The sequence below is a fragment of the Crocodylus siamensis genome, chromosome 9, assembly GCF_052110815.1.
Source record: "Crocodylus siamensis isolate JL-2025a chromosome 9, ASM5211081v1, whole genome shotgun sequence".
In the NCBI taxonomy this organism is placed as follows: domain Eukaryota; kingdom Metazoa; phylum Chordata; order Crocodylia; family Crocodylidae; genus Crocodylus; species Crocodylus siamensis.
The window spans coordinates 74,291,234-74,432,847 of NC_143403.1; the positions used below are offsets into that span (position 1 = coordinate 74,291,234).

The 141,614-nt window shown below is 49.9% G+C and overlaps 2 protein-coding genes across 2 annotated transcripts in view; one reads left to right on the forward strand and one right to left on the reverse strand.

Annotated features, from left to right (window-relative positions):
• The first annotated feature begins 2,086 nt into the window (after window positions 1-2,086).
• On the forward strand, window positions 2,087-110,470 carry ZNRF3 (zinc and ring finger 3). Its single transcript, XM_090061838.1, has 9 exons — window positions 2,087-2,576; window positions 69,927-70,052; window positions 96,550-96,624; window positions 97,453-97,584; window positions 98,629-98,739; window positions 100,273-100,440; window positions 101,361-101,463; window positions 102,230-103,975; window positions 104,584-110,470. The coding sequence occupies exons 1-9, from the start codon at window positions 2,340-2,342 to the stop codon at window positions 104,625-104,627; spliced, it is 2,742 nt and encodes a 913-aa protein (XP_089917964.1). The 5' UTR covers window positions 2,087-2,339; the 3' UTR covers window positions 104,628-110,470.
• A 1,550-nt stretch (window positions 110,471-112,020) lies between these two features.
• The window catches only part of KREMEN1 (kringle containing transmembrane protein 1), a 45,120-nt gene continuing 15,526 nt past the window's right edge, over window positions 112,021-141,614 (reverse strand). The window contains exons 4-9 of the mRNA XM_090061839.1: window positions 129,497-129,621; window positions 128,860-129,013; window positions 125,556-125,888; window positions 124,339-124,497; window positions 123,177-123,261; window positions 112,021-121,258 (exon numbers count right to left, since the gene is read on the reverse strand). Of these exons, the coding sequence (XP_089917965.1) occupies window positions 121,099-121,258; window positions 123,177-123,261; window positions 124,339-124,497; window positions 125,556-125,888; window positions 128,860-129,013; window positions 129,497-129,621 (1,016 nt within the window). The 3' untranslated portion in view covers window positions 112,021-121,098. The remainder of the gene's footprint in view (window positions 121,259-123,176; window positions 123,262-124,338; window positions 124,498-125,555; window positions 125,889-128,859; window positions 129,014-129,496; window positions 129,622-141,614) is intronic.

A 141,614-nucleotide genomic window follows, 5' to 3' on the forward strand; every position in this document is an offset into this window, starting at 1 on the left:
CGTGCTGTTCAGCCTTTCGTCCCAAGTCACGCACGGGCACTGTCGGGGCGAGGCCGGCAGCCAGCGGCGCTTGGTCGCGGTGGCCATCTTGGAGCCCGGCCCCTGGACTGACACAGTGTCGCGGGCCGAGCGGCGCCCGCAGGTAGGCCCCAGGCACCTGCCGGGGTGGGTGGTCTGGTGGGGTCCCTGGGAAATACCAGCCCAGTTACTGGGTCCCTGGTGGCAGGCACCTCGGTAGCCCCCAGCCCCACAGCACTGGGTGGACATGGGGGCCAGGCATGGCCGCCGCACCTAAGCCTGCGGCGGGGCGGGGAGCCCGGAGCCCCAGGGAGGGGGAAGCAGAGAGCTGGGAGCCGTCTCTCTGTGTACAGTGGCCCCAGGAGGGGCCGGTCGGGTAGCTGGCTGGCCGCTGCCCCGGTGAGGGTGGTGGGAGAGGCCCCGCGAGGGCTGCCTAGATAAAGCCTGTGGGCGAAGGGGGCCGCCCCGAGGGAGCCCGGCGGCACAGGCTCTCAATGCGCGAGAGGCCCAGTGAGAGGAGGGCAGTACGAGCGTGTGGATGAAGGAGGCCTGACCACAAGGGCTAAGTTTCGCGTGGCCGCAGGCCAGGAGCATTGCGAGGCGTGAGCTGCGGCGCAGGGGGATGGGAGCGGGCCCCCGGCTCCATCGTGCTTCTCAGGCCCCTCGTTTTCCTACTCTGAGCTGGACTCTTTCCAAACCATCCGCATCCTTCTTTGAGTGCGGGGCCCCAAACCGGGCGCAGGGCTGCAGGTGAGGTCTCGCCGGCGCTGGATCGTGGGGAAGAATCGCTGCCTTCGACTCTCCTGCTGATGGGTTGTTTGCGGCGGGAGCACCCTGCAGCCCCTCGGTCCCGCCCCGCAGTACGGCAGCCGGGCCAGTCTGCACTTGCGCGTGCCGTTCTTCCGCTCCCGAGTGCAGGACTTGGCCCTTGTGTGCGATGCACAGTTAAGAACTGTGGCCGGGCTCTGGTCTAGGCAGCCACATAAACAGTCTTCCCATTTCTGGGCACCGATGCCTAAGGTTTCCCACCCGCTGTCAAGCTGGTGGGCCTGGGCTGCCCGTCTGCTCACAGCACGCTTTGTCTCCCCACTAAGACCCCGTGGGGCGGCTACGCAGAGTTTTGCCAAGTGCTGGAAGCGTGGCTGGGCGACATGGCTTGTGCTGTGCCTGCCCCCACGACACAGGACACGCCGGCACGTTGCAAGTGGGTCAGACCAACGTGTGGAACTGGGTATGAAAGTGCAGTGGTACCAAGCCTGGCCTGGGTCTCGGGACATCACAGAGGGTGGATTTAATGAAGCAAACTGCTCACAAGCACTTTAATTAGAAATAAGGCTGCAGCTCAACAAGGCTGTTACTGCACCGCTTTTCACAGTGCAAACAAGTAAAGAGGCCTGCACCACAGCGATCCCCTGGGGCAGGAGGGAGCTCTCCTTGCAGGCAAGTGATGTCCCCAGCGCTGTGGTGCCTCTGCAAAGCCACCGCTTATTACCTTCTGCAGAAAGGAGGCCGCTATTCCCCCTTATATCTTCCTTCCCTAGGGGAAGCAGAGGCCTGGAGGAGGGAGTCATGGCTGCTGGGGGGAACGGAGATGGCCGGCAGCAGTGAGAAGGGAGCAGAGCTGCAGAGTCTGTTTCGTTCAGACCACCTCTGGGCCTGCCTTTGCGGGCCGCGGCTTGTCGGAGAAGAGGGCAGAGCCTGCCTAGCACTGGTCTGGCCCGGGAGGAGGGCGAGCAGCGGGGTTAAGGGAAGGCTCCTCGTGTCCCACAAGAGGCCCAGGGCGGCGGCGGCCGCGTGCACAGAGCTGCGGACCCGGGCCCGGCAAAGGGGCGGCTCTCCACGCCGCTGCCGCCGGGCCCGGGCGAGTCGTGCCGGCCGCAGGGGCCTCCGAGCAGCGCAGCCCCCGGGCCGGGCCGCGGGCTCCCACGTGGGCGGGCGAGCGGGCGCTCCGCTCCCCGAGTCCCGGCGCGGTGCGTGCGAGCGAGCGAGCGGGGGCGGGGCGGGGCGCGGGGCGGGGATAACCCCGCGGGCCCGTCACGTGGAGCACATGAAAGCGGCGCGGCGCGGCGCGGCTGGGCTCGGCGCGGCGGGCGGAGGAGCCGGAGCCGGAGCCGGAGCGGGGGAGCGCAGCGCGTCGCTGTTGCAGCGCCGGGCCGGGCCGGGCCGAGCCGAGCCGAGCCGCCATGGGGCGCTGACCCCGCCGGGACCCGCCCGCGCCGGAGCTGGCGCCGCCGGGGGGCGATGGCGCTGGGGCTGGCGCTGCGGCGGGGCGGCGCTGGGGCTGGCGCTGGGGCGGGGGCGCGGCGGCCGGGCGCGGCGCGATGAGGGTCCGCGGGGCCGGGGCCGTGCCGGCCGTGCCGCCGCCGCCGCCGCCGCGCCTGGCCGTGCTGCTGGCGCTGGCGCTGGCGGCGGGCGCGGGCGCCAAGGAGACGGCGTTCGTGGAGGTGGTGCTCTTCGAGTCCAGCCCCGGCGGCGACTACACCACGTACAGCACCGGGCTGCAGGGCCGCTTCTCCCGCGCCGGCGCCACGCTCAGCGCCGAGGGCGAGATCGTGCAGGTGAGCGGCGCCGCCGGGCCGGGCCGGGAGCCGGGACCTGCCCAAGATGGCTCCGCTCCGCCGGGGCCGGCCAGCGCGGGGGCGCTGCCCACGTGCGTGCGTGGGCCCGGGCCGGGCGAGGAGCGGCGCTCGGGGCCGTGACAGGGCGGCAGGTGCGGGGCAGCCGGGCCGGGCTGGGCCTCCCGCCGCTCGGAGCATCCCTCCCGCTCCCAGCCTCCCCCGCGCAGCGCCGTGCTCCGCTCCGAGCGGCTTCCTCGTCCCGGAGAGTCCCGGTAGCCCCCACCCCCGCGCTCGGCGCGCTGAAATGCCTCGGCCCCTGCCCGGCTGCCGGCAGCCCGAGACCTCCCCGCCCCTCACCCCGGGCGGCTCTCCCCGGCCTGCCACCGCGCTTGCCCAAGTCCTTTCCACTCCCTAGCAAGTGTTGACTTTATTTTTTTTTTCGCTTGGCTAAGTAAAGAGAGAGGACTGGAATGGTATCTTAATAAGCTTACTTGTTAAGCAATCGCTAATAACTGTCCTTATTTTGCTGGTAATAACTCTCAAGCTCCGTGGTTTTAGCTGGAGCTCTGTGTAATAAAGTTAGGCTTTAAAAGCATGGGCGTCTGAAGTACCAGAGCACTGTAGCCGTGTCCTTGTAGGGGTTTGCCTTGTCTACTTTTAACAGGTAAACGCTGGAGCAAAACCCCCTTGACAGAACGAGAGCTGTAGGGTCAGTTTGCAGAAGGAAAAGCAAAAATGCTCCGTGAGAAAAAAGTGAAGCAATTTGGTACACTTACGTTTTTAGGAAGAATTGCTTGTAGGGGCTGAAACATGCCTTGACGTCCCCTTGAAGCAACCCATTTGCCATCTTAGTTGACAAGTCGAGTTCGATTCTCATAGCTTGTCAAACAGGTTGTAACGCTTCTTGAAAAATCTGGTATTCCAGACCCACAATTTTAAGACGCCCTTAGAGACTGTATTTATTTAAAAAAAAAAAAAAATGTAAAATGAAAAGCATGTTGAAGACTGTTACATAAATAACACAAAGCAAACGTATTAAGTGAAATGTCTAGGTCTGGCTGCTTTTCCTAACACAATCAGAGACCGTTCACAAGGCAAACCTGGCCTTCCCCCTACCCCCACGACTCACACTATTTTGCTAATAGACTCACACGTGCTACATCATGTGCTTGGATGCTGCTCAAGCCATGATGCGTATTGGCTTACAGATGAGCATAAGCTTAAACATCTCTAATTCATCAAGGTATTTCAGCCACCAAAGAAAGAAGTGTGATTAGGTGTTGCATGAAAGCAGGTAAAATGACCATGTCATGTTATCAGAAGCACTTTTAGTGTGTCCCAGATTTTGGATCGTGTCATGTGAACTTCCTCCTGACCTTCCTAGGGGTGAGTCTTACATTACACATGCATAACTTCTTCAACTGCTCATTTTCAAACATTCTCTCACAAATACCGTCCAGGTCTGTACCAATTGTTTGGTGTGTTAGATGGTGCTCGGGACTTGTAAATGCAGATCAGATGGGTAGGGACGTCGAGCCTGGCTCACTGCAGCTAGGGGCTTATCAGTTCCATACACCAGGGTGCCACACATTGTTAGCACTGTTAAATGTGCAAATGTGATTTACAGAAGAAACCCAGAGATCTCGAACAGGAATCAAAATAGTGCTAAAAACATTCTGACCTGTTGTGATCTTTGAGTTCTTTGTAGCAGAAGAATTGCTTTATTTATTTTATTCCCTGTCAAAAACTGAATGAAAATGAAGAGCTGGCATTTTTTGATAAGTGTCTTGAATCTAGCAAAGTTGAGATTTCCACCCCCCCCACCCCCGGTCTTAAACTAAAAAGCCCTTTCCTGCCAAAATTGAGTGAACTCTTAGTTCTCATTCGAAACATTTTAGAAACAGTTGGGTAATTCAGGAACAGAGTGAATCCAAGGAAACATGAAGGCGTTATGCAACTTTAAACAAACAAACATGGTTTGGGTAGTGTCAGAACCTAAACTCCAAAAGCTGAGTAACAGTTTCAGAAGGAGCGTGCTTGAAGCTTGCTAAACGCTAACGTGTGACCTGTCAAATGCACCGATCAGATTCCTGTGCAGCAGCGATATACTAACTTGGTGTTTCTTATGTTGTTGGCCAAGTCCCTTCCAAAACAAACTTCAGCCCCCGTGAAGCAGAAAGAATCCTCTCTCTAGGCAGTTACAGCACAATACCGCACATCTCTGGGGGCTCTCTACTTTGCTGTCCTTAACCTGTGTGGCTGACTGGCTGACCCAACAACAGTTGCCCACTGGCAGCAAGTTGTAGGAGGATATTTTATGTGCCTCAGAGCGTCCTCCTTTTCTTTGGTTAGAATGGGAAATCGAGAACAGGTACTCAAGTGATGGACTCACGTGAATGTAGATATGCTGAGAGCTGAGATGGTCTCTGGCTTAAAAGAAGGCAGCAAATACATTGTGTAGGTAATGAGCTTTGTTCTGTTCTCCCCGTGAATGGAGGGAGATGCAAATTGCACCTCCGTGAGCTATCGGGGACACAGAACAATAATTCTAACGCGCTTGGATGGCAGGCTAGTCTCTTCATGAAAGGAAGTGAGCTCACTTAACTATACTCTGATGATAAGCATCGCTGATCTGACCAGAGGTTTCTGGAGTTTAAAGGAGCTTTATAGACTCCTTTCTACACGTGTCTGACAACGGGGTGTTTGTACTGTCTGGTATCCGGAGCTTTGTGCTGAATGCGGGGTTTGTCGTGATAGTGCCACTTGAATAATGGCTGTGAGTTTCCCCCTTCAGCCTCTAGACTAACTTCCAAGTGGACCTGGGCTCTGGTTGCTGCTCTCTGCGTTCGTGAAGTGTCCCCTCAGTGAGCTGGGCGAGGGAGGACTGAAGGCAGTCTGCCAGGGCTGTGACATGCAGGCTGATGGATTTGTTCATCACTAGGGGAAGCCATTTGTGCCACTACCATGCTTATTTTCAGCATGGTTGCTCAGAGGTTTTCACCCTTATCCTTTCTCTGGTGAATGAAGCTCTGTGCAATCATTTTAGATCTTGAACTAAAATTTCTCGTTTCTGTTGCCTTTTTAGATTGTGGTGCCTGGATTTGTGTGCGAGTTTTCAGAATATGGCTTAAAAACAAACAGCCGCTTAGTACTGTGCCCTGTGTGCATGCACTTTCCCACCAGTGTCACATTTTAAACTCCTAGTTTTAAAGTTTTCCAACTAAAGTCTTCCTGAAAAGGAAAAAAAAATTAAAATAAAACGGCAAGGGCTGAGATGTTAAAATTTGTGGAGCTGGAAGAAGCAGTTAGTGGATGGGGGCTGGACACATTTGTCTTGGGTTATCAGTCCTGGCTGTGGATTCCACTGAAGTGATGTGTTCAGCCAGATCCAGTTCTGCAGGGAGGATGGAGCCGTTCTGCTTTGACTGTAGGGACCTGATGCTGGAGAAGTCTGGGTTCTCTGGGAAGGAAGGGAGTCTTCCTTGTGTGTAGTGCCTCTGCTGCTGCGCAGCCTTCCCAAGCAGATGCTTGAGATTGTGCCCATTCCCAAGTTTCACTGCTGCTCAGTCCTGCCCAGGACTGGGGGACCTGGCCTGGGTTCTGTGCGTTTAATTCTGTGGGGTGGGGGATGGAAGACCAAGCTCTCCGCCTCGGACACCATTGTCGTGACTGGTTTCACTTATTCTGCCGTTGTTAGAAACGAGAGCGCCCAGCCATGGCAGTGGTGCATGTTCCAGGGAAGCTTTAAAGATGAAACATCCCCACGCTTAAATTTTACGATCAAGAAGTACTTTAAGGTAGAAGGTGCCAAGTAGTGATGGGAGGGGAAGGTGGGGTGTGCGCACTCATGCATGTCTTGTGTTTTTTATTTGTGTTGTATGTGGTGGTATGTTATCTTTTAAGTACAGGAATGTTATAACTCTCCCAAAACCAAGCATTACAAACAAGGAAACTTGGGTACACTTGACAGATATTCAAACATGGTAAGGGACTTGCTCAGCCTTCACTCTGCCCTGAAGTGACAGTGTGCCATTACTGTGCAGTTAGGATTAAGGCGTAGTGGTACTTGTGGTTCCATATCGAACCAGATTGACTTTGAAAAGCATGTTTCCTTTGTGGTGTTTCACTGAACTGTTGCTAAGAACCCTGCTGCAGAGCAGGTGCCAGTCCATCTTGGTGATGTGAAAGTGTTTGAACTGTGTGCTGAAATGTTCAGTCTTCTCACAGCACTGGTGTGGTGCCAGAGGACTGGAAGAGGGCCAATGTGGTTCCCATCTTCAAAAAGGGGAGGAAGGAGGACCTGGGGAACTACAGGCCAGTTAGCTTTACCTCGTTCCTGGGCAAGCTTTTTGAAAGAGTTATCCTGGCGCATGTCCATGAGGGGCCAGCCAGGGAGGTCATGCTTGGGGGCAACCAACACGGGTTCATTAGAGGCAGGTCCTGTCAGACCAACCTGGTGGCCTTCTACGACCAGGTTGCCAAATCCCTGGATGCAGGGGTAGCAGCGGACGTAATCTTCCTGGAGTTTCGGAGGCCTTCGACACTGTCTCTCACCCTGTTCTCATTAAGAAACTGGGGGCTGTGGTGTCAATACCCACACAGTCAGATGTGTCGTCAACTGGCGGGAGGGCTGCACCCAGAGAGCGGTGGTGGATGGGTCATTTTCGACCTGGAGGGATGTGGGCAGTGGGGTCCCCCAGGGCTCGGTCCTCAGGCCCGCACTGTTCAACATCTTCATCAGTGACTTGGACGAGGGGGTAAAAAGCACCTGCTCAAATTTGCTGATGACACTAAGATGTGGGGGGACGTGGGCACACTGGAAGGGAGGAATAGGCTGCAATCAGACCTGGACAGGTTACAGGGGTGGGCAGAGGAGAACAGGATGGGATTCAACACTGACAAGTGCAAGGTGCTGCCCCTGGGGAGGAAGAACCAGCAGTAGACCTACAGGCTGGGAACTCCCTTCTTGTCAGAGCAGAGGCAGAAAAGGATCTTGGAGTCATCACCGATGCCAAGATGAACATGGGCCGGCAGTGTGGGGACGCGGTCAGGAAGGCCAACTGCACCTTGTCGTGCATCCACAGATGCATCTCGAGCAGGTCCAGGGAGGTGATCCTCCCCCTCTATGCGGCACTGGTCAGGCCGCAGCTGGAGGACTGCGTCCAGGTCTGGGCGCCGCACTTCAGGAGGGATGTGGACAGCATGGAGAGGGTCCAGAGGAGGCCACTCGCATGATCGGGGACAGCAGGGCAGGCCCTACAAGGAGAGGCAACGGGACCTGAACCTGTTCAGCCTCCACAAGAGAAGGCTGAGGGGGGTCTAGTGGCCTGTTACAGACTAGTCAGGAGGGATCAGCAGGCATTGGGGGAGTTCCTGTTCCCCCGAGCACCGCCAGGAGTGATCAGAAATAATGGTCACAAGCTGGCAGAAGGTAGATTTAGGTTAGATATCAGAAGGCATGACTTCACAGTCAGGGCGGCTAGGATCTGGAACCAACTTTCAAGCGAAGTGGTGCTGGCTCCTACCCCGGGGGTCTTTAAGAGGAGGCTGGATGTACACCTTGCTGGGGTCATTTGACCCCAATACTCTTTCCTGCCATGGCAGGGAGTCGGACACGATCTGCTCAGGTCCCTTCTGACCCGACCAACTATGAAACAATGACTTTTGGTACCATCAACATTACTTGACGACCTGGTGAGGGGGCTACGGGTGATGGGCCACCTGGGAGACAGTGATCATCGCTTGCTGGAATTCACCATCTAGCGTAAGGTGGCAAAGGGCTGCAGCAAGGCAACAGCCCTAGACTTTAGGAGGGCTGACTTCAACAAGCTAAGGAGGATCGTTGGGGAAGCGCTGAGGACCCAGAGGGGAAGGGAGCCAGATGTCCAAGGTGAGTGGTTGCTCCTTAAGGAGACGATCCTCCATGCCCAAAGGGAGGTAATCCCAACAAGGGTCAAAGGGAGCAGGAGGGCACATAAACCCCCATGGCTCACTAGGAGCATCCGGGAATGTCTCCTTGCTAAAAGGGAGGCATACACCCAATGGAGGGATGGGGTCATCACCAAGAAAGACTATGTTACAGTCGCCCGAGGATGTAGGGGGGCAGTCAGGAAGGCCAAGGCAGAGATGGAGATAGGACTAGCTTCCCAGATTAAGGACAATAAGTCCTTCTTCAAATACATAGGGGGTAAAAAGAGGGTCCCGGGTAATGTGGGGCCCCTGCAGGACACGATGGGCAACTTAGTCGTCACGCCAGATGACAAAGCTAACATATTTAACGATTTCTTTGCCTCTGTCTTCCTAAGTAGGGACCAGTTCAGCCACCTCCCTGCTGGGCCCCCCTCGGGCCCCGGGAGAGACACGCCTGGGCCAGGGGTTAGCGAGGAGTTAGTTAGGGTACTTCTGGAGAGGCTGGACGTGTTCAAGTCCGCTGGTCCGGACGATCTTCACCCTAGGGTTCTACAGGAACTGGCCGAGGTCATTGCGGGACCCCTGGCGCGGCTCTATGAGCACTCGTGGTGCTCTGGCGAGGTGCCGGAGGACTGGAAGAGGGCCAATGTGGTCCCTATCTTCAAAAAGGGAAAAAAAGAGGACCCGGGAAATTACAGGCCAGTTAGTCTTACCTCAATCCCGGGTAAGCTCTTTGAAAAAATTATCCTGGCACACATCCAGGAGGGCCTTGCGGGGGAATGCATGCTCAGGGGCAACCAACATGGGTTCATCAGTGGCAGGTCTTGTCAGACCAACCTGGTGGCCTTTTACGATCAGGTCACCAAATCATTAGACGCAGGGGTTGCTGTGGATGTAGTCTTTCTGGACTTCCGGAAGGCTTTCGACACTGTCTCTCACCCTGTCCTCATCAAAAAGCTGGGAGACTGTGGTGTCGATGCCCACACGGTCAAATGGGTCGCCAACTGGCTGGAGGGCCGCACCCAGAGGGTGGTAGCGGATGGGTTCTTCTCGACCTGGAAGGACGTGGGCAGTGGGGTTCCGCAGGGCTCGGTCCTCGGGCCCGCACTGTTCAACATCTTCATCAGTGACTTGGATGACGGGGTAGAAAGCACCCTGTTCAAGTTTGCTGATGACACTAAGATGTGGGGGGATGTGGGTGCACTAGAAGGGTGCAATAGGCTACAAGCTGACCTTGACAGGTTGCAACGGTGGGCGGAGGAGAATAGGATGGGGTTTAACACTGATAAGTGCAAGGTGTTGCACATGGGGAGGAAGAACCGGCACCACACTTACAGGTTGGGGAACTCCCCTCTTGCCAGCACGGAGACGGAAAAGGATCTTGGAGTCGTCATTGACTCCACGATGAACATGGGCCGGCAGTGTGGGGAGGCAGTCAAGAAGGCCAACCGTACCCTGTCATGCATCCACAGATGCATCTGGAGCAGGTCCAGGGAGGTGATCCTCCCCCTCTATGCGGCACTGGTCAGGCCGCAGCTGGAGTACTGCGTCCAGTTCTGGGCGCCACACTTCAAGAGGGACGTGGACGATATGGAAAGAGTCCAGAGGAGGGCCACTCGTATGATCGGGGTCAGCAGGGCAGGCCTTATGAGGAGAGGCTACGGGACCTGAACCTGTTTAGCCTCCACAAGAGAAGGTTAAGGGGGGACCTTGTGGCCTGCTACAAACTGGTCAGGGGGGATCAGCAGGTATTGGGGGAGTCCCTGTTCCCCTGTGTGCTGCCAGGAGTGACCAGGAATAACGGTCACAAGCTGGCGGAGGGTAGGTTTAGATTAGATATTAGGAGGCGCTACTTCACAGTCAGGGTGGCTAGGGCCTGGAACCGGCTTCCAGGGGAAGTGGTGCAGGCTCCTAGCCTGGGGATTTTTAAAAGGAAGTTAGATGAGCACCTTGCCGGGGTCATCTGACCCCGGTGCTCTTTCCTGCCAAGGCAGGGGGTCGGACTAGATGATCTACCTAGGTCCCTTCCAACTCTAGCTACTATGAAAGGAGAAAATGGCTTGGTGCGGGGTTCAAGTAGCTTTCATCATGGCTTGCAGGCTTAGGCTCAGTGTTTCACTCTGCATACTCCAGCCCTTGGTCTGTCAAGATGTTGGAGCCTTGACCATTTCCTATTAGATGTGCTGGGGTTGAGGGCAGGACTGGCTGTGAGAGGTGGGATTAAGGGCAGGGAATCTAAAAAAAAAAATAAGGTGCTCCAGATGTTCACATCTAACTCCTCCCATTTCTGTATTTATGTTGAGACTGAATCTATACGAGTAGGATGGTTTAGATATAATTGCAGCCTGCTCTGTAGTGTCACCAGCCGTTGTGGCCAGCTGTGCCCTGAAGACGGAATTGGCACACTATGCCTGTGCCCGGTACTGGCGGATGTGGTATGGGGCATGGTGACTGCTTTCATTGCTGTCTAGTTTAGAGCTTCTAAAATGGCACCAGGTGAAGCATGAAGATGTCATCATTTGGTGTGGCACAACGTGCTAGAAAAGAAAGGCAACTCCGCTGCAAGAGAATTTTAGAAAAGCCTAGAGTAGCCGTATAAAACCATTGATTAGCCTACATAGTAATTTTCCTTCAGTTTAGACCATTCTGTTGTGTAGCCTATATTTAAAAATGGGCTCTTTTATTACAGTCTTCTTCAAGACTTTTTTGAGATTTCAAAGCAAGTCTCTCTGGATCAAAATAGCTTTTTATAAATGCATGCATGCTATTTAAAGTGAGAATGCAGTTGTTTCTTGCATCTTCTAGGTAAGAAAAGTAGAAGTTGGAGGCTGTGACCCATATATGTTCTTTGATATCTAGATGTATAAAAACTATGCAGTTCTGCTTTTAATGTACCTTAAATCGAGCAAGAGTTTTTAATGCTGTGTAATTAATCACTCAGTTGAGGACATGTGGCAGTTAGAAGTGATATGGATTCTTCCTTGATGTCTCTGCACTATAGTATTTAACTATAGTCAGGCTAGGAAGGAGAACTGCTCAAGAAAAAAGTAATTTCCTATATCCCCTTCCCCATCCTGCTGCTTCCATATGTAGAGGTCCAAAGGGTGTCTCCATATTTTTTTTTTTGTTTTTGTTTTTGTTTTGTTTATGGTGTTGTTACCATAATAATAGAATTGCAAGCTTCTTTTGGCCCTTGGGTTTTTAGCAAAAGATTGCCCCACTCCAGTGCTGCCTCTTGTGTTTGCATGGGGCAAGAGTGCTAGAGGGCACAGGACTTGGTGCTTTTGGTGCCCTGACCCTTGCACCAGCTAGACCTGCTCCTCCTCAGTCTGTCATCCCCTTGTGCACCTTGTCTTTTAAGACTTCTGTTGCCACTAGGTTTAGGATGAAGTCCCAGTTTGACATGTGAGAAGGTGCTTGTTACACTTGTGAGCAAGCTTGCAGCTGTACCTGCACAAGCAGTGTGCCTTTGAGTGTGTGCGTTTTTTATGTGGGCACATTCTCCTCCTTCCCTCCCTCTCTCCTGCCTCACCAGCTGTTCTGTGCATTAAACCAATCTAAGGCTTTAAAAAAAAAAAAAGGCTTAAAGTGACTGGAGGCAGTGGAGGGGAGGCAGTAGGACAGTGTACAGCGTGTAAATCATTGGATAGCCTTGCATCAGTGAGTAGCAAAACCAGTTGCAGGGTCACTAAGGAGGCTGGAGGGCCTGCCAGTGGATGCTGTTTAATTAACTGTCCGAGCATGTGCATTGCAGGTACACACCTCCCACTGTGAATTTATTGTATGGGCTTAGTAAGCAACTTTCAGATGCTTCTGATTTGAATGTTTTGAACATTTGTGCCTAATCCAGCAAAGACACCAGTGCTTACTGGTTGTGCTGTATGCCAGGATTCAGCTTCGAGACACCCCTCCCCCTTCCTGCCTTTGGGGGGCCTGATCAAATTGTGCTTAAAACAAAGTGGGGGGGGGGGGAAGCATTTTCTCATTCTCACAAGGCTCCAGTGCTAGGGAGGTGACTTCTCAAACTTTCCCATAAATTCACCTGTGGAGAAAGGCTCAGGTTGGAGACTTGCAGTGGATGGTCCCTGCACAAAAATCTTTGGCCGTGTCCAGATGCGTGTGGATGTTTGGTTCCCTGGAGACGAGTAGCAGCGGCACACCTTGCACAGCCACTGGTTGTCCCTGGGGAACGCCCGTGCTCCGCACGCATTGGCGTGGCAAGTTACTTTGGCTGGCCCCAGCAGGCTTACCTGGGGTCCTGAGGGCCTCTGGGGGTTGCAGCAGTAGCAATCCTGCCACGTGGAGCCTGGCTGACATCGGGCTGCAGCTCCAGCTGGCCAGGCTGCGGCTTTGCGTGGTGTATGCTGCCACCATTTGCACCACTCTGCTTTTTTGTTTTCTACAGGTTTTCTTGACCCCTGGATATCCGGAGGTGGAGAGAACCCCTATATGCTGCTCCCTCGCAGCATGGAGATGAGTGGCACATGTGGCATGTGGTGCTGCAGGTACCACATGGCCACAGTGTTCGGAGGGAATAGAGGCTCCCTCCTGAATTTGCCCTGAGAAGCCACTGAGGCCTGCCTAGTGTCTTCTGCCTGGGTCTGTTGAAATGCTGTGGCATGAATGGCTAGATCCTGATGTGTGTAAAATGCACATTTTACAACCATTACAAAAATAGCAACCCCTTACAGCTGGGATTTAAAAAGCTCAAACAGCCATTGCCCAAGCTACTGGTGACTGCCGGGCTCGGGGCATGAGGTGAGGGTGGAGGCCAACTTCCCCAGTGGCTTCTTTCTAGGCTCCTGTTTCTATTCCCTGTCGTGCCTTGGTCCCCCCTCCCCCTCGTCACTGCCATCCTTCAGCTGCCCTTGCGCTCCCTCCTTCTCCGGTGGACAGGGCTGCCTTCTGGTTGCTTTGCTTCCCTGGAAGTTTTGCATTATGCACCCTGAGACCACGGTGCTGACGTGTAGTGCGGCTGCTGTCCCTCCCACCCAGTGTCCTCTCCCAGGCATCCCTTGATTTCACAAGTTCTGTGCGGTCAGGGCTGTCCTGCTGTGTATTATGGGCCATGTAGGGTCCCTTGGTATTAATCTAACCTTATTGATGGAGATGGGGCATGTGTACATGTGCATTAAGGTGCTTTGCCTAGTGAGCATCAAATTTAGTATGTCCAATGTGAGGTACTAAACAAATGCGTAGTAGACGGCCTTAATGTGCGGTAATGAATATGCACGGTTTTTGAGTGACGCTTAATGCACAGTAGTAGCCTATCTTACTGCACGGTAGCCTGATCGCATGTTTTGTGTGATGTAAAATGGCCTACTGCGCATAAAAGTGTGCGTGTAGCTGCACCCAAGGGTTGCCTGGGAGGCTGCAGAACTAATTGTGCAGCTCCGTGTTGTGTTGAGGGCATGTGCTTGATGGCTTGCAACATGGTGAAGAACTGCCTGAATCCACAATGCTTAAGGTATGCTGCTTAAAAGCATGGACTTTGTTGTAACCTGGAAACTTGCATTGATGTAGGAGTTGCAACCAGAGTTGGCCAGCATAAAAGAAGCATTTTATAATGCTGAACTGTGGTGGTGACCATTGCTGTGAAACTTGTGCTTCACCTTCCCAGACTAAACTCTGTTAGATCCCTCAACCCTGGCCCCCCGCCCCCCACCTCTACCCTCCAGTCGTGCTTTCAATCCACAGTTTCATAGTTTCTAGGGTCGGAAGGGACCTGAGCAGATCATCTAGTCCGACCCCCTGCCATGGCAGGAAAGAGTACTGGGGTCAAACGACCCCAGCAAGACGTTCGTCTAACCTCCTCTTAAACACCCCCAGGGTAGGGCCAGCACCACTTCTCTTGGAGGTTGGTTCCAGACCCTAGCCGCCCTGACTGAAGTAGCGCCTCCTGATATCTAACCTAAACCTACCCTCTGCCAGCTTGTGACCGTTATTCCTGGTCACTCCTGGCGGTGCTCAGGGGATCAGGGACTCCCCCCAATGCCTGCTGGTCCCCCCTGACTAGTTTGTAACAGGCCACAAGATCCCCCTTCAGCCTTCTCTTGTGGAGGCTGAACAGGTTCAGGTCCCGTCGGCTCTCCTCGTAGGGCCTGTCCTGCTGCCCCCTGACCATGCGAGTGGCCTCCTCTGGACCCTCTCCATGTTGTCCACGTCCCTCCTGAAGTGCGGCACCCAGAACTGGATGCAGGACTCCAGCTGTGGCCTGACCAGTGCCGCATAGAGGGGGAGGATCACCTCTTTGGACCTGCTTGAGATGCATCTGTGGATGCATGCCAAGGTGCGGTTGGCCTTCCTGACCGTGTCCCCACACTGCCGGCCCATGTTCATCGTGGAGTCAGTGATGACCCCCAGATCCTTTTCCACCTCTGTGCTGAGAAGAGGAGTTCCCCAGCCTGTAGGTATGGTGCCGGTTGTTCCTCCCGAGGTGCATGATCTTCCACTTGTCTGTGTTGAAACCCATCCTATTCTTGTCCGCCCACCCCTGTAACCTGTCTAGGTCTGATTGTAGCCTGTTGTATCCTTCCAGTGTGCCCATGTCCCCCCACACCTTAGTGTCATCAGCAAATTTGAACAGGGTGCTTTTTACCTCCTCATCCAAATCACTGATGAAGATGTTGAACAGTGCGGGCCCGAGGACCGAGCCCTGGGGGACCCCGCTGCCCACGACCTTTGAGATTGAGAAGGACCCATCCACTACCACCCTCTGGGTGCGGCTCTCCAGCCGGTTGGCGACCCATTTGACTGTGTGGGTGTCGACACCACAGCCCCCAGTTTCTTGATGAAAACGGGGTGAGAGACGGTGTCGAAAGCCTTCTGGAAGTCCAGGAAGACTATATCCACTGCTACCCCTGCGTCCAATGATCTGGTGATCTGATCGTAAAAGGCCACCAGGTTGGTCTGACAAGACCTGCCACTGATGAACCCGTGTTGGTTGCCCCTAAGCATGCAGTCTCCTGCTGGCCCCTCCTGGATGTGTGCCAGCATAATTTTCTCGAACAGCTTGCCTAGGATCGAGGTAAAACTAAGTGGCCTATAGTTTCCTGGGTCCTCCTTCCTCCCTTTTTTGAAGATGGGGACCACGTTGGGCCTCTTCCAGTCCTCCGGTACCTCACCAGAGCACCACGAGTGCTCGTAAAGCCGTGCCAGGGGACTTGCGATGACCTCGGCCAGTTCCTTTAGAACTCAAGGGTGGAGATCATCCGGGCCGGCTGACTTAAACACGTCCAGCCCCTCCAGACGCTCCCTAACTAAATCCTCGCTAACCCGTGGCCCAGGTGTGCCTCCCCCGGGGCCCGGGGGGGTCCAGCAGGGAGGTGGCTGTTCTGGCCCCTACTTAGGAAGACGGAGGCAAAGAAATCGTTAAACATGTTAGCTTTGTCGTCTGGTGTGACGACCAAGTTTCCCAACGCGTCCTGCAAGGGCCCCACGTTACCCAGGACCTTCTTTTTACCCCCTATGTATTTAAAAAAGGACTTCTTGTTGTCCTTAATCTGGGAAGCCAGTCCCAGTTCCATCTCTGCCTTGGCCTTCCTAACTGCCCCGCTACATCCCCGAGCAACTACAGAATAGCCCTCCCTGGTGATGACCCCTTCTTTCCATTGGGTGTACGCCTCCTTTTTAGCAAGGAGACATTCCCGGATGCTTTCGGTGAGCCACGGAGGCTTGTGTGCTCTCCTGCTCCCTTTGATCCTCGTTGGGATTACCTTCCTTTGGGCTTGGAGGATCGTCTCCTTAAGGAGTGACCACTCTCCTTGGACACCTGGCTCCCCTCCCCTCCGGGACCTCAGCACATCCCCAACTATCCTCCTTAGCTCGTTGAAGTCCGCCCTCCTAAAGTCTAGGGCCGCTGCCTTACTGCCGGCCTTTGCCACCTTGCGCTGGATGGCGAATCCCGGCAGGCGATGATCGCTGTCGCCCAGGTGGTCGAGCACCCGCAGCCCCCGCACCAGGTCATCGCCCGTGGCCAGCTCTAGGTCCAACAAGGCGTCCCCCCCCCCCGGTGGGGCTGTGCACCTCCTGGGTTAGGTGGAGGTCCTGCGGTCAGACCTGGCCGACTGCTCCTCCCAGCAGATGTCTGGGAAGTTCAGGTCCCCCATGACTACCACGTCCTTAGCCTTCACCACCTCTGTGAGCTGACCCAAGAATTCCTGGTCAAGCTCTTCCCCCTGGTTGGGAGGTCTGTAGTAGACCCCCGCCATTAAGTCTCTTTCCCCTCGACTGCCTTGTACTCTAACCCAAAGCACTTCAGAGTGCCCCTCCCCTGCCTCCTTGCTAATTGTCGAGGATGTGCATTCCTCCTTAATATAGAGTGCTACGCCCCCCACTTCTCCTTCCTATCCTGTCCCTCCTGTACAGCCCATAGCCCTCGACATTGACCGCCCAGTCATGCGTTTCATCCCACCATGTTTCCGTGATCCCCACTATGTCCGGGCTGGTGTCAGCCAGCAGGAGGGTGAGTTCCTCTTGCTTGTTGCCCATACTACGAGCGTTTGTGTAGAGGCATTGAGGCCTCCTGTGGGTGTGTGTACTGACCCCCTCGTCCCAGCGTTACCCTGGCCCCTCTCTCTTACCTGTTTATTCACTTCGCTCATTGGTCTGGGCTGGGCTGTAGTTGTGGGTGCTGTTTGGTCTGGCAATCTGATGTTTCCTCCGCCCTCATCTTCCCCTTCCCCCGACGAGCCTAGTTTAAAGCCCACCGGAGGAGGTCCGCCAACCTAGATTCGTTATTGAGGGAGCTGGGAATCTTGGCTGATGCCACTGGTAGAGGAGCACATTGACCTCCCGGGATTCCCCATTAGTTCATGTATTGAATATTGGTGATACAAAGTGCTTCCTTCTATTTTACTGTGTGTTTGTTTTCCTCTTCATTACCTTTAGCCTGCCAGCCAAGGGGAAGTCCAGAAGACCAGTTTGCATCGCAGGCACTATCAGATAGTCTTATTGCTTGGGTCCCGGTCACAGATTGACATTTGTCAGTGGCCTGCTGCTTTTCAAATGCGTCTGCGTAGCACGATACGATTAAAGTAACTTACACCAAGGCTAAACCAACTGGAACGTATCTGTTTTTGAAGACTGCCAACATTTGTTTTGGGGGCTTGGATACCACTGGTACTGGAACCTAGGGAAATTACAACTCTGAAAATAATATGGGGGAAAATCTTTGGGTGTCCTTGTCAGTAAAAGGTCTGAAGGACCTTGACAGTATCTTGAAAGAGTTAAGCTCTAATTAGCTCATTCATAAGGTATTTAATATCCTTATTAAAACTCAACCGCTGTTAACTTTTTTTCCTTATGGTGAATAAAATTTCTGGAGGAGCTGAGCCTTTGCCTCAGATCAGAGGCTCACATGTCGAAGCTGGCAGTGCTAGAGGCTAGTTCCTATCTGTGTGACAGCATTTTTAATTTAACAGGACCGGCTTTGATGTTCTCAAATATTTATAGGCAGCTTCAGATCACTCCAGTGTGTGCACTCTTTAACTGGAGCACAAGTTCCTCCTCAAGCAACAAACTTCCTTTCATCCTGTCGGTTTATTCTAGTTTCCTTTGTGGATTTTTCAGGTATGAGTGTGATAATAGAAAATGCAGAACAGAAAATACTATGAAGAAAATACAGGTCCTACCAGGGATTTGAGCATTTTGGTGCAGCTCCTTGTTAACCACATGTATTGCCATGAACTAGTCTGCAGGTTGGCAATCTCGTGGGATTTGGTTTTGAGCAAATGCTCTGGTTATTGCCTTAGTTCTTAGTGCATGTTATTCTGGCTGGGCCATGGGGAGCTGGCTGTGATCATGGTACCAGAGGACTTGGAAGAAAGCAAAAGGATCTGCCAGCTGGGAGTGTGGGATGACGCATCCCTTGTGTCTGTCTCTTGCAGTTACAACTAAATTAAACCCGAAAGCTCAAGTTTTGGGGGAGGTGGACAGAAACCAGGAAAAACTTTTAGTGGGAACTTGCCTGCTTGTAGAAATTGAGCATTCTGGTGAGATGGTTTGATGAGGTCCAGGCAGGAGCCAGACTTCCAGTTGCATGCCTGCCTGCATCCTCCACAGCCCCCGTGTGTGCTGCCCCTGAGAAGGGTGGGGGGGGTGCGCTATGAGATGGACTGAGCTGTGGCCTCGTTCCCCGAGAAGTAGAAATGCAGAAATTTTGGGGGAGGGCTTCGGGATGAAACGCAAGCTTGAAATATCAAAACTCTCAAAAGCTGAAATGCCTCCCTCTGTACAGCCTCCCATGTACAACTTTCGTCACTTAGGATAACTGACTAGTCTTGGTATTATACAAATGTTCAATTCTGGTTTGAATCATGGGTTCTTATACTTAATTCCTATAGTGGGGAGTTACACAGTGTAAAAGTATTTCCTCCTGCTTTTTGGTAATAAACTCCAGTTTCTCCCTCTCATTCTGTGGTGCTATTTGCTTTTCCTGTTTCCTCTGCTCTGTTTCTTTGATTGTTTTGCTTCCCCATCTTAGTACATCCCTTTCTTGCATAGTATGAACCTGGGTCAGGCAAGACTACAAGCTAGATGCCTACTAAAATGCATTTAAGGCATGTGGTATCTAAAGAGAAGGTTTTTCATGCATTAGCCATTGAAAATGATTAGCCTTTCTAACCTTGCATCTGTTATGGTGATGTGCTTAAAAAAGTGCCTCTGCCTCTTGGATCCAGATCTTGAAGCAGTGGTTTGTCTTGAGTGGAGATCCAAAGTCTGAGCAATGTTGCTCGTTCACCTTTTTTTAAGCAGAGTCTATGCTAAGGAAGATACTGGAGTAGATGCATACTGGTAAACACTCAGATACATGAACTGGCAGACTTTATGAACCTGCCAGTTAGCACAGTACCTTGCATGAGATGGGAGAAGGACCCTGCCTTTGCTAAGTGTTTGAAGTTGGGGGAGAAGGGGGGGGCAAGGTAACTACAGGCCTCCTAGTTTTGTCGGAGATGATACAAGGTCTTAGAATAGACTTTGAAGGAAACAATAATGAGGACCAGGAGGTCAGTGGGGCATGGGATAAAAGGCAAAGGTAGATCATATCAGGTATTCTAGCAGAGGAAGATCTTGGGCTAGTGCAGGGGTAGGCAACCCCCGGCACACATGCCCGAGCGTGGCTCGCAAAGGTATTTTTGCTTGGCACTTGCCCCTTGGGGAAGGGGTCGGGCTGTGCTGCCACAACAAGGATTGGGGCCCTGTGGCTCTGCTGCCACCTGCTCCTTGCACACCAACGTCTTACAAATTGAGGTTTGTGGATGTTTTTGGCACTCTGCCCAAACACATTGGCAACCCCTGGGTTAGTGTGACTTCCAAGATAAAGGCAAGGCAGTTCATCTAACCTGTCAGATTTAGGCATAGTTTTGAATGCCAGTGCCTCATGGGGAGCTGTTGTCTGAGGCAGCGAAGGTGCGTGCTAGTTCTGGAACTGTGACGTGGATGTGGAGCTGGCTGCAGACTAAGGCTGTCTTGAAAGGGAAGCAGTTACTTTGGAGAGCTGGGGATGTTCCTCAAAAATCTGGCTCAACTTATTCATCTTAATATACTCATCGCTTACCTTGATGCACAAACCAGGTGGTTGGCACTGGACTTGCAAATGGCATTGCCAGCACGGAGGAGGGCTAGCTTATTGCAGGTGTGGCTGTGAGGAAGGTTACTGTCCGGTGGGAGTATTGTACCTAACTCGTTCCCTACTTCTGCAGGTGCCCAAGGCCTAGGTGATGCTTTTTTCTCTCTTGCATCTTCTTGTCATGCACTCTTTTTATGCCTTACTGGTCCCAGGCGTCGCTGTGTTGTTGTAGGGGGTGCTCTGTGCCTTGTGCTGTGCAGGAGGGGCCAGAGAGGATCCTCCTGTGGACTCCTTGTGCAGCTGTGCTGCCCAGCCTTGTGACTTACACTGGCAAAGCGCTCTTCTCGGATGGGGCCTGCCTCGGTACAGCCCATGTGCTAAATGACAGGCCCTACTCGACTGTACCAGCAAAAGCTTCTGGATGTCTTGGAGCTGCAGCTTGCATGCTCTCGCTGGCCATGTCCAGGCCTTCACTCCCTGCTGGGTGGCGAGTGGCCAGCTGGCTTAGATGGAAGCTGCTGCTGCCTTGTGTGGACTGAGGTTCTAGACCGTGTCTTCACACCAGGTCTCTCATTTAAAGGCTTTCTCAAATCCAGTTCGCTGACTCCAGGTACAATGAGTGCAAATGGAGCAGCTGTCCACGTGGCCTGCCATCTTGTGTGTAAGTGGCAGGTGGCATTGTTCTCATTAGGGCACTACCTTGAGCTAAGAGCCACATTTTTGTGAACCCGAATCTCCAGTTGCTTTGCCCTTCAACTAGTCTAACCTGCTGTGTGGAGTAGTGGCTGGCTTGTGGCTGGGTCATCTAATGCTTGCTTGTTTGGGGTTTTTTTGATCTCATTTTGATACTTTGTTCAGAATAATGGCCATAATTGCAGTGAACATCTGCAGAAGGAGCTTTGCATGCTTTTTCTAAGCTATGTGACTTGTTTCTGGCCACATGCACAATCCTTCAGATACCACAAGGTTGATGTACATCTTACAACTTTTCCTGTCCCAAAGTACTCTTGATTTGCTGGTGGTGACCGGAACTACCTGCTAGACCTGACTCCTAACGAGTGGATAACTGCCAGGACCGTAGGTTTGGTCTCTGGGCTGTTTTTTCTAGACATAGCCAACAGGAAGTACTTAGCAGAGGGTGACCGTACAAGGATACCATCAATGCTACTACACTAATTATTTCTATGTCATGGTGCTTTGTGAACACCTGATACCACTGAGGTCTTGGCCTCACACAGGGATATACCATGGAGTGCACCTGGTATATTCACTAGCTGGCAAGCAGGGGAAGCCAAGTGGTTGTGACACTTCACACCTGCAGAGGAATTCAGTTATAAAAACGTGGGTTGTAAGCTATACATACAATAGAAATGAAAGTTTAAAAGATGACCGAAGATTTTTCTGAATAAGCTCTAGGGCTAGCAGTCAGGCTGCCTGGCTGTGTTGCCCCTTCTGCTGCAGCTTCTTGTCGCCTTTGGGTGAATCAAGTTTTATTGGCTCTGGTTTTGAGGACTTAGTAAGATGCTTCCAAACTCTTCTGCTGCAACACTCTTAAGACAGTTTGCATCCAAACTGAAGGAGTAGAAAGCATAATTATAATCAAAGATGGTTGCTAGCATCAAACAATATCTGCACCAGCTCTAAAACTCTGTAGGAATTACGAAGGAGCCTGAGTAATTCCAATTTAAACTACAAAACCCCTTAAAGCTAGCTTTTCAAGCATCTCTAAACTTAATAAATACATTTGGCAACCAGTGTGCCAGCTCAGGGTCTCAGCTGGACCTTCTAGTGAGAACTTTAGAGACCTGTGAGCAAGTGATCCAGAGATGCCAACCTCTCCACCAACTATCTGCCTTCCGAAATTTCAGGACAAGCATGTCTGAGCAGAGATATGGGCCAAAAGGGGCAGAGGGAAGAACTGGACCACTGCTTTTCAATGTTGCTGCTCTAATAGCATCCATGGCCAGCGTGGGCTTAAGCTCCACAGGAAGTGATTATGTGTTTTGGCTCCGCAGAGCCAGCTTTCCAACTGCTGCAAGAGCTTTATGTAGTCTGGTGCTGGAGGAGGATGCTGTGCCACAGAATAATACCTTCAGTGGTGGGGAGGGAGCACAGGATCTGTAGCAGGAGGCTGTGTTAAATTCTTCTCTTCCCCAGATTTGCAGTGGATATCTTCTGTGCACTGTACAATCATTACTGAGCTCAATTTGCTTAGGGGCAGGCAGCTGTTCCCTTTATTTCTCAGGTCGGATAACTGGGACATTGCACAACCCCACTTCAGACAGAACTGGGAATAGTCTGCATCTCTAACATAGCACACTTGAGTCTCAGCCATTTCACTCGGTGACTTTGCCAAATCCATTCATTTGGCCATGCTTTTGGTATCTACTGCTCTGCTCATGAGATCACTCTCCTCTCCTAGAACTCAAGAATCCTGCCTGCCAGCATTGCGTGACTGTTTCACAAAATGTATTGGCTCAAGTGGTGGAGAGAGATGATGCGAGTTGAAGGTCACTGGTTCAAACCCTGCTGCTGGCCCATTTGATAACGCTTCAGTTCTGTCAGTTCAGATTTGCAGTTAACTTGTGCCTGAAGCCAAGTTATGAATCCTCTCAGATCTATCAAGTGCCTGATTGCATCTAAAAATCTAAGCATAGGCCTGACAAACTTCACAAAGCAAGCAATATAATCCATTTTTCTCTTAGTAAAGCCAGTTCTTGTGCTTAACTGTGCTGACTGTTTTGGAAGGATTGGCACAGAAATGAGTCTCTGAAGAGAGGTAGAGTGTGAACTTCACAGCATGCCTGTAGCAACTGCCTGTGTGCATGCTCTCACCCTGGGGTAAATCCAGAGTGGTTCTACCTCAGTTTCAACTGTGCGTGAGCTACCTTGCATTTAACATGGCATAGGAGTGTTTTCACAGGCAGTTATAACATGTCAGCTACTCCACAGTATGCTCCCACCTTGCCTTGCCTGTTGGCAATTTGTTCACACATCCTTTAGCTAGTACGTTTGGTGATGCTCTCTACATCGCACGTCTCTTCCTGCAGCTGCACATCCACACATCTCAGTTTTCTGTCAGCTTCCCTAGTAAATCATTGCACATGACTAACCTCTGTAAAGTCAGTAAATAAAGCAGCTCCTGAAAGAGAGGATCGATTTTAAGCGTCAGCCCACGTGTGCAGTCATGTTGCCACATACCGAAGGCTTGCAGCCGATTGGAGTGCATTGTGGTACTAGGCAAGCAGCCCATGGAGCCTGAGCAGTGCTTCCTACCTTAGAGGCTTGCAAGGCATCTGCTGAGCATGAGTGGAGGAAGACTTGTGAGGACCACTCATCATTTGGGAGCCAGGGAGCCTTATGGAGGCCATATTTTCATTCCTCTCCTGCAGGTTGCTTCGTGGCAACTTCTGAGAGTTGCCTCCGAAAAACAAGCGTTAGGCCTCGTGAACTGTTGGACCTATATTTAACAAAGGCTAGTAAGTTTATCCCAGGTCTTGCTGGAGCAGCTGTCTTGTGGGGCTCACTATGCTCTCAGCCTTGAGCCTTTGTAACATAGAAAACCTCTTTCCATGTCCGAGATGAGGCTGGGTGGGTGTTTGAAAATTGAGAGGGGGTCTGAGGGCCGCTCATGGACTTGGGTCTTAAGTTTTAATTGTTGATAGTCATGACAAGGATCTTTCCTTCCAGAGCGGGGCTCTCTCAAGAACCTCCTGCCGGGCTGTTCCTGGATCACTCACTGTTAAGGATGCTTCCCTAGCTTCAAGACCATGAAACCCACATGCACACACCAGTGGCACTGGTTATTTTGTAGAGAGAATTTGTTCTGTCACAAGTCTTTGATAGCCTGGTGTACTTGGGCTTCCCAGTAAACTGCCCCTCTTTCACTTACAAGAAGCCTCAGGTAAGGTGGCTCGTGCTCAACGATGTCATTCTGTCGTGATGCCAATGCTGTGCTGCCTTCCAGGAGGGCTGAGGGAGGGATTCCCTCTCTGACTGGTAGCTGTGGGAGAAACATGGGAACTGTTCCTCTCCCCATCCCAGAGCGGGCAGAGCTCGGCATGTTGCAGAGCAGCCCCTGAGCCGTGCTCCTCGCTGTCCTGGCAGTCTGCGAGGCTGTTCCTGGCAGCAGTGACGTTCTTTTCAGGGGGCTGTGAACGGTATGCTTCTTACCTAAACGTGTGGGAAGTTCAGTATCTTCTGTATCTGGAGACAGGAAGAATCTGGCCAGAAAAATGCAGTGTTTATATGCCAAAAAAGAAAGAAAGGTTTTCTAACTCTCTTTTTGCCATTTGCTGTCACTGTGCACCTAAAACTCCAAGGCAAAGTTACTCCTACTGTTGAAAAGCCACATAGGAATTTTCCAGTCTGCTGATTTTATTTATTTATTTATTTTTTTTTTCTGATCAGTATGTTTGACTGAATTTGTCTCTGGGGTTTGTGATGCTAAGAAAACATTTGCTCCCCTCATAAATGGCTGCAAGTGACTTATGGCTGCTCATGGGCATGTTGCTAGTAAATGAATCCCTCAAACAAAATCCATGCTAGATTGAGTTGCACTGCCTGGGGAGCTGAAGCATCCTTTCTAGTAGAGTTTGATTACTTCTGTTATGTTGCATCTTGAAACCTGATCTCTGTAAACGGGCTCCAGATAGAAACGGACACTGCAGTTGCACAGTCTGAAGACTAATGCCAAACCTAGCCTAAAAGACAATATCCTGTCCCAGACTTAGGGGTGGCAAACTAAATCCAGTTGGACAGGTTGTAGGTCTTGGGAGTCCCGGCATGACCACACAGTCGCTCCTTCCACTGCCAGACATCTCCCCTTGGGGCTTTTCTGAGAGAGAGCGTTGGGCAGAAGCTTGAGGAAAGCGGAGCGGCTGCGGTAGACGGTGGGCTCTAGAAAGTGGAGGCTGTGGGGTAGGAAGCTGAAGCTGGCGATCTGCCGAGCTGGGAAAGCTCCCCTCTGCAGAGGTGCTGGCTACGGTTCCCTCATCCTGGTTGAGTTCCCTTTTGGGGTCCCATCTCTTTCCTGGGTGCAAGACATGTGGCCTGTCCTCCCCAAAGCCAGTACTTTGTCTCCACAAATAAATAGCTTCCTGACAACTTGAAGGTGACAATGTTAGTTGGAGTTTTGAACTGGATTAGTAAGGAAATGGACTGGTAAAGAATCAGCGTCAGCCTTCTGCTTTGTCTCGGGTGATTTATTACAGTTGTTTTAAAGAGTGAAGTGGCAGATGCTTGAAAATCAATTGACATCTCAACCCAGTTTATTCAAATATGCGGTGGCTCTATTTGGTTAAACTGTGTTGTAGTTAACCCAACTTGCTTGCTCAGAGGCAGGAAGGCTTAGGTCCAAAGTGGGCATCTCTTGCATGGACCATTGTGACGCTCCAGTGGACAGTCGCCCTTTATAGTTGATGGAGCTGTAGTATTGTTGGTGGGGAGGAGGCAGGGAGTGGGTGAATAAACTGCACTGAAGCCTGGACATTGAAGCCTGGTGCAGCACATAATTGGGGCATGCAGTAAATTGCACCACTCGGTAACTGGGATGATTCCAAATATTTGTCTGATGTCTGCATAGTGGGTGTGGATCCAAAGGCATAACTCTGAGCTCCGCTCTCAGCTGGGGCTTGGCCACCTCAGCTGACCTAGTTGTAGGTAGGTACTTGGTCCTTGGGCTCTAGATCCCATCAGACTGGTGTCCCATTGCCCTGGAAAGCTGACTTTTGAGTTGTCCCAGGATGGGTTTTAAGATTAGATTTTTAAGAGACTTTTTGTTCATATTTCTCCATGTTCCTGGCCTCGGAACAGGGTTGAGTTAAGATTTGCTTCGGGTATCTTAACTTAATTTCCCTCCCTGAAATGCTTGGGTTTCTTCTGAATGTCATCCTATTATATAAAATATGTAATGAATAAAGAATATGAATGTATGTGTGATTGTTTTCCCTGGTGTTTGCTCTGTGCATTCTGCAGCACTTCAGTATAGTCACTTTTGTGTCTGGCCAGTTTCCCCTTTCTGATGATCCCTTTCAATGTCATCAAGGGAATCCTAATTCAGACTGTGTAAAGGGCAAGCCCAGCCCCTAACACACTTCTGGGCATGCTCTTCAAAAGCCAGGAAGGGTTTGGTTTGGTTTTTACTCATGTTTTAAAAGGATACAACTCCAGAGTTTCACTTGTTGAGTGGTGACAGCCAGGGGAACAGAGGTGGTCCAGAGGGCAGAAGATGAGGTCTCGACCAGAACATGTGCTTTCTTGCTGTTGTGGGTCAGATGGCCTCTGCCCTCAGCGTGAGGGACGATGGCTCTTCAATAACTTGCGCTTAGGCAAGTGCTCGCAGTTGTGTTTGCGTTCCGGTGGGCTCGTGGCTGACTGCTGGGGTGGCCTCCGAGCCCAGGGTCCTGGATTGTAGCTCCGTTAACAGGGTGGAGTTGTGGATGAGTCAGCTTCTCTAAAATCTTGACTGGTGCGGCATCGGCGCTTCCTGCTGCTCTCTGGAGACCTGGACTCCTTTTCCAGACCTAGTTTCTCCCAAAGCTGGAAATGGCTGCAGGACCTCAAGGGATTATCGAGTCCGACCCCCCCCCCCCGCAGGAAAGAGCGCTGGGGTCACGTGACCCTGGCGAGGTGTTTGTCCAGTCTCCTCTTGAAGATCCCCAGGCTAGAGGAGAGCACCACCTCCCTTGAAACCTCTTCCAGTGTTTGGCAACCCTTACTGTGAAGAAGTTCTTCGTGATGTCCAACGTACACCTACCCTCCGTCAGCTTGTGGCTGTTGTTTCTGGTTATTCCACAGGGTACTCTAGTAAACGTATGTCCTGGACAGGCAGCGGATGCCTCCAGCGGGCTCTGGACTGTTAATCGGTGCATTTTCTGTTGGATTTGCATGCAGGCATGAAGCTCCGCTTCCTGTACAGGTTTGTCAGGGGTGCTGCTGTGGCAAAGTAATGGATTCGGTGTGGGTTTTTTTAGGACCGTGGTTCTGCGTGCGTGTAAGAGCTCTCGTAATCTGCCTCTCGTGATCTGGGATTCAGCTGCTCTGAAGTCCAGCACAGGCTTATGGACAAGTGGCAACCAGGCCCTTCCAGGAGAGGTGGTTCCTTCCTTTCTGCCCCTGTGGAAACGGGAGCAGATGGGAGGCAGGGAGAGCACCACCAGCACCTTCTGGAAGTGTGCTGAATGGGACCATGCCAGGGAGGCGGACTGCTGCGACAGGACTTGCAGGCAGGCCTGCTAGCCTCATACAAGTGGGATCTTCCATCCCTAATGCCTGTCAGGCAGGGATAGGCACCAGTTTGTTGGTCCTGTCATGAGCAGAGAGAAAAGAAGAGTCTGATGGGATGGGCAAAAGCGAGCCTGAAATGAGAGCCCCATTCATAGGATTTGTGCTTCTTTGTAAAAGGATGCCTGCTTTGCTCTCCTGAGAAATGCAGCCCTGAACATTGTCTGCCAGGTTTGCATAGGATTTGCTGAAGTGAGATTTGCTTGATCGGGAGAGATCAAAGCATTACATATGCATAGGTTGGCTGAGAGATGCTGGCACATGACTGAAATGTCTGCAGGCATTTGTAGACAGTTGCAGAGAGGAATTTTTGGACACTGTGTTGGAGGGATGTAATGGGAGGAAGTAAAGAGAAACTAAGCTGACTGCCAGTAAGAATTCCTTGATGCGGGGAGGAACTTGTGTAGGGAGTAGTTTCCCAGGGAATGCGGGATCAGACAATGTGATGTTGAACAATTCTGTATTGGGCTGGGGAGGGGGCGGGGGGCAGGCGAGATGGCAGCGGTGGCTTCTCTTGGAAGCAGAGTAAGCAGCTGAGAAATGTGGGAGATGGATTTCTGTCGGGTTCTGAATTTCTCTCTGCATAGTTGAGTTTTGTTTGCTATCGGAAGAAGGAATATCCGCTTCTGTTCTGAAAGAGGACAGTTTGGTCTTGTTCCTGCTGTGGCAGAGTCTCTCATGACTTGGTTCTCCTTGTTTCTGCTCCATTGCACTCCCCCTCCATGGGCCCACTCAAGATGCGGAAGTCCTGTATGTGACCGACCGCCAGTGGTGACATGGCGAAGGACTGGAGGTAATGGACCGTGTGCAGTTCTGACTGTTGTGGAGGGACTGGCCCCAGGGCTGAGCGAGTGCTTGGCACTCCCAGCCCATCCCCTTGTGCTTTGGGGTTGCTACTCGCCAAACCTTTCTTTGTGGCTCATGGCACCTGTCCTTTGTAAAAGTTTGATAGGACACGAGAGCTGGCATGCATGCTTATCTGCATGTTTGGTGTGTGTGAGCCCCAGGAAGTGGTGGGGTGAAAGAAGCAGGCAAGTACAGCTCCTAGTCATAAATGATCTGGCGTTCCACAGTTTGGGCTCATTTGTGTGCCGGGTTCGAGACCCAGAAGATGAGGAGCACAAACTTCACAGCCACTCAGTAAATGTTGGCTTACATTGCTTATCCTGTCTCTTGCAGGAGGCCTGTGGCAGGGCAGGAGAGAAGAACTGCTTAGGGCAGGGATTTACTTTCTCTGCCCTGTGTACTTCTGGTACAGATGCAGCAGCTTCTTCAGTCAGACACCTGCCTAAGCACTGAAACCCAGCTGATTTCCTGTTCCCTCTGTCCCATGGACCCAGTGAGGTGGGGGTCTTGTAGAAAATGCTGTGCGATCGCGTGCCTTGAGGCTTGTAGCATAATGCACGTGCCCAAGGGAGCAGAATAAAGGTTGCAGGGACTGCATTGATTCTGGCAGTGTAACATTTGAATGCTTGATTTGGTAGGTTTTGATAGACACTGTGGATCTCTTGCATATTAAATACATTGTTAAAGTTGCAGTCTTGGATTCTGGCATCCAATAAGTTGCGTATGCTAAATTGCAGCTTGTATCTTTCCCGTCTTAAATCTGGTGTTCAGTGGAAAAGCTCACTTTTTCCTAATGCTGTCTATTGTTCTTGTTCTCTGCGCTGGCTGGAAACTTTCCAAAAATATATCCATTTCTGCATAGTTCTAATTGCAAATTCTTAATCTTGTCTGAAGGATATTTATAATTATTTATTTATTTATTTCCAGTACACTTGCCAGTCATTTTTGCTTGTTGAACTAAATATCTGACTTTGTCTTAAGTCCATATTTCTCTAAACTGACTTTAAAACAAGACTGCATGAAAGTAACTTCTTCCAGGCCCCAGCTTTTGTTTTGTAGACACAAATGGTTCTTAAAGTAGCAGTGAACTGCATTGGCTTAGCTGTCGTCCAAAGTCAATTTATAGGCATTTTTAAACAAAGGGGAATGTCTTTGTCTCTTACTGTATACACCTTTTGAGATTTGTATTTGTCCTTGTCTCTGTATTTGTCAGAAACTGGAGATTACAGGATTAGTTTGCTAAGCTTGTACTAAACTGAAATCTAGCAGCAGAACTGATAGGAATGTCCATGACCTCCAGATCGTACCTGGGAAGAAAAGCAAAAGATTCAGCGAGGTTAACCCCGGGGAAAACCAGAGTGCCAGCTGTGTGTATGTTCAAACACCTGCATCGTGGGGAATAACCTGTAATGGTGCATGTTGCTGCAGAGGTGCATGGTAGTTGAGGTACACCACCAAATAATCTCTGTCCCACAAAGTTGACACCTGGATGTAGGAATGAACACTTGGCACCTGCTGTGGAGGTGTCCCAGGCACAATGAGCCATCAGGGGTTTGTGCAGCTCAGCGGTGGCTGGCCAGGTACACCCAGGGTGAGTGCTCCTTTTGGAGCAAAAGGAGAAGTAACAATGCAGTAGTGGGAACTGGAGCTGTCAGTTCTGGAGCTTTGTACCTGGTGTTCGTTGCCTTTTTCCTGGAAATATTAAGGCCAATCAAATGTCATCTGCATGTGGAAACCATGATGGGGCCTTCACTTTTAAAACTCTTGCTTCTGCCTCAAGTTTGAATGTGATGAGGGAAGCATTATTTGTTACTTGTCACCAGCCCATGGAAGACACGAGCATAGAGGGGGTGTGAGAGACGGTATCTAGGCATAAGAAAGAGGCATAAACTCCTCCAAGACTGTTTTAGGCTGGACATAAGAAGAAATTTCTTTACTGTCTGAGCCCCCAGGACCTGGAATAGATTCCCTCCAGATGTGGCGTGGGCACCTACCCTGGACTCATTCAAGAAACGCTTGGATGCTTATCTTGCTGGGGCCCTTTGAGCCTAGCTGACTTCCTGCCTGTGGGGCAGGGGGCTGGACTGGATGATCTTTGAGGTTCCTTCCAGGCCTAATGTCTGTGGAAACTATGAAGAAGACTCTTAATATCAAGGTCGCGTGTTCTACCACTCATAATCATCATAAGGGACCTTGCAGTTTGTGGCCCACTTTAGCTGGAGGCATGACATTACTTTGCTGGCCCCAGTCAGCTGGTATTTAAGTCCCTAAGGTGCTGTGAGTCCGGTGATGATAGAAGCCATGAGTGTGTGTGCAGAGAATAAGCTGCAGAACGCTTCTGGGAGCGGAAGGTGTTGCGTGCGTGCCTCCTGAGTGTGCTAAAGAGCAAGGGACAGGAGACGCAAGACACTCATCTGACTGACCGGTTAACTGTGAGGGTTCTGGGTACTACGCTCGGGTCGTGGTCTATGCTGCGCAGGGCGTTGTGGGAGATTCCCAGATAACCCTGTCTGTTGGACTTCCCGCAGCAAGCTCCTCTGTTGTTGCTCTGAGGCTGGTATGCATGCGTGCCATTGAGCCTGCAGGATGTTTCATCCTAAATCCTCGTCCCTGCTTGTCATCCTCTCCCTCCTGTATCTCGGGGTCCTGGTGGATGGGGGACCCCTGATCTCTAAATGCATCTTGGCAGAAATTGCGCACAGCCTGTCGGCAGCAGCAAAGGTGATGCAGTACAGCCAGGGCTTAGAGGGCCTAGCTCGGTCCAGTGATATTAAGCTGCTACAGGTGAACAGGCTCTGGGCAACTCGAGTGGGGCTGCCTTCCCACTGGGGCTGAGGGCATGGTGTGGAGGCTGGAGGACAGGCTGCTTGGGCTGACAGTGGCTCCTCTGGCTTCAGCACTGAGATGCGTCTGTCTCCGCCTCTGCCCCTTGGCTTGGGCAGCATCCTCAAGGCCAGCCGCCTCTAATAACAAGCTGTAGACTAGGTTCAGCTGGTCTCCATGTAACCAGCCACCCTGACTGCAGCACAGGCTCTGCCGCCGTTCCCTCCCCAAGCCCGGTGGGATTGTGGGGGTTCATGCCAGTGGCATCTTTCCCCTCAGCAAAGGTTTTTACGGTCCAGACGTGTGCTCACTAGTTGTAAATTGTGAGGCTTGCAAACCCTCCTTGGCTAAAATGCACCTCTTTTTCCACTGTATCAAATGCAATCCAGTTGGCTACGGCTGGGCTTGAACCACACGCATAATTTTAGCTCTGGTTGGCCAATAGACCCTGATGCCAGAAGCTACTAGGCGAGCTCACGTGACCGTGTGATACTTTTTTTCCAAACAGACTGTTGGGCAGAGGACAACTGAAACTGCTTGCATCCTGCTGGGAGGTTAGATTCCCGTCTGTTGTGAGCTATAACTTCCCAGTCAGGATATAGTAGCTCTTGTGTACATGTGTGTGTAAACACTCTAAGAGCAAAAAGCTACCGGGAGCTTAGGCTTTTTGAATGCGTAAACACATCGGGCTGTGTTAACAGCCCTGTGCAGACAGACGGAGTGGTGACAGGCTGGAAGCTGTAATTGTGCTGGAATTGCATGTGGCTGCACTTGCACAGAGTTGTATTTTTGTCGTATTGAACTGATCTAGGAGTTTTTCTGTTAACTGTTTTGCTGCATCTATCCAGATGTGTTCTAGTCTTGCTGTACCTGTGCTCAGGAGGCCAGGCCTTGTGCTCAGATTGGCTGTACTGGCGTGGAGTCGCGTGCTTCTCTCACAGAGACTGGCTTGGACAGACTGGATTGCTGGGGCGGGTGGTCCATTAGGTGGATGCTGGCGGAAATGTCATGAGCCAGGCCCTTGGCTCGGGGCCCCCTACACCTTGATGTGAAAATAGCTTCATCTCTGGAACTGGCAGCTACCGGGGAAGTGCCCGCGGGTGCAACATCCTCTGGGATTTCTGATGTGCTTGCTGCTAGAATAGATCATGCCATGGGACCGCGGTGCTGTCCGTCTGTCTTCTAACGCCATGACACCCTGGCAGGTACAGTGGCCTGCAAGAACTGTCCAGCGCTGCCACTCCAAGGTGCCAGAACAGGAAGAAGGACCGGGATTGCACTACAGCTGTTGGTTCGCAGCACTGTTGTTACCGCTGCCCTTGCAGAACCAGGCAACCCTGGCATGTTCTCCCGAACTGGTTGTGTGCAGCCAGCTCCGTGGCATTCGTCTGCAGTGAAAGCGGGAGCTAGCAATGCCAGCTCTCTGCACCACGTACCTCCACACCTTCCGGTTGGGTGGGTGGGGGCTCCTGGGAAGCGCTCTGTATCTGTGGGGAGAGGGATTCAGCTCCTCTGTGCAGTGTGGTCAGGGCTCGGCTGCATGTCCAGAGTTTCCCCAGCTCTCGGCAGAGCGCTCCCCGGTTGGTTGCAGTTCTGGTCTCCCCCTGAAAATGGACAGCCCCAGCACTCCTGGAGCGTGTGAGAGGCTTGGGAAGGAGCTCGGAGGCTGGGAGGGGAAGGGGGGGGCGAAGCTGGCCTCTGCTCCCTGTGGGGAGGGGATGCAGGCACTTCGGGGCCTGGCACATTTAAGCGGTTTGAGCTGGCGCAGCCTCCACCTCAGCCTTGGGGCCGTGTGCACGGCCGGGTGGCCTGGCTGGGACGTGTGTGCGCTCAGTCTACATGGGGCAAAGGGCTGTAAGGCTGGCAACTGCAGCTTGATGCAGCTTCCCAGTGGCTGGGGCAGGAGGCCGTGGGGCCGGTTCGGTGCCGTTCTCCGGGGCAGGAGGCTGGGTGCGGTGGGAGCTGCTGTCCTGCTCCTGCGTGCAGGAGTGAGGGGGAGGCAGACGGGTCATGTTGTTAGCTGGAGTTTCCATTGAAGTGCTGGATTGCTGGGAGCCTTTGAACCTCCAGCCTGAGAGATATTTATAGCCGGCTGTTTGCATTATTGGAGGAACCAAGGACTTGCCCCTTGATCATTTGAGTGAATTCTCAGACCCTTTCTTCAGTGTTTCACATTTTCTAAAACTCCAGCTGAAGGGAGCCACTGCTGCCGGTGCCTCGTCTGAAACCCACTGTGGCACCGTCGCTCTGCCTCCAGGTTCCTGCGGACTGTCCTCCTTGTCGCTTCCCCGGCTGTGGGTGGAGCGTGCTGGTGGCTCAAGGGTTAAATCCTCGCGCTTTGGGAGCAGCTGGCCAGTTTACACTCCTTGCTGGGCTGTACAAAAATACTTTCCCTTTGAAGTGCTGGGAGGAGCGGCGAGGGGTAAAACCTGGACTGGGCTGCGGGAGGGAACGGGCTGTGCCTGCAGCCGCGGTAGGGGTGGAAGAGCCTGCCTGGGGCCTGGCCAGAGCAGGAGGTGCCCTCTGGTTTGGAGCCTCTAAAAGACCTGCTCGTTCCTGGCCAGCCCCTGGTGTGGGGCTGGCCAGAACTTATAAACCCAGTAGGCGTGTCTTGGGGTGCAGTACAGATGGCCCCGATCTTCAGGAATGGCCCCCTCTCCCTGTGCTCGGTCTGTGATCCCGCTCCCTGGCGGAAGAGACGAGGCTGAATGGAGCGATGCAGGTGGAAGGTGCCTGTCGTTCTGGGCCCAGCCAAGCAGGGCAGTTTCCAGAGCAAGGGCCCTCTCCTCATCCCCAGCTCAAGTCCGTCCGGACCTTGGGGCACCAGATTGAGATCTGATCGCAGAAGAGTGCTGCGCCCACCTGCCTACCCCAGCCGTGGCGTGAACCGAAGCCCTTTGGGGTGGAGACGCCTTGCAGGGAAGCACGCCTCTCGGTCTGCCCTGACTGGGGCTGGACGTGCTAGCAGGATGGACTCGCTGTCGCTTGTTCTCCGCTGTCTTCCTTCCCCCTCAGATGTAACATCAGAGTACACGTTCGTCCTTTCTCTTCCTCCTGCTCTCCTGTACTTCCTAGAAAGACAGCCAGTCCATCGAGCTCCTCCTGGTCTTAATATTGAGAGTCCTAATTGAACAACCAGCTGCAAGTTTTGATCCTCCCTGGGGAGGTTGTCCTTAATCTTCATTGTTCACATTTATAAGCCAGGTGGAAAAGGTGCCTAGGACTTGGGGGCTGGTGCCGGAGCGAAAGCCCCCCAGGAGCTGTCTTGCTGAGTGGCAAGGGTTGGGGCATTTGGATGCTACAATTTTAGAGGTATTTATTGTTCTAGAAAACTCTGTACGGGTAATGCCCATGGTAAAGGGTCTGTGTCCATGTGCCGCAGGAAACCGGGCAGGGTGGACCCAGGGTCTGACGCAGTACGTGGCACTTCTTACATTCTCGGGCCGTCGCCCAGGAGGGTCCGTGCCGCTCGCTGTGTTCTGCACGGGCGCCTGTGCGGGTGTTTGCTCCTCTGCAATGGGAAAAGCTTCAGCACTGACAGGTGCAGAGGAGGCTGGACCCAAAGCAGCATCACGCTCCCAGGGTCCTTGTGCCGGGGGCACAGCTGGAGAGCCTGAGGGCAGGAGCGGAGCACCGGGCCTGGGGACTGGGGTCGACGCCACAGGGAGGTTGTTTCCAGAGCAGAGGCCCCTTAGGTGATGCTCTGCCCCAGCACCTGGCTGCCAGATCTGGGGCTGTTCCTGAGGGCCTCTCTTGCCATGCACAGCATCCAGGGTTAAGTGCGGTTCAGGGGAGGAGGCTTTTTCATCTGGGTTGTGGCACTGGGCACAATGAAGTCTTGTCAGCAGCAGCAGGGGTGTGGTGAGCAAGGCATTGCAGGTCTGTCTGCACCTGCAGCATTGCAAGTTCTGCCCTCGAGCACTCCCAAGTCTCCCCTCGTGCCTGTGGAGACGGCTGGGGCAGCCGGCAGTGGCTGGGCGTCCAGGGTCTCCGTCACCTGGAGTTTTCCAAACAGCGTGCTCCAGCCCGTGAGTGACTGACTGGTGCCTCCTGGATCTGGGGGGGCACCTGCAACAGCTGCCCATGACGGCGGCCCTGTCAGGGGGCACCAGCCCTACTGATGGTATCAGTGTCGGCCGTTGGGGAGCACCAGCCTCGTGGAGGGGGGACATATGCATCCCCTGCCAGTTACCTATGCTCCAGCCTCTTGACTTCTCTGAATTTACGATTGTCCAGCCCTCGGGTGCTGAAGTGACACAAGGCATACGGAGGGGGACATGGCTTCTCTTCCCCCAGCCTCTTGCATGTGTGGAGTGTTGTCCTTGCAATGGCCACCTGGTGATATGTGATCCTCCCTCCTTTTCCAGTTCACATGTTCAGCACAAGCGAGAGCGTGTAGTGCCATAGTTGTGAGCTCCCGTGAGAAATGCCCCCTGTTCACAACCTGCGCAGGGCACACTCATTTTGCATTGGGGTGTCTGGGAAAGGGGAAGAAGACGGGCAGAAGAGGGCATAAAAGGCCTGGACGTGTGATAGGTTTTGGAGACGCCCAGTATGGGGAGCTGCCACCTGTTTTAGGCCTCCGGCTGGAAAGAGGAGTTGCTTGGCTCCTTGTCTCATGGGCAGCTGTGGACTCCAGAGCCGGTCTTGCTGAAAGTCTTGAGAAGCTCTTGGTGTGGTGCGAGGCCTGACCCATGCCCACTTCATGTAAATGATGATCTTTCCCTTGGGCTTCGTAAAAACAAAACAAAACAAAAAAACCAAACCCTCCCCTCAAATCTCAGTAAGCACAGACTCTTTTTAAAGCCCTTCTCAACTGAATGGGATGTGGAGCGCAGAGGGTGCTGTGTGCTGGTGCACACTGCCTGTGCTCTTGTGGCTTGGGTAACCTGTGTGTCGCCTACCCTCTTCCTCCCGACAGGAGGGTAAATGTGACTGGCCAAATGCTGGCATGACAGAGTGCACACAGCACATGTGTGCTTGTGAGCCTCCTGGCATGGGGGATTCGCATGCTGTTCCAGTGTTTAGCAAGGCTTTACTTGGGCAGGAATGAATGCTGCTGCATTGCCCAAACTGTGCAGGCAAAGCAGATATTATCAGCTCTGGCCCTGGGGCATGAAATGGAAAGATCAAAGCACACGGCAGCAGCACACAGAGGCTCTTCAAAGCCAGTGCAAGACAGGATTGATAGAGAAGACAAGAAGGCTCTTGCTGATGTAATCCTAGCCTGTGAGACGGGTTTTTTTTTTTTTTTTTTTTTTTTTTTAATTCAAACAAAGACACAAAGATGTCCCTTGTTTGTTTAGAGAGGTGAAGTGTGTGCCACGGAGGCAGGGGAGGGGGCACCTGGATGTTTGGAGGGCTTCTGCAGATGTGCCAGGGCTGAACCCAAGCATTTGAAAAAGTGCAGACCTGCTGCTGCTTCGACTTGGGCTGCAAAGCTGCTGAGGAGAGAGAGGATCTCCATTCCTGTCGGGGGTGGGACGGACTGGATGGGGAAGCCAGGAGCATGCACCTCCACCCTCTTCTCACTGTGTTCCCCTCACCCCGCCTGTCAAAGAGTAAACACCTGGGAGTGCGGGGCTTGGATGGTGCACAAGCTGTTGAGGGAGAGCAAGCTGGCCCCTTCCTTTGGGGTAGTGCCCACCCCTGCTCCTAGCAGAGCCCATGCTGTGGCACTTGTGGCTTTGCCCCTTCCAAGCAGTGGTGCAGTTGCCATTGGTTTTCCTCGCCTGTCCACAGGAAGGAGAAGTAACTGTCCTGGTGCGGGGTATGGGGCACTTCAGTTGGCTGCATCCAGCCTTTCTACAGCTGCAGTGCCTTTCAGAGTTATGCTCTTTTCTTACTGAAAAGTTGAAAACCATTTCTGGCCCTCTCCCTTCATACAGCCTTCCTGAATGGATAGAGCACAATGCAGTGTTGTCTACCCAAGTGTGAAGACTGCATAAGGCAGTTGCTCTGGAAAAGGTGCGCTCTTCTCATTCATCTATGATATCCAGTGGGTGGCTAGTTCTAAATCCTAGAGATGACAATTTGCACATTGGCATAGTTTCATGCTGATTGTTTTAAAAGGAAGATCTAATGGGATTATCCCACAGTCCCAAACTGTCTCTCAGGGTGCCAAAAACCACAGCTGTTCTTTCCAGCTGGCAGAACCTCTGGCTCTATTTCCCCCCATCTCATTGACATCTCTTTACAGTGCAGTTGTTAGTACAAAAAATTGTGGCACTTTGAAAACTGAAACAGTAGGGACAGCAGAATCTGTCAAACACCGCATGGATGGCTGCACTGATGCCTTTTTTTCACTGTTAAATTCAGTAAAAAACAAAGCACTGTTGAATTCAAATTTCTAGCTTGCTGCAGCAAAGTTGTACCACAATAGGAGGTCTTGGCCCACGTTTGAGGTCCACTTTATCACAGTACACAGAAGCTTTGAAGGGATTTCTAACATTGTATGTGTTTTTGGACATCCTCTCCCAGTGGATGGGGGGGGGGGGTGCACATGTCTGCACGCACCTTTTCCTCCCCCTCTTCCCTTGAATATCTTCTTTCCTTTCCTCTCCAACAAGCTTATCTAAGTTGATCTTTGACATCAGTGGAATGGGCTCCAATCCTGATCCTAGTACAATTGAAATATACTCACGTGGTTTCTGGTTACCAAACCTGCAGGCAGTGAGGGAATTTGCACATCTTACAAAGCTCCAAGATGGGCTGTGACATGCATTTTGTTCCTGCTGCAGGCATTTTCCCCCCTTTCTGTAAATTGCCATGAAGTAAACAGACTGGATTGCTGACAGGTGAAGCCTGGAGAGGGGCTGCAAGGCAGGAGGGGAAGCACTCCAGAGTTTCTTGGAATCTGCATGTTTCCTTCCAAACACTTCCTTCTGCAAAGTGCCTTGGTGCTCTGGAGAGCCGGGTGTCCCAGCCTGCTGGAATCGGCCTCCCATAAGCTTTAGCACTTGCCTGTGGGTGACAGGAGGGAAGGGGAAGTAGCACAGCATTTGGATTTTCATTTGGGCTGCGGAAGGTACCCCAAGGTCACTTTTTTGATGTAGCAAATAGCTTTTTGTCAGTAGTATCTCCAGTGCTGGGCTGTTTCTGGTGGACAATACTCCATGCTTACCTCAAAGCCTATCTCCCCCGGAGCTCTGAACTGCTGCAGCAGAGGGAAAACGGGGTGCTTGCTGTGGGACCGTGGAGCAGAGCAGAGCCAGCAGCATGCTTCCCTCCTGCTGTTGCCTGGCAGGGGCACAGTGCGGCTGTCTATGGAGATCATTGTGGAGGGGAAGCAGGATTTCTGTGTGCGCTACATTCCCTTTTTCTGGCATATGGCAGAAGAAACCAGGTGAATCACAAACTGCATCTGGTCTGGATCTGAAAGGACACCAGAAGGTGCTTGCCTTGTTCTAAGCAGCTGGAAGCCAAACCCTTGGCAAGTGTGGCCCAAATTTAGCCCCATCCCCTCCTTGAGTGCTACGCCGAGTCCCCTTCCCCTGCCCATTCTGCTTCCTGCCCTCTCTGCCATTGTGCTGCCTGGCCCCTTCTGAGTTTGGTGCGGGCTGCACACAAGCTACCCATGCCGGTTGTAGTGCATGTACCGCAGTGGCCACCCCTGTTGTAAAGCCTTGTGCTGGCTGTAAGAGGGCATGGTGAACTTCTGTCTTGGGGCAGGCAAGGCAGTCCATTTGGACAGCATTGGCTGTAGGTCTCTAGTGAGAGGGTGATGAGGCTCCACTGTTTTGGAGTGATTTGGTGTGTTGGCATGATCAGCAGTCAGCTCCTGAGTATTGAGATGGACATTAGCCCGCTAAGATAAATGCAGGAATTCACTCTGTGCAGTGCAAGGCCCCTGAATGAGCCAGGAGGATATCCGGCTTAGTGCTGCGGTATGGGAAGAGGCAGCTGCTGCGGGCACTGCAGTGCAGGAAGCTGTCCGAGCTTCTTGGGGCTGATGGGACTGCAGAATAGGACGCGCTGGCCACCGGATCCTAGCACATCAACAGCAGACAGGTCTCAGTGAGGGCATGAACAGCTCCTGTGACAGTGCTTTCCTCTCTCCCATGGTGGCTCTGGGTGCCTGTGAATGAGGGGCGGGCTGTGCTCTTCACAGGGGTTTAGTCACTGAGATATGAGGCTTTCTGGTGCCTGTAGACTTCCAGTGAGAAAAGCGGATATGCTTGCCAGAGTACAGTGGTTCAGTTAACTGCCTTTATGGAATGACACTCACGTGGGAAGAGATGCTGGTGTCTGTTTTATTTGTGGCGTTACAAGTGGACCCCATACCTGGCTTCCTGTTTCCAAGGACTGCTGTCGGTCTCGTTCAGTATCCTGTTTGGCATGGGCTAGAACCAAATATGTGAAGGGAAAATTCAAGAAGCTGCACTAAGGGCAGCTCAGTGGTGGGCAAATGCTCCCACTATCCGGTTTGTGCCCCATGGCATGAGCTCATACGCTGCTGAACTGGAGGTGCATGGTGGGGGGTGTCCACATGGATGCCTTCCTCCGAGTCGTGTTGAGCACTTGGCCTCTGTCTGTCTCATGGGTTTGAGATGTGCTGATCGATCGGGGCTATGAGAAGTTTCTTGGCCTGTTGAAAATGGCTTATCCTTTTGTATTTCAAATAATCCCTTGTGTTTCTCATATGGAAAGGTAAATAAGAGGTAAACCTGGTGCTGCTCCGTGCCACTCCGGGCTTCAGATTATTGCTATGGCCCTGCTTATTTTTCTGTCTTCTGTTTAATACAGCTCCAGTATCTGCAGTCTCTGTTCATGTGCCAGTCATCCAGTCCTCTGCATTGCTTATGTTGTGCGTGGGACTTCTCTTGGTTTTCTAGATCTTTCTCTTGAGATGGCAAGAGCTGCACGAGCCATTTCCGGCGAGGGCCACAGGCCGCTTCCTTGCACAGCAGCACGTTTTACATGCTGTCTTGTCTTCACTGTCTGGACCAGAGCTTGGTGCTCTAGAGCTCAGATGGTCTCCCTGTGGCATGTATGCCACAAGTGGTGGGGGTGTGTGTCCTGCAGGGGAAGGGGTTGGAGTGGGACTGGGAGTTGTAGTGGGGCTCATCTTGTGGCACACCTGGAAAATGGAGTTGCATACATGATCATTGCTTTTGTTCCTTGTGATCCAACAGACCCCTGGGGCTGTTTTGGCTCATCACACAAGTGGAAGCAGCCCCAGGGCAGCTTGATGCTCGTGGGCAAAGCTTGCAGAAGCTTAGCATGTTCCGGCAGCGCTCCCTTTACGGCAGGGAAAGCCCTCGCCACTGAGCAGGTGCACGGAAGTGCCTGCTCCAACTACATGGTACCTGCAGTTGGACATGAGTCTCCAGCTGGCTGTTACCTTTCCCGTTGCTCCTGCATCTTGTATTTTTGAAAGCAGACCCAGAGTCTGGTTACATGGGTAACACTATTTTTGTTTTGCTGCTGTTCTGTTTAACCTGAGGCCTTACATGGTCCACACTGATCTTTCTGCTAGGAACTTGGTTGTTAGATGCCACAGTATCCGAGTTCAAGTTATGCCTTGCATGCATCAATTTTGAGCAATTCTGCCTTTTTGTGTTGCCCATTCACCTCCATTTTTAGGTGTCTATGAAGTAGTTGAAGCTGATCCTCGATATTAAGTAAACTTTGTATGATGTGGACACTTAATTTGCATACCAAAACTAATGATGAGGGCTCTGGTGAAAGATGGTGTGATTATGTGCTGCACAGGCCCCTTCTGCTTCTACATGCACACCTGAAATCTTTTTCTTGCAAAGATGATCAGCAGGTGTTTGCAAAGCCCATGTTTAAAGGGGAATGGATGCATCTCAGACGCTCACTGCCTGCATCATGCATGTTGTGGGAATGATGGCAGGGATCTTGCCTGGACTGTCAGTCCGGTATAGCCGCAGCGGACGTCACATGAGCATGAAAGAGTCTGTTATGCAAGACAACTGGGCCTGACCTATAACTCCTGACTTGAAAGAGAGGTGGATTGGAGGTCAATGACACTTTATTGCATGATGACAGTAACTGTAAAAACTCTTAAGTTACCTTTAGACTGGGAGTGTTAAATGATGTTGTAGCTGTGTTGGTCCAGAAATTATGCTAGAGGCAAGGATTTTTTCGGGGTGATATCTGCATAGCTGGAATAAAGTTAAGCAAGCTTTTGAATGCAAAGCATTCTTCCGGTCAGAGGAAGAAAGCATGGATGGGGGGGTGCCTGCTTGCGTGGATGCAGTAGGTAGAACTGTGAAACTGGAGGGGGAAAAATTCCTAGGGGTAGCCGACAAACAGTTAGCAAAAGAGAAGAAGCTTGATGACTGGGAAATCAAGACATGCATGTGAAAGGAGGAGGGTCGTTTATCACCTGTCTTGTGTAGGAAGAATGTTAGGATCGGATCACATAACATCAGTATTGCTCCTCCGTCCTTGGTGTTTAGGCCAGGAGACTTTTCTGAGGAAAAGAAAATGCTCCCTTTATAATTTAAGCACTGGTAGGAAGCTGCTGACATGTCTTATGGGATGTTTGAACTGTTGTTTGTTAGGAAAGCTTTATATCCACCCACAGTTCGACTTTAAAAGTAGTGGATGGGGCTATTTAAACTGAGGAGGCCCACATGTGAACCTGAAGCACCCAGAGGCCTGCACCAGATACCAGGCTGTTTCCTCGTGGGCTGTTCTGCGGTGCTCCCAACGTATTGGCAATGTGGCGTGCATTAACCCGTCTTCTCAGCATGCCCTCTAGCCCTAGGGAGGGAGAGCTCCTATCCCCAAGTTGCACTGGACACCCGAGGCACAAATTGGGCACAGCACTGATGAGTGTTAACTAATTTGGGTGTCCTGCCTGAGGCATGAGGTTAGATTCCCCCTCCCCCCAGAATAATTAACACTTTGTTTTAGCCTTTAATCTGTTCAAAGTGCACCTTCCGTCAACCTCATTTGCAGCTTTGGCAAAGCACTCGGTACAAACTTGTTAGCTGTCTCAGGTGGAGCACCCAAGCCTGCTCACTGGGTCGTGCTGCTGGGAAATGCGAGTTTATTTTGGGGACCACACTGTCTACTGTGGATCCTCACTTTGCTATCCTGACCCACGCTCAGTGTTTCTGCAGCAGATAAGGCAGGGCTTCAATGGACAACAGTACGCCTCGGGCTGTTTGCAGGGCACACTGCATCCTGTGCAGCGAAAGGTGATCCCGTGGAAAAGTGCTGTGATTTTTATATCATTAAATACTCTTACCACATGCGTATCTCACAAGGATCCTGATTTAAGGTTGTTTCTGGTACTTCTTAAGTCTAGAGTACTTGACGTTGCAAGCTTTAACACTGTTATAATTTTGTAGACTTAATTGTCTAAACTTTTTGCCGATACATCATCATCAGGATGTGGAGTTTGAAATGGAGTACAATTTGCTCCTATTTCTGATCATCCTTATCCCCAGATGTTACTGTCACTTACAAAACTATATCAAATTCACATTTTTCCAAACTTCTTATTGTTCAAGTTGGATAGAGTCCAGAGGAGAGCAGTTTGTCTGCATCTTTCTTAAAGTATGGTGCCCAGAACTGGTATACACCAGCTGAGGCCCCACTCTTGCCAAGTACCTGGGAATAATTATCTTCAGCGTCTTTGTCCCATTCCTGCTTAATATCCATTAAATTTTCCTTTTTTGCTACAGTATCATGCTGGTTTTCACTGCGATACACTGAAGTCCTCAGGTTCCCTTCTACAGTACTGCCACCTCACCAGTTGTTATTCATTTTGTATTTTTGCATTTGATTTCTCCATATAGTCTAGTATGCTTCTGGGAATCCACGTTAGGCTGCTGGTCCATAACTACCAGGATTTCCCTCTTTAAATTCTTCTCCTTCGTGTATTCTCAAAGATAATCGCTAATGCTTTTGGACTCCCTCAGCTAGTTGTAGTATTCAGGAGTAAACTTCAGTGGAGTCTGTTGACTTGAATACAAACCACTTGTATCCTTTACCTTATTGTTTTGTGTCTGTACTCTTGCCGGTGTTCCAAGCCCTTGAGTTGTATTCAAATTCCTTCATAAATAACTTTTTTTTGCTTTGGTGAAGACCAAGGCAAACACCTTGCTGAGTCTGTCGGCCTTCTTTGCTTTGTCCACTGGTTGCTTCTTTTCCTTCAGTGATGTTCCCGTGTGCTTTCCTCCGTTTTTAAGAGTGCAAAGTGAGCTACATGCAGAGGAAGACAAAACCAACAAGAAAAAAAAAGGAAGAAAGTTTTTTTCTGTTCCATGCTTGTGTGGCACGAGAGTGGTCTTCAAGGTCTTGGAGCTCGAGGTACCCCAAGACTGGCCACGTTGAAAGCTTGCTCTTCCTGGGAGGATACCAAGAGGCTTCTGAGAATCGCAGCCTCAGAATCTCACTATCGGTTGACAGGAGTTGCTAACAAAGTCCCATCTGTGCTGGCTCGGTGATGGCCCCTTGCAGAACCAGGGGAAGTGTCCTGACCTCCTGCATGGTAGGAAGAAGATGCAGAGCTGCTGCTCCTTCCCGGGTCAGTATTTCTAAGAAGTTCTTGAGCACGAATAAGGCTGCACGCTCCAGTGTGGCAGAAGAGGCCTGAGCCGGACGATGCTGTCGGAGGCATGCAGTGGCGAGTGGTCATGTTGTGAGCTGCACTTGCGGAGCTGACCTCTTGGGTAACTTTGAATATTGTCCTGTTGGCTGGGAGATGGCAGCACTTGGTGAAACCAGTCATCAGACGGTTTGAAACCAGGAGCAGATGTGATCTTTTCTCTGGTTTTATGGAGACTGGCTCCTGGCTACACACGACGCAAGCGGCGTTCCAGGGATCGGGATGATAACGACAGTTCTGCTGGATCTGTCCAAAGCGTACCAGTAAAATCACATAGACCTGTCTGTTGTACAGCTAATCTTCTCACCCTCTGGTTATGGAGGGGATGCAATTTTGCCTGGGAGTTTTGCTGCTATAAACACCTAATAATCCATCGTTCCTCCCCTCTGCCTGTTGCCACCAGGCCTGAGGTTTAACTTTGGTTCTTCATTTGAGCAGCGGACCTTCAAAGCCTAAGGATGGGCTGCGGCTGGAGTGGCTCAGTGTGGCACTGGGTGTATCTCGGCATTGTGCCAAGAGCCCACTAGGCGAAAGTGAAGTTAGGTGGGGGGTGGGGAGAGATGATAGTTTAGTGTGGTGTTTTTGTTTTTTGTGCGCCCCCCCCCCCCCCCCGCTGGGAAGCATAAAACCGCAATCTATGTTCCAGTAGCCAGCTGCTCCCCAGCATCGTCTTTCGTCTCTGCATTTCCCTCCGCGCCCCAGGGGAAGCTGTACCTTTGTGGTTCTTCGGCAGCTGCTGGACTTTGATGGGGACATGCCTGTTGCCTCTGCACTTGCTTCCCCTGGCAACCAGCCCTTTGAAGATGACCTCTTGCTGTTTGCCTGCTGTCTCTCTTGTGTTGGATTATAGATGAGCGGTTGGCGTGCTGAGGGGGATGGGACGGGTGTTGATTTTTAGCTCACTTCCTCTGGGATGCCCCCTCATCTGTGGCTCTGGCTCCCTTGTACGTGGCTAAATTGTTGTTGCACAGAACTGAGCACGTGGAAAGTGTAAGCCTGGATGGCGTGTATAAAGCTGCTCAACTGCAGATGCTTCCTCAGCCTGACAAAAGCCTTTTAAACCTGAAAGCTTGCTAAGAAAAAAAAAAAATGCCCAACTGTTTCATTTGGTCTAATAAAAGATTTCAGATTAACCCGAAGAACCTCGGCTCCCCCTCCCTGGCGCTTGTTCCGTTGTGCTGAGAACGAGCTCGTTTTGGTTTGCAGTGAGGATGTTGCCCTACAGTCTGTAACGATCCACTGTCTCTGGTCCCCTGCTTTTCGCTCTCAAAGTGTAGAGGTCTTGGCTACCTGGAGGTGACCACTGTGCCCCTCCTGTGTACCTGTACCTCCCCTAGCGTGGGCGCTGGCCCCTTCCTGGGACAGGGTAGCTAGGTTGGACTGCTGGCCAAGGAGCTGATGTGAAGAGGGAAGAAGAGTGGGGTCCCCAGAGTGCCTGGCTGTTTAAAATGCCACCTTCCTATTGAAGCTTGCCCATTCGGACTTCCAGAAAGCCTTTGACAAAATCCCTCACTAGAGGCTGTTAAGGAAACTGAGGTGCTGTTAAGGAAACTGAGGTAAAGTTACCACAAAGTACAAGAAAACGGGATAAATAGCGAGTTCCTGCCATTTGACCTTTTGCTAAGTTGGCATGCTAGCATCAGTGGTGTGGTGACTGTTGTCAATTGGTGGCCTCCAAAGTGTGGGGAGAGGGCCGTTCCCAAATCGCCGCTTAGCTGGGATGAGATGAGTAGGAGATGTTGGAGGCTGTGCTGGGTGTGAGCGGTGGTGCAGTGGCAGCGACTGATGGTTAGAGGAAGCGGGCTGGGCCTCACTGAATGGTGGGATTTCACTGAACCATACAGCAGTGGCCAAAGCCAGGCCATTAGGATACACAAGAGGCTGTTCCAGGACCGAAATTTCTGTCACTTCTCAGAGCTGGAGTGTCCTTGTCCAAAGCAACTCTGGTCCTTAGTCTGCACCAAAAAAGAAAAGGTGCAACAAAATGAGAGGGGTTTGACAGAGGCAGGAATTTATTCCTTCTGCCAAGGCTGCCTTGGGCACAGGAATTCAGAGCAAGTCATCCTGTCCCGGGTCTTCTCTGTCCTCTGTCAGAAGTGATCAGTAAATCTGTTACTTGACTCCCATTGGCTTTGACAAATGACAACAACAAATGTACAAAAGCCTGTGTGATGTGGAGCTAGGGAGTCCATGCAGTTGGCCTGATTCGGGTCTTGCATGCAGTTCTTGCACAGCTCTAAATCCCTTTGCCTTGTCCTCATTGCCAGACTTGCTACCTTGGTGCCAGTGTCTTCCAGTAGCGTACTAAACAAAGCAAAGGGCCTAGCACCTGTCACCTGTTGTCGTCTCCTCCAAAGGGAGAAGTGCGTCTTGGTGAAGAGTTGGGTTTTGGGTTCTTATACAGATGTGTACGTGCACATGCAGACATCCTCTGTGGCAGAGGTTCCCAAATTCTTTCTGATTGCATGCCCCCTCCCTGACTTACCAGCTGCCCCCGTACTGGTACCAGCACACATTTTATATTTTAACCCCTTAAATGCCAATTATTATTATAGCGGATTTAATTTTTGTTATCGCACAGTTTCTCCTACATATCCCCCAGAGATGTTTTGTGTGTACCACAGAGGTACACATACCACAATTTTGGGAGCCCCTGCCATGTTGGCTTATTGAAAAAGCCCATCTAACCTAGCCCATCTAACATAGCTATGATGGCCAACGTCTGTCATGAGGGTGTGTTCTCTTGCCCTGTCCCTGCAGAGAAATGTGTGCAGTAGTCCAGTTGTGCAAGCTGTATTTCCATGCATGTCTTGATGTGAGAGATGGTGAGGCTGACGGTTCACCTTGCACCTGGAGCGAAACACAAGGAGTTCCATGCTGGCCCTTTAGTTCAATTAGTGAGAGTTGTCACTCCCCCCCACCCCCATTATCTTGAGCCAAGCTCTGGGAGCTGTTTCTTACATGGGGAATTTTTACCCTTACTTTCAGGTAGGTCCACTGTCTTATCAGCCATGTCCCCATTGTGGGGTGACCTTTGTTACTCTGTGCCCAGGTCATAGTTTGTCCAGAGGGTAAGGACCCTGTATCTTTGGCACTTGGTCGTGGGGATTGGAGGTCAGACCTCTTTGGCAGCCAGTAGTGTTCTTTGCACAGTGTTGTTTATGCCCAGGTGTGCATTGTTGCTGTGGGCTAGTGACTTGAGTCACAAGCAACAGATGTCTGGAGGAGCAGCTTTTGTGAGAGCTTGGTGGGGCTTAGTGCTCTTCATTCAGGAATTGGAGGGATGATGGTTGTCCCACCAAAGCATAGACTGGCCTAGTCACTTGCTGCCTGCAGCACTGTGAACTGGAGCATCTTCCTTCAAATTGCAGGCTGCAAACGGCCACTTCGGGCCCTGGGGAAACCGGGCATCGTTCTAAAGACACTGTTTCCTGCTGCCAGTCGGATCTGTGCTGAAGCAAAGGTTCGTCCTACTCCCACACAGGAGGTGCCTGGCCTGGCACAGTGTGTGCACACATCCTCCCCTGGAATCAGGTACCATACTCTCTGCAGCCCTGCTCCTGCCCTCCTCCACCATGTACTTGTGCAAGAAGCTCCTCTGGAGAGGCGGGGGGGGCGGGGTTAGCGCCTTGCCTTGGCCAGTTGGTCTTTCCGTTGAGCGAGTGGTGTGGGGAACATCTGGCCTTTTCCTGGCCCCAGATATTCCCTGGAGTGGGCCCTGCACTCTTGTGGGAAGCTCCCCCAGACCCTGCTCAAACTCTTGCTTCCAGCTTCCAGTGGAAAGGTTCTCTCGCAAAGCGTGTGCAAAGCTCCCTCGTGCCTCTACCTTGAGCCCAGGCTGTTGTGCAGTACTGATGTGAAATGTGCACTGCAAGTCTCTGCTGCATGGCATGGGACAAACTTGGTAGTTCATGAAGTACAAGGTAATCCTAGCCAGGCCATTAGTGTATTTTGGGCCATTCTCCTTTCATGGAGTGCCAGAATTCTTGGATTTTACTGTATAGCTACTGGCAGCAGTCTCCTGCCAAAATAGTCTATGAATGTATCATTTTACACCTAATTTTCCCTCCCCTTCCCCCTTGGTTGGTGGCATTATGCCTACATCTCTTGCCAGCATCTTTCCACCCATTAAAAAAAAATACTGGGGGAAGAAAAATCCCTGTGACTTTGTTCCTGCTTTTTTCTCTTAATGTTGTGAACAGTGTGTTCGGACTCTGCCAGTGTAATTAAAGGCCTAGCACTTGAATTCTGGAGGGGAAAAACCTGCCCAAGAAAAAGTAATTTTGGATACGTACATCTTAGTCAGGTCTATGTTTTATGAGACCCTTTGCAGGAATGAAAAGGGCAGAGGCTTTGGTGTGCTGACTTGCTCTCTCTCCTGTTGAATGCGGAGTTCCTAATAGGGGTATTTTGGGTGTAGGCTAACTCCTGCTTCCTTCTGTGGGATTGCTCAGTGTCTGTGTGGTACAGGTAGTGATGTTGGAGGTGCCCGCTGGGCTTGCTCGGTTGAGAGAGGTATGAATTTTTAACAGAATTGGCAGGTCTCCATCGTGTTTGAGGGAGGGTAGATCCTGTCCGTGTCACTCCTTGCGGGGTGTCTCCGCATTACAGGCACGCGCGGCTCTTCTGCTCTCACTTGATGCACAGCTTCGAAATCTAGGCTGTCCTCAGGCCATGCCCCTTCTTGGGGAACGAGAGCCAGGGGAGCACTTGGGGAGAGCTCGATGCGTTTGCTCTTAAGGGAAAGTCGTGCAGGACCCTCTTGTGGGTTCCCTGCTGGCCACTGGGTCGAACCACACAGCAAGTACTGATAGCCAAGAAAAGCGAGCTGCTGGAATATCCCGGTCCCATAATGTTACATTTCACGGTGGTTTGGTTCCTGGCAGGATATCCTAGTCTAAAAATGCAGCGTCCTTAAACTGCTGTTGTACTTGCAGTGGATGGTAAATGTTGCTCTTAACCTTGCTAAGCTCTCGTCCCTGAGGAGTGCAGGAAGTTGAGGAAACGCTTCTGGCTTTCGCCCCTAGAAGAGCTGCTGTGTTCTGGCTGCTGCCAGGATGGAAAGTTCATCTGTTTCACTGGGCTGGAGGGACACTGGCAACCTCTTAAAAAGGCTTTTGCTAACCTACCTCACAGATCTGAAACGACTCTTTTTTTCCATGCGTACAACGCTGGTTTTTCCTATCTTTAATGGGACTTACTATTATTGCCCCTGTTTTATTTACTACCTTGTGCTCCAGTGTCCTTTGTGCTCTTTCTTCCTGGGGGCAGGGCTGGGGTTGTTGCCAGCAGTGCTGTCGCACAGATGTGTGTACCCTGGGCTCTGGCAACTCTTTGCTGGCGAGAGGGGGTTCATTGTAAGTGGACGGGGGAGGTGTTCCTGCTGTTGCAGCAGGGCCAGATGAGTCCACAGACTGACTTAATGGTAGCTGCAGTCCTAGCCGCAGATTTGGGACTGGAACTTGATAGTAATTGGGAAGTCTGTTTTTCTGCTTGTCCTGAAGAATTAATGTGAACCAAAAACGATGTGGTGGTGGTGTTGTAGACCCTGTAAAAAGTGGCTGTCTTGGTGACTAAGAACGTAGAAGTGAAATAGCAGTTAAAAATTGCAAGAAATAAGGTGCTGACAGCAGTAATTTAAGCATCAGACAAGCCATGCAGTGGATGCCAAATATTTTAAGACCCAGAGCACGATGAAATGCATTATAATATTTACTGGGAAATCAAGACTGGATAGCACTCTGGATATCCCTTGTAGTGCAGCAGAGATGTCAACAAAACCTTTACCGCTCCCATTTCATGGCTCTTCGGGCAACTTGTAAAGTTATGGGCTAGGTCGGCTTTTGTTTCATTTGCTAGCAGGGAGGAATTGTATGCTGAGGGCAGCTTGTAACTGGGGCACTAGACAGTCACCTTGCTGAAATCCCGGCCTGGGGAAAAGCACTTTCACTGCTGCTGTTTAGCTCTTCCTGCCCCCACTGCCCTCCCCTCCCCTCCCCTCGCAGGGACGATCCCTGCTGTAAGAAGGGGCCACGCTTGGTAAACTCCCCTGGCGGCACTTGGCGAACCACCAAAGGATTTCCACCTATTCAAGAGACCGTCGTTGGCGCTGGTGAGAGGTGGAGTGTAGATGGGATTCGGGTGCTTAGAAGGATTGTTTATATTAGTCTTTCAGTTCAGTGTGCTCCTCAGTGGTGAACTGTATCAGCTACAGCTCGCTAATAAGGCCAGCTGACCAGGAGGGGGTTTTTTGGTAGCATAGGCAGGGCCAGCGGTCATGGTTACAACTGTAGCAGCCAGACTTGCAGGAGGTGGAAGCTGTAGGATAGGCACGTTCAAATGGTGAATTGTAGCTCTGGTTAAGCTATTGCCATCTAAAATGATGGCAAATGTGGAGAGAGCAACCTCTTCTGTCTGCTGCTCCAAAGTAATACAAGTCTTAGCTGGAAGAGGAGCAGTGCCTGAAGTCGGTCACGACAGGGGAAAAAGAGACACTTAACTCTGTCTGTCAACCCCCTTTTTTAACGATTTTTAAAGTAACAGTACTCTAGAATAGGGCAGAAATGTTGGAGATTGTACAGTTGTCAGATCTGTCACTTTTTGCCCACTGTTAACTCATGCCCAAGTTGCTTTTCTTTGCCAAATGGTAAGACTAGCTGGTTCTTCACTGACAGCTTTGCGGTGTTGCAGTGCAGTGTTTACAAGCTCTCACAGCAAACTTGCAGTAGCAGCTGCCGGGCCCAGCAGTGCAAGCCAGGAGAAGGCAGAGTGGTGCCGTGATGGGGGCGATGCCTCGCGGGGATCAGCTGTGAAACATCTTGTGCAAGTGGAGCAGTCTGGGACGTCTGCTTTTTCTTTTAGTTTCCTCCCATTTTAGTTCTCCAGATCTCCTCCCAAAGCTTGTCTCCCCAAAAAGGCTCAGCTGTGTCCCCACCACACCTCAAACCGCAGCCATTGACTTCAATTCTTTATTTTTCTCAAGGTGGCATGGATTTTTGCAACAACTCGATGTAGTTTTGCTATCTTGTGAGACATCTCTTATTTGTGCTGCTTGTATTCCAGTAAGCTGTCAGGACTTTTTGAACCCAATTCCTGGCTTGGCACGTGTTAAGGAGTAAGAAATAAGACCTTTCTGTTCTTGCTCATCGCTAAGGGATGAATGCCCAGCTTTGGGACTCTGGCTGAGGTCACTCGATCTTCCAACTCTGAGGTTGAGCTACTTGGATGCTAATCGTTTCCCAATAATGTGTTTTCAGTTTTTTTGCCATTTAACTGTCAATGTTTTAGGTTTTATGGTGGACTGGAGGAATAATATTCATTTACCCAGGTCTGCCTCTGCAGTAGCACCTCGCCATGTCAGAGTAAGGGCAGATGTTTAAAAGAGCTGCCCTTCCAACACGCAGCTACATCCAAGAGGTGTTCCCCAGGCCACCGCATCCGCTCCCAGCACTGACAGGCTCTACAGAGAGTGAATTACGCCTTGTTGATTCCCAGCCAAGTGACCCTCACTACCAGGACTGGGAGCTCAGTTTCAAGAAGAGATTGGATAAGCGTTGGACAGGGAAGGTTTAGCAGCAGCACTTTGCATTCATGTAGGGGCTTGGGCCAGGTGGCCTTTGAGGTGCCTGCCAGGTCTAGGGTCCTGTGACTTTAACTGTGCTGCAGCGGGAATAGTGAGGAGAGTGATTTGTATCCAACAAAGTTTAAAAAAAAAAAAAAAAATCTCCACCAGACTCTGCATGGACTCTTCTCCGAGCAGGAAGGCGATGGCTTGCAAGGAACTCGTTCGTACTGGTAAGACGTTGTTAGGCCTTTTGCAAGCATTGTTAGGCCCATGGTTGTGACAAACTCCTAGGGTGCTTACAGACATGGGAATAAAAACCAAGAAAGAGCTTTACTTCCTTCTTGGTGTGCCCCTATGCCAAGCGCAGCATACCCAGAAGAGGAAGCATGTCAGTTAGACCCAGCTCCCCAGCATCCATATAGCTCATGCTCGTCAGCAGGGCTGTTTGGCACTTGTATCTAATAGCTGATTGGATCAGCCAGAGCCAGGTGACCTACCTGGGCCCAATACCTGATTGAATCAGCTATTAGATACAAGTGCCAAAAAGCCCCGCTGAAGCGCACAAGCTATACAGACTGGCATGCTTCCTCTTCCAGTAAAGCTCTATTTTTTGACAAATAAAGTGATTGATTGATTTATTTCCCCACATCTGTTATCAGCACTAATGACAACATGAGATCCAAATGACAACGTCTCAGTGAAATGCATGTTCAATCAAAACAGAGACATTTCTTTGAGCTTTGGAAGCCTAGGGAGGTGTGGTAGCAGCATTGCCTTCAGGACTGGGCAGAAGGAGTCCTTTTTTAAAAAAAAAAAAAAAAAAGAGGAGACCATAAGTGAAGGACATGTTGCACACAGCAATTTTTTTTCTCTTATTAAAATTCCTATTTCTTCCCCCCCCCCCATGTCCTCCCTGCAAAACCTCAGCCAATCAAGACCAAAGGTTTTGTTTTTTTTTCATAAGTGGTGTAAGGAAAGCAAATAACTCATAGCCAAAGGGGTGCCAATCTTGCTCAAATTGATACGTCTCTTGTTCTGTCCTAATCAGACCCTCAATTGATCTATGACTAGAAGCTGCTTGGTGGCTATAGAAAAGCTTTTTTTAATCCATGAAGTGCAGTACGTCATCCCAAACAGATTTTGTGTACCCATATTTATAGGCAAGAAGCTGTTTGGTGAAACTTTTAAAGAAATTAGCTGAAAGGCTGGCCTAAGATGTATTATCTTGGCAGATGCAATGATCTGGAACGGAAACTTTCAAGGAATCCCTGACAAAACTTCCTCCAAACCAGGGTTGGGCAATTTTATTTTGGGCGGAGGGCTGCTTACTGAGTTTTGGCAAGCCATTGAGGGCTGCGTGATAGGCAGCCAGGGGCAGATAATTTTCTAAATTTTTTTAGGGACCCCACAGGCCGGATAGAATGGCCTGGCAGGCCACATCTGGCCCCTGGGTTGCATTTTGCCCACCCCTGATCCAAACCAACTAGATCCTCAACATAATGAAGTCAAAAAGAGTACTTGCCTGCAAGCTCACAATGCCTGTGCACAACTTTCTCTCTGCAGCCAGCCTTAAGATGTGGCTGGCAGCGGTCACAGCAAGGATGCATGTTAACCATCTAAATGACATGCCAGTCAGTGCCTTGGCCAGGGAAAACAGATGTTCAGTACTACCTGCCTCCTTGGAACAACTTGTATTCATCAGGTCAAAATCCAGAAGAGCTTTATAATGCTGCTAATACCTTTTACCATGATGGTAAAATTGTGGCCACTTCCCAATATTATCATGTTGACCCTGTGCAAAGATCCAAAGTGTAGTTGTGTCAGTTCTTTGGTCGTGATAATCCATAGTTAGTTCTGTCTAGCGGCTAGGAGTGCTGGTGCCATATAGCTGGTTTATTCCCTGAATTAGATTTTCCAAGTGTGCCTGCTGAAATCTTTTCAGAAGCCATGAAACCATGCACCTGATCAATCTGTCATCCTCATCATGTCCAAATGCTCTACAGAATGCTTGTCTGGAATCCTCCAAGGAAATGCCATGACCACGTGGCATGCGTAGGTCCACTGGACTCGCTGGATACTTGGATGGCAAGATTTAATTGGGGGTCTGCTGCTGTGGCTGTGATGGTCCATGAGATGGACCAGAATACTTTAAGCTGTTACTGCTTCTGAAGGAGGTTTTGGAATGATTTGTCCTACCTGTGCATGAGATGGCTGTTCTCAGGAGGAAAAGGGTATTTGTAGCTCCAGAAGTCTGTCTGTGGAAAGGGAATTCCTATTTTTACAATTGCCAGAAAGTTGTTCTCTGAACACTCTTGTTCTAATCCTTGTCACTTGTTTGGAAGCTGGTAGTGCTCTGAAGATCCTCCAGGCATGAAAATTACAAATAACAATTGTATCCCGTTCAGCTCATTCTAGCCAGAATGCCAAGGTCTTAAGGCCTTAATTGCTTGTAGCAAGGTGCTGAAGTCCTGCACCAGTTGGCATGCTAAGCACCTGGGAAACTATTCATAGCCAACTCTAAGGACATGGGGGGGAGCGGGGATAGTATCTGAGCCTCATCTAAGGAAGCTTTCAAAGTAAATTGCTATTTTCTCTTCAGAAGCATCCTTTGGTAGAAGGTGGGCACCAAGCCAGTAGAACCTAATGCCTTTTTTTACATGGAGGGAGTATCAGCTCTGCCTGTTCTACTCAAACAAAGTTCTTCTTATTTCCCCAAACACACACACACACATACACGCACATAAACATGCACACTTCTGTGCATCGTTTGCTTGTTTCTTCTCACTTAATGAGGAGGAGAGACGCTGTGGCACAGGCTCTGAGGTTTCTTAGCTTTCTGTTTTGCGGGCTCTCTTCTCCTTTCAACCGTGGCAGTTTGGTGATTGACCCAAATCCACATGGAAATTATTCTGATCTAGACCTGGAGACCAGCAGACAGACAGGATGTAGTCCTAAGGCTAACAAGCATTTGTCTTGCATTGCATTGTTTCGTGTTGATACCAAGTGGCTGGGGTTTGGAAGAACTCTTCTGAGCCCTAAGCTGGTAACTGCAGTTTACTCCTAGCGCCTCCAGCAGCTGCCTCTGCCAGCTCTGAACTATACCCAAGTGATCCTGAATCCACCAGTAACTGAGGAAGGAAAGGGGCTGTTGGTGGAGGACCGTGAAGCAGCTCGCTTTTTCTGTTGAGCTGTATCACTCTACACAAGAAGCTTCCCCTAGTCAGGTGGGTATATGGGCATTATCCTGTTGCACTCTCTTGTGAAGAGTTTTCTCTTCTGTTACCACAGCTCAAAGCACAGGGGCATGTCCTAGGCTTTTTCCTCTGGAAAGGCCAAGGGTCCACGAGAGCTCTGCCAGGGGAGCGCAGCAGCCCTCGCTGCATGTTGGGCCAGGGCCAGCTTATGGAGGAGGCCTGTGAGCCTCTTGATATGCTGGGTGTCTGCCTTCATGGAGCCCAGCCTGTTGGTCTCTCTCTCCCCGATGGGCAGCATCACGGGACGTGCAGCACAGCTCTGGGGACAGCTGCCTGCCCTCTGGAGCAAAGGCACTGCAGGATGGCACTGGTGGGCACATCCTGCTGCCCTGGATGGATGCTGTGCAGGGGGTGCTGTGCATCTGTGCTGGTCCTCAGGTCCTTAATGAGCAGATTTGCTGATGTCTTTCAAGTGTCCTCTTGTAGGTGACTCCAAGCAGAGCGTCTGCCCTTGCCTCTGGCTGGGAGGAGCGTTGGGCTATGCTGCTGGGGCAGGGGCTGTTGGAGGGAAGGGGTCCTCTGATCCTTTGTTTGTGTGGGGGAAGGGAGGAGTTTCAATTAATCTCTTGTCACAGAGCTGGCATGTGGAGCTGGCACCAGCCTTGGCATTGGCAGGACTCCACCATCCAACTGCCTACAGCAAGTGGGGGGGGGGGGCAGGGGAAGGGTGGTTTGCAGGCATGTTGCTGCAGTGCTGGGATCCTCTTAATCTTTTTGCAGCTTTCTCTTGGGCTGGGAGCGGCCTTTTGGGACAACTCCCCTCGCTGCACGTACCTCCGTCCTGGTCTAGTCTCCCAGCAGCTTGTTGCTCTCTGTAGAACGGTCCTGGCTTTACGACAGAACGAACAAACAAGTGGCTGTGTGTGCAGGTTGGCAAGGCCTGCAGTGAGCTTTGATACTGAAATGATGGGGAGGGCTGCAGAGATGGGAGGGAGAGCGTGCCCCTGGCATGGGTGCCAAGCAGTGTGAAATGCCTCGTCCCCTATTGCTGCATGCAGATGCTGGCGGGGGAGGTGGTGGGTGCAAGGGAAACGTCCATTGCCTTCCAGCTCCAGAGCCCAAGCTCAAGACTTGTCCCTGCAGAATACAAGACGCTTGGAGGGCACCCTGGACTGCCCCTTTCCTACCCCCCAATGCAGTGACAGGCAGGGCAAGAGCTGTTGTCAGCTGGTCCCCAAAAATTGAGCTTTGGGGTACCTGAAACAATGTGCAAATTTGCCAAACTCAACCCTTGAGCTGAGAAAAAGGGGGATCCTTGGAAAAAGTCAAAACACTTGGCTTTTTGACTTCTAAAATAAAGCAGATTTGTAATTTGAAATAGCTTTTGCCCTGTACCAACAAACCGAATTTTAAAAGGGTTGAAAATACCACCCCCCGCCTTGGATTAAATAAGTGCCCCATTTGAGTGATATGGAGTTCTTTTGGATTGATCCAAAATTAAAGTTTTGGGCTCCAGTTTATTGAGCCTGCCACGCTGCAAGTCGCTGTGTAGTCTGAAGGGCGTTCAGGTGGCCTCTGGCTTGGGTCTGTACTTGGGACCCAGATGCATGGTCTAGCACCCCCTTCTGTGACCTGGAGCCCATGCCCCAGCATGGGCTCTCTGCACATCCCTCAACTTCTCCCAGGTGTAAATGTGCCTTCCTGGCACCTGCTGTTGAACGTGAGGACTCTGCTAACAGGTCACCTCCTTGGGAGACTCCGTAGGCTTTCTACAGCTTCTGAGCGCACCATGGCTCTTCACTCAATAGAACATAAGAGGCAAAACGGCCACCGCTGTGTGCGCTTCCCTTTGCCTTCCCAACACGCTAAAGCGTGGCTTGTCAGAGGTGGGGCTGAGGACGGGATCCAGGGCTCCCCTGTGGCCAGTGCCCCCACTGCAGGAGTCTGTTTAGCTCTCCCCTTCTGGCCAGTACTTGTACCCCTGCCCAATCCCCTTTCCACCTCTCCTTCATCCCCTCTGCCCTTCTCTCCTGCTTGGAGACTTCTCGCTTCCCTGCTCAGCCAGCTCTGCTTAGGAGCCGCCTCTTTGTACCAAGCTATTTCCATCCCAGTCAGTCAAGTGGAAGGAAGCTGACTCCGGCCTGAGAAATGGCTGAAACCACATTGGAAGTGACACGTGTGCAGAGGTGTATTGTGATGCCCTCATTTTCATGGCAATGGCAGCACAAAATTTAACCACAGTCCATAAGTTACATGCAGGTCCTCTAGGTCCACGCACTGCCTTCAGGGTGGACAGCTGAGAGGTGACCATATACTGGCAGGCGGGGAGTCTGACTGGACCAGAAGAGGACAGAGATGCTTGGGAGGGCCATGAAGGCTGCCATTAAACTAATATTAAACCATAGCCAAGGCTGAATTCCAGCTCTTCCTGTGTATGTAAGTCTGCACCCCCCTCCCTCATCCCGCCAAATTGGTCCTCTTGTAACCTAGAGCTTAATATCAAATCCCTTAAAAGAATGTGTCCTACCCCAGAGCAGTCCAAGCACAGTTGTTCCTGCCATGGCTTGGGGAAGGTAAAGTTTGGCAGAGGCAGAATGGAACAGCAGCTGGTGCCTGGCATAACAGGGGCTTGTGCTCCCCGTGGGGGAGATGACCCCTGGTTGGGGGTGTGGAGTCGGGGCAGTGCACCTTCATCTGATGCTAACCCCATGTAGTGCGTGCTGAAGCAAACCAGTGTGGGAGCTGGTCACTGAGGAGGCTGGAGAGCTAGGATCCTGGTGCTGCAGATGCACTGCCAGTCCTGTTTTCTTTTCGAATCTCCAGGAACCCGCCTATTGCAGAGGAATGCTATTCTTCAGAATGGAGATGAAATCGTGACTTAGGCTGGCCTTTCCAAATATGTAGCAGAGGCCTGCGAGAATATACGTAGACTCGTACAGTAAATGCTTCCTGTGGCTGTGAAAAAGCTGTGTTATGCTGAGCACGTGCTTTTCACAGGAGGATTTGACTTTAAGTGGAGAAAGGGAAGATGTGTCCATTCCCTAGGTTCTGCACTGAAGAGATGAAGGATGGGATAATGCTTCCTACACATTAATTTGGTCCGCAGGCAAGGAAGAAAGTCCTTGATGTCATGTTTTGTGCAAGTGCTCAGATCCCTGCAGTGCATCACTTAAGCCTCTGCTGTTTGTGCATTTCCTTAGCTGGTTTCACAGGGTTATTTTTTTTGCTGAGTTACTTGGGGTCGGCTACAGCCACTGCCCTTGCCCAGGCTCTACCAGCAGTTACGACTTTGTGTGATGCTCCGAGGGCAGTAACCGGGTGTTTAAGGGCTGGATTGAATCTAAGAGAGACTTTACTGTTCAAAAACAAATGAGTAGGATCACAGGGGTAGGCCTTCCTGTCCAGGCCAGATCTATGATAGATCAGTGTACTTCAGAGCTGGATTGCCTCTGAAACAAGAGTGTGAAAGCTCAGGAGATTAAACTCTGCAGCAGGGGAAAGCAGCAGGTCTAGGGTGGCATGGGGTCTGTCAGGAGGGTCAGAGTGGCTGAGCTGGCGTTCGCTTACCCTTGGAAATGGGAGTGCGGGCAGCTGCTAGAGCTCCAGCTGGGTCCTGCTCTGCCCCATGTGGAACCTGCAGATTCAGTCCCCTCGACCAGTGAAGCGTGTCCAGCAGGCTGTGTGCAGTGTGCTCAGTAGCCTCGGGCTACGTTTTCCATGTCCCTAAGCCTGCTGCTGGGATGTGTATATATACCCTGCCCCAGGCTTCACTTTGCATGGACTTGCCGGGTCCCCTCCCACTGTGCTGCTTTTCCCCAGCTCCTGTGCCCCCCCACCTGTGCAGCAGCAGGAGCAATGGGAGGGGAGGGGTAGCAGCTGGCATCCTGTGTTTAACCCCTTGTGCACTGGGTGGAGGCTGCAGTTGGACAGCTCTGGCATTAGTTTTTGGCCATCTAGGTAGTGAACGTAATGCAAATAATACATTTCAGTACTTGGGACTCTTCTCTGTAATGTCAGAATCGTGAAATGTTTCTGAGGAGCTTCAATGAGTATGTAGAGGGCCTTTGGGCCTTCAGTTTTTTTTTGACTGGCTTTACTGACAGAGTTGGGGATGAGTGAGAGAACACTTTTCATCCTCTGTTAAGGAGGGAGTGTGATGCATTGGGCAGCTGAAACCCTTGAAATACTTTCTGATGTGTATTGAGCAGAAAAACGCCCATTTTGTTAGAGGGAGTCCTTGGTAAACGTTTCTGTACATCCATCTACAGCAGCATTCGGTTGCCCTACACAACTCTCCTTGGACTGCTGTTGGGAGCTTTATACATTGCACACGTGGGTGTTTCTGGACACCTCTTTGGATGTGTTGCTTGTTGTACTAGACTGTCCATAACTTACCCTGTTTGTCTTGGTAGGCAGTGAACGTGTTGTGGGGTTGCTTGCATGTCCTGGTGAAGGAGAAGCAGCAGAACACTGTGGTCCTTGCTCAAATCTTCTGTCTACGAACCCATTGTGCTTCTGGAGCGAGTGTCTAGCGCAGTGATTCTCAACCACAGTGCTTTGTCAACATTGCTAGAGGTGCAAATGTCAGTCACAAGATAAACCCAGAGATTTCAAATGGGAGTCCGTAGTGTTAAACCATTCTAACCTGTTGGGACCTTTGAGTTCTTTGCAACAGAAGAATTGCTATAGTTTTTTTCTGTTGTCCAAAAAAAAAAAAGAGAGATAACCAAGAGCCAGCATTTTTGGAGGGGTGCCTTGAGCCTAAAAAAGGCAGAAAACTACTTGTCCAGTCTGTTGGGTATTGATCTGGGTTAGTCTGTTTACAATTTTTCAGGTTAAGTTTTAACTAGACTCTTTTTGGGTTATATTCATTGCTGTTATGGAATGGGGTGAAGCAGAGCACACTACCCAAATTATGGCAGCACTCTCTTCTCCTGCAGTAATCGAGCCTTTACCTTATTCATCCTGTAAAGTTGCAGAGAACTAGCATCAGCCATTTTTTCTCTCTCATAGATTTCATAGACATTAGGGCTGGAAGGGACCTCGGAAGATCATTGAGTCCAGCCCCCTGCCTGAAGGGCAGGAAGTCAGCTGGGGTCATAGGATCCCAGCAATATAAGCAACCAATTTGCTCTTGAAGGTGTTTAATGTAGGTGTTTGAACTACCTCTGATGGCAGGCTGTTCCAGATCTTGAGGGTTCGGACAGTAAAGAAATTCTTCCTTATGTCCGGCCTGAAACAGTCTCGCAGTAGCGTATGATCATTCGACCTCATCATCCCTTGGGGCACTTTGGTGAACAAACGTTTCCCCAGATCCTGGCGGTCACCTCTGATAAACTTATAGGTCGCCATCAGATCACCCCTGAGCCTGCGCTTTTCCAGGCTGAAGAGCTCCAGTGGGGTGACCAGTAGGTAGACGGAGCCAGGAGATGGTTGTGCATGCACAGGCTGGAGGTGTTGTGCTCTCTTGTCAGGGGTGACCGTGTAGGTTTGCTGATAGGTTAGGCAGTAGATTTGCGTGGGATGGTTTGAATACGGAAGATCCTGCCTCAGGCAGGGGGTTGGACTAGATGTGACCTCTTGAAGTCCTTTCTGGCCTGTCTTCTCTATGATTCTGAGTTTGAATTCTCTAGTCTATACTTTAAAATTAATCTGCATCTTTCAAAATGAGTGTGGGGGGGAAAAAATGTAAACTAATATCTGTGAACACACTGAACCCACTTTAAAGTAGCCAAGTCTTGCCTCAGACACTCAAACTTCCTCTCATGTTGCATATGAAAGAGCAAAGACATACAGGGGGTGGAGCCATTTATAGAAAGTCATGTTTGCTGGTGGGAACTCTGAAATATGTCTGTCACTTAAAATACTTATATGGTGGGGGCAGAGAGAGAGAAAAGAAAGTGAAAAGGATTGTGCTTTAAACAGAAAAGTATCTGCCCCCCCTGCCCCACTCCACACATTCGGTATCCAAGTCGTAACATAGACTTGGTGATGCTAGCCCCATTTAAGTGGATATGATGTCACCAGTTTAGTATCATGACTTAATACACCTATTTTCAGACAAATGTTAAAGATTTGGTTTCTTCCTATTTAGACATGTGCGTGCAACAGTTGTATAAATATCTGGCATAGGATAACCAGGCCTAGAGGCAGAGCTCAGAACGAAGTACGGACTGAGGAAGCTGGAAGAAGGGGTCATGAGTTTGTGAATGTGCATACAGAAATTCCCAGCTGCATGAAGCTGGATGAGGGCACGCTGGATGATTAGAGGGAAGTCAGGATTGCATTGGGCAACCAAGGACAAGGGAGTGGAGAGATGAAGGACAAGGTGGTTTGAACAGGCATTGGTGATGACCACTGCTGCATTTGGCCAAGGGAAGGGGATGCTGTAAAGCAGATGGGCTCTGTGTGCTTGTGTTTGGAATAGAGAGGATGCTTGTGGGGACCTAGACTTGGCAGGGGCATGGATTCATAGAAGTAGGGTTGGAAGGGACCTTGCAGATCTTCTAGTCCGACCCCCCCTGCCCTGGGCAGGACAGAAAACGGATCAAATGACCCCAGCTAGGATGTTTGTAGCTTTGTCTACTTCAAGGGCACTGGTACTGAGTAGAGTCAGTTTAGCAGGTGATGCGTGCCTGGAGTGGTAGCTGCCCAGTAGAGTTGACGCTCAGAATGAGATGTGTGACTAGTATATTAAAATGCTGCGAAGATGGGTGTGGCAGTGAGAAGCACGTTACATGACAAACTGAGACTTTCATGCTTGTGAACTTGGGACCCTTCATTGGAGATTCCAAAATCTACATAATTAGCCAAGTCTTCTTGAATAAGGGCAATGATGCGATGTACCAGTTGTGGAAATATATTCAGAGGTTGGCACCAAAACAACTCTGTCCTGAAAGGCAGCAGCCATACTTTATAATTATCCTAATTGAGAAGGGAGATGAAATGCTATAGATTTTAAAAACGGGCTGGGGAAGCTGTAAAGGAACCTAACTGTAACATTACTGGCCCAAGCTTTTCCATTGATCAAGACCATAACAGAGATTCTTTTGATTGAGACTGTCACTTTTTTTTTTATCATCCACTGGACCTACATAGGATTTTGTTCAATCACAATGCAAAAATATTCAAGAAATATTTTGGTTCTCTTTGGAAAGAAGCACAGTGACATGGTTGCATCTCAAAGCGACAAAAATATTTTTCACTAGGAAAGATGTTAAACCTGTTTAAATCTGTAGGGCTGAAAGAAAGTTAAAATGCATTACTACTTAAAAGGACAGGCTGGATGATGTGGCTGACTTGTAGGTTTGACATGGTCTCCTGCAAACAGACTGTGGAAAGGCTGACATGGAAGCTGTTATGGAAAGAATTAAAGGATGGCAACATGATTGATGTCAGTCTGCATTGCTTGATGAGCAATAGGTCTTGTCAAACTCAACTTTTTTTAAGAGTAGGACTTTGGTGAGAAAAGGGGAATGTACTGGCATCGCATATTGGACTTCTCTCAGGTGCGTGTAGTACTGCATGGCAGTGGGAGGGGCAGGAGTCGCTTTGTTGTTTTTGAGGTCTGGAAAATGTGCCTTCTAGTGGGAGACTTGAAGATTGGATAACTCGATCGAAAATGTATGCGAGTGAAAGATGCCTGATAGGTGGTGGCTCTGTAATCCAATGTAAAACATCATATTTGGAAGATGAAGCTTGAACAACTCGCACTAGAAATAGGGTTTAGTTTTCAGCAGTGAGTGAGATCACTGAACATCTTGCCTACAGCCTGCTGGATGGCTGTTCACTTGAAGTCTTGAAAGCAAGGCTGGCTCCTTTGCTAAAAGACGTTTTATATTGTAGCTCTCCTACGCCGTGGCGTGGCATGGATGAGGGAGCTAATTCAGGTTGGACCCATGAGTCACGCCACATAAACAGCAGCTGAAACTCTGAGCAGATGAAGTCATGCAGAGAGAAGGTGTTCAACAAATCATGAAAACCCAAGAAGAGGTAGTCACACTTTGGCCAGGGAGAGGTTGTCAGGAAGTTGGTAGAGCAAGCAGATGTAGTATAAGTGCTGTCACCATTTATGACTGTAATGGCTGTTAAAACTGCTGCCTGCTAGGGGCAAACTTGGGTTATTTTCCCCCTAGATCCTGTTACTGGGACCTGTGCAGTGCAGTGGGTGAGCAGTGTGATGGGCATGGATGAGCGGTCTTCTCGGTGAGCTTCGTAGCTTCTCCTGTCTTTGTCATCCATGCTCGTGGCTGGGTTTTTTCATTCCAGTAGTTTGCTTTCACAGTGAACATAGTGTGGGTGTTTTGATCGGTTGTCCTTCTCTGAAACACGTGGACGTTGGTGAACATCCCAGAATTTTATATTGATGGTTTGGTTAATTGCCCTGGTGAGATTCCAGTATGATGCAACAACATCCTTGTGAATTTTTAGCCTGCAAACCTAACCTCCACATCCACCAGCACAGAGCCTGTGGCACTTCTTTTAATTGTGTGCTTGCTCCTCACACTGGGTCTTGTTTGCATTAAGGTTTCCGATCTACGGCATTATTTTGCCAGTGTGTGGTTGAGTAAGAATGTTTCAATGAATCTGGTTCCTTCTCCTGGCTGTCCTGCTTCTGCTTGCTTGGCTTGCAAGGCAAAATTTTCACTTGTGCCCACAGGTTTGCTGGTCAGCAGGGAGAGATGCTACATTTAGGGAGAATCTTCCTTTCTTTCAGCTTTCTAGTTTTTCAGTTGCCCAACTGTAGCTTGCCTCCAGGTCAGTGTGCTGTGGATGGTATGATCTGGGTGTTGTCTTGAAATGGAGTGCATGGGCCTGATCCGTGCCCCAGTGAAGGTGGCCTGAGTTTGGCACTGAGGTGAAGCTGGCCAGCAAGGCTGGGGGTTTGCAGTAAGCTCTGCTTGTCCCGTTTCTTTGCAAAGCTGCTCTGCTTCTACTGCGGCATCTTCAGGGATTCCTTTGAAACCTCGTAGGGAGCCTCGTGTGCCACAGTGCGTATGCACATCGGCAGCTGCTAATGCCCTTGGCTGTGGTTCCCAGCAGTAATGGGTGCTTTCTCTAGACAAACAGCTTTAAACATGACGTAATGCTTCCTAAGTGCTAAGCTGGCTGGAATAGGCCTGGCATTTCCCAGATCCCATACTCTCTTTAGGCATCCTTTTCCCGTCCTGCCTCAAGATGAGTTGTCTTTACTCTGTAGTCCTAGTTTTACTGGTGGAGCCACTTCTTTGCCTTGGGGTTTCTTCTGTAGTTGCTTGGCCCGTACTTCAGGGCATCCAACTTTCAGCCAGTATAAGTAAGGGTTTTGGCGCACGAATGTTTTCAGGCATCTGAGTGCACAGAATTTTCCCAGTCCTGCTCCACGAGGTGCCTGTTCTTGGAGTCATCACTTACCTGGCCTCACGGGAGCTGCTTTGGATGAGGCTTTCTTTTTAAAGAAAGAGCACCCTGTCTTCAGTGTCACCCCGGGCTGCTTCCTGCTGACCAGGGCAAAGGGCTTTCTCTCGTCACTTCCTTGCTTTTCCAAGACTCCTGGTTTTGGTCAGGAGGGATAAGGGAGGGGCCTGCGTGCTCGCTCTCTCTCCCCAGGCCTTCTGGCTGTCAGTAGCAGTCCTCTTTGAATAATAGCTGCTCCCATGCTCATCTGTGCTGGCTTGGAACTGGCTTGATTCGGCTGCCTGGGGCTCCGAGCCGGAGCCTTTCCACTGACCAGCCTGGTTAACTGCATGATGCTGTTAGGACAGCTTGGGAGAACTGAGCCCAGCTCCTCACTTTATGCTTGCATCCCTTTTGATGGGGTTTGCATAACATTTGTATTTATTTAAGCCTTAAATCGTAAAGGAGTTGGGGGTAAGGTCTTTCCGCTACCAGGGGGGAATATCACTGCCACTGCCAAAGGACTTTTTCAAGCCTTTCCACTTACAGGAATGGGGAGAGGCTTCCTGGAAGTGTGGGATTTGTGTCACTGCCGCCCAGCAGGGTTGTGTGCAGTAATCTGTGTGCAGCAGCTGTCCCTAAATGGCATGGCTTGCGAGCTGGGGTGTACTCGGGAGGGTCAGGTGGGAAGGCCTGTCTTGGACTCCACCATGGAGTGAAGATCTAGCTCAGCACTGCATAGCACGCTCCTGTCAGGTGAGCTGCACGTCCCCGTGCGCCCCACGGCTCTCGGGGAAAGCTGGGCAGAGTTTTGTAGGTGGCCCTTTGTGAGTTCCACGCGTTTTCTTCCTCCTTGGCCGTGGACTCGTGTGGCACTTCCAAAAGTTTGGAAGGCTGCCGTGAGGAGGAGGAGGAGGAGCTCTGTTTGAAACTCTGGGCGGGGCGGGGAATCTCAACTGTCAGAGCCATGGGACAGTGGTAGCAGCCGCCCAGGGAAGTGGCATTGCGGGTCTTGAAGAAGAGGAAGGGTGGACATGTGCCTGGACTGTCTGGGAACGGTGCATCTTGCTGCGTGCCAGGGGATTGGGCCAAACAACCCGGGAGGCCCCTTCCAGCCTGACGGTTGGTTCTTCGCAGTGTCATTTCCAGTGTTGCTGTCCTCGGAGTTGGCCATCGGGGAGAGCTGCCAGTGCCCGGCTCGGTGGCGGTCTGGATGCTCCCCAACCCCGAGCCCTGGGGGAGCAGGAGCGAGTCAGTGGGGCAGAGGAGGTCCTCTCTGCCGCTGTGCTGCGGAGTCTGCGTTGGCCGTCTCCTGGATGTGAACCTAGGGCCTGACGAGGCCTGTGTCCCCCTGAAGTGCCTGTTCTGGAACAGGGAGAGTCGAGAACAAAGCGACTGGAGGCACAAATGGAAAGAACGCCCTGTTCTCCTCGGCCCCACTCCAAGAGGCTTTTTCTGGCCTAAGAAAAATGGGTGGAGACAGTTTGGGTGGAGACAATGTTTTGTATGGATGGAAAGAAAATACAAGCCTTTAATCTAGTAACAGCGCCTAAGAAGGTCCAGGGCTGCTCCGTGTGGAGGTCTGTAACACTATGACATCCTATTCTGGCAGACAGAGGTAAAGGACAAAAGGGTGGAAGTTTTCCCTTTTAATCACCAGGACTTTTTTGAGGAGATAAAGTTACAGAGCAAAATGTCCCTCCCTCCCTCCCTTTTGGTTCACTGTTTGTCTGCTCTGTAACAGTAACCCACTTAAAATTGCGCGGCTCTTTTGAGGTTATTTTAAACCTTCGGCAGTATACACAGATATTGTAACCTTGGATAAAAGCACCTCCCAGCCACGGTTTCAGTTTTGCCCTTTCAGACATGTGGAAAGTGCCCCAGTACATTTCAGGGGTTTTGTACTGGAAACTTCTTAGAGATGGGCTGTGGTTTCAAAGCTCAATTGATATAATGTACGCCAGGGGAATGGTTCTCTGTTTCTCTAGGTATTTAACATTGTCTACAACTTTCTATTGGCTTAGCAGTTCCCATAGATTCTTTTCCACTCATCAGACAAAGCAGCTATTATAGCCAAACTTGGTGTATTTAGAGCAGTTTGCAAACTCCATTTTTATTCATACTGCAAAGATAAAGCTCATTGTAAATTGACCCCTTTTGGAGTTGGTGAAGTTTGAATATGTACAATGGCTGTATGTTGGGGTACTTCCTCTGTTTTCTCCCCAAACTCCCTTGTTTTTCTGTCTATATTGAGAAAATTGCTGGTCAGATGCCGAGCTCAGAGCTTGGTTTCCCGTGCAGAAATTTATTTCTAAGCCACCTGATGGAGTAACTTGAACCTCTCATCCACATGACGGTCCTCATTGTGGGAAGCTCAGCAAACACGTCTGACAGTGTGCAGTGGTAAGCCAGAAACTAAACCAGGATGGCCAACCTGCAGCATGGATGCCACAAGTGGCACGAGCAGCCTCTGTGTGTGGCACGCGGGCGGCAGGTCGGGGAGGGGACGGGCAGCACCACGGTGAATAGGACAGGACAGAGTTTCAGGTCAAGCAGGGAGTGCAGGGCAGGAAGCAGAGCAGCAGATTGAGGGCACTGAGCAAGGGACAAGGATCAAGGAGGGCATGGGGCTAATTTGTGGTATGCCTGCCAAAATGGCTGTGTGCTCCCCCCCCTCCCCCCCAGCCTAAAAAATGGGATGGTATTTTGCTGTTTACCCAGTACCTAAAAAGATTTTGCAAAAAAAAAGCGGTAGTTTGAAGCCAAGTAAAATTTAGCGGTGGAAGAACTGTGGTGTTGATTACTGCTGTTCTCTTCCATCTAGACTGCAGTAGTGCAGGGCTTGCACCCCCTCTTCTTCGCAGAGCGCTTGTGGAATAAATGATGAGGTGAATCAAAAGATGTGGATGAAACAAATGGGCGAGCAGGAGGGCTGTAGGGGAAGCCTCCCAGTTGCCCCCTCCTTGGGTTTCTTCCAGGTCTCCTGCTTCCCCACTTACCTCAGGGCTTTGGTCTCCATCCCCCAGTGAACTTAGTTTAAAGCACAGTTTTAAACCTAGTTTTAAAGCACAGATGTCCACAACTCTGTGCCCTGTTCAGAGTGAATGTAATGTGGTGGTGTTCCAAAAAATGCACAATGCCAACACATGCAGTGATGTAATGGTTTGCGCTGGGAGTGAGACTCATCCCCACTGTCTAGGACTGGTGGTGTGTGGTGTTGTAACAATCTAGCTGATCCTTGGGATCCTAAATGGGATTTGCTTCTCTTCCTTTGCCTTCTCTTGCAAATGTTAGCTTATTGTAGAGATGCTCCTTGAATGCGTCTATCTCCAGAAGCAAAATTCTTCCTATTCCCACAAAGTTCAGTTTATGATCAGACACAGCAACTTGAGGGTGGCGTTCAGTTCAGAGCAGCCTTTTGGTCTCAAAGCTGTGACACGAGAGGCTGCCAGACTGGTCTAACTTGTCCAGTTGTGCTCTAGGAAGGTGCGGACTATCCTTGGTGTCTCATGGGCCTCTTTACACGTCTTGCTCACCAGGAGCTTTCTGGCATCACCAGGCAAGAGGCATTTGACCAGAACCTGCCCAGGTGTACCTGGCTCTACAGCAAGCCGTGCCCCTTCCACCACTTAATCCTGTCTGTGCTGGCAGATTTAGCATGTGAACTTCTTGTGGGTCCATGCTGAGCTTATTGGACCGCACGAGCAGTTCCAGAAGAACACGCGTGTTGCAAGCACTTGGACCAAGCTAACGGATAAGCTCTCCCTGATGTAACCAAAATCAGAGAACCATCAAGACTGCATTTCTGCAGGGGACCCCTGAGGATGAGCTCTTGGCCTGTGCTGCTTGATGTGCTCGCTGTTGACCTGGAGGGACAGTTGTGTTGTATTACTTTGCTACTTCACAAGAAAAGGATTTGAAATGTAGAACTGTATTAACCCCTTTGTGTCTTGGAAGACTTGCAGGGGCAAGATCAGAGCAGATTGACATAACATTGCCAAAGTGGGAATAACATTTAATTAGAGTTTAGGGGAAGGGGACAGGAGTAAAGACTCGAAGGAAAAGCAAGTTCAGTAATAATGTGAAAGATCTGATTGTGTGACAAAAGAGGCAGAACTATCGCATGTAGATTTCAGAAATACTGGCACAATCAAGCACATGTGTACAATTCTTTTTAAATGACTCCTGATAACGTAGGAAAGGAAACCATTGGAAAATGCAGAAGTTTATAGGTCAGTGAGTCTGGCTTGGATCCTACCATGTAACGGGCACTGGTTTACTGTAGCATGGACTGTACAACATCGTTGCAGTGATCTGTGTAGAAAGGTATTCAAATAGTGGAGAAATGATTGTCAAAGTGGTTTTGGCAGTAACTGTCCCATGAGACCTAAATAAAGATGGAAGGAAAAATGGAAGACAGATAAAATATTAACTCATTTTTTGACAGAGATAAAAACCCAGCAACTTTGGAGATGGCTGGGAACATGTCTGTGTAGGCTGAGAACTTGCTAACGGAGATAACTAGATAATGGTGAACAGTGGCGCATCAGATTGAGGTTCTGAGCATCCTATTTGACATTTCTTAATATTCTGAGGGAAACAGAAGCTGGCAAAGCAGTGAATTCTGAAGTGATGTTGAAAACGGGGCAACTCTCTTGGTCTTGTATTCATGTGAGGAAGGAACTGGAGTGGGATGTGGGAGACCTGGCTGCTGTTCCTGGATCTGCTCTGAAAGCCGTACAAGATACTGGCATGTGATGGAAGTCCATTGCTTGCATTGTCCGAGTTGTAAAATGGAGCAACTTTTACTTCACTCTTAGTAGTCGCCCATCTTGGGGTTTAGTGCTGCTGCCTATCTCTGTAGCATCTGAAAGCTTCTCTCCTGGAGCACACTGCTGTGTGAGGCAGGGCAGGCTGGTTGTAGGGGGGTTCATTGAGGGCTGTGGGAGGAAGGGGTTTTGTTCCCACGGTGAAAAGCTTTGTTCAGAGAGGAGAGTTCTGCGGTGTTCCCTTGGCTCGGGTGCCGGGCTTGTCTGGTCTCCAGGAACTTGGTACCTACACACTGCGTCGCGCAGGGACCTGTCTATGCGTACCCCCTTGTACAAGGGGCTCTGATCCTGCCCGAGGCCTGGCTGCGATTGCCATGTTTAAGTCTCGTCTGGGATGCCCCTGATGTGGCCATTGTGCTGCCCTCTGGGAATGGCGTGCATCACTGCCCGTTCCTGCTCACCTCCCTTGCAGACAGGAGCCCAGGCTGGGTGGTTCCCTGCATGCCGATGGCTCCGAGCTGGTACTCCAGCTCTGATGAAAGTAGTCTGTTGCTTTGCCTGACGTTGTCCTTCTCCTGAAGCGGTTGCTGCTCCTGGGTCTAAGGGTTTGGTACTGCTGCCTTTCTCTCTGTCAGCTACTGGCAGACCTGAGCATTGGCAAATCACAGTTGGGGGCAAAAGTGTGAAGACTGGTCCATGATTAGCACTCGTTTTGTAGGTGGAAGTGCCACGTGTCACAGACTGAATCCTTACCCGACTGCTGCCCCATGCCAGGGACTAGGGGGGAGTAGGATCCCTCGCCAGTTGTTCAGAGGTCAGCTGTGAGGAAGAGAGCCTGGGGTCATCAAACCAGAGCTTAGATTTGCACTAGCACCATATCACTTAAGTACCCACTTCTGGGCCAAGTCTCTGGGGGCCAGAGATTAAATTCCACTGTTCAGGTCTGCAGCCTGTGGCGTCACGGGTTGTCCGGCTGTTGTCGGGCAGGGCGCCACATCTGAACAGAGACCGTTGCGTGGGTGCGTCGTGACGCTCGGCGGGAGTGCCTGCTTCATCTCCGTCATTTCTGTGGAATCTGCTCCTTTCTCGGGCTCGGGACCTTTAACGCAAGATGGCTTTGAAGCTGCTTAGTCTCTTTACCTTGTGCTTTTTCAAGGAAGAGCCTGCTCCCTGTATGGGTGTATGATGTTCTCGAGGGACGGGACATCCATGTACTGCAGCGCCTCTCGTACTGTGACTTGCCACTGGCACAAGAGCAAGTGCTTTTTTGTGAAAGTGTGGTGTGGTGTGGCGTGTTTCACAAGGAACGTGGGTTTAATATCACTTTATTTCTTACACACAGGTAAAGAGAACTTAACAGTTATTCATGCACCTGCTTTGCCAACAGTTTTATTAATTTCTTCCTTTCTCTTCTGGTTGTGTTTCAGATGCACCCGCTGGGACTGTGCAACAGCAATGATGAGGAGGACTTGTACGAATACGGCTGGGTAGGAGTGGTGAAGCTGGAACAGCCAGCACTGGAGCCTAAGCCTTGCCTCACGGTTCTAGGGAAGGTAAGAACACAAACACCACCTCTCGGGTTTTGGTAAACAGCTTGTCAAGCTGCCTCCAAAAAGCATTATTCCCCTTTTGTGAGATGAGCAAAAGATGGGCAGAGACCCTTTCTAAGGCCTGCTGTGAGAAATTCCACTTGCTCCAGGTTTGACACAACACGTTGGGCCTAGGATATCTATAGAAAGCCATGGAGAACTTGGATGAAGGAGGCTGTTCCCCCTGTGTGTGCTCTCCTGGCCTACCTCCCCCCCGCCATGCCTGCTCTCAAAGGTGTTGCCAATAACTGGGTAAAATGGAGCTCATCCTTCTCTGCAGACCCTCAGTCACCACTGTCCAGGTGGTGGTTATCCCGGTAATTTTTCTCTGCATCTTGTTCCAGTTAATCAGTAACTGGAACAGCATGATTCTCAGATGAAGCCTTACCTGTGCCTGTGTACAGTGGTATTAATACATCCTATTTCTGCCTATGACATCTCTTCTTGATGCATCTTGCAATGCTGTTGGTGGCTCGTAGTCATCCTGTGGCTGACAAACACACACAGGTTCTCAGCACCTCAGTTCTTTCCAGCTGATGAGTTCACAGCACATAGCAGCAGTTCTTGCTGTTAATCCTTGCAGTTTGAAGTGTGAACCTCATTCCACAACCTGAGTGGTGAGGAGGAAAAGAAATGATGCATTTGGTGAGCACCATCCTCCTGCATGGTGTACAAGGCAGGGGAAAAGTCTTGCATAATCATGTGATTGAAGACTGTTTCAGGGCATTGACATGAGGAGCTGTAGTCCCATGAATATCATAAACCTTCTATCAGGTGTTTTCTGACTTTTGGATACTGATTTTTTTTTTTGCACCTTTTAACTGCCTTTCATCTGCATTGTATGGAACTAACCTGGAGAATGATAGTGGCTGGCCAAGTTGGTTTGTTTTTGTTTTTTTATTCTAAACCTCTTGCACTTGCAGACTTGCTTTTCAGTTTTCAAGATGAAAAGTTGATCGAGCAGTCTGGAATTGGGTGGGCACAGTGATAAGCCAGTTTAGCTTGCACCTCTGTTCCAGCTGTGCACAGTGCTGTGTACTGGAGAAAGCAAGCTGCTCTTCTTCAGAGTCGGCTTCCATGATGGGGCCATCCTATGTTTCCATTAGCAAGTCGGGAAGTAGCCTTCTAGGAGAATTGCCTGTTTTTTTGGAGGAACCCTCTGATTCAGAGGGAGTTTCCTACTGACAAACTGGTGGACCTTTAGAGCAGGCAGAGAAGCACTTTACTTCACTGACATTTGCTGCAGGTTCAGTGGGGGTCATATGGCAGCTAACTCCTGTCTGAAAAGAAACTAGATCTCTTTCTGTTGGCTGCCAGTGAGCAAGGGGCAGTTCTCCAAACTAGCTTCTCCTTTATGGGAGACGTGGAGTTGGACGCTGGCTTCTGCTGCTGCCAAGGATACTGATTGCTTTGTCTTTGATCTTAGTGAAACAAGGTCTGAGAGGGGCTGGAGGGGGAAGATTGGGACCCTCCCAGAAGCCTTGTTAGCCAAAGAGAATGGCAGAAATGAGCACCGAGACTTGTTGAAGATCATTTGCTGCACTTCAACAAATTCTTCCCTCTGTGTCCTGGGAAATGGGTTGAGGAGCAGGGATTAGAGTGGGGAGGAAAAAAGCTGATGGCACCTGCACCTGTGGTCAATGTTGTTGGGTGTCCTGTCAGTGCTTCACTGGGAGCAAATAGAAATGAAAATTAAAAAAAATCTTCTCAGAGGCCTTTACCAGGGAGGGGAGAAAGAAAAGTACTTCCTACTGTTACTTGCGTTGTATTTTAAGGATTTGAGTGCTGCAGCAAAAAGCATGAGATTGAATGAGATGGGTCCTGAGGACAAACCAGGAAGAACCTGTCTCTACATCTCTGCAAGCAGACTCGTGACAATTAACTCATCATGGGGGGGAAGCAGTAGCTTAAGAAGAGAAGAGTATGGAGCGCTCCAGACCAAGGTCAAACGGTCTGTGTGAGTTTACATGAAGAAAAGCTGTCTGAGCAACTGTAGGACTCAAGGCCCGGGTGCTAGACTTGGTGTTAAATGTAGCTGGCAAACTGTCTGTACACAGCTGGTGGCCAAGATTGGGAGAGGGCATTTGTCCTGAAGGTAACCAGTGTGTTTCCTGACCTGGGTTGTAGTAATGGATGATTATCACCTGGTAGCTCTTTAGTCTGTGTGGATTGGTGTTGGACTCAGTCCAGTTTCTAGCTGAATAATGTTGCCATCACAAATGCACCACCATAATTGCCATTAATTGGCCCCTCTTGTTGGCAAGCTCAAAAGAGAGATGAAGATATAGAAAGCATTTTTTTTTCTGCTCTTAGACCTGATTTCTCTGTTGAGGAGAAATTGCTGTGTGTGGAGGAAGCTTATGTCACCTTCATGTAAATGTAGACCTATAAATATTGTATCTGTGGAGTTCACGCTGATAATTTTCACAAGCTCTGCACACAAGGGAATGGATGTGGATTAATGAAGGCATGCAGTTGGGAGAGATGTGTGGGGGGAAAGGTATCTTAAGCATCTCTTGGTAAAATTGGAAATAATTATGCAAATAACAATGTAGAAGTGGCAGAAGGGCAGGATAGTGATGCAAAAGAAGCAGTTTAGCTGGAAGAAAGAAAATTAAATGTTTTCAAAACCAGGCCCAGATAATGTGTTTAGGGGTTGTACAGACAAGGGGCACTCTGAACTCCAAGTGTGGGTGTTTTGAAGTTTTTCATGGATTTCATAGACATTAGGGCTGGAAGGGACCTGGCAAGATCATCAGGTCTGGCCCCCTGCCCCAGGGGCAGGAAGTCAGCGGGGGTCAGATCACACCAGCAAGGTGAGCGTCTAGGCATTTCTTAAAGGTGTCCAGAGTAGAAGGAGCCTGGAAGATGGATTGACCTTTTGGAGGAGAAGGGAATGTCTGGCCCCGACCTGGCGTGTGCTGTGTCTGTCCTTGCTTTCTGTGGGGCTGTCAGCTGTTTGCTTTGAACTTATCTGCACTTGGTCTCCTTTCGTGGCTCCTCCAGCCCCCTCTGCTTTTTTAGGCTCTTTGAGGTTTTACTTCTCCTTTAGTTCCAGGAAGAGTACCCTGTCCTAACTGGGATGGAGCTAGCTAGACAGCTTTCTCTACCAATGGGTGGCCCTGCCTCTGCTAGCTTAACTCCCTAGAAGCTGTCTGCCTGAGGCTGTCTTATCTGTGATCTAGTTCTATCTCCTTTGCTTGGGTTTTAGCAGCCCTTTTGCAGCCTTTTTGGATTTAAGTCTTTGCCTTCAGAGGGGCTGCCATACAGAACTTAACCGGGCAATGCTGTCATTGTATTTGTCTCAATCTGGGGAAAAAACAATGCATAATTTATGAAAATCTCAACTAGTTTTGCTTTTATGGGTGAGAGTACATATTTCCTTTTTGTGATGTATTTTTTTTTTCCTCATCTGGGTCATGTTTCGATAGATTGGAAGAGCATTGCAAATTTAATTCTGAAACCCAGATGTCATGTTTTCTTTCATGCAACAGATACTGCCCCCCAAAATTGGGGTGCATGTATTAAGTGGGGAAACTGACTTTCTGCAGAAGCACCCTGCTTTGATCCATAGTGGAGCAGCTGTAGTATTACTATTCAGGCAGCTAAGGGAGTCGGTTAATTTAATGGCTCGTTGTTCTTCACTCCAGTGTCTGCTGGCTGTTCCTGGTCTCTCTCCTTCTATTTTGCAGCACTGGAAACTCCCTAGCTCTTTTCAAGTTCCATCTGTGGAGACCAGTCTATAGCATCAGCTAGGATTTCATCTTTAATTTAGGAGGAGAGGGAAGGTGAGTCAGCTGAAAAGTAGACTGTCCCTATCTACGCAGCCATAGCTCCAGAAAACATTTGCCTTTTACCAGTAAGGTGTGAATTTATATTCTGGAGTGTGTTGTATGCCAGTAAAAATGGTAATTGAAATAGTTTGAGTAATGAAGTCATGTGAATGTTTTTGGCAGTTCAACAAACCATGAAAGAGAAGATCTGTATTAGAGGCAAGGGTTTTTTGGGCAATACCTTTTTATTTAAAATATATTGCCCCCACCAAAAAATCCTTACTTGCATAATTCTTGGACAGTCGTGGCTGCAATATTACTGTAATGCTACCAAGAGCTATGCAATATATTTCACATTACTTGCCTATGTAGATGCATCTTCTTTCAAGAGGCATTGTGGGAAGAATGGCTAACCTGTATAAAACCCAAGATGCAAAGAGTTTGTCTTGAATGAGCCATGAATCGCAGATTCTGCTGTCTAATGCTGTCCGGCTTAAGAGGAGAGCCTGTCTGCAGATGAAGTCTGTAATCTTTTTCTCAGATCCCTTGCATTTCCTAACACTTGCTGGGGTTTGGTATCTGTCGCAGTCTCAAGTCCATGCGATGCCATATTATGAATTGTAAGAGTCCGGCCTGCTGGACTGAAGGAAGGAAAGAAGCTGGTGCTCTGGGCAGAAGGAAGAGATGGAAGTCGGTTTCCAAACCACTTTGGTTAGGTGGGTGAGGCCAGGGCACTGGTGCACTAGCTAAGTACTGCCAGCCAAAGAGAAAAGGGCTTTCTGGCACAACAGTGGCTCCCTGGTGACTGCCCGTGTGTATGCTCTTACCTCCTCCTTGGGGAAAGCTGACCTCTGCAGTAGTTAGTCCTCAGGGAAAGAGAGAGAAGCTGCCGGCGGGGGAGCTTTCATCCCTGCGGGGGCAGAGCATGCACGCAGGCTGCTACATGGCGCAGTTGGCACATGATAGATCCCAGTCATGTTTACCTCATGGCGAATAGATCGTGTGTACATGCCATTAGCATTTGGGCATCTTCATCAGTGTGCCAGGTTGACAGCTACTCTAGTGTGTCAGTAAATTGTAGACTGCAAAATTGGACTGAGATAAACCTAATGTTTTTAATTGGTATAAAATGCCCATCTGTGACAGTTCATGCAGTTTAAAGTAACGTCTCAAGTTAAACTGGTGCGACTCAGGTTTGCTGGGCCTCAGAAGGACTCCGGATCAAGGCAAATGGGAGCTGTCAGTAGGAACAGCAGTGGGGAAGGTGGTCAGGCGTGTCTTGGGAGTGGGGGAGAAGGAGGGAGAAAACTGGCAGTCAACTTAAGCACAGGGAGAAAGTTTGACATTCGAGAGAGCAGGGAGGGAAGGAGAGAGAAGGCTTAAGAGCAAGGCTGCCCATGCATAATGCAGCCATCTGCTTGGTTGGTCTAAGGAGTCTGCGTAGATCAGCACTGCAGTCTCTTTCCCATAGACACGTCACCTTTAACAAGAGCATTTAATTCTTGTGGCTTCTGCATCTCGAAGAGGTTGTCCGGCGAGGCTGAGCATTGTGTGGTGCCGTGGATGTGAAGGCACAGGAGAGCTTAAATAGCTCCCATCGGAGCCCCAGTGAAAACTGGGATCCTGGTTGAAGGGGGGGAGGTGGGGTGGCAGCCTTGATTTAGCATCTCCTTTGATCACAGTGCAGCCCTGTTTGAGGCACTGCTGCAGGCAGGCGAAGCAAAGGCCTGGGCTTTACTGATCTCATGAGGTCCTGAATAGGGCTGGAGGGGGAATGACAGAGGAAGAAGAAAGCGTTGAAAATGAAAAGGAAAACCCCATGAACCCGACCAGTATTATTGGCTGGATTTGCCTACCAGGGAGCCGCTCAGTTTCTGCCAGGCTAATTCTGCTCCAGCTTCCCTCCCCCCTGCCTGGCGCCCCCTCTCCTCTTCTTTCAGACTTTTTTTGTTTTGCACGGTGGCTGTTGCTCCTCGGTTCTCAGGCTGGGAACCCACTGAGCCTGTTGCCATGGTCACTGGGAAGCTCTCCGTGCCATGTGCTTCAAAGGGAACCTTTCCCCTCCTAGGATTCCCGCCGTCTCAATGCAGGCGGCACAATGAGGCTCGTTCTCCTTCGCAGGCCGGCCTCTCACCGACCGACATGGCGCCATGGCCCAGCAGTGCCTTGTCTTTTTTTTTTTTTTTTTCCTCCAAAGTTTTCTGAAGTTGCAGTTGGGCGCCTGCGCACACGGGCTGCTGCCTCTGCTGCAGGCCTGTGCAGGGCTCTTCCTTTCGCTAGGGAGTTGACAACGTTGACTTGCTGTCAACTTTTCAAGAAGTTAGACTGGTAAAACCTAGCCTGCCAGTGCCCTCCTTCCCAGGGCAGGGCCCATCAGGATGCATAGTGAAGGCTGGCTTAAAACCACCAGCCCTGCCCTCCTGTTCAGGCCCCAGAGCCTGCAGGAAGCGATTTTTCTTTCCTTGTCTTCCCAGAGGCGTCCCGGGAAGGGCTCCCTTTCCTCGGAGGAGAGCTGTGGGAAGCTTGACAGGGGAGGAGCGCCCCTGTTACCATCTGCTTTCCTCGGGCCCCTGGTAGGGTCCTTAAAAAGTGGGGAAAAAAACCTCAGCCATTTTTCCCCATACCTTTCCATCACTGTATTCCCATAGACATGATTGGAATGCATCCACATTTGACACCGATTAGAAAAACCGCTTTCATTTCCACATCGTTATGATCATAAATGTAGGGACGGAGTTATGGTTGTGGTTACTGTCTGCCCTAAGATCCAGTATCTCATCTGACAGTAGGTGCAACTCCTACCATGCTGGCTTTTTGAGAAGGTTTTTGTTTAGTTTTAAGCTTGGTCATTCTTGTGTTGGACGTTTGTAAGCTACAATGCCGTGACTCTGACTTAAGCCCCTTCACTACTTAATTTTGTGAGCTGGCTGCTTTTCTTATCCAGCTGCAGGTCTTAGTGTCGCTTGTTCCTTGTGGTGTCTACTCGAGCTGTACCCTAATGCTTTGGTGAGCAGGGGTGACCTGAGAACATTTTGGGACCTTAATGGAGCTCTGGTGGCTGTTTGGGAAGGACCAAGATTGTTAGGCCCGTGCAAGTGGCTGTGACTGTACAGCAAATAGACTGTGAAATAAATTTATGCCTTGAAGAAGCTGATTTAAAATCCAGTGTGTGAATTAACTTGTAGAGAGGATGATCGGGAAATCAGCTGCACTTTCCAAGCTACTACCTGTAGACTAACTTCCCAGAAAACAGGTGAGAGATTGCTGCAGTACCCGCTCCTGTTCGCAAAAGTTTGAGGCACCTGAAATCAGATGTGTGCCACAGAGAAACTCATGTGTGAGCATAATCTCCAGTGTTAATGCCAGTAATCTCGGGTAAGGGCCACACTTTTTGTCAGACTTGTATCATGGGGGAGATCTCTCTTTAGGCAGAGAGTGATGGTCCTAGGACATCGTACAGTTACAGTGCTCTTGGCATGCCAAGGTTAGTTTGCAGGTAGGGTTTTAAGTGTACCCCTTTGATTTCCTACAGATCTGTCCTCACTGAACTCAATGGAGGAACATCCAGAATTTCAAAGACGCGTTTCTTTCCAGGAGGGAAAGAGGGACGACGGCTCCAGTTGTCCCTAAACTATACCCCAGATTCCCGAGGAAGAATAAGGGCCCTGTAACACCTTATAGGGAATGTCAAGGAAACAACCAATTTTATTCCAATAAACCATTCAAAAAATATACAGTGGAGGATATCACTTTTGAAAAAGAGTGGTCACAAAAGCATGTGCCTGCAAAAGAAAAATGGTGCAGCACTAAGGTGAAAACATGAGTGAAACCTAGCTTTTCTTCCTTGCACGTACCTGTGCTTGAGGTAGGCTAAACTGGGGAAGAGCATCTGGCTATAGATCGGTCCACTGTGGAGCGTGTGACAGAAGCAGCTATCCTTAAGACTCGGCTCCAAAGCAGTACTGGTAATTGTACAAGTATTTCTGTGGCTGTCTCTGGGCCCTGCTACACATTCAGATTAAAGCGAGGTAAAAACCAGCTGTTACATGTTTTCAAGCACTAACTTTATAGCTGATTCACTCTTTTTATAGCTGGAGAGTCTCTTTAATTGTGTGATTAATTATTTTGCACCTGTGGCTGGTCTAAATTTATTGTGTGATTTGTCAGTTAATTGTGTGATACTTAGTTTGTACTTGTGACCAGCCTTTCTTTAACGCATGTGGCTGGTCTAAATTGATTCTGCAATTCACCGGTTAACTGCGTAATATATCTCATGTGTAGCAGAGGCCTCCGGTGCCCAAATCGTTGTTTCCTCAGTGCCTACAAGGTGCCTGGTACAAAGCACAGAAGTTAGTCGCTACTCTGAGATCCTACCGCAGAGGCACAGAAGACCAGTCTCTCAGATGTAGAGGTTGAATGGTATTTTCATGTGGCTTTAGGTAGTGCTGGCATGTAGGAAGAAGTGATTCCCATAACAGCATTTAGTAGTGCTCTAGGTATTAACTCGTCACAGTCTCCCTGTGGGCGGGGGGTGTTCTGCCCCCAAACCCCATGTAGTCCTCTACCTGAGCTGCTTGCCAAATGCAGGCCCGTGTAACAGGTATGTGAAGGGGGAAAAGGACTGGCCTGGCAAACCTTGTCCAAAAGCGAGAACATGGTGGGGGTGCAGGAGGAGAGGTGAGAGCTAACAGCTAAGGATCATTGCTGAGTGTACGTGCAGGTGGGCAGGCTTGCGATGTAAGGTCTGAAGCGTAGACACCAAGCGCATCGGTCCGACGAGAACTGTGAGGATGGCTCTGGTGAAGACGAGGCGTTTACATTTTATATGCTCGGTGCCTCTGGTCTATCGTAAATCCGTACCTGTGGCTTTATGATCCCATCCCACACGTGATTGCAGCAGCCTCTTTAAACAGGAGTGAGCAGAAGATTTTGAGGTGAGGTGGAAGTCTTCAGTTGACAGGTTACCCCAGTAGAGGATGGCAGTGTGGGGACAGGCCCAGAGGAGGAGGGAGGTTTAGGAGAAAAGGTACTTTGATCTCTGCCCTGTTTCTTGTCAAACAGGAAGAAACACCAGGGAATACCAAGCTGATGTAGAGGAGACCTATAAGTTGTTAGTGTGGACATGGTAGCTGTGTGTGGAGGAGAGTGGTGCTTAAAGAACAAAAGGTAGTATTAGGAATCGGTCACTGGGCTTTTGCTGTTGCCTTGGCATCCTCCTGGTCACAGGCAAGGGACAGATGTGGACAGGGGCTGTACGTCGGACTTCTCCACCGGGCTCTCCTCGGCTCGTGTCACCTTTTGTACCGATGTTGGCTTTAGGGCGAGGAATCTTCAGCAGTTCCCACAAACAAATGTGGAGCCCAGCTGCTTCCCCATTAATCTAACCGCAAGCAACTGCTGTTGCACAGCACTTGTCGCTGGGCCGCTCCTCCGTCGGAGCCCTCGCTGAAGTCACCGGATGCCCTGGCCGAGCCCCGACTCGGAAGGGATTTCGGAGCTCGTCCTGTACTATCCCTTTTTAGCTTCTGTCGCAGTTTAGGCCCCAGTAGCTGTGCATGATCTGTGAATCGGTCACAATTCATGACAGGAATTTCTGTCCCAAGGAGCTTGCAGATGTAATTAGTGTGTGGGATAACAACTGAAATGAATGATGGTGAAGAGGAGAAGTTGGTAGATGACATGGAGGAAGGGATCTGAAGGAGAGAAATACCTGGGTCAGAAGTGAGGCTGCCTGAAGCCCAGGAAGATGGACAAAAGACATCAGGCCAGTACAGTGAGGTGGATGTAATGGCAAGGTAGAGAGAGCAAGGAGCAGACGTGCAAGCATGGAACAGGATATTTGCAGCTTTGCAGGCAGGAGGGCAGGAGAGGAAGCAGCCTGAATTCAAGGCAGTAAAAGGAGGGAGAGGTGGGGGGCGTGTAATCATAGGGTCTGTGTTGGAGGGGCTGAGCTAATGGTGAGACATGGATCTGTCTAAGCAGCAACGATGGGAAGGAGATGAAGGACTTCAGAGAAGTTGCAGCGGGGTGGGGAGTGCATTGTGGATGATCTTCCATGGGACTGAACAGCAAGTGGAAGGGGAGCTGAAACCTGCTCAGCGCCTTCTGGGGTTGGACTCGTGCTGGTCCCAAAGAGACAAATTGCCTGAAACCACCGACCCACTTTGCGCTCTGTCTCCAAACATCTTCACAATGGTGGCATTGCTATTTAAGAGTGTCTGCATCTGCAACATGTGAAAGTTAGATGTTTGTGCTGAGGAAACAACTTCATCAAGGGAGCGATTCCAGGTGAGTCAGGTGTCCGTAAACACAAACTTCCAGCGCTAAACGGGGCCTGTGTCCACAGGCGGCATGGACTGAGCTGCCCACCGCTCTGTAGGATGGCCCCTGTAGCTCAGGGCTGAGGCACCATTGTGAGGGATGAGCTTGCACTGTTGCGACTGAGTTGTGCGTGTGACCAGCGTGGAGCTTGCGCTGGAGCAATGAAAAGGAGCGGAAGACTGCCCCGGCGTGCTCTGGGTGATCCGCACGTGGGTGTCCTGGTGAGCTGGCTTGCAGTAGGAAGTATGGTTCGCGGCAAGTAGACGGACTCCAGAGACTTCTACTTGTCCAGCCCTGGATGGTTTCAGGAGGATGTGCTGATGGGACCTTCTGACTGCTCCTGGGAGAGCATCTGTTTTCCTTAAAGTCCAAAACACGTAGACTCTTGAGCCCACAAATGGTGTTGAAACTCCCCAAGGGTCCTTTGGGCTGACAGTAAGGGACTAATGAGCCAGCCTGGCTGTTTATGGGCTGCGGTTAACCTCTTGCAAGTTAGGATTTCCTGTCGCCAGCAACAGGCTGCGACCGCCAGCACCACAGTGTTAATGATGAGGTAGGGGCGGATGAATGGCTGGACTCCAGACAGCAGCCTTCGCTGGCAGAGAATCAAGTGGCTGGGGGAAACACTGATGTCTACAAGAGAAATAACACAAGCTCCAGAACCTATAATTCCCATGTTTAAAAAAAGAAAGGGAAAAAAAAACCGAGGAGAAATTCAGACCAAACCAAGCTTTTATCTCTGCATTCTGAATAGAAGATTGTTCCTTAGCAAAGCTGGCTGCAAAAGCCAGGCCAGTTAAAACAATATGCAGGCAGCTTGCCTCCAAGTAACCAGAAATTGTTGGCTCGGAGGAGCCTGCTCTGAGGAGCCAACCTGCTGGGAGACGTTATCCAAGCAACGGCCTGAATGTAATTCCTCCCGCTGTGGAATGGCTCTTTGGCAAATGAAGACCCTAATTAGAGATGGAAGGGTTTCTATTTTGTTTTTCTTTAATCCTTACCCTGAGGCCTTTGCAATACAGCCATGTCTCTGCTTGTGTGGAAAGAAGTTTCCAGTTTCTCTTTGTAACAAGAACCCTTTTTGGAAAGAAGCAACAAACTAACAACATGGCCCACCACAGTTTGAGACCCTGAAACTAATCTAATCCAAAACCAAGGACCACTGTGTTTGAAAGGGTGACCATGTCATCTTTCATGACCAGTCCGTGCAAAGTTGCTAGCCAAATCAAAGAGCTCCTGGAGCCGGGATGGGCTGGGCACCCCCCCCAGCACATCCGTGGAACTTCTCACCCAAAAGATGCTTCCTGCTGGAGAGGCTGCCACACTCCCGCCCACCCCCAAAAGGGGGGCACAGCTTGGTTGGGAACACTTTGTGAGTCTGAACAGAGGCTCCAGTGGTATGCCATTGCACTCCCTGGGGATTTTAAGAGCCTTTGTCTGTTGTGAAGTTAAGGACTGAGACCTGGAACTTGCTGCCATGTTGTGTGGAGGGAGATCGTGGAGCAGAAGACTGGCTTGATGCATCTGCCGCTGCCTGTGTTGCTGAAGAGGCACTCTGCACCCAGGTGCGTCCTGGTGCTGTAGTCCAGCTGAGATGTGACATCTGTGCGTGTGCAAGTAACTGGAGCAGAGTCATCCTCTACAAGGACTGGATGGGATCTTCCACATGGACATGGACGTGGACATGGGGTTAGGTGGGAGCTTGGTGTCCAAGCATCCGGGAGCACTGCTCCGATATGGACTGAGCTCGCCGGCTGAGTGGGGACGCATCGGGACTCCCAGCTCCCCAGGATGCCCTTGCTGCATTCAGTATAGCCTCTGTCTTGCTTGGGTTCAGCTTTAGCTACTTGTTCATCTACAGAAAGATAGTGTCCCTGCTCCAGGTCACCTTGCTGGTAGTGGTGTGGGCCTTTGTGGCAAATGAGCTGTGTCACCTTCATGTTTCTTGGAAGAAGTCCATGTTATCAGGCCCATTTAATTACTCTTTATCAGCTACATGCAACAAGCTGTTAGAGAGGGAACAGATCTTGGTGGGATTCCCCGTGGGAGGGGTAAAGTGGTGACAGTGCTGTTTTTTTTTTGTTTTTTTTTTTTTTATTGCTAGCTGTGGGGTAAGCCCCTCTGGGAAGGGCTCAGATGACTTTCATGTATTTTCCTGGACCCTTGTTACCTCCTTTAGATAAAAAAAAAAAAAAAAAAAAAAAAAAAAAAAATAGTGTCTCTGTGTCAATGGTCTTATACTGTGGAGAGGTCCAGAAGGATAAGAGTGCACGTATCCTTTGGTCTTTCATTTATGCCACTAAAATGGTGCGGTGCCATGACTGCCTGCAACCTGGTTGTGCTGAGTCTAGAGTATTAGCATCAGCTGGATGAGCTTGTTGCTGGCTTCCAGCTGGTTTCTCTACGAGGCAGGAATGAGGCTTTGCATTGGCCTAGGCTAGAATAAGTGTACCTGTATAGGTGTTTGTGAATAGTTAGGACTGTTGCATGTCTGAGGAAAGAAGGAAGGATTGACTATATTGGTCCAAAATAATATTATTTGTTCAAGGATTTGTCCAGAAGAACCTAACATAATCCTCTAGTTGGAGTTCTCTCACCTTTCATCCTGTGATCCAGGCCATTGGACTCCCCTGGATTAGTTGAACTAGAGCATTTTTTAAGGGTAAGAAAAGAAAAGATCTAATCTTGATTTTAAAAATGGCCAATGATGGAGAATCTGCCATGTCCCTTAGTGCTTTGTACCAATAGTTAATTATCATCATAGTTTAAAGATGTGTTCTTTATTTATTCTGAGTCTGTTTGCCCCACCTCAGCTTCCAAGTCTTGTATCATGCTATGCCCTGGTCTGCTAGGCCAACAAGCTGATGATCAGAGTTTACTTCTGTGTAGGTGTTTGCACACTGTAACCACATGCCTCTTAGCTCTGTCTTTGCTAAGTTAGGTAGATTGTGTTCTCCGAGCCTCCTGCTGTAAGGCAGGTTTCCCGATCCTTTAATATTCTTCTCGTTTCTTCTTCAAATTCCCTGCAATTTGTCAGCATCTGCCTTGAATTGGGGACATCCTCCCTGGACATAGTGTTCCAGTAGTAAATGGATCTGAGCCAGATACTGAGGTCATGGGACCTACCACAGCGGAGGTTGGGATGGGGTTGCGCCATGGAGGTTTAGACCAGCAGACCCTTCCTGTAGTAGCTCCTCTACAAAGGCCTTGAGTAATTTGTCTCTCTGTATCGGCCTTTGCTGACACCTCAGACAGACGAAGGCAAGAGGTGAATCCCCAATAACAAACCAAGGAGCTTTTTGTGGGTTATAGGGAACAAGGGGTGGTTTGGGGGCAGTGTGCTATAAGCGAGGCCTCACGTACAGCAGCCCTGCTGCCTTTTGCATGTGTAGAGATTTGTTGGGGTGCATGAGTCTTCATAGTCAAATCCAGGTTTCTGTTCCATCTTGTTGACTGGGAGCCAGAAAGTTTCTTAATCGTACATTGAAGCAATGGTCTGTCTGAGAGCATGGCTGGGTTGTGACTGTTCTCCATCTTGCCTTCTGCACTGAAGATCAAATCCAGGGCAGCGAGCCCAGCTTTTAGTCAGAAGATTATAGAGAAACGGACTGCCTTCAAAACCCAGGTAACGTAGTTCATTGCTGGAAACCTAGTTCGTTGGTGACTTAAGCAACGAACAGATCTAGAAAACTTTGAAGTCCTTCAGGAGAAGAGATGTCGGCTTTACTCGGAGTCCTTAGTCACGGAGATGGAGGGAGCCGTTGGTCCTTCCTAACTGTACGTGTGGATTAGCTGCCATGGAAGCAGCAGCAATGGAAGGAAGACTGTCAACAGATTTAGGTTATCTTCCTGTTGCCTGGGCCTCCGCTGCCTTTTTTTCACTTCCTTTCCTGCTCCTGGCTCTAGTTCGTCATTTCTACGTCTTCTGCTTCCAAGGTGCCCTGTACTCCAGCAGGGGAAACAAGGATCGTTTTGGCTGGCTGCTCTGGTACTCCAGGGCAGGGGACTCTAGAGCACGTGTTGGAAACTATACCGACGACCTTGTGAGCATTTGAGTACAGGCAGTCCTCGACTTACAACGTTTATAAATTGACGCCCTGTTTCAACTTTACAACGCCAGTTTTGACTTACAACACCTGATCTGATGCAATGCCATGCTAGCAAACAAGTTCGCTGCGTCGTTCGTTGCCCTGGAGAACGTCTGTCCAGACTTCCGTGGACACTTTCTTTAAGAAAGCAGCCAAGACTCCAGAAAAACCTGCAGCCAAGACTGCTGAGAAGACTCCAACCAAGAGCCCTTCAAAAAGTCCAGCAAAGTCACCTCAAAGAAGTCCTCCTAAATCAATATGATTGCTGTTTACAATAGAAATACATTAACGTAGCTACATTACTCATCTATAATTGATTGAGTACAAAATTCCGGAGTATTTTTGGTGAAAATAGGGTATCGGGCCTTGGTTCAGGAACAATCCTCCATTTATAACATTGTTTCTTATGAGAAAATTGGTTCCTAGTTATGTTTTGACTTAAGATGTGGTTTTCAGGAACCAGTTGTGTCGTAAGTCTGAGGACTGCCTGTATTGCAGTTGGTTGTATCTCTGCGTGACAGCACACACTTAAAACAGCTCTGAATGGGGCACGGTGCTGCCGCCTGTCTGCACAACAGCACACGTTACCTTGGCACGCAGCCTCAGACCCCTGCTTTTGACTCTAGCTTTTCACTACCCCAGAGGCTAGCTCAAGGCCTCTGCCCCTTCTGTGGCCTTCCTGAGATGGTCAGCCCTTGTAACCATGGTCTCTCACAACAGCAATGTCCAACTGGAGCAACAAGGTTGTCTGGTGCCGGAGCCTGGACAGCACCATTCACGGGACCTGGGTCCACAAGGGAGAAGTGACCATAGGCCTCGCCAGGTGCAGAATTTAAAACCAGAACAATTTATTTATCTTCAGCCTTGCTGCATGTCAGTACATTTGCCTTTTTGTCTTGCCTGTGACAGTACTTAGGCCGATTCTCTTATACACTGGGAAGGTAAAGAGAAGACAATCTTTCTGATTTTATGCGTTTGGGAGCTACTCAGATGCTCAGCAGTGTGGGATCACGTTAGCTCATACTGTAATAAATGGTTAATGTGATTATGTATCTAGACAGAGCTAGAAACAAAGATGATCCTTTCTTGGACTATACTTAGGTGGTCTCTTTTTCAGAGCTGGAAACTGAGTCTGAGAGATGGTTTTGTACCTGCAGACTGTTATAGAAAACGACTTGGGACTCTGCTTTTCCGCCGTACTGTGCTAACTGAATGGCCATTGCTGCTGCGTGTTCAGTAAATACAATGCATGCACAAGACAGCAACTCCTGTGCCCAAGGGGCAAAGCGGAGGGCTCAGGCCAAGGAAGAATCGCAGGCTGGTCTGCGACTGCAGAATGTGGATATCCTCGTGTGACGCCAGCAAGTGAAATGGTTGCTGCTGAGCATGGCTTGCCTTGCAGTTCTGCCTATGTTTTGCTTAAATCAGTGTTACTGAAATCACTTGGAAATTGTACATTAACAGATCAGAGGCATCGCTAGTTAATTTTTAACCTCTGCCATTAGCCATTTAGATACTGTCCCTTCCCTTCCCAGGCTCTTCTGTAGAATTGGCTGTTGGCCTAGCTTTCCAGTCCTGCTGGACTGAGGGACAGAGAAATATCGGTGACCGAGGCAGATTTCAACATAGGACAGATACCTATAATGACTGCTGCTCAGCTATCTCTAGTACTCTGTACCCTTTGGTTCTGAGGGACAAAGAAAAGCCGTGGGGTTTGTGCACAGCGATGAAGCAGCATCTCTGACACAACACTGTGGGTTTCATGCCGGATTCTCGGTGGTAAACAGAGCACAGCAGGCCATTATGCTGGAATGTCTCTGCCTGTGGCTGACACACCAGGCTTCTGTAGGCATAGCTGTGAATCTGGAACTGGAAAGGGGATTTCTTCTGTTAATTAGACAAGCCTTTGTAGTCTTTTCCTCAACAGTAGCTGCTGCTAACTTAATATATTGTGAGTAGTGAGAGAGATCAAGAGAGAGACAAAACATTCTTACCTACTTTAAACTCTTAGTTTGCAGAATGTGTTGCAGACAAATGTGGTAGTGAAATAAGGCTGGTTTGCTCCAAACAAAACACAGTATTTATTGGCCCAGCAATATCACCTTAATGTATCTGGGCTATTTCTACCCATTGCATGTCCAGTCATCTAGGATTGGAAAGATGGTGCTGGTTGTCCCAGGGGGAGTCTGGTCCCTGATGTAAGGCCAGTGTGCTAGAACCAGCTTGTCGTGACCGAATCAGAGTGGGGAGCAAAGGGGACACTGAACGTGTGGAAAGACCTTCCTGAAGCTGTGCGCATCAGGGCTGGGAAGGGACTGTAGGGGCATGAAAGACTCCTGTGCCAAGACTCCTTATTTCTTTGAGTGTCTCTGCGTGTTTCTGCTCATGGATATTGTTTAGTTTGATATTCTATAGTACGATACCTGCTATTGCAGTGTGCCACCTTCCTTCTCTCATCGTGAACAATGCTGGCCTGCAACACTTTGGGCTCCTTGGATTTCTCCACCTTTGTCTTGTCGTCCCTGTCCATGCAAGAGGCAATCCTGGCCTGCTGGAACCCACAGCCTCAACTTGCGTTGCCTTGTTCAGGGGAAAGCTTTCACCCTGTGGCTGATCCTGCTTGGCTGTCATAAGCATCTCTACCATGCTGAGGCTCTAGACCCTTGAGCAAAGAGGGTGATATGGGCCAGAGTAACTCTGCTATGCCACCGGCTATTTCTTCATTTCCAGAAGAAGCTGTTCTTTCCCTTCTGTGTCTTCTGTTGAGGAGTTGAAGTACTTCACTACCTTTTGAGATTATCTGAAGGAGAAGAATGACATCTTGGGAGCCCCTTGGACCTACTGAAAGAAAGGTTGCACGAGTTGCTCTGCTGCACTGACCCTTGCTTTTTGAGGGCATTGAGCAGTGCCTAGAAATGAAGATGCCCTTGAGCTGGCCAAGGAATTTTAGAAGATCCTCATCACCATCTGGGGGATCTCCAAGAGAACAGGTGGCTGGTACCAAGTACCAGTGAAGACCTTGGAGTTTTGTGATGCGCAGCCAGTGCAGGGCTCTGTTATAGCGTGTGTCCACAAACATCCCAAGTAGTGTGACGTGTCTAAATCTGCACCTGAATACAGGGGCCTGAAGAAGCTGCCCTGTTCAGGAGGAAGGTCTATTCCTTACCTACCAGGTTTTGCGCACGGAATGTTACTCTTCTCCAGTAGGATAAAATCTTTCAATTCATGTTAAAACTTCCACAGTATTCTTGGGATGAGTTGGAGTCTCCCTGTCAATGGTTCTCCACATCGTGCTGGATACCTCTGACGTGGCTTTTGCAGGTGCTGGGTGTAGTGTTATGGCTCCGTCTGTCAGGCACCCCAAAGCAAGTCCACTTCTTCCAACCCAGAGTCTCAAAACTGATGTCAGACTAAGAAAATTTCATGCAACTGGAAAACAGCAACTCCTCCATCTTAAAATAAGGCACCTTCTGTTGGAGCCTGAAACATCTCTTTCTGTGAGAGGCATCCTGATATGTGAAACCTGCTCCTGGCTGTTGGGTACTTATCTTTACCAGGCATTTGTCTCTAGCTGCAGACTCTAGAGGTAACATCCAGTTTAGAAGGACTGTCTATGTAGACAGGTGTCCATCCAGTACTCGCATCACTGGAATCTACCGCTTGCTATTCTCTTAGGGTGGGTTTCATATGAAGAAAAAAGATCTCTGCCTCTGTGGTGGTGATAAAGTAGATACCTGTGCATTTATTTCCTGTAAGCTGCTGTTCTTTGAAAGACACTTGTCTTCATTCCCACTTTCTTTACTATGTATTGAATTCCTTCCCACCTCTCCATGCCCCCATAACACACATACACCTGCACCCACCCTGCGTGGCTCCATGATTCAGAAGATGGAACTGGGCTAAGTACAGGCTGCACTCCCCTCACCGCTGCTCAGATAACTGAACTGTTGGGTGAGACCCTCCCACAACCGTCCAGGCTTGTGCAACCACCTGCTGCTGCTAGCACGCTGCAGTCTGCCTGGTGGGATGGACCGTGTTGTAGATGAAATGCATTCAAGAGCATCACATTCAACTTGTCTGGTGAGCTGGAATGGAAGCTGAAGCGAAAAACAGATACCTCAAACGCAGTCTTGTTGGGCTTCGTGGTAGCAGGGTTTTTTGGCTCGCTTGGAGTTTTTGCAAATAGTAAATGGGGAGCATCCACACCATGTACAACAGAACTGTCCATGGAGTTAGACTGAAGGGTCAGGATGAGTCTCTTTGTAAAGTAGATGGTAATGATGATGAATCTTTGTCAGATTCAAGGGTGCACAGAGTCCTTTTTTTTTTTTTTTTTTTAATGAAGTCCTATTGGATCCCATGCACAGTGCTGTGCTGCAGTTTGCTCCCTGCTGCTTGCTCTCCTTCATGCCCAGATTGTTTTGTATTAGAACTAGTCCTAGATTTCACATGATCAGGAAGGCAGTCGGTGGAAGCCTCTGATTGAAGCTAACAGAGCTGTGGATGATCTGCTTTGCGTGTCTGACTTGGGAGTTTCTGGGCTTTAGTCCTTTTCCCATCTGTAGTGTGGCAGATCAGGGTGCGTTTCAAATGTAGCTATATATTGCAAAGGGGTTCTCAGTCTGTCCGGCTGAGGGAAGTAAATCTAATGAATGATTAATGAACTGAGTAGGAGTTTTGATGGAGACTTCACTGAGCACCTTTTCTTTGCTTGATCTTACCTGTGTTGTGTGATTTAATAGATGTATTTGGAGAAGTGGGACCTTCTAGAAAGTGGAGCAGAAAAGGTGACTGTCTCTGAGCATTAACTGTCTTTATATCTGGCAAGCTTTTAGGATCCTTGTAGGATGTGCAGTGCAAACATCCATCATTGCACACATTGTCACTTTTTTTTTTTTTCTTTGTTGTGCATCCTGTCTGATGGACACTAGAGACCTCTGATTAGCCCTGGAAAAGAAATTGGTCCGTGCACCCCAGAGCAGTGTGAGGGTCGGGCCTCTTGGTGGTTAGCCTGAGAGCTTATCCTCTCACTAGAAAGCTTCACATCTTGCTGTATAAAACTTCCAGTGTGGTCCATCTGCAGGGTGTGCAGCACGGTTTCTGCCCCCTTTTGTATCCTCAAAACAATGCTGGAAGCTGCCTGAGCCTCAGAGAGAGCAAGTAGACCTCACGCTAGTGAAGGTGCCCCATACGCCTGGCACTTGCCCTAGATGAGAGGAACATTGCTGGGCAGAAGCCTGCCAGCTTCCCCATTCTCTTGGTTGAACTGTCTGGTAAATGCCTCCTTCCACGGACAGGATAATTCCCTTGCATCTCTCCATTTTGATCACTAACAGAGGGTCCAGATCACGTAGGTCCATCACCCATGGCTCTTGGACATCTTTGCTTCAGTCCCCTGCTGGGGCTCTGACTAAAGATCCTCAGTAGTAATGAAAACATTGCCAAGATTCAGCTGGGGTGAGCACAGTTCATTCTTAGCTGAGACTGAAGATCCCTCTCTCTGTTTTGTGCAGCTCCCTCTGCCTGCATGCTTCCATGGCTTTGGTAAAATATGGGCTGTTTTAGTTAGATACCTTGTAATTCCTCTCTGTTTCCATTGACTTTTGGCACCTTTTCCTCTATCTCTTTGGACAGTCTTCATGGGTTCAGAACTAGAGAAGCTCTTGCCTCTGAAAGACCGGTTACCTCTAGGCAATATATAAGCCAGGCGGTCACTATGCCGGGCGGTGGCTCCCTCGCACGTGATGCCAGGACACGCGGTGGTGTGTGTCTGGACCAGGTATAGTGTAGCCATGTTCCTGCAGCGATGCTGGCTTCTGTCTGGACTATAGCACACTTGGAGCTGTGCAGCATGTTTGAGGACACTGTTGCCAGGCTCAGTAAGTTTGTGGTCTAGACATGGCCTTCATGTCCAACTGCCTTGGACTGCTGCCCTCCTAGTTGCCCACATCTTTCAAGGTAAGCATGAAACTCTTCTTGGTCTTGGTTCATGGCTGTCGTGCCGAACCAAGTTACTAGATCTCCTCCAGTGCCTGGGAACTGGACTGAGATCCATTAACCCCTTGTAAATGGCATGCGATTGGCTGCCAAACAGGCCTGGATTTGAAGTAGCTATGGTCAAGTGACAAGTCCCTTACCAGCTCCTCGGGGGAGCGTCTCTCACTTTTTTTTTTCATCCTTAGCCCACAGGCGGATGGGGAAGAACTGTTCAGGACGTCACAGGCCTGGGAAAGGAGGGACCAGCCTGTGTTTTCAAGCGCAGGGTAGGAGTGGCAGGAAGTTTTGCAGTATTTCAGAAAATGAAGGAGGGCATGGTTAGAGCTAGCTGTTTGTGGTTGATGGGATCCTGTTCATTGTTTCACAGGCTACACATGCAGCTGTCAGCCAGAAAAGGTGCGTGTGTGTATATCTGCCCTGTGACTGAGTAAACTGCATAGGGTGGGTAAAGCCTCGCGTGAGTGCAAATTGGGAGAGACCTTGGGCTCCAGTCAGAAAGGTCCAAGTAGGGGTGTCAGCCTCAGTGTCGGCTGCCCTGCTGCCTGTTGTGTATGCGCTACGGTGCAGTAGCTGCTTAGACTATTTAAACACGGTGAAGGGGAAGCATGGCGTGGATGTAACAGCAGTCTTGCTCCTCCGCTTTAATTGCCTCCGTTTACCTCCTCCTGTCACTGACCGGCTGTCTCCTTTGCGAGCAAACAGCTTTGAGATTTGGGTTTAGCACTTTGGTTAAATCTCAGATTGGTCATTATCCATACTTCGTGCTAAACTTTAAGTGACCCTGTTCAAGGCATCTTTAACTACCTGTGTCATTAGTCTGTTTTGCCTTTCAACATAGGCAAAAAAAATCTGTAATTTAATAGCAGACTTGCAAAGGACATTTCTAAATGATCCTCATATTTAAAATGCTGAAGTATTTTACTTTTATTTAACTTTTATTAATTAAAAGTAAAACAAATATCCTTAAAAAGAAAGAGAAGTGTTTGGGAGGCAAGGCAGAAGGGTTTACATCCTGCTCCAGTGCAAAGCAGCTGCCTGGATTTTGCTCACACTTTTTAAAAGAAATTCCAAGTGGAATTTGAATGTGTTTAATAAGCAACTGAAAAGAGCTGGAACAAATGAAGCCTGTAGCATTTGCCACTGGCAGGAGCTCCAATGTGATGCATTGCTGCAAAATCATCTTCAACCTCTGGCAAGTCTGGGTGTCATTTGTCATTGTTGCCAATTGTCTGGATAGAATCTACATGACGATTTCCCTTCCCCATCAGGCAGTTTGAGGTGCCTGCATCACTCCATGATGCGACAGTGCTGCCAACACTCATGGCTTGCCTTCTGTATTTTTAAAAGCTCCCAACGCCCATACTTTACAAGCACCGTGGTGTCTTCTGTGGTTAGCAGAAGGGCGATCGGTTGCCTTGGCCTCTTCTGCTCATGTGCATTCATGGGCAATAAGCAGACTGGGACAATGGGACGTTTTGGAAACCGATTCTGCAGGAAGGCCGTAGTACCTGTGATGATGATGTCATGCTTGTGGACCAGCAAAAGCTTGTGATACTGAGTAGAGATGATGACAGGAATCTATCGGGGTGGCATGTGATCAGATTGGCATTAAGCAGTTTGTGACTGTGTCCGGGGGCAGGAGGGTTGCATTGTGACATGTGGAAGTCAGCAAGTGATGGTGCAAGCTGCAATAGTAGGCAGAGTGTAATATATGTGAGGAGTGGTCTTATCTGAGTTCGGTGGCACCAAACAGCTCTTGAAAGGAGCAGACCCAATCTTTACTTCTTCATCACAGGGAATGTACTTGTATAATTATGAGATGTCAATGAGGCAGAAAATTAAGGACCAGCAATTACAGTCAGCTGAGTCTCGCAGGTATACTGCACGCGCAGGGCCAGCTGTACAAGTGTTCCTTGGATTCTGGCACTCCTCCTGACATCTGCCTGTGCCCTACTGGATCAAGGTAGTGGTGGAAAATGCACTGTGTGAGAACGTAACAAGGAAATCTGTCATGCGCTGTGCCAGTCCTCTCTCCATCTAGCTATGTAAGGGAAGCACAGCTGCTTTCACAACAGAGTTCCAGCCTGGTCCTTGTAGAGGCTCCCAAATGTGGACTGGAGTCTGTGATGAGGAGAGGTACGGGTAGGATGCACACGGCTGCTCTTCCAGCTTTGTGGTGGTTCCCATGAAAGTAATGCCAGGCCCAGGCTGCATTTTCTTCTGTGCAGCGGAGCAGAGGACCCAAGAGTGGCTGGTGTTGGAGTGCTCAGGGTGATGAAGGAGGTCAAGTCAGTGCAGGGGTTTGAGGCCAGGCCCCTCTGCTAATTCCAGTGTCTGCCATTTTGTTTGGAAGGCCTAGAGGATACCTAAGATGGTTTCATTTTTGCAGATCCTAAGGTTTACCAGTACTGCACTGATTCTGGTTGTGGGGAATAGTGAGTGAGGCTTTTCTTCCCTCTGCCTCTTCTGGGGTCTGCAAAGACTGGCTCCTGTCCAGCAGCCTTGGGTGATTTCTTAGTGATGAGACGGTTCCTGGCAAGAGCCTTGTTGTGGAGGGTTGGGCTGCACGCATGACCTGGGCGTGTGAATGTGGATTATCTTGCAAGGATGTTAACTTAAAAAATTAAAAGCCCAAATAAAACACCCAGTCTCCCTGTGTTTTACAATCTCAGGAAATAGGAAATGAAGGTTCCACTTAGGCAAGAGGCCAAATGACCTGCCTCCCTGTGTCTTGTTCATATGGTATTATTTACAGAGAGAAGCAGAAGAATTTAGAAGAATTTCTAAATTCCTGATTAGACACGCACCCCAGCAACAACGGCAGGCGTTCCTGTCCCTCGTTCAGGGCCAGTCCAGCCAGGCGTGGAGAGCATTCAGGTCTTCAGGTGCTTGGCTCTTTGCAACTTGGATCCCAGCATTTCCATTTCAAAACCTATTATTCCGGTGTCACTGCACACAGAGGTAGCTTAGCTCAGTGCACAACCTCCCCTGTGCTCAAGGCATGAGCTTAGAGCCCTGTATGTAAAGAGTAAGTGGTGGCACGGTGGTGGATCGCCTCGCTTCCTATAGGGGACATCAGAACAGACGGATCCTTGTCCGGCGTGCTGCGCCACAGGTGTTTATCTTACAGGGGACGATGTATGGGTGCCTTTTGTCGGGCACGACGAGGGTATCCCAGCGCCTTGTACGAGAAGTGCAGCCATAATTGTTGTTTCCCATCTTCTCAGAGAAGAAATGGGGGGTGTGTTTCATGTTCCTAATGCTAACATCCTTGGAAGAAAACCATTCTCGTGCAGCACTGTGTCTGTTTGCAGCCCCTGCAAAGATGCCTTTGCCACTGAGTATTGCAAAGGTGAAGCCATACCTGCAGTCTGGTCTCCCGCCCTCCTGCCTTCCCTGCATGGACCTTCCCTCCCAGTTCATGGGTTGACTCCTGTGCCTTTCTTTTTTTTAAGCAGCGAATGCTCTTTAAACATTAACTGATCTTTTCTTCTTTATATTGTGTGTGTGTCTCTTTTATGGTCTAAGATAATCTTAAGTGGGACTTAAATTGCATCTTTAGTAAGCAGGAGGGCTCAGAGCAAGCGGCAGAGAGGATACTTTCAAAGGCTTAATGACTTTAATTGCCTAGGAGCTATTTTGTGAGGAGGGAGTGAGGGCTGTGTGGAAGCAGGGAGGCTTTGCACTCTGTCTTTAGAGAATCCTCCCTGTTATTGTGGTGTGCAAGGCAGGTAGCTAGCTGCCTGCTCCACCCTGTCCTGCAGTGCAGGTGTGGACCAGCTGGGGAGGGCTCTCCTGCGAGCTCCCTCAGTGCAGGGATGGGGGCAGAGAGCTGAGGGAGATGAAGAGGATGCCTGTGCTCAGGCCCCAGCCTGCTTGCGCTCGCTCGCTCGCTTCTCAACAAAGTGCTGTGGTTTTAAAAACGAGTTTGAGGAGGGGAGGAGGAGGAAAAGGAACAGAAGGGGGGCAGAGGAGAGGGAGAGGGAGAGACTGCATTCTGTGGTGTGTTTGTGGCTTCCACTCTTTGATCTCTTGCCAGGGAAACCTGGAAGGTCAGGCCAAGCTGCAGCGAAGCTGCGGAGCGCGGAGCCGGGAGGAATGCTGGACAGGGCCGGCGAGCATGCCTGCGCAGTGTGGGCGAGGCACTGCGCCCCCGTACGCCCTGCTTCACCACGGCTTGCGTCTCCCTTGTCGGGGGCTTCCATGCCTCTGCCTCGCTTTGGAAAGCCTGCTCCGTACCTGTACCTGCTCGCAGGAGAGCCCCTCTCATAATCCCTTGCTTGTACCAGTGCCGAGCCGCTCTGAACTAGGTCAGAGCCTTTTGGTGTTCATGTCTGCAGGGCTGCAAGGGGCCAGGCTCCAGCACGGCTCCATTCGCACGCTCGGGCTGGTTTTGCACTCGGGATCCGAATCCAAGTCCAGCAGAGGAGCAGCCTCTGCCCCTCGGTTGTCACCACCGCCCCTCCAGCCTTGGCACGCTCGTGTGTGGGTGGGTGCATACCTACATGTGTGTGGGAGAGGGAGATGTCATTTCCTCTGCAATGAAAGGCTGCTGTTTGAAAACAGGGCATTTTTTGAGTCGGGATTTCCCCTTGCCAGGTTTCTGACTGATGGGGGCTGGCTTGTGTCGTGCCTGGGACTGAGGCTGCGGGGAGCAGCTGCCCTGTAGGCTTCTTAGCGCTGTGCCTGGGTGGCCGCAGTACGGGAGCGGGCACGGCCAGGGTGGAGGGAGGGGAGAAAGCGACAAGTGAAAGTCGGGTCACATGGACTCTTCTTCTGCTTTTGCTGGGGCCTAGCCGACCCCCGCAGCAACGCCGCACGTTCGCCGGGGGCAGGGGAAGTGGTGCTTCTCCAGTCCTAGTTTCCACTCTTGGCTTGTCTGGGACCGAATCTCAAGTGCAAGTTCCAGTGTTTCGCTGGACTCCTAGGAGCCAGACAGTCCTGTTCTGTCTGGTACTGCCCAAGTGCCCAAAACCGTTCGGCAAGCGCAGGGCACTTTTGAGAGACCTTCCAGGCAGCCCTGGGCAAGCTCTTCTCGGGGTCCCCCTCTGCTGCAGAGGAGCACCGTGTGAGCTGCCGGATTAGCTCAGCCTTTCATCCCCAGCAGCTATTAGCGATTAGCCAGGTGTGTTGACTTCAAAGGGGACATATTTGCTAGGCTGAGCCACAGACCCTATTTGGGAGATGGTTTCCCTCAGGTGCTGTCTGATGTGCAGTAAAGTCTGTCATGAAAATACAGGAAGGATGGAGGAAAGAGCATGACCGGTTTTGTCATACTTGCAGCCATAGTTTGACTAACCTTTCCCTGGTAAAACGAGTGTCATTCCCTAAAGAGCATCTTTGTACCACCCTTTCCAAGCTGTCCCCCTTGAAACATGGGACCCAGGGGTCTCTGTGCAGAGGGCCGGGACCCTGTGAGAGCTGTTGCTTTCTGGGGAAAGGGGTGGAAGGCGGTTCCTTGATGGGTGTCTGCACGCAGGGGTAGTAGCAGTGCCTGTGGCCATTTGGCGAGGGGGGCTTTGCTGTGTAAAGTTACAGGACACAAACTGTGACTGAAGCTGCAGCGAAAACAGCAGCAGCAGCCTCCGGGCCGAGGCAAATCCACTTCCCTGGTGCTGACCAAGGGCATTCTGGTAGATACCCATGTCCTCTGGCTCTTGAAGTTTTGGGTTGTGATCCCACAAGGCAAGCCGCATGTAAATGCAGCAGACGGAAACCTCTCCGAGCAGACGCGGCGTGCTGCAAGGCTGACCTCCTGTGGTCGGACGTGGCACGGTCCTCTCCGAGGGCCCGAGCAGCACGGGCGTCCTGGTGCCACGCAACCTGCCCATCCGCACGGCTGCTGTCAGGAGATCTTGGCCTCTCCTTCCGCTTCACCCAGTTGCCTAGGACAGAAAAGGTGCCCTGTGAAGCTCTGCAGCTGTCTGGTCTCTGCAGCAGCCTCTGACTACTTCTCTCCGTATCATTTAGTTCAATAGCTCCGAGCACTATTTAAAATCTTGCCTGAGTGAGACTTGGTGCAAAGGTACCTGCTGGGGCTGGAGGGAGCACCGTGGAGGGTGCAGGGAAGTTAGCTGCTGCCTGCAGGAGAGGTGCAGCTATGCCGCTAGCCCTCTGAACTCCTCGAGTGAACGCAGAAGGCAGTTGAACCACATCTGCTACCTGTTGGACCCCTGGAGGTGGGGGTGGGTGGGTTGGGGCTAGGAGGTGGGTGGGGTGGATTGGGCTGGGACAGCACGGCCCCCTGAAAGGTGGTTCATGGGCATGATCTGTTTGTTGCAGGCAAAGCGAGCAGTGCAGCGGGGAGCCACCGCTGTCATCTTCGATGTGTCGGAAAACCCAGATGCCATTGACCAGGTATGAAGGCAGGAGCCCAGGCTTATGCCATGCCATGCAGCCTTGGCCCATGTACTTCGGGCTGCTGAGCACCAGACTGAAGGCAGACCCACCTGGCTGGGGGGCATACACGTGGTGGTGCTATCTGAAGGGGGTAGTCCCCTTTGACTGGCACAGGCCCCAAGACAATTGCCTGAAGTGAGTTGTCCTAGTCCGCTGTTCTGTCCGGGGCGCCCTGCTGCCCCAAAGCCACCTGCATTTGGAGCACAGGACAGATGGCGTCACTGGGGCTCCCAGCAGCAGTCACTACAGTTCAGGCTGCAGAACGGTTTCCATTCTGAACCTCGCGGGCTAGAAGCATGTTCTGAAATGTGCGTGTCCTATACACTCGCTAAACCAGAAAGCTCTGAACGATTTGTTTAGAAGGCCTCAGAAATTGAATGTAAATACTGTGGAAGTAAAATGATAGGTGACTTGATGTGGTCAAGTTAATGTTGCTTTTGGAATAAATAGTGTTTTTTATTCAGAAGTAAGTTTAATACATGACTGCTAAAATGTTGCACAAACACATAGTGCAGCTGAGTTCAAGTTGATTTAACTTTTGCATTTTCCTCAGTCTGTAATTTTAACCATGTAATGAGCAAATTGAATTAACTTAATATTTTAAGCATAACTTGTAACGATTATTTTCTCCCGTTGTGATGAGATGATGCTGTAGAAAAGGACAAGTGAGTGCTTTTGGAACCATTGCTATCTTCATCCTTTTTGTAATTGTCTCTCCCTTGCCTGGAAAGAGCCACCTAATCTGCAGCAAATCTATTGAGTGCCTGTGCTCTGTTTTTCTTCCAGCTTAACCAGGGCTCTGAAGACCCTCTGAAAAGGCCAGTGGTGTATGTCAAAGGTGCTGATGCTGTTAAATTGATGAACATCGTTAACAAGCAGAAAGTGGCACGAGCAAGGATTCAGCACCGGCCCCCAAGGGTGAGCTTCAAGCAGGGGTTGAGAGGGCATCCTGTTGCTCTTGCTTTGTGCAGCCCCTGTTAGCTGCATTGGCTTGGAGTGCAGTGTGGCGATGCCCCCATGAGCCCTGGTGTGTGAAGGGTTAGTCAAGAATTCCTATCTACCTCTGGGATTTTGCAAATGAGTAGCTACGCTTTGGTGTGAGTAGGGGATTTGCAGTCTGAACTTGTGTTGACAGCACAAGGATTCTTCTTGGGTTTTGGATTGTGATCATCCTTTAATACGTAAAGAAAGTTTTACTTAAAGTTTGTTTGGGCACTCCCACGTGCTTTTAATCCCTGTTGGCACTGTCCACCCTTTTGTTGCACTTTCCCAGCGTGGATTAACAGATATCTTGAGACTTCAAATTCCTCGCAATCCAGACTAGATTCCCCTTAGATCACTCGGACACTTGACGAAGACAAATACAGAAATCAGCCACAAGATTTCCAGTCTCCTATATTTCTAAAATGCTGTATGCTATGCAAATGCTATACGTTAGGAAGTATGACTCGCATGAGCAGTAGACAGCTTGCAGAGGAGTCAAGTGCTGTGACTTTACTCTCTTAAAAATAAAAGCAACCCAAAACCCCACAGGAACTGTTGGTAACTGTGATTGGCTGTGGTGAAAGTTGCTGTTTGTGGAGCCAGCCCAGAGTGCAGCGTTGCTGTAAACCTTGCTTCTGGTGGCATGGTGATCATGCTGTCCTTTGCGCTCTATGGACTTTTAATAAACGTAGCTTTTCCCCTTGCTGTGCTGATGTCGCGTTGGTTACCATGTCCCTGCAGGTAAACTGCCCCTCTGACTGCTGTGTTGAACAGCAACACAGAATGATAGGTACCTTGTCGTGTTAATCCAGTGCCTGGGAGAGCAACTTGGGGTTTTGGCTGATGCACTTGGAGCCTGTGCTTACCCACAATGCTTGTATGGGAACGATGATTCCCAAGAAGTGAGAAAAGCGGGCAGTGGGTCTGGGACGTGATCTCTCTGGAGAGGGAACTAAACTCTTTGTCTTCACTTCCCAGCAACCTACAGAGTATTTTGATATGGGGATTTTCCTGGCCTTTTTTGTGGTGGTCTCGCTTGTTTGCCTTGTTCTTCTTGTCAAGATCAAACTGAAGCAGCGACGTAGTCAGGTAAGAGGTGCCTGGGTCCGGGAGCTGTGATGGTGTGCTCCTCGAGCTCTGGCTGGTGCTGGCTCTAACTGCATTTAGAAAACTGACCTGACGCTGTCAGGAAGAAGGAAATATTCTGGAACAAAAACCTTTGTTGAAGGGGTTCCCTCTGGTAAGACGGGACACTTTGAAAAGGTTGCAGATTTCTCTAAGGGATCTGCGTTGCCCTCAGCTGGTCCTTTGGCCAGGAGGGGTAACCATGCCAGTGTGGCTAATCTTTGTGGAGAAGGAGGCATCGGTGGCATTCAGCAGCAGCAGATCAGAGAATGGTGTGGAGGGGTTTTCAAAGTGATTTCCAGGCTTATTGGGTATTTAGCACAGACAGCATCAGGATTTCCATTTGCATTGGAGGAGAGGAGTTTCAGCTTTCTTTTTAAGAACTAACTTCCCTCGATTCCTAGGGGGAGACATTTGCACAGAAAACAATCGGGTAGGAGTCATCCCTGGGACAGACTCCATGAATCGAAGCAATCTGGCATGACAGCTGCACAGTAGAAAGGGGCCACAACAAGATTTTTATTTTTGTCCTTGACCATCCCACCTCTAATTTTCCTGCAGATATGTAGGGATGGCACTTTATTTGTCCTGGTTCTAAGTATTGGTTTATTAATTCCCATCTAGTCTTCATGAATTTCCCCAGTCTTCCAAGATTTCTTGAAAACTGGTATCAGTTCACAGAGCGCATCAGTCATTTTCTCTCTCATTCTTTGTGCAAGTTATTTGTCTTGCAAACTTAAAATCATTTTGTTTTCATAGATGCTAGATAACTTCTTCCTAGCTGCTGCTAGAATAGGAAGTATTTTGTTGTTTGTTTTTCCAGATGCAGAACAAAAATATTTCTTGATTTGTTTTTGCTTCTCTGAATCATGCTAACAATTTTACCACTCCTAAGATTTTCTTTTTTTCCCTGATGCACTTAAAAGTTTTTTTTTAATGCTGCTGACCAGAGATTTTGCTTTTCAGTTGCTCCTTCATCAGTTTCTCATTCATAGTCACCACTCCCAGCTACCTTTTTTTTTTTTAAACCATTTGCTATATGCTGCTTTTTCTTCTGTATTTCTGCCTTCATTAGGCACCCTAGCCAGGATGTTCTGTAATCAGTTGCCTCTTTCGTGATTGCGGAGTCTAAAGGAACTCCAGTAATTGCTCCATTTTTTTTTTCCTTCTCAGTCAGTTTTGCCTTTTTTTTTTTTTTTCCCCTCAAGTTTTGGAAATTAACCTCAAAGTAACCAAGAGGTTTTTTGTTTTGTTTTTTTTTACTGTACTGAGTGTATTAGGTACTTAGTTCATCACCCATGCTGCTTCGTGCATCACACATCCATTTGGAAGTGCCTCCCATCTAAATACAAACTAGTCTCTCTGCTTAGTGCGTAGGTGTTGACAACCAAAGGTGATGTGGTCAGAGATGTTGGTGATTAGGAATAGTCAGTGCTGTGTTTCTGCTACTCCAGCTGCTTCAGTCCCTCACTAGCAAAACTGTATTTTATGTTGTAGAATTCAATGAACAGACTTGCAGTGCAGGCACTGGAAAAAATGGAAACCAGGAAGTTCAAATCCAAAAGCAAGGGTCACCGTGAAGGAAGCTGTGGGGCTCTGGACACACTGAGTAGCAGCTCAACTTCTGACTGTGCCATCTGCTTGGAGAAATACATTGATGGGGAGGTAAGAGAAAATAGCTTCTCTGACCTGGCTGAATGGTAGAACTGGGCCCATATGTGTAGTCATTACCAGGTAGTGATGGGGTACCTGGGTAGCGATTGCCCCTGGGTAGGGATTGCCTTGCTGATTCCATTGAGACCAAAAGCTGGATCTTCTCCAGAACTGGATCAAGCAGCATATAACACCTGCCCACCTTGGTGGGGCTGCACATCTGGTCCCCTGCTCCCTCCTTTGATAGGTGGGTGGCTTTGAAGAGTACAGCACAGACCAAGGGCAGGACATCTCTTGGAAGAAACCAGAAATTTCAGAGACTGACTGATGCCTCGGCCTCTGTCGCTGTTCCCACTCTTGGAGGCCCTTGCAGTTGCTCCTCAATTCATCCCTTTCCTTACCTCTTCTAAGCGCTACAGGAAAGGCAGGAGCCCTCCAGGACAGCACTGGCATTATTAGCACAATCTGAAATCTCAGCTGGAAGCTGAAGACACTAGATGAAAAGTGATGAGGTGACATGTTTTTTGGGGAGAATAGAGAAAAATATTAGCTGACCGTCTTCAAGCAACAAAAAACAAAATACCAGCTGCAGTAACCCAGCACTGCAAGTGCACGTGGCCAGGCAGAGCATGAACCCAGCTGGAAAAACTGGGGTCATCCAGAGGGGACAATTTTTAGGCTTCGCCAGGAAGTATCTTGAGAGGAGATGGGCAGAGCATGCTGACGGTAGGTGCCAGGGCTGCACGGTGCAGAGATGCTGTGCTCTTCTGCAGCTCCTGATTGGCTGGTGTTTAACTCCCGTCTCACCGGGGGCTCAGCCAGAGGCTTAGAGCTGACCTGTTGTGTTGCCGTATTGAAAGGACAGGGTGTGGACTGTGGATGTTTGCTCTCTAGGGAAGGGTCACTCAACATCGTTCTCTCTGCCCCAACAGGAGCTGCGAGTCATTCCATGCACTCACCGTTTCCACAAGAAGTGTGTGGACCCCTGGCTGCTGCAGCATCACACCTGCCCTCACTGTCGCCATAACATCATAGGTGAGTGCTGCCCTGCACGTGCATGTGTCCCAGTGCGGCTCTTCCCAGACCTATCCGCTCTCAGCCATGGGGAAGCTGTGCTTCTGCATGCTGCCCTGCACGTCTGTCTCCTGCCTGTAGCCTGCATCCTGCAAGCCTGGGGCTGCTGTCATGGATGCCAGCAGGCATTAGTGCCCAGAGAGGTTCTTTGAGAGTGACCCATGTTCCAAAAGAGCTGGGTCACGTTCCTACAAGCTGCCTTGCCTGGGACAAATGCCCGGCAGAGGGCAGCACCTCTCAGCCTGCGCAGGAAAGCACCACTGGTAAAATGCACCCGACTCCCTGTTTGTATCTGGATAAACTCTGGGGAAAGCAGGTGAACGGGATGGAAGGACAAGCAGGGAGTGTATGGGAAAGGATTCTCCTCTGTGCTGCAGTATGGCACAAATGTACTCCCTGCCCCCCAGCTTGAAAACTGTGTTCTGTGTAACAGAAACTAGGGAGGTTGTTTGCGATGTTACAAAAGCTGGGCAGGCATCATTGTTTGCTCCTAACTTGGAGTGAGCACCACTGCCTGTGCAGGGAAGAAGTCATTTCTTTTCCTCCTGTGTCTGTAAAACCCAGGTATTTCAAAGGCTGCTGGGCAAGTGTGATTGTACTGGCGGGGTTGCTTCTCCAGAGCAGGCTGGCACCTTTTCACATACCGTCTTTCCCTGTCAGAGCACTAAACCTTCAGCGGAGTAACTGCATTTTCCACATGCTCTGTTCCTTATCTTCTCCCATCCAGAGCAAAAGAAGGGAAACCCAGGCCCAGTGTGTCTGGAGTCTGCTAACCCTGTGCGCAGCCGGCAGCAGAGAGTGATTCTGCCAGTCCATTATCCTGGCCGAGTGCACAGGACCAACCAGATAACGGCCTACCCGACCCGGACGAGCATGGACCCTCACGGGAACCCTATCACGGTACTGACGGTTGACCGGCATGGCGAGCAGAGCCTGTATCCAGCACAGTCCCCAGCCTACATCCGAAGTTACCAGCCTATTCACTTGGACCACGCTCTGAACGCCCATCACTGTGGCCTGGAGCACAGGGCTTACTCTCCAGCTCACGCTTTCCGAAGGCCCAAGTTCAACGGACGCAGCTTCTCCAAAGCAGCATGTTTTTCCCAGTATGAGACCATGTATCAGCACTACTACTTCCAAGGCCTTAGCTACCCTGAGCAAGATGGACAGCCTGCAGCTGGCCTTGCCTCAAAGGGCCCCTCCCGTGCCTTCCAGGCCGGCAACAGCATGCTTTTCCCTCCTGTGGTACATGTTGTGCCGTCCTCCCGCTTGGAGAGTGGCAGCACCTCCAGCTTCAGCTGCTATCATGGTCACCGCTCTGTGTGCAGTGGCTACCTGGCTGACTGCCCAGGCAGTGACAGCAGCAGCAGCAGCTCCGGCCAGTGCCACTGCTCCTCCAGTGATTCCATGATTGACTGCACGGAGGTCAGCAACCAGGGGGTTTATGGGAGCTGCTCCACCTTCCGTAGCTCCCTGAGCAGTGACTACGACCCCTACATTTACCGTAGCAAGAGCCCCTGCCGTGCAGGTGAGGTGGGCGGTGCGAGCCGAGGAACAATTGTTCTCCTGGAGGGTCCCCATCAGGATGAGCTCCTAGCACCTGGCCACAGTTTGGGGGGTGTGGACTGTCGGCCTGTGCCAGCTTCTTCCTCAGGGGACCAGCTCTCTAACTGCAGCATGGAGATGAACTACAGCAGTGATTCCTCGCTAGAGCACAGGGCTCCAAATGGCACTACCTCAGAGGGAGGCCTCGAGGCCGCTCCCGGTGCTGCCTTGGATGTTAAAAGGACCTGGAAAACCCAAGAGGTAGCCGGGCCACTGATGGAGCAGGCCTGCGCGTGCTGCTTTGAGCTCCAGCACTCTGCCTTGGAGCCTGCTAGTGGGGCAGCAGACTGCAGCGCGCTCTTCCTTGGCTCCCCGCTATGGGGGGGTTGTGGTCCAGGGCTGGAGCAGCAGGTGGGTAGCACCCAGGGCCTGTACAGTATTAACTCGGACCACTTGCACAGGACAGACGGGGTGAAATACGAGGGCTTGCCCTGCTGCTTCTATGAAGAGAAGCAGGTCACCTGTGGTGGTGGTGGTGGCAGTGGGGGTGGTGGCTGCTACACAGACGACTATGCAGTGAGCGTGCAGTACACGCTCCCGGACGACCCCTTGCCCAGCTGCTACAAGGGTGCGTGCGACCTAGGCCAGCGCATCCCAATCATTCCTGAGGACAGAGACTGTGAGCTGGCCGTGCCCCCGGACTGCCAAGGCCCCCGAGCAGGGGGCTGCAGCTCCTGGGATGCGGCACCTGAAATGGATGCTCGTCTGCACCACCAGGGTCTGGGAGAGGTCCCGGAGGAGAGGGAGAGGTGCTATCGGGCAGCACCCTTCCTGCGGAGCAGCTGCGTGCGGGAGGAGGAAGCCAGGAGGCTCTTCTCTGTCCCTGCCCTGAGCCCCCAGGAGCTGGCACCAGCCACAAAGGCTGCAGGTAAGAGTCAAGCCTGGCCATTCCCCAGCAGTTTTCAGCTCCTCTGTCCCATGGGAGCACGTGTGTTGGCTGCCACGGCACACATGGCCATGGAGGTTACCACCCAGGCTGGGGATGTGGGAGTTTGGCCTAGTGCCATCCAATAGCCACAGTTCTTACAAAAATGCTGTGCATTTGCCTTTTTCCTTCAAATATCCCACCCCTGGTCCCCAGTGCTGTTTCATGGGTGCTGCCTAGCCCTACTCGGGACACCTCTGGACGCCAGTAGTGAGAGCACAGCAGGTCCTTGTTAGGGGCTCTCAGTGCTGCTGCAGCCCATGTTGATGGCCACGGACAGTGCGAAGGAAAAACAGCTGCCAGGCCAGGCCAGTGCTGCAAGGGGTAGAAGAGGAATGTGGAAAGCCCTGGGATGGACAGACTCGGAGCATGGGGGAGGGAAGGGGTTGTCTGCGGGGGGGGTCTTGCAGGAAGTGGTGAGCGCTAGAAAGGAAAGAACCATTGAAGCATCTGGCTTGCTTGCAGTGAGCTGGGCAGCCCCTGCCCTGCCCCCTCCTAGGCCTCTGCCCCCAAAATGTTCTTTTTGTCTAAGAAATTCCTCTGTCCCTCAGGCTCCGGATCGCACCCTCTGGAGAGGAGCCAAATGGGTGACTAGGCCCAGCCTGGCTGCCACAGACGGACCACGGGAGCTGCCATGGAGACACCAGATTCTGTTGGACTTTCAGACTTTTTTTTTTTTTTAGCTTTGACAAACACACAAAAGTGGTAATGTGGAGAAGCCCCTGTGCACCCGCCCTGCCTGCCTGAGCCCCTCCTTACATCTCCCTGCTGCCCTCTCTCCAGCCTGAGGCCTTGTGCAGCTCTGGCCTGGGTCAGGGTACAGAGCCCACCCGGGGTATGGGCTGGAGCTGCTCTGTCAGAGCGCTATTGCCATTCCTATACTAGGGACAAAAAGTGTTATTTATACTTTCCTCTAGAAATGGCCGTGCCAGCTCTTGCTGAGCAGGTGCCACGGCTGTGCTAAACAAGCCACGCCATGCGTAGATGCTGCTGCCTCCTGCTGAAGGAGTCTAGCCTTTGGTAAGCTCAGGGCTACACCTGCCTTACAAACAAACCAGCACCTTGAAGCAAACTGGTCCAGATATGGATACCAGTGCTGACTGAACACTCAAGACGCTGCCCCTGCCTTCTAGTGCGACTTCCAGTAGCAAACAGGTTTCCAGGGGTATGGTATAGAGTTGTCAGTTCCCCTGCTTCGTGCTTCTCTAAGGACTTGGTGAGGAGAAATCCCTGGCCTATGTGCTCAGTGCTCCTGACAGGAGATGAAAGCTCAGAGGCACCTTGACTGCTGCCGGCCTGGATCTGGCCAGGACCCCCTTGTCCCTTGCTCCCCGCTGCTGCAGGTGCATGTCAAACCGCTGCTTTGGCAGTGCCTGCCATCCTGCTATTCTGAGGACAGTTCTTCGGGAGTCTGCAGCTCTGGGTGGCAGCTCCGTAGCCAGAAATACTGCTGCAGGCCGCAAAAGGGGGCTCGCAAGGTCTCTGGGGCTTGCCTGGGTCAGTTTAGGAAAGCTTGGATGGGGTCACTGTGTTTTTTTTCGAAGGGTACTAGTGCATTTTGCCAGCTAGTACAGGCTACATGTGTGTACATGCCGTGGGGAGTGAGGACTGGGTAAACCGGCTTCATTTGTTTTCTTTCTTTGCTGGAGAAGAGGCGGTTGAGGTTGCTTCCTTAGCTCAGTCCATCTTGGTGCTTTCTTTGACCCAGCCAGCTTCACCTGTGTTTGACTGCATATGGAAAGCGTTGCATACCCCGGTAGTCTAAGCACATACGTCTGTCTGTGTTTCTCTTGTTTCCTGTGGAAACAATGGCTTCTAGGTAAGAGGCCGTCATAGCACGTTTTTTAAACTGCCTGTCATGCTGTGTGTGCTTGGAACAGTTAGCACCCTTCTGTCTGGTGTGTACACAGGGCAGGGATGCGTTTAAGGGGGGTGTACTAGTTCATGCCCACAATGTAGGTCTGGCAAGAAGGATTTAATAGAAGGAAACATGAGGAGGACACATTTCTACAACCTGAACCATGACAGTTCGGTGTGATGTGTTCTTTCACTGAAGAGCTGCCCTGTGCGAGACTGCCTTGGGCTTGTCAGGGAAACCAGCTGTCTTCATTTAACATCCCAGGGAAGGCAAATGTACCAAGGAGCAGCTTAAAGGTGAAAAGGAGATCTGTTTTTCAGTTCTGACCAATAACACCAGGAAGGATTGTTAGCATTTGCAAGAACCCTAAGCAAGGCTCTCGGTGAGTAACTGCCTGAGTCCAGCTGTTCAGAGAAATGGTGCATCATACAGCACAGAAGGAGCCAACTATAAAAAAGGGTGGGGGGAAATGCTGAATGCATTTTCTAGGTGTAAACATGCAGAGGCTGAGCAATACCCTCAGATGGAAGGTGGTAGATGATGTGTTTTGTGGAAACGGAGCTATGGAGTTTTGTCACTTTTCCCCTCTTTGAATATGCTCACACCCAGCTCCCTCCCCCAGCCCACCCCCGCGACAACGAAAGAAATAGACTGCAGGTGTGGCAAAGCTGCACAGCTTGCGCGTGCTGTAAAGCAGGGAGCCTTTAGCTGCAGGAGATGTAACCACACCGAGCTGTGGTGAAATATGGTTAAGGTATGAACTGGCTAGTTGCACGTTATGACTCATAGTCCCAGGCACCTGGGACCTATCTCACTCACCCGGATGACAAGGAAGCCGCAGCCAGTCAGACCACTCCTTCCCTGCAAGCCACGTGGTAAGGTCTTCAGTCCCCATCCTGGTCTTGCCTCCGCCGTTGGCATTTACTGCTTTTCCCTGCTCCTGATGCCTCTTGAAAGGACACACAGGCCAATTAGCCACAATAGATACTACTTTTAAACAAAGATGCCTTTCTATTACCTAAATGAACTGTTGCCAGTGTTGGGCTCATAAGGCACTATTTAAAATGTTTTTTAATTAAAATGATCTTGTAGCACTTAAAAAGGTTTTTGTATAAAAATTGCTGTAAAGATTTGTAATACGGTCAAAAGGGCTCTCTCTCCTTCATTACCATTTTTTAATGTTTCAAAGGCTAGAAAACAACTTGTATATATTCTGTAAATGTATAGCAGCACATTTCATTTATGGAAATATGTTCTCAGAATATTTATTTACTAATATATTTATCTTAAGCCATGTCTTATGTTGAGAGTGTGTGACATTATTGGAATAATCATTGAAAATCACTAACATGAGGCCCTGTAAATACATGATAATTGCACACAAAGATTTTACAAGATTTGCCGACCAAAAAATGATTAAAAACAAGTTGTAGTTCTTTACAGTTTTGTAACAAAGTGTACAAATGTCTGTAAAAACAAGCAAACAAACAAACAAAAAACCCACAAAAATACAGTTTTATCAAATATACATTTGAAAGTTGTCCTTCTTTCTGGGGAGAGAGGAGCTGACTCCATCCTGCCCCTCTGAAGGAAATCCTGTGTGCCTGCAGGTGAAATGTTTTCAAACAGACTTGTAAGGAAGACCTGTGGAAGCTGATTTGGTTTGGTCTCGGTGAAAGTTGGATGGGTGATGGACCCAGGCGTGGGTGTGCCTCTTTCTCAGCCACTCCCTCTGCTTACAGTGACTGTCCTGCCACTAAACTCTTCTTTTTGCAATCCCCAACAACCAATCGCAGTGAGCGAACTGCTGTTTACAGAAACCACCAGCAATCGGAAAACCCTATTAACAGAACCACACGGATATGCACGTAACTCAAAACGTGTGATTTTTTTTTTTTTTAAACCCTCTGCTTTCCGCTCTTCTGTAACCCCTCTCAACGTGCTATGTCTCATTACAGCGTTTCTCAACCTGTGGGTCATGACCCAAAAGTGACTCGCAAGAATATGTGAAAGGGTTGCAAACAGACTTTAAAAATGCATTCTCCTTCAAGGGAGAAAGATGTGGGCAACCAGGGCTTTTCCCTTGCAGGCTGTCGGCTCCAGCCTGCAAGGGGTTGCTTGGGGCCCCCCCGCCCCACACACTGCTGCTGGGGCCTGGGAGCAGTGGGTCAGGAGTAAGGAGCTATGGGTCAGGACTGGCCATCAATGCTTTATGAATGGGTCCTGGTACAAAAAAGTTGAGAATCGCTGTCTCATTACGCTGTCAGCTTTTTGGGGCAAGGAGCATCTTTCCACCTTTTACAGTTAGCACACCTAACACATTTGGGGCAGCATAAAATAGTGGATGCTTGGTTCTGACGCACATATACTCCCTTGTAAATCCAGCATCTGCTTTGACAAATGTTAGCTTTCTCACTTAGGGGGAGGCTGCCCAGGACTGGAACAGCCAGCGATGCCACTGCGGAACAGGTACGAAATGTTACCGGTCCTGGGGAAGGGAATGGCACTAAAATAATGAAGTTAGGAGTTGGGTTAAATGCACAGGATGCACCCAGGCAAAATGCTTTGTCAGGGGTTTTGGGCAAGGTTGGGCTTGATGGTAGTTTTGCAAAGGTGGGTAGGACAGAGAAGTACAAAGCTTTGTCTCTGGTGTTGGGAGATTGAAGGTACTGTGCTTAATTATGCTTTATCCTCCTTAGCTGCAGTTTGTATCAGGGGGATCACCTGATTTATTCCATGGTACTGGCCTCACAACAGCATCATACGAGGCTCTGCAAACTAATACGCTGGGGAAAAAAAGCTATCCCCCCCAATGGAGTCCAGAAATGAATAGCTAAGATGCATCTTTCATGTACCTGTCCTGGAGTCTTCCCTTCACTTTGGCAGCTCTTTAGCTGAATGATCTTCCTTACGGGTATTTTGTCTGGTCTTGTAGCGGTGTAGACATAGAAAAGCAGGAGATTAAAGCAGTCTTAGAAAAATTAAAGATGCTGAAGCATAACCAAAAGATGGTAAGGGATGGGAGTGTGTGTGTGTGTGTGTGTGTGTGTGTGTGTGTGTTTGGGGGAGGAGGGGTTCATGTTTTCTTACTATTTGTTCTCGGTGGGAGGAGTGATGGATAAGGGAAAAACTCAGATTAGGCCTAATGCTGCCTATTTAAAAATGTCCTGCAATCTGTTAAGACCTGTCTAGTTGCTTATTATAACGTTGCTAAATGTTAAGTGTGCAGCTGAAGTTTTCGGTGCTAAATGCCTGCCTTCGGTGTGTTTGGAAAACTTCAGCCAAAACCATTTGATCATTCCTTAGGATTAGATCAGATGCATAATTTTGCTCATGTTGAAACGTAAAGGAGGATGGTTTTCCCCAGCCCCTCTCTCTCGCCTGGCTTCGAGGCTTGCGGGTTGGTGCATGCTGCAGCGCGGGACTCCCCGCCTGACTCCTGCAGGAGGCTGCACACGTGACCCCTCCTGCTGCCCGTGTCTGTGCCCGAGGCAGGGGCTGGGACGCCTGTGCCGGGAGGGGGGAGCCCCCCCCAGTCCAGCAGAGTGAGGAGGAGCAGCCCCTGAGAGGCTCATGGGGCTGCGGCTGGAGGGAGGCTCCCAAGGGGAAGGCGAGTGGCAGCCTCGGGCCCTGGTCTCCCTGGCCCCAGGCCCATGCAGGAGCACGATGGCTTCACGGCACAGCGCAGCCGCTGTCCTAGCAGCAGGTCAAGGTGCAAGTGTCCCTCTGGGTAACTGGGGAGCTCAGCTAATGTCCCTCAACTACCTCATGTTCAGTCCCTCAGTATCTAGAGGCCACATGTTACTGAAGACTCTTACTTTTAATAGCTTCCTCAAGTGCCTGTGCATCTATCTGGACAGACGCGTGGTACGCGCGCCTCACTTGGCTCGGGCGTGTCTTGTTTTGAAAGGTCTCCAAGCGGACGGGACCCTGTGCCAACCACGTGTCGTTCGCCAGCTCCAAACCCACTGCGGTCCCTCCACTACAAAGCCCCGTTCGGCCCTGGTCCCCCCAGCATCTGCCACGTCCCTCCTCCTCTGGAAACCCCTCGGCTGATGGACGTGACTGTGGCCAGCCAGGGCTGCTCGGGCAGTCTCTGCCAGCGCTCTCCCCGCACTGCATGGGGGAGGCTTCCCTGGCCTTGTCTGTGCTGGGACTGCCATCGCTGCCCCTAGCCGGCCGAGCATGCAGACAAGAGCAGCCCTGCACCCCTCAGAAACCCCGGGGCTGCCGTGTTATGTGGCCATTACGCTGCACACTAGAGGGAGGAAAGCAGTTTACTTCATCCCCCAGGCACTGGAAAGCAGGAAGAATCTGGACCTGAGAACTGGTGAGGTGGCGGTGTTGGTTTTCATAGTTTCACAGGAGTTAGGGTCGGAAGGGACTTAAACAGATCATCAGGTCTGACCCCCCACCCCAGGCAGGAATAGGTGCCACGGTCATATCGCCCCAGCCAAATATCTGTCGAGCCGCCTCTTGAAGACCCTCATGATGGGAGAGTGTCATCTCCCTTGGGAGCCCAGTCCAGATCCCGGCAGCCCAAACTGTGCAGTAATGTCTCCTCGTGTCCAGCCTGAACCATCTCTCTGACGATTTGTGGCTGTTACTCCTCGTAACCCTGGTGATGCCCTGCGAGAACAGAGCCTCCCCCACTTCTTGCTGGCCCCCCCGGTGACTTTGTTAATGGCCACCAGGCCCCCCATAGCCTTCTCTTGTGGAGGCTGAATAGATCCAGGCCATTTAGCCTCTCCTTGTAGGCCCTGCCCCACTACTCTTTGATCATGCGGGTAGCCCTCCTCTGGACCCTCTCCATGTTGTCCACATCCCTCCTGAAGTGCGGTGCCCAGAACTGCACACAGTACTCCAGCTGCAGCCTGATCAATGCCGCATAGAGGGGGAGGAGCACCCCCGTGGACCTGCTCGAGATGCATCTGTGGATGCGTGACAAGGTGCGGTTGGCCTTCTTGACCGTGTCCCCACATTGGCAGTTCATGTCCATCCTCGAGTCAACAATGACTCCGAGATCCCTTTCTGGCACCGTGTTGACAAGAAGGGTGTTTCCCAAGCTATAGGTGTGTTGCTGGTTCCTCCTCCTTAGATGCAGCACCTTGCACTCATCTGCGTTGAACTCCATCCTATTCTCATCCACCCACGTTTGCAACCTGTCTAGATTAGCTGGATTCTGTCCCTCCCATCTGGTGTGCCCACCTCGCCCCACAACTTGGTGTCATGGGTGAATTTGGACAGTGTGCTTTCCACCACCACATCCAGATCGCTGATGAAGATGTTGAACAGTGCGGGCCTGAGGACTGAGCCCTGGGGGACCCCACTGTCCACATCCCTCCAGGTCAAAAACGACCTGTCCACCACCACCCTCTTGAGTGCGACCCTCCAGCCAATTTGCCACCCATCTGACTCTGAAGGCATCAATGCTGCAGTCACCAAGTGTTTGTTTTTTTTTATGAGAATGTGGTGGGAAACCATGTCAAGGAAGACGATATCCACCCCGACGCCCTCGTCCAGGGACTTTGTGACCTGATCATAAAAAGAAACCAGGTTACTCGGGCAGGACCTGCCCGCAGTGAACCCGTGTTGGTTGCCCCTGAGCATTGCCTCCCCTGCTGGGGCCTTGCAGATGTGCTCCTGGATGACTTTCTCAAAGGCTTTCCCAAGGACCAAGGTAAGCCTGACTGGTCTATAATTGCCAGTAATTGTGGCGGGAGTAGTTGTCTTTGAACCTAAGCAAGACCAGCATGTCCTAATGGTCCTGGGAGTAAATACACATGTCAGGGGCTTGCAGAGTCTGAGGGACAACATCATAGGCAGGGCGGGGGGGAACTTGTAGAGCTGCGCTGGTAGGAGCGCCACGAGAGGAATGCAGTGACTGGAACAGCTGTTTCATCAGCATGTGTGCAGCCGTGTCAGCCTGACCCTCCTAATAGTGGTCATTTGCAGTAAATGCCAAGTAAATTAACATTGCTGCTTATTTTGTTACAGTGTATAGAACATTTATTCCTTCCAGAATGTAAACTAATATATTTTCCTGCTTCGAAATGTGACCAAGATACAAGCACATTATATCATTTTTAAATAACACATTTCCTAAATATATATTACTATAGATAACACATCACACTTTCTTATATTTTAATATCTCTTTAAATAATACAATCTCTGTTTTTCCCCAACACTGGGCTAGTAAGACAAAGGTACATGGAAAACCAGCCTTGGAAGCAGAAGACTACCCGCATTGCTATCCCCAGAACACAAGATGCATTGACTTAAGTGATCTAGAGTACTTAAATCAATGTGCTACTTTCCAGCATCAATCCCAGTTAAAGCCCTGAAGGGCTGCTGGCTCCTTTGAAGCAGATGTTAGGGAGGGTGGGCCAAAGGCCATGGGGGTGAGATTCCACACACATTCCTGCTCGACAATTAGTTTTGATTTGTCTACACAAGTACTGGAGAGACAGGAGTGTCGCACCTGGAGGGATGCCCTCAGGTTGAACTGCTCTCAGATGCTGAATTGCCAGCATGGCAGAGGGAGTTCCTAGGAGGCCGCATGTGGAGGGATTTGGTGTCAGACATGGACTTACTCCTGAAGCCACAGAACAGAGGACCCCAGCACTCCAGGGTGCCCTGCATGGTGGAGGGATGGCCAGCTATACTACAGGCATGTCCACGTTTTTGAGGCAGTTGACCAGGCTGAAAGTCCTGGCATAATTCTGGGAAAAGAAGTAGTCTCAGGTTGTAAGGAGGGTGGCTAACAGGAAAAAAGATCAACTTCACTTCTGTATCATATCAGTCTTATAGTTTCATAGTTTCTAGGATTGGAAGGGACCTGAGCAGATCATCAAGTCTGACCCCCTGCCATGGCAAGAAAGAGTACTGGGGTCAAACAACCCCGGCAAGGTGATTGTCAGGCTTCGTCTTAAAGTCCCCCAGGGTAGGAGTCAGCACCACTTCTCTTGGAAGTTGGTTCCAGATCCTAGCCGCCCTGACCGTGAAGTCGCGCCTCCTGATGTCTAGTCTGAATCCTCCCCTCTGCCTGCTTGTGACCGGTATTCCTGGTCACTCCTGCCAGTGCTTGGGGGAACAGTGACCCCCCCAGTGCCTGCTGATCCCCCCCCTGACTAGTTTGTAACAGGCCACAAGATCCCCCCCTCAGCCTTCTCTTTTGGAGGCTGAACAGGTTCAGATCCCGTAGCCTCTTCTCGTAGGGCCTACCCTGCTGCCCCCTGATCATACGAGTGGCCTCCTCTGGACCCTCTCCATGCTGTCCACATCCCTCCTGAAGTGCGGCCCCCAGAACTGGACACAGTACTCCAGCTGCAGCCTGACCAGTGTCACATAGAGGGGTAGGATCACCTCCCTGGACCTGCTCAAGATGCATCTGTGGATGCACGACAAGGTGCGGTTGGCCTTCCTGACCGCATCCCCACACTGCCGGCCCATGTTCATCTTGGCATCAACGATGACTCCAAGGTCCTTTTCTGCCTCTGCCCTGATGAGAAGGGAGTTCCCCAACCTGTACGTATGGTGCTGGTTGTTCCTCCCCAGGTGCAGCACCTGGCACTTGTTGGTGTTGAAGCCCATCCTATTCTCATCCACCCACCCCTGTAACCTGTCTAGGTCTGATTGCAGCCTATTGCTTCCTTCTAGCATGCCCACATCCCCCCACATCTTAGTGTCATCAGCAAATCTGAACAGGGTGTTAGCTCACTGAAGTCCACCCTCCTGAAATCCAGGGCTGCTGCCTTGCTGTAGGCGTTTGCCACCTTGCGCTGGATGGTGAATCTCAGCGGGCGATGATTGCTGTTGCCCAGGTGATCGAGCACCCGCAGCCCCCTCCCAGATCATCCCTGTGGCCAGCACCAGGTCCAACAAGGTGTCTCCCCTGGTGGGACTGTGCACCTCCTGGGTTAGATGGAGGGCCTGCATTTGGGCTGGGGACCTACGTGAGCGGTCAGACCTGGCTGACTGCCCTTCCCAGCAGATGTCTGGAAAGTTCAGATCGCCCATGATGACCACATCCTTTGATCTAACTACCTCCTTGAGCTGACTGAAGAATTCCTGGTCTAGCTCTTCCCTGTGGTTGGGAGGTCTGTAGTAGACCCCGCCGTTAGGTCTCTTTCCCCTCGACTGCCTTGTTTGCTAACCCAGAGACTTCAGAGTGCCTCTCCTCTGACTCTGTGCTACCTGGTGAGGATGTGTGTTCCTCCTTGATGTAGAGCACCACCCCTCCCTTTCCTCCCCATCCTGTCCCTCCTGTACAGCCTATAGCCCTCAAGCAGTCTTAACTACGGCTTTTGGAGGCCAGCTCTAGGATCGCTGTGTCTGAAAGACTAAGAGAAATGAGTGTTTTCATCCCTTCCCTTCAGCACGTTTACCGTGCACAGTTCCCCAGTCACAGTCACGTTCTCCTCTTGCCCCAGATCACCTGTTCAGTTGATCTGCTGTTCATATGGTTGCTTCATGCAGCAGAAGGACACGCAAACAAATTGAAAACCTCTGAAGACATTGTAAAAGATAACATAAGCAGAGGCTCTCAAGAAGAGGTGCAACATGGCAAAGGTCTACGTTAACCCCATTTTGGAAACTGGCTTGATTTCATGTTGATGGTGCTCAGCATTTTAGAAAAATGAAGTTCCTACAAATTAGGAGAGAAAAGATGAGCAGGAAAGTGTCCTGCTCCCTCCCCTGCCAGGGAAGTGGCCCAGGACACTCCTAATAGGCACCCATGCAGAACGGAGAGCTGCTTGTTTCATGAACTCCAAGGAGCCAAACTGTGCTCTTGTGAGGTTACGAAGAAACCAGAGGCACTGCCCGGATTACAGAACAGCTCTGCAGAGAGTGGTGAAGGGGAGGAACAAAGCCCAGAGCACTGCTGGGCCTGGCTTTGCACCAGAACAAGGCATACGGGAGCAGGCCCATGCTGGGGGTGAACGCTTAGTGATTGCTACCGAGTGAATTCCAGCTCGCCGTTACTGAACTGCATTTCCTCTCACTATCTGTGACACTACAGTAGTGTCCAGCTGCACGCTTGAGAAGAAAGGCAGGCAATGCATTTTGTCATTCCTCTGCTTTATATGACTTCTGGCTAAATGCAAAGTCCCCTGGAAAGCTAACCTTCCTACACAATGACAGAGGCGGGGCTACAAGATTTCCATCAGTGTGGCTAGCAGGAACCAAGATGCCATCTACCAAGGATGCAGGGGCATGGCTGTGTCTCCAAGCACGAGCAGAGACTGGTAATGCAGGCAGAGTCTATGGTAGATGCGGGATTGCTTTTGGCTTTCCCCCTAGCCTGCCCCTTCAATCTTTTGGCTTCCAGGCTTGGGCTTGCACGTAGGATCCTGCCATGGCTCTGACAGATGAATGTGGGAGGTAGGAGACCTGCTGGTGGTAGTGCCACACGGCCTTGAATGCTTAAGCTCTGCTCAGTTGAAATTTGGCAAGTAATTTGGAACTGATGTGGCCCTGGAAACAGAATTCTATTAAATAATAAACAGGTACAAAAATCCTGCCAGGGCTGCACCTGGAGACCATTAATAATGAATAAATACATGAGTGTTTTTCCAATATTTATCACCAAGAACAGGCTTTACTGAAGGTACGTACACACTGCTGTCACAGATGCCGCACAGTTCAGGTGGAGGGCTGTAAAGCTCACCTGCACATAGGCAGATTGCCCAGGCTGAACTGCATGCTGCCACAGCAGCACTGGGCCCTAAGAGACCGAAGGGTTAATGTGCTTTTCACCAAAATATTCCCTCCCCTGAATTTTATCGGCGCTTTAATTACCTTTCCAAGCAACTCTTCTAACAGGTTCAAGCAAGAAGGCACTAGATGTTCCCGTGCATTCGCCTCTCGCTAGAAACTATGTGGTAATTACTGGCTGAGTGAAGTCTTTCTGCTCCGCGCAGCTCTTACAGAGCGGTTCCACTGCCTCTGGCGCCTGTCTGCCAAGCAAACAAGGCTGTGCACGGACTCAGTTCTGCATCCCAGACTGGATCACAAAGGGCTTGGACTCAGCGCTGAGATGCTCAAGTCTGAAGCCCTGGGCTGCCGAGTGGAAATCACTGCCCCACATTAGCCGGCAGGCGCCAGACGCCCCACACGCTGCACAGGGGGCAGCTAGCCAGTGCCACTGCTGCTGCGGAGGGATGTGGTTGGTGCTCTGCTCCTCCTGGTAGGTAGGCGTCTTCCTCTGGGCAGGAGGGCAGCCCTGCTCTCCATCCTTGGTCCGTGGAGGGTTCAGCGCTGTGGAACTGGCACTGAGCCCCACCAATCCTTCCTCGCACAGAGGAGGCAGTGCTGCTGCTGGGCCTGCCATTGTGCGCCATAGCCCAGTGCTGGGAATTCTCCTGATCTGATTTGGCACAGGGATTTAATGCAGCACTGCATCCCAGGGAGCATCCAAGCCTCAGGACAGGGGTCGGCTGGGTGTGGCCCCACTCTCACCTCTTGAAACTTTTCAGCTTGGTATAAAATCCTGAATATTCACTGGAGCAGGAGCTTGTTCCCAGGGGAGTGCCCCAACCCTCAGGCTGCAACGTCATTCTCTCTGGCCCCGTGCAGGGACCTGGGAGACGCGGTGGTGGAACCTGAAACGCCTGCCGGTGGCAGCGGCAGATTCTGAGGACCTGAACTGTGCACCTGCTTCCTTTTAGCCATCTTGCCCAAAGGATTTGGGCCACTCGGTACAACACCAGTGATCTGGAAATACGAACGAATGTCTGCCAGAGATTCTCGAACAAACTGAGAAAGGGACAAGCGGCATCTCATTTCACTGCCAACAGACTCGGCAGGTCTGAATCAAAACTCTTGTTCCCGAGCTACTGTGCTCTGTAAAGCTGCAGTCCTAGTGTGCTTTCCCATCTGAGATCATTTCACTGTTTTCCAGGATACAAAATGAGCAGTCCCAACAGCCTCCAATTAGATGCAGAAGCAGTTTTTTGCTTTTCTAGCTAGGATGAGATATGTCAGACGAGCAAAAATCACATATTTCTACAGTCCCTTTCCTTTGTTTAAGCCTTTTTTTGGGCTTCCGATAACAGGGGTCCCCGGCTTCTTGGCTCCGTTCCCCAGCTGGTGACATCCAAGGCATGAAGCACGCTGAGAAAGGTGCTGGCCTATCCTCTCAGCGTTGCTAACAGCCAGAGAGCGTTGGAGCTCGGACTTCAGATAGAAAGGCACCCCACTTTCTTCCAGACGTCTGTCATTGTGTTTCCAGTCCCTTCACTCTCAGGCTCTCGGGGAGCAAAATGTAGCTTCCTCGTGGTCTGATTTTAAAAAAAGACAAGCTTGTTGAGGAGCATGGAGTAGCACAGCTGATCTTTTTTCTTTCCCCCTAACGTATCAGCCTGAGAGCACCAGCATTTTGGGAACTCTTCTGTCTCCCTGTTCTTCTTGCTTCATCCCTGCGTTCACCACAGCAGCTTCCTGCAGCCTCTTCCCCCTCCTTGCAGGAGGCTTGTGAGGGAAAAGAAATTATTTCTTTTTAAGGAACCATCTGGGACCCTGTCCATTTTATTACAGGATTTTTATGGCACAGGATCCCTGACACGAGCATTTATTCTTATCCTTTAAAATTGGGATTCATTTAGAAGGGCCTTGCTGAATTTCAGTGTTTTGTTTGAGCATCTTCTTGTTCGCTATCCTGTGCAGGGGTGAGGTCATTGTCTTGTCGCTCATTCTGGTTTTTGGAGGGTCTCTTTCATGTAAGAACTGTGGCCTGAAATGCCAGCGTGTAGGGCCCTTCCTGCGCGTGCCTGCGGTGAGCAGGGAGAAGAGCTGCCTGGGCAGAGGCGCCATCGGGAGAGCTCTCCACCTGGTAAGGAAATGCTGCGTGGGCCAGGCCCCATTTTCATCTCGGCCCTGTGAGAGTAATAGGGCACTTTGGCAAACACAAGGTTAAGTGTGGAGGTTTGGAGTAATAAAGCACTACGATTCCTGGCAGGTTGCGACTGGACAAGATGCCTGCATCAAACGTGCCCAGAGCCTGGGGTCACCCTGACTGGAGCCTGTTACGCTGTGGTTGGGTAATGGTCCCTGGGCAAGCCCAGGGCCCACAGGGTGGGCACGCTTCTCTGGGATTGGCCTTATGCCACGGTGTTTAATTGGATGTGGGCAGCAGCCAGAGCAAAGGTGTTGAGGCAGCTTTGAGGTGGGTGGCTGTTGGAAAGAATTAAAGGGCTGCATGTGGCCCTTATCTGGGCTGCTGAGAGTACCTGGCAGACAGGTGAAGCTTTGCAGTTTGACTGGGACCTGAATTTGCTAGAAAACATGTCCTAAATTATTTGTTTTGTAAGGAGATGGTCGCAGAGCAGGGCACTGGTTTACTCTGACTTTGCATTGTTGTTTGACCCTGGTAATGGATTAGGAGTCAGCAGCGTGAGCACGACTTCAGAAACACACACATGGAGAAAGTCCTGTTTCTGCTGGACGCTGGAGCCCTGTGGGGAGCACAGCTCCGTGAGCAAGCAGGAGACTGAGCGGGCCAGCATGGAAGTCATGGAGAACGGACAAGTCCTCCACTCGTGTGAATTGCTGCAGCTTCATTGACTTGAGTGGAGCCACGGCCACGTACCTCAGCTGAGGGTGTTAGCCTTGATGCTCACTTCTCCGGCAAGCCTGGAGGACGGATTCCATAAAAAAGCCTGTTTGCAATGGGACACAGAGCGACCCTGTAGACACCAACTAGCTCGTGCAAAAAGCCTCCTGGGTTTTCCAGCTGCAAATGCAGCAACCCTTTTGTAAGTCTCCTGAAGGACACTCCAGCCCCACTCTCTCTCTCACCACACACCCCTGATTTCCATGTTGCGGAATACAGTTTGTGATAGCTTAGAGCAGTCAGATGTTGGGAGTGAGACTATGTTGATAATGTTTCTAAAGCCTCCTGGAACAAAGCTGTCTCTCCAGTACTGCAGAGTATGAAGACAGCTGTGCTGGTATAATCCCATCCCCTGCATCAAAGGGACTGAAGAGAAAGCACTCTTGGCCTTGATATTGTTAGGAATAATATCCCAAGTCACTTTCAGCCCCAAATCCTACAGCAGCAGCTGTCACTTTTTTTTCTTGGCCTTGATTGTGCTTTGTTTGGTTAGATTTCCTGAGTTGGTTGTTGCTGGTCGTCTACATTTCTCCTCCCCATTATTGTATAAGTGGGTCTTTGCTTTGCTTTGATTACTCACATTACACACTTCCACCTCGCACTGAAGACACAGCCCAGCTGTTCTGCCACTTCCCTTTCTTCTGCAGACTGGAATGTGCAGACAGGGCAGCCTGACAGCGCTGGGCTGTGGATCGTCTGCCACAATCCTGTGCCTGGCCCCACGGTTTTGCGGAAGTATGTAATGCACTTAAAATATGGTGTTGATAAGGTCATAATAGAAACAGGTGCGAGGGCTAGATGCATCAAGGAGTCTCCTGTACAGAGACATTGAGCCTGCTGTCTAGACACAAGCACAGGAATGCTGGGGAGGCTGAAGTCCCGAGGTATGGAAACTATTGCTGCTTTTTTCAGCTGCTCTCACTGCAGAGCCTCCATTTTTAAACAACAAACAGTTTCTAAAGCATACATAATCGTTTACAGATTTTGCTGGTGTGCTTAAACCAATCTGATACACTCCAGGTTGATCTTGCCCTTTCTCATCTTTCTCACATCCCAGTTTAGGTTCTATGGGGATTACATATGCATGTCACATCTTTCCAGGTGCCTTGAGGACAACGTTTGTGTTTTTGTTTTTTGCCTTTTTTCTTTTCTGCTGATGCGCATGTCCCTTTTTGGTCCCCTAAAGCACCGCAGGTCTCGTCTCTCTTTCAAACCCATATGTATGTATCCTTGTTTACTCTCACACTCCAGCTTGATGAAACATATCCATTTGTTACCGATCTCTCGCCCCAATATGTATGTGTTTGCTTAAGACACGTGGGTTCAGGGGCTGTGCAGATGTGCAAACGATCCAGTGGTTACAGGACACTTACACACACACACACACACGCACACTTGTGGATTACACATCAGAAAACATAATCCTACTCTACTTCTAGACTGCATGAGGTTTTTGGCAATTGTCTCCCCTTTAAAAAAGGATTAAATGGTTCTTGCTGAGTGTTTCCGAGACACTGGCACGTTGGACTGCCTCTAACTGGCAGACTTGGGCACAGAGATATTGCTTTGCTTCTATCCTTGTTCCTTCTCTTCACCAGTAAAGACAATAATATACCCAGCAGTAATTTGCCAGCTACCATGGATCCCTTGTAGTGCCCTGACCCTTTGCTAATGGGGTAGATTAGATCTCCAACTTTTGCTGCAAGGATTCTTGATTGCCATCTTCACCATCTGAAGTTTACTGGATTGACAGCTTGGTGTTCAGTCCTTGGTAGGCAGCACAGTGGTCACATCTGGAAGGGACAGGAGGCATCAGAGTGACAGAAGGCTGTTGTGGCAGTGTCCTTGCTGCTCTCAGTGGCCCTTTCAAAGGCAGTCACTGGGCGCAGTCACTCAGGAACACACATTTTAAGCTCTTTCTGTCTCTTGTAGAGTCTGGTCCAATGGCACTATCCCATGAAATTACTCCTTGCAGCTGAGCCTTTGAGTGTTTTCTTCTCAACTTCACCTCAGATGTGATAGGTTTGCTATATTTGTGCTTCTGAAAACAGGCCAGCCATAAATAGCACAGCCCTGGCTATCGGGCAGATACCTTTCCAAAGTCTTTGACTCGCTCACCTCTATCCACTGCCAGCTAGAAATATTTACAGCGAGAGCCAGTTCACCACCTGTTGCTGCAGGAGCTGAACCGACAGCGGCATCTCTACTTGAGCTCAGCTTGGAGTCTCAGGGGGCCTAAGGAGCAGTCCCAGCACACCCAGAGCGCTGATCTCCACAGGTTCCACATTTCCCTTGTTTTGCAGGCGTGCAGGGCATTGCCATTTTAGAGAGCTCATTTCTGTTTCAAGTGCACTGGTTTAATGGCAATACTGAGCAGGATGAGCAATCTGGCAAGCACCAGATCCTTCCAAATGGTTACAGCAGCTGGCTCTGCTGTGTCTGGTGTGCACTGGAGAACTACAGGAAAGGAAGGTCAGTCGAAGCCCCACGGAGGAGCAGATCTTGGGAGACAAGAATCAGACCGGGAGGAAAAGCATTAGCACCAGGTCACCTTGAGCTGCAGAACGCTGTGCCCTGTGGAGTGACTGGAACTTAGTCTTCCACAAGCGGGTTGCAATCGTCTTGCTGATACTTCAGTTTTTTCTTGAAGATGGAGATTGATGTGGACGGGTCATAAAAAATACTCCAGATCTCACTTGCACGGGTCGCCCGGTAGGAATCTCTCTCGGCTGTAGAGGGCACTTGGTGAGACCTAGGAAACAGCAGTTTTATTGTACAAACTGTGCTCAGAGGTATTGATTGTGATGCTACTGCTATTCCAGTAGCACCTGCTGACTCCAACTGAGATTGGGATACTATTGTGGTAGGCACTGTACGGCTATGTGGGGTGAGGGGGGCCTGTCCCCTGTATGGGTTACCGTCTAAATAAACATACCAGAAAAGGGGACAGAGAGGCCCAGAGAGAAGTGACCTGCCTGAGGTCATGCAGCAGGGCTTCAGCGTCCCAATCCACCGGACCATACTGCAGTGCTACAGACTGCAATGCTGTTGGTCAACAGTATTGCATTGCTGTTCCATGTTGCACTCTCTGCACCAACAGTACATTTCAGTGGGGGGGAAAATGTCACCATTTAGTGACTACAACTTGCCTGACGTCCTGGCAAATGAGAGATTAAAGACCACTTTTGTTTTGTCTGGAGACACGGAAGAATGAGGGGAAGCTATTTTTCGAATGCAGGTAATGGAACGGAGGAGTGGGGAAAGAATAGTGCTGGAGAATTGGTCCCAGGTTTGATTTAGAAAACCAGAGTTAGCCTGAATTTTTTTTTCACCCCTGGTTGATCTAGAAATCAGCACATTGTATAATGCCCTATCTAGAGTGAGGATGCTGTATCTGTGATATCATAAACAGAGCAGTCATTTGAGACTTCATGAACAACAAAATAATAATTATTATTATAATATCAAGTTTGCAGGGAAGTAGAGGGCAGAGCAGAGAGATGTTGAAGGAACAAAGACCTTTTTTGTTTGCAAATGTTCCTGCCAATAAAGACCCACGTGAGGATCTCAAATTGACAACAGAGGATGCTTCAGTCTAGTAGACAAAATTATAATGAGATCCAGTAGTTGAAAGTTGAAGCTAGACAAAATCCAACAAGAAAAAGGTGCACATTTTTAACGGTGAAACAAGGCAGCAAAGTTTGCCATGGATCCTCCATCGCTGGACATGTGAAGCTGTGGCTTAGATTCTTCTGCCTCCCCCGCAGGAGAGAGACCCCGGGTCAAACAGGAATTAATTCAGAGGAGTCTTACGGCGTACTGTATGAGAGCTCAGACAAGATGGTTACAGTGGTCCCTTCTGGCTTCAGAAGCCACAAGTATTTTTTAGAAATAACTCGGATCTCCACTTATGCCATGTTACGCTATATTAATGTTCAACTGCTCTCACTGTTAACAACTGCACCTTACTGCTAGTCTGAATTTATCTATCTTCACCTTCCAACCACTGGGTTTCATGTTACTTTTTTCTGTTAAAGAGCTGTCTGCTATCAGAGATCTCTTCCCTTTTAGGTGCTTGCACACGGTGATCAAGTCCCCTGTTAACCTTTTCTTTCCCAGGCTTAGTTTCTTAACCCTTTTGCCACATAAGTTTTCCCAACCTTCAATTATTTTAGTGGCTCTTCTCAGAGCCCTTTCCAGTTTTTCAACAAAAGAGAGTATGAATATAAGCCAGCTGATTCATTGCTGATAGAATTTTATTTCACACATGCCCAGTGTGGGCTACTCTTTGATATGCTTTAATATTTTGTGCATTAAAAATTAAAATAATTAGTTCTCCTCCCAAAAGTGGTGTAAATCCTTGTTTTCTCCTTTGTATAATTTTGGTCTAGATGACCGTCTTTCCCACCCCCCCCCAGCACCAGGAAGCTCTATAAAATAAAGCAAAACAAAAGGGATTCTGTGATTTCAGACAGGAAAGTTAGTGCTGTGCTTATCTGGCAGCTGCTTTGAGGGTGCACTGAAAGCAACACGTAACTCATATTGTGGACGCTAACCTATCGGGGCATGGCCAGAAGAAGAAAGGGGTTTCCTCAAGGATGTGAGCAATCGCAGGACTGGGCCTTCGCCGTTATGCCTGTGCACTTAGAGGCAATTCTGTCCATACTTACTTCATTGTGACGTGCAGAAGTATCTTGGCCAGTATGGCAGTGACACTCAAGATGAGCAGTGCTGTAAGGCCATAGACCGTCCACTCTGGAAAAGAAAGATGCACAGCTCCTAGCATGTTCGTTCACTTTGCTTTTTTTTACTAAGGGTGTGTTTCCTGTTGCGCTCTGCCTCTGACACTTGACGTCCAGGCTTTAGGACAGTAGCAAATCCCAGCGCTCTGATTCCAGGCAGCCCACACCCACTGGACCCTCTGCATTGTTCGCTCTGAAACTTCAGACTTCGGCTGGCTAAAAAAAATCTCAGGAAATACTTCCCTGCAGAGAGATTGTGAAGCTGCCTAATTCTCTGCCTAGGAAATGGATGAAAGACTTTCTAAGGTACTTTAAAAATAAAGTGCTTGCTGCACTAGGAAATGTACTCCAAGCAACAATTTTGCATTTACAGGGAGCTGGGCAGATCTCAGCACAGTAGTTAACCTGCTGTTACTGTGCTCCCTTTCCAGACCCTAAGCAATGAATGGTCTGTGGTGTATTATTCCTCCCTCGGGCAGTGCAGCACAGCACTGACTCTTCTTTAATTGCCTTTGGGACTCCAGCAGCTCACAGGGGACTTAATGATGCCACAAAGCAGCAGCTGAAGATTTCTCCTTGTACAAAGGAGTCCTGACCTAGCATAGCCCCAGCTCCTTCTGACCTTTCCTCTGCAGTGGTCTCGGGATGTTACAGGGTTCGGGGGGGGATGTGTTGTGGGGCAGGCGGTAGCCTGTCACAGATGGGCAGGGCATTGGACTGGCATGATCTTCTGATAGTCTCGGCTGGTAGAGCAGCCATGTCAGGTCCTTTATTTGCTGCTGCAAGCTAATGAAGCCCTGAGGCTACCGACACGCATGGATAACAAGGGTGCAGAGACAACTGGACAAAAGCTACTCCTGCCCCATGCTCCCTGCACCCAGGTAGAGACCAGCTTCACAGCATGTGGTTGTTTGTGTGTGACTCAGTTTGCAGCTTGTGCAGCAAATGTGTCCCCCAAATGCAAACAGTTGTGTTGGTTGTGGTGCACAAGAGCGGTCTGATCCACCGCGGGTCTTGTGCTCTACAAGCCCAGCCAGGCAATGTAAGCCCTGCCTGCTGCTTATGCTCGCTGTTCCTCTTTGGACATTACCAGGCATGGTGCCAGGGGCGTGACTTGGGCTGTTCGTGATGACATAAAGTATTTTTGAAGACCGCACTGCACTGATACTTAGATTTGCTTGTTCAGTTATCACCTCGGTAAGGGTCAGGTTGATGGGGGCTTTGTCCTGCTGTACCATCTCCTTGGTCGCTGAAAATGCAATAAGAGAGAGGTTATCTAGATAAGGTCTGAACTGATTTATCTGGAGGTAGACTTTTTGGATATGTATTTTGTTAAACAGGAATTGTATATTTTTTCCTGGCTTGCACTAAGAATTCCTATAGTCAGTTCATGGCTGAAACAGGCACAATCTTGTCACTTACTCAGCTGCTTCCTTAAAGTTAATGAATTGTTCATAAGAACTCCCAACGGGCTTATTCAAGAACTAAAGAGTTTCCTCCCGGAGATGGAGCGTAGAGAAAGAGCCATCTAACTCTAGCATGTGGTCCCGTGTCAACTCTGTAAGATGCTGAAGCAGAGACTCTACTGCTGGCATATGAACTGTGTCCAAGAAACAGGATGTTCCTCTTTTATTACCTACTTACTAAGACAATGAATCGGCTTAGTGGAACCAGAAGTGGTGACTAGCTAATTGCCACTGGAAGATGGGAGCTTTCTAAGAGCTAGCCCCGTGCCAGGCAAGGCTGGCTGGTAACACTCGTGGTGTAGCCCGTCGGTGACTACCAGTCCGTGATGGTGGGCAGGCCTCTACCTGCAAGACACGCTGGTAGAAATGCTGATGCTGGAGGGAAGCGACAGAGCAGCAGAAGCTGGGCTGATGTGCACAGTCTTGCTGGCACAGGTACATCAGCTAGGCTGTGAATGTAACCGGCATGGTTGCAGAACTGGAGGGCGCTGCCTGGCTGAGGGGAATGGACAGCTCAGGCGGGCGAAGGAGAAACAGAAGGTGCCAATGGACTACGTGGGGTCACTATGCTTCAAATTTTGCTTTCCTTCCAACCTGTCTAGCAGGACAGGGGATGGGGGCTTCATGCTGTTAAGCCCCAGCCATCAGCTGCCGGAAGGAGCTGAAAGCATTTCTCTGCACCCGGATAGAAGCCCGGGCGGAAGGCCTCGGCCTCTGGAATTGGACAGACGGGGTGAAGGATTTGCAGGAGGAGCTCAGATGCCTGCTCTTGCTGTGCCTGTACAAGTATGCTGTGTAGACTAAGCATCTCAAGGGAAGGGATCAAGTAGCTGGTTCTTACCTGTGTACCTGACAGCAAATCCCTGGGCCTGATTTATCTGGTCTGAAAAGAAATACAGAATGACAAAGTCCAAAGAGACGTTGAAAGAAAGCGGAGCCTGGTTCCTGCTGTCAAAACGAGCCAGCACATGGTACGTGTAGCCATCCAGCACCTCCACCATGTCTGCTGAGTCCTTGATGTCAAAGAGAGTGAAGTTGAAATGGATCTGAGATGCCCCTGGAACTTGTATGGTCCAGTAGCAGACCCTGCCTGTGCCGTACATGTCGGGGAAATCTGGGGAATAGATCACTGATGTCGGAGCAGTGTAGTTTCCTCCACAGGCACCAGTAAGTGCTGTAAAAAGGAGAGAAATGAAAAATGGAGAAATGAAAAATCAGTGTATGCAGATTGTGCTTCTGTAGCATGTTCCATGTTGGGTGATGCCCAAGCTCTGCTGTGCTGAAGTTAGTGGCTCAATTATGCAGACCTGCACTGAGCACAGGAGCTGCATCATTTCAGTGGGAACCTCTGGAGATGCTGTGCCACCACAGGGGACACGTCTGTGCTCTCACTTCCCCATCGTGGCACGGCCTGCGGTGCTCTGATCACAACGAGCCACCCCGCTGATGTTTAGTAATTCCTCCCTCTCCCTGTTAGAGATGTGTATTGCAGTGAGAAGTAATGCCTCTTGCTGATGGCTATGGTATTTCACAACTTCCCTGTCAATAAAGCCTTCTAAATAGATCTTTGTATTTTTTTAAACTTTGCTTGCATTCTTTTTCCTGTCTAGCGTTTCAGTTGTCTGACCCTGTTCTCGGCGGGGTAAACCAGTGGCTGTAACAGACTCTAAAGAAAACTGTTCCACAGCCAGAGCGAAGGCCAGATCAGACGCCACAGAAAACCTTCCATATGTGAGCCCAGCACGCCTCTCTCGGGACTGCGTTCCTGACAGTGGACCCACCCCAGGAGTAAAGACAGAGGCAGGTCTTTATCCCTGATGGGCTCTAATGCAGGTTGAATGACTCAGTAACATTTCACTTGTAATTCAGGATAATTTGCTAAGAAAAATGAAAGTAGAGCAGTGTATTTGAGATCTTGAATCCTGTGGGGGAGCTGTGCTATGGCTTAGATCGCTCTGAACAGACCGAGACAAAAGCAAGGCACAAAGCCAAGTGTCTTCTCACTTTCCCAGGATTTTACACCTGCTGCGAGAGCCTTCTCCAAGTCTGTCCAGTCTGGATTCTGCATCTTCCTCATAGCATAGCACATTCACCAGTCCAGTACTGGATCCTATTAGCCATGTAATAATTATTTCTAGACAAGGTCTTTGCTTTCCAGATGTGAATAATACATCTTCTGCTAGATTACAGGCAACATTTCTTTTCAGGAGGAACCTGATTTGCTCAGAAAGTTTGCTTCCCTCTATAATGGGCTGAAAGACAGACGACTAGGTAGAATTCTGCTCTTTGGGGAAATTTCCAGAGCTTTATGAAAAAATCTTAAGTAATTCAAAACAATCACGATTTTAAGTGCTTCAGTTTCATGCAAGAAGAGGGGTAGGGCCTAAAAAGACCTCTCTTTCATTTTGCCTTCAGAAGCAAAGATGACCAGCAACACTTAGCCACCAGTGTTTCTAAGTGGGAATGAGCCAGAGCAGGTAAGTACTTTGATTCGAGTCTGTTGCTCCAGTGCAATGAGCGCAGATGGGAGGTCTCGCACCTACCTCCTACTATCAATTGTATTTGTTCTGCTGCTCTTGAAATTTAGCATTTTTCTTCTTGGTCATGTGACAACACAAGCCTGTAACACCCGCCCCACCCCCCAACCCTGTGTGTAAAAACAAGGGAGACACAGCTGGGAAGGAGATGTTTTTAAAAAATGGGCAAAATGCTGTTCCTTCTTCTGGAGCAGATTCTGGGCCTTATCAAGCCCCTTCCAACATTCGATACTGCTCTTTCCTAAGGTATCATTAAAGACTGCAGTGAAACGCAGACATAATTGGAGAAGCTTATTTGGGAGACATCTGCCTGGAATTCTTTGTGGCACATGGCGAATTGGAGTCGCATGGTTAAGAATAACTCCTTACTGCAGAGTCATTTGCAGACACCTCAAACATGAAGCGGAGATGTGCCAAACATGCTGACAAATGTGTTGAGTGCGCTAATGCTTGAAATGTTTCAGCTCCTCTATTCTTTGTAAAGGCTGCTCTAGTGATCTCTGCTGTAGCTTTTGTTAAGTGAGGTAGCCGCAAAGAAGGGAGTCCAGGGCAAGCGTACTGGCCGATCCACAAAGACATCCGTTCATCACCTCTCATATGATGCTGAAGTCAGTGACTACCTGTTATCTCTCCGCCTCTGACTTAGATTATTTCAAAAGTACTTTACTTGTGCATAAATGGGCCGGAAGCTGTTGTGTGGAAATGACCAGTTCATGCTCAGTTTGGCATTTTTATCTAGATTTTTGTCTCAGTTGGATTGTTATCTGGGTTTAACCCTTGACAGCATGAAGCCTAGCACAGATATTAAAATGCAGTAATAGAGGTAGTTGATGGGGAGTGCTCCCAAAGACTGTTGCAGGCTCTCCCAAACACCAGAAATTTCAGGCTAAAACTGAAAGCTCAAAGCACTTCAGAGAGAGTGAGAAAGGAGGTTTACAAATTAGTGCAGTATTACTGCATCCTCACTACTCGCATTGCAGCTGGACTCCCCACTTTTTAGCAGTGACTCAAATGTATACAGTGCTCCAGAACCCCTAATGCACATTAGTTATTCCACACCATCCCTTTTATGAGGCAGGTGTGCTATTTCTGTTTTACAGGTGGAGACACACCGTGGATCCTTTTTCATGATGGTTGCCTTTAGGAAATTTCATTTTATGAAGAGCAGAGGGGGAGCAGACGCATATCTGAGGGGGTCACATCTCTAGGTGAGGCTCATCACTTCAGTTTAAGTATACATTCACTGATTTAATTAGGGACAGAACTGAAAGTGCCCTTCAATACCATGCAGAACGAGCCCTGCTTTCAGTCACAGTGTGGGAAAACGTCTGATAGTGTCTGGACCGTGCCTGGGCAAGCATTAACTAGCAGGGCTACTCCACCCACTTCTCGACTCGACGGGGGTGTGAAACTAGGGTGAAGTTTCATGCATTTCACCCTGCACGTGTGTTCTCATTGTCCTGAGCAGCTCTGGACCCAGCTGTCTTGAGCTGATCCCTGCTGCTAGGATTCATGGTTTTGTGTGCGGTATTGTTCAGAGTCCTTGGGATGCTGTTCCCCTGACTTGCTAAGCATGTGACTCCCTACTCAGCCCATTTCAGTACTCACTGTCAAAGAGGATGACTCTGCCGTCGCCGCCACAGGGCTGCGTGTGGTCCCCAAAGCAGACACTGTTGCACTCTGTGCTGACAGCCTCCCCGTAGCGCCAGTAGTCAGGATTATTCCCACAGAAGCAGGCATAGCCGGACTCCATGCCTGCGAACTGGGACAGCAGAGAGACATCAGACAGGGAGGATGGTATCTGGAGGCTAACGGGTGCTCCCCAGAGGTTGCAGGGCCTGCAGGAGTGTACCGCTTGGAGGGGTGCGATAATGTGGGGCCCAGGACAAGTGGGACAAGATGCCATGCAGAGAGGAGTGAGCTGTGGGGCCTGGGAGGAGGGGCTGGGGACACGGGCGGTGTGGCCTCACCCCTGCTTCCTGCGGCCACCCCTATGGGCAATGCAGATGCAGGCACATTTGCACCTCGGACGTGCTTCTTTGGGCTGCCCGTGCACTCGTCTGGGGGCTTCTGGCCTGGTTCTCTTGGATGAGTTGGGGAGTGAGGCTCGGGGCGCGGGGGAGGGGGACCTGGACCCCCAGGAGAAGAACTTGAGAAAACAACACGAGCACGGCAGAGGTCCCCCTGCATGCCAGCCTGTCCTGTTTGAAAGACCTGTCTGATATGTGGAGGCCAGAGAAATCACCTTGAACTGCTGACTCCGGCAGAAGCTGATGCAGGTTTGGATAGTGAGCTTATTGGAGGTCTCGCTGGTGCCAGTCAGAGGAGGTGGGTTGCCGTGGTCCTTGTAACAGCCAAGATTTCCAGGCACTGGAGAGAACCAGAGAGCGATTCATAGAGACATGCGCTTGTGGGCACATTTTACCACTTCATTTGTTTCCTTATTAACTAGATGACTGCACAGCTTCTAGCTTGGGTCTCCTATTATGTGCAACACTGCCACTGCAAAATGTAGCCCAGCAGAGGCAGGATGGCAGGAAATCAGGTGATAGCATTTATTAACCCAGGGGATGGGCAGAATGACTTACCAAAGGTAGAAGGGGATATAGGGGCTTAGCAGGCAGAAGTTGCTTCACAGTGATTATCTGTGCATATTCTTCCTTTGTGGTAGATGAAAGCTAATCTGTGGTCTCTGCTCAATTATTGCCGTTTAACTTTTGCCTTCTGTGACATAAGCTTATGCACATTGGAAGCTGAAGTCAAGTAAGGCCCTGCTCTCTCTCCTCTCCGGGTAACTAGTTCATTTGCCTGGACTCTCACACAGAGGATTATATAATGGTCTTGGATGCAAACACCTAAGAAAGACAATGCAATGATTTAGGATTGCTGATGCTGACACTAATCAAAAGGGGCTGAGTGACATGAGAGTAAATTTGGATGAGGAATCCGTGCATTTTGTAATTAGGGAGGCTTAAGAAATACGGCGTCTGTTAGACTGACTTGTCTATGGATAGAAATTATCAGCCTTCCAGGGTGGAGCCCACATGTGCTGTGGGTTTAGTGTTACCTGCCAGGTTCTTTCTCTGCCATTTAAACAGATGCAAGGAATTAAAACTAATACCATTAGGACCTGTCTATCTGTCCCCTTGAAGGAGTAGAACTCCCAGTCCTGAATTTGCTGTTAAAAATGGTACAGTCCTTATCGGCAGAGCGATTAGGTTAGCGGATGGGTTTCCAGTTTTGGGGGGAAAAGTTATATTCCCCACAGAGCATGCAAGAGTCTGTTGGCAAATAAGACATCTGCATCTCTTTAGGGTTTCGGCTTGTTACAAGGTGGCTGTCGGAAGCGGAAGCTCTGAAGTGGAGAACTGATACAGCACCACGCTAGACCTGCGGTTTGGTACGGTGATTGTGGAGAGACGCCAGCCAGCTCCGGGGTGCGAGCACGCGACACCCTTTAACCAGGCTGCCCAGGGCGGGAACGCCGGCAGGGTCTGCCCGGGGTCTCGGGTCAGAACCCGGCTGTTGGGCAAACGACAAACTTAGCCTCTGCCAGCACCAGGCCTGAGCCATGCGTAACCAGAGCATACTCACACTCACCAAATTCACCCTCAGTCCTTTAACAGGAAGGTCTGCTTCAACTGCACGTGCACGTGCATGTGCCGGGCTGGACTCAGGTCCAACAGTTTTCCGTCTTGCCTTCTCTTTCTTTCTACCTATTTCAGGTGAACAGCATTTGCCTAGAGTTTAGCCTGATGCCCACAGAGGAGAGGACTTCCTCCCTCCTGGGGTTTCTGATAGTATATAGGATACTTTGTGGGATGTTTCAAGGCTGCGTAGAGAACACGGACGGCTGGCGTTTTCCAAAGCAACACAATCGATGCCGTGCTTCAGGTACTGCAAGAGCACCTAAGGCAAATTGACATATTAGGAAAAATTGTTTCCCCTCCAGTATTTGCAGAGCTTGTAAACCACAGTGCTAGGCCACATTGTTAAGGCTGTTTGTGTCTTCTGGTGCCAGAGGAGTCCATATCTTCATTGTTTCCTTCCTAGAAGTGTCTTGCCCCAGTTCTCAGATGTACCCACTCATTTTTAGTGTCCAACTTAAAATACTGAGGGCCTGATTATCAGTGCGTGCTCCTACTGCAGTTGGTGGGGTTGAGGAAAACCAAGCCCAGCAAGGCCTCGGTCCCGAAGATAAAACGACAGCTCTACAGGCATTTCTAGCCTACAGTCACGGCAGCTCCATGTGCGTGGTGGCATGAATTAGCAGAGCGGGAGCATGATTTGCAATGGGCTAGGAATGCCACAAGAAGGATTACTTAAGCTACAGAACTAGCAACTTGTTGTTGTAAGTCCTTTGGCAGGAAGCCCTTTGCTAACCCTAATTGCTATCCCTGCATTCCCCTCGTGAACACAGAGCGCTCTCCCTCCTTCTCGGTTGTCTTCCAGACCTCTCCTTCCCCGAATCACTTCTAAGCCAGACTGCTCAGGAGGAATGAATGTGGTGCACCACATAAATGCAAAAATCCTCTTTCGAAGACTTGCTTGATAGCTCTAATGGCAGATGCAAACAGCAAATGTAAATAGACGGCTTGGTGTGGGATGCAACTCCCTTGGACTGGCAGGAACCACGGTCTGGCAGAGGGGCACTTCCAGGGCTGCCATAACCCAGTGATGTGGTGCAGATGCCCATTCTTGCCTAAAACTAAATCTCTGGGTGTTGCAGTTAAATGTGCTCATCATCACACTGCCTTGGCCACACCCTGCCTGCCCCAGCCCTGGAGGTATGGGTGTTTATGGGGAGCTCAAGTCATGACTGTACTGGTGGGGCATCTTACACCTTGAATGAGTTTCTCCTCGGAACACTCTTGAGACGAGGAAACAGCGTTCCCTTCCACCGAGCAGGAACTGAGGGGACAGAGACACTGAAGCTCAGATGCAGTTTGGTGCCTAACTAAAAGCCAACGCCCAAACCAAACTCAAACCAACTATCGGAATCAAGGACAAGAAAAAGTCCTTCTTCAGCTATGTGGGAAGTTGGAGAAAAACCGAGGGCAACGTTGTACCCCTGCTGAACCAAATGGGGCAACTGACAACCGACACCCAGGAAAAACCTAATCTCCTCAACAATTATTTCGCGTCAGTTTTCCACCAGCCCAAGCAGATTGCGATGCCTGACAGGATGCACAACTACCAGGGTAAGGGCGATCATATGCCTATAATTGGCAAAGATCTCATGAGGGAACAGCTCGAGAGACTGGGCATCCACAAGCCAGCTGGCCCGGACGGAATGCGCTCAAGAGTGCTGAAAGAGTTGGTTGGCACCCGAGTGCGCTCAGTGGCATCACCTGCGCAAGGGAGAAGAGGTTGATGTCATGTAGCTGGATTTCAAAAAAGCCTTTGATTTGGTCTCCCATGATGTCCTCGTGGTACAATTGAGGAACTATAACCTTGACAACCTTACAGTCTGATGGCTGGGGACCTGACTCTGTGGTTGGACCCAGAGAGTGACAGTCGATGGAACCGAGTCAACATGGCACATGGCGACCAGCGGCGTCCCCCAGGGCTCAGTACTCTTTAATACATTCATAAATGATCTGGATTTGGGTGTCAGAAGCAGACTAGCTAAGTTTGTGGATGATACCAAATTATGCGTCAGTGTGGTCACCCTAGAGGATGGGCTGGCAGTTCAGGCCAACCTGGCCAGACTTGCAAGGTGGGCAGATCAAAACCTGATGACACTCAGCACAGAAATGCAAGGTGCTCAACCTCAGGAGAAAAAACCCACATCATACTTACAGGCATGGCAGTGCTACACTCATTAGCACCGTGACCGAAAGAGACTTGGGGGTCTTGATGGACAACAAGATGAACATGAGCTGCCAACGTGATGCTGTGGCCAGCAAAGCAAATAAAATTCTGGCTTGTATCTATCAGTGCATCTCAAGCAAGACTCACAAAGTCATCCTCCCACTTTACTCGGCCTTGGTGAGGCCGCAGCCGGAGTACTGCATCCAGTTCTGGGCTCCAGATTTTAGAAAGGACGTGAAGAAGCTTGAGAGAGTCCAGAGGAGAGCCGTGCACACGATCAAAGGTCACGAGAACAGGACCTACAAAGAGAGGCTGAGCTGTGGGATTCCTCAGCCTGAAGAAGCGTAGGCTCAGGGGGGACTTGGTGGCAGCCTGTAAGTACATCGGGGTGTGCACCAGCAACTGGGAGGAGGTCTGTTCCTCAGGGCACCCCAAGGGAAGACACAGTCTAATGGTCACGAACTGCTGGAAGACCGTTTTAGACTGAACGTAGGGATAAACTTCTTTACCATCCAAGTCTCCGAAGTCTGGAATGGTGTAAGCACCTACTAGGGATACCTTTAAGAAACGCTTGGATGCTTATCTTGCTGGGGTGAACGCAGCTGACTTCCTGCCCCTTGGGCAGGGGGCTGAACCCGATGATCGTGCATGGCCCCTTCCAGCCCTAACATCTATGAACTCCCATTTGAATCATTAGGAGTTAGGTGCCTAAACAACACTGAGACTCACCCTTAAGTAGTTTTCTCAGTCGTAAAGGATGGGAACTGAATCAGTCTTTTGTGTTTCCAGCTTGCACCATCATCTCTGGATTATTCTTCTAGGCTGTAATGGGAGAACTTTTACTCTGCAGTTATCTCCACCTGCTGGAAAAGCTCCTTGGGCTTCAGACATCATTTTAGAGCAGCCCTGAGGCAACCTTAAGATCAGAGAGATGTAACAGCAGCTTTCCTGCCTCCTTTGGTCCTCAGCAGAGGAGTTTAGCTGGGTCAGAGGATCCAAACCTCAGTTTTAAAGGCTTTGGTGGGAGAAAAGGGTGCACTCCATGCTTTTTAGCTCCAAGGTGAGCAGGAGTTACCATTTTGGAGGCATTATCTACTTGCTGTTGCTGTTGTAAAATGGTATCCTCCTAACAGGTCTCACAGCTGAAGCGGCTTGTTTTGCTTTTTATTTCTCCCTGTGCCCCTTGGCTCACTTGTAAAGAATATGGGGGCATAAGTGGGGGCAAAATAGTAGTAGAATCCCGAGAGTTGTCTGAGCGGCCAACGTCCAGGATACCCGTTCAAATGCGGAGTCCAGAGGAGAGCCACGCGCATGATCAGAGGTCAGGAAAACAGATCTTACGATGACAGGCTGAGAGCCATGGGACTCTTTAGCCTGGAAAAGCGCAGGCTCAGGGGTGATCTGATGGCCACCTATAAGTTTATCAGGGGTGACCACCAGGATCTGGGGGAACGTTTGTTCACCAGAGCGCCCCAAGGGACGACTAGGTCGAACGGTCACAAACTCCTGTGAGACTGTTTCAGGCTGGACATAAGGAAGAATTTCTTTACTGTCCCAGCCCCCAAGGTCTGGAGCAGTCTGCCAGCGGAGGTGGTTCAAGCACCTACATTGAACACCTTCAAGAGTAAATTGGATGCTTCTCTTGCTGGGATCCTATGACCCCAGCTGACTTGCTGCCCCTCGGGCAGGGGGCTGGACTCGATGATCTCCCGAGGTCCCTTCCAGCCCTAATGTCTGTGAAATTCTCCATGAACTTAACAAAACCTGAATCATTTATTTAAAAAAACAATAATTAAATGTGTATCAGCTGTTCCACGCTTGGCTATTAAACAGTTGGGCAGAGGGATTGGTGGCCAGCTGCAGTCACTCAGCTTCCTGTCAAGCCATACTCTCATTCACCGAGCAGATCATGTTGCTGTGTTGGTTCTGCTTTTGTTTCATCTGAACAACAAGCTTTGTCTTGCGTCTACTATCATTGTTAATGTTGCACTAGCAACCACAATAAGCAGTGTGCTTTCTCCACACCAACTGCACGCTCGAGAGAGCAGGAAATGAGAGGGTTAGTCTGGTCTGTGGGTAAAAGAAATTGTGAATAATCACCTTGGAGTGGAGGAAAAAGCAGTGCTTAGGTCAACTGACAGTGGCAGACAGCACTTGCATTCACCGATGCATGGGTCTTGGAGCAGCAAGAAGTGCAAGACTCTGGCGCTCAGTATTGTCTTGATGGTTGGAGGTCATATGTCTTCAGTCAAGAGAGAAGTCAGTGCACTCACAATTGCCTTGTTCTTTGTTCCCCTTTGCTCTCAGCATCGGAGATCTTTCCCGTAGTTGGTTTCAGCCACGGCCCTTCATCCCTTTGTTCACACTTGCTGGGTGAGGGGTCACTCGCACAATGGCTACGGGGAAACAGGAGGAAGTTCTGCCTTAGCAACTTATCCCGTAACTTCCTCTTCCAGTCATGCGCTGGCAGCGATGCTGTTGAATACCCAGAGGCTGGCACTCGTCCATTCAATCCTGTGGACACGTGCACTCAGCACAGGGCCTGGCACCCCTGCAGCCACCTGCTGCCATGGGATCGTGGAGGAGATGGCAACAGCCAAACTCCCACCTCCTCCTGCAGCACTTGGCTTTCACCTGTACCCTGACCTCCTGGTCAGGCCTGAGGCCAGGCCATGACATCAGGATGGTCCCTTGTTCTGGCAGGTGACATGCCATGTTGCGGGAAGTCTGTAGCCCTGTGGACCCCCGAGTGCTAGCGCAGGCACAGAGCAACTTACAGGAGCAGTGCAGTTTATTTCAGACAGCTCACGCTGGGCTGGGACGGAGCATCTGTAATGTGACCAATTCCTCTGGACAGTGCACTGTAACGGAAGAGCAGTGCAATAGTGGAGCATCCTTCGGGCACACCAGGCCTTGGGGTCATGTTAACTTGAGGGTCTCCCTTACAGCTTGAGCCATTGATGTGAAAGTAAATACAGCAAAGTTGAAAAAGAGCAAGCTGGAGTGGGAGAGGGATAAGCCACTTCAGTGTCTTTTTCTTTAGAGCTATTAACTCCATGGTTCTTCTTGATCCCTTAATGCCAGGAGTCTCACATTCCTGGCACAAGGCCTTGATCGACTGGCACTATCAGATTTAATGGTAAAAAATGTCAGTATGGGGTTGTAAAATGGCTACTGCAATGTCTATATGTCATAAATGCTGAAAGACAGCCATGCAAATCAAGCAGACGAGACAGAAAGTAGCTCCGGCAGAGAAGAATGCCCCTTGCTGAAAAGTGGGGTCTTTGCCTGATACTGGACCAGTGAGCCAATAATCTGACAGGCTGACCCTGGTTTTCTGCTGTGGTCTCGCTGGGTCCAGCTGACATTTAACTTCGTGACTAACTTGTAACAAATCGGACGAGGATCAATATTGTTTTAGTGTGTGTTTATTAAGCTGATTGATGTCTGATTGCTACATAGGCCCTTCACTACTCATTCATAAAAGCAAAGAACAGATGAAAGCATTCTGGGTGCTGCAGACACTGAAAACACCACGAGAATCCTTGAAGTACTTAGGTAACAAACAAACAAAAAAAGGAAAAGAAACGTATGGTCTTTAGCCCCACTGAAACACCAAGGCACAAGATGACCTATTGTACGTTTAGCTATCGATGGGCGGGGAGCGAGTCTGAACAAAAGCAGGACAGAAGTGGGTGTGTACCAGTGAAAAAGGACGGCTGGGGACAGAAGTCTCCTAGCAGGCAGGTTTAGAGTTTCTCCTGGCAAACAGCAAATATACCGAACTGTATATTCTATTCTGCACAAGGACAATTGTGTCTAATAAGTATTGCTGCAAAGGAGAGATCAAGGAACCAGGAGCTAGGAGGAAGAAAAATCTAGCGTTTGTAGTTTTTGGTTTGAGCCATTCATGCTGCTTTGGTTGCCATTCAGAAAGCAGTTACGCTTTCAAATACACATGAAGTTTCCCACGTGCAAATCAGTGTACAAAGCACTGTGCTAACTCGGGCCATGAACTGTCTTGCAGCAATGAGCAACTAGCGACTGAGATGTCAGAGTAGAGCCTGAACCAATATCTGGGAGGTAATTTTCAGCTGGAGCTCTTCCCCAGCTGAGTCCAGCTGAACAGAACAAAATACCCGCAGAGACGGATCATTTTTCCAAACAATGCATTATTACATTGCCCAACAAATGCTTCCTATATACCATTCGAGCTCACTTTGCCCAGGAGACATGAGATTTCCTCAGACAACATATTAACTTACTGTACAGTGAGATTTAATGGTGGGAACCTCAGTGTCTGTCTCCAGAGAATAAATCCATTTATCTGTTCTATGCAAAGGAGCCAGCCTGAGCCATTAGGCAAATTCCTAAATCCCCACGCAGTGCTCCCCGAGGCTGCCCCACCACTCCCATCTTTGGCAAATGTAAGTGGTATGTTGAATTTGGAATCAGCAGCAGTTCTCCAAGAGGTGAAATCTAGCCTAGGACTAGGAGGCGAGTCCCAAGTAGAGTCCAGCCCTTCAAGCTGCTGACCACACCAGCCCTGATCCAGTGAGCCACTTCGTCATGTGCTTAACTGGAAGCGCATGGCTGGTCCTGTGAAGTCACTTGGATGCCTTGCTTGCTTCGTGTTCAGGGCATTAGATGCTGTCCTGGACTTGCACTAGGGGACTCAGCATCATGGACTGAGCACAATGTGTGCAGATCTGATTTAGATAGGACCATCCCACCTCTGGCTACCACGGAATTGCTGTGACAGGGTAATAATCACAGAGCGTTTGGAGCGTGAGGTCACATGAGAGATTGGGGACTTTGATGTGGTAAACTTAGGATTTCTTCTAAAGCTATGGTGGCAAAGTGAGAGAGTGCAGAATTTGGCTCTTTTGTACGGTGTCTCTAGTTAAACACGTTATAACCATGTGCTCTTAATCCATGCCTTGTTCACCCTGTATAAAACTGACCGCTGATAGAAATGCCCAGAATAGCAGATGGCTTTTCTCAGGATCTAACAGACACAAGCATGCTGTAAGAAACCACTTCTCTTGAGAAATGCTATGTAGTTCTCACCCTAATGAGCATAACCCCCCTACTCTGAGACCATTCTTTTGGGAAGGTAAGTGTAGGCAGAGACTGAATGGCTGAAAATTCAATATCCATCTAACAGATGTGAAACAGGGTCATCCTTAGTTCTTTAGCATAGACTGCTGTTTCTGCCAGCTAGTGAAGATAGTAAATAATAAATATGCTCTTCTCCCCCCGCCCCGCAAGAGTATTAATTGGGACATTGCAACAGACAAATGCAAATAATGCAGCAGCAGATTGATGACAGCGTGAGTGTTCAATCCTGACATCTTTGGATTTGCCTTCAAGCTCACTGACAGCAGATTTTTGCTGACTGGATATAATTCAGATAAAGATGCATCATTCATTTGTAGATTTTAAAGTCAGACTAGAGCACTGTGGTCACTGGGTGGAACTTCCTGCATAGTGCAAGATACAGAGATGCACCCAGTAACGCACAAATCGCGCTCATACTGTCTGTTTGAGCAAGAGCACATCTTATTACAAATCTGAATTTCAAGAGGATACATGATGGAGTGAGTTCCTAGGTGGGTTGTCCCTGTGGTTAATTACCGTTACCATTGAAATGTTGCATCTTTATGTTTAAACTAAAACTGCCCAGCGTCAGCATCCAGGAAACCCTGACACCAGTCGGATCTTCTGAGTGCTATGACTACGGCCCATCGTGCTGATTGGTATCGTCTCGGCGCATCCATCCTGTTGGTTTGTATATCTCTGCTCTCTCTTACCTTGTACTCGGGCTGTCTGCAGTTTGGAGCAGGGGCAGTCCTTTTGTTCTGCATTTGTACCTGGTACACTGCGTTCTGGGCCAGGACTGAGGATTGTAGGTGCTACAATAATACTGCTACTACGACTTGCGGTCACTCTCCCTGGCCAATGCCACGACCATGCTCAAGCAGCTGTTGACAGCAGCTACAAAGTCCTTTTTAATCTCAAAGAATCATAACACTGTAGGATTGGAAGGGGCTTTGGGGGACATCTAGTCTATCCCCCAGCACAGATGCAGGCTACACAATTATGTTCCAAAATACAATCTCCCATATTTTCAGAGTAACCTACAGTTTTTTTGTTCCTAGCTGTACCTGTTTTAAAATGCTTGTTGGCCAAATGAGGCTTCTTAACCCAGCAGTCCATATAGAGTTACACGACTAACCTGTATCCATCACTTTCAATACACCTCCAAATTGTGTGTCAGTTTGAATATACAATATACACACAACAAGAATTGCATGTTTCCAGGAGTGTCGTGAGATTGTGATTAGAAAGTTTCATGTAATCCACAAATTTGGGGCAGCCTGACTCAGTTAACTTTGATGACTGGCTGAATTTCATATTCATCCAGTCATCAAAGAGGACAAAAACATTTATTTAAAGCTACTGCCATGCCAACACATATTGATTTAGATGCGATTATTGTCAGTGTTCCTGAGAAGGATGTGTACTTCATTGATGCTCAGGTGTGGTGTTCTTCTCTGCCTTTAATACCTTTTGAATTTGTTTAAAGTCCCTTCTAAGCCTCTGAGAGGACATACTGTCACATGGAGGTGGATGACGGATAGACAGACTTGGTATGAGCATTTGGATCTACATAATATTGCTGCTTCTGTATGCTATATTTGTGAATACAGCATGTTATGCATTTCTGTGCGACACACTTGGTGCTAACTATTAATGCTAGTGTGGGTTTGAAATATTGTGCATCATTCTCCAGGAAAGCAGTAACAATAGATTCAAAATTAGCATTATCAGTATCCTATATAAGTCCTTCAGGCAATTACTCCAGCTTTCTGTTGTCTGCACTGCACCTGTGCTTAACTATGCTAAGTCCCACTATTAGAGTTTTGTGTCTTCAGGCACTCAGTGCAGTTAGGCAGAAGGCTGCTTATAACAAAGCCCCATTAACTCTCTAAAAAGTAAGTTATCTATCAATGAGACTTCCTGGAGTACATTACTTCCCCACCACAACACCCAGCTCCCTACCACACACTTTCCCAGCCTGCTCACAGTATTCCTGAGGGTTATCATCAGGCCTCCTGACCAGAGAAAAACTAGAGAAGAAAGACATTTGTTCTCCCCCCCACCCCCTAGCTTTACAGAACTGCACCAACCATCAGGTTTGCATTAAGGCTTGGAGGAGCTTGCAACATACAGTTTGTTCTAAATTGCTCCAATTCCTTTTTCTAGTATCTGGTTTCAATGCAATGCTTGAAGCAGCTGCTACTGGTCAAAAGGACATTTTGTAAATGTAAGTCTGGGATTATCTGTGCAAATAAGTGTCCAAATTTAAATCTTCTGTTTCCAACCACGGAGAAAATGACAGAGGCTGGTACTGAAAGGATTTCTTTGTGCAGAACAAATGGACTGGGGAGAATTTGTTTCCAACTTTGTTTTACTGGCGCCAAATCCAGAGAATTCACTAGCAACTGGGAACTTTAAAGAAAACTCAGATTCCCCCATTCTAAATTAAGAAAGAAATGCAACGATTCAGCGGGTGATTTGGAGCTGGGATAGCTCCTGGTATTTTGGGGAAGGGAAGAATAAAACTCACTACTGTCTATGCTTTGTGGTTCTGAACTATTTGTTCCTTGCTTAAAAAATAAGGCCAACATTTTTAATCCTGGTTAATGGAGGTTAGGCTCCTCAGTCCACAACAAGGAACCTGACAAGAAGCAGCTTGATGTAAAGGTAAAATAGTTAAATTTGGCTGCCTCACTTGCACGTACAGATTGCCTGTCCACACGCACAGGATAGGTACTGGTTAATCACATTGTGCTCGCTCTGTTTTTACTCCAGTTCAAATTTGATGTGTGCAACTAAAGGACTATGGGAGGATCCTGCAGGTGTTTATTGTGATGTGTGCGAGTGATCTCACTGAAAGCCAGTGAGATCACTTGCCTGCAGGAATCAAAGCAAAGAATATAAGTGTGTACAGGATCGGACCTACCACCCAAACAATTAATACAGGCCTCAATGGGTTTTATGTTCAGCACTTAGGCAGCTAGTTTTGAAAAGCTGATTCTTGAGAACCTAGCTTTCGGCACACAAACATGAACATTTGGACTGTTCTGCAGGCATTATGGGGAGGGGGGAAGCCCAGATCAGAGCAATAGACCCTCTACATGCTGGGTCACTGAAGCGTTGAGTCCACTATCCTATCTTTGCGGGTGACTGTGTCACAATCCCTTTCACAAACTGATCAAACTGTCTTCAGTAACAGACGTGTGCTTTATGTTTTGAACTTTAATGAATAGTTTCATATTTCTTTCTTATTCACTTGTCTATTATTGATTAAATTTAACGTACTTCTGTATTTGTAGGAAACATGCAGCACTTGACAAATATTGGGTGCATCTGTGTACTGTACTTTATGTGGAAAACATAATCCAAGAATGAGTGGGAGGGTTCAGTGAATTTTCATGTAGCTCTGGAAACTAGATCTCCAAAGCTTGCTTAGCTTACAATTA

Bases quoted from the DNA above. Each gene is read 5' to 3' on its own strand.
- ZNRF3 (XM_090061838.1), top strand. From the start codon at position 2,340: ATGAGGGTCCGCGGGGCCGGGGCCGTGCCGGCCGTGCCGCCGCCGCCG. The intron at 2,577-69,926 runs GTGAGCGGCGCC...GTTGTGTTTCAG, and splicing joins CCGAGGGCGAGATCGTGCAG to ATGCACCCGCTGGGACTGTG. The intron at 100,441-101,360 runs GTAAGAGAAAAT...CTGCCCCAACAG, and splicing joins AGAAATACATTGATGGGGAG to GAGCTGCGAGTCATTCCATG.